General features: G+C 42.3%; 1 long non-coding RNA gene and 1 pseudogene across 2 annotated transcripts; both read left to right on the forward strand.

Annotated features, from left to right (window-relative positions):
* Positions 1-1,143: 1,143 nt before the first annotated feature.
* Positions 1,144-18,220, forward strand: LOC149123273 (uncharacterized). Of its 2 annotated transcripts, XR_016218610.1 has the most exons (4): positions 1,144-1,717; positions 5,772-6,065; positions 13,312-13,434; positions 18,163-18,220. It is a non-coding gene; the product is annotated as an uncharacterized LOC149123273 (long non-coding RNA). The 2 variants fall into 2 exon arrangements; XR_016218609.1 differs by lacking the exons at positions 13,312-13,434; positions 18,163-18,220 and adding an exon at positions 6,777-7,658 and having other exon boundaries at positions 1,151-1,717.
* Positions 18,221-23,545: 5,325 nt separating this feature from the next.
* LOC127486765 (elongation factor 1-alpha 1-like) lies at positions 23,546-79,356 on the forward strand (annotated as a pseudogene).
* Positions 79,357-118,720: the final 39,364 nt, after the last annotated feature.

The raw sequence follows: 118,720 nt of genomic DNA on the forward strand, positions 1-118,720 counted from the left end.
TGTGTTTTGTTGGCAGCTGGGCAGCATCAAGTAGAGCTTTAATCAACTTGCCATTTATTATAGGGGTCCCTCGGGCTTGCCATATCTGGGCATTGGAGTGCATGATATGATAGGCATATCGGGAATCTGTATATATATTGACTGTCTTTCCTTTGGCTAAGGTGAAGGCTTGAACCAAGGCTAATAACTCGGCCTGTTGGGAGGTAGTGCCTTGAGGTAGGGGCCTGGCCTCTATGGCCCTATACAGGAAAGAGGAGGAGGTGACATCACGATGCCCCTCAATTATTGCATATCCAGTGGGAAAAGGGGGAGCTTTAGAAGCACTACCATCAATGACCCAATCCAGGGCTCTGGGAATAGGAGTGTCTGGGAGTGTCTGAGGTGATGAAATGTAGTCAGGAAAAATCAAGGAAGTCAGGACAGGAATGGGGTTTGAGGGGATGAGAGAAGTGGTGGGGAGGAGAGTAACTGGGTTGAGAGAAGAGCAGGGATGAAAAGTTAACAGTGGGCTGGAGAAGGGTAGAGTGAAGAACAGTTTAAGTGGGTTAGGAAGGCTCAAGGCGGGTGCTTGTAGAAGAGCCTTTAGGATTTGAAACGGGGTCTCTAGGGAGGAAGTCTCTTGCAAGGGCTCATCTAGATTGCCTTTGGTAGCGTTTATGAAAGTTCAAAGAAACAGAACTATGGATTTTTCACTATGTGAAAGCAATAAGGTTATTCAAAGCATATATATGTTAGGTAGGAAGTCAGGAATTTAGCCTAGGTGTTTGTGAGACAGGCCTGAAGACCAGCACCTACTGTGGAAGCTCTTTGAAGTCCTGCTCAGACCCCAGACCCCGATAACCTCCCAGGGTGTCCCAGCCCTTCCCCCAAGGAAAGCTCCCAGGGGAATTCTCTCTGCTCAGGACCAAATGGGTTACTTGATTACATGGGGCAATAAAACCTTCTCAGATGCCCTAAGGGAAGCCTCCCTACTTTGCCAGCAAATCTGGTGAGGAATTTGCTAATTTTCACCCAACAAACCCTTCCACCTGGACTCTCCATCCTTTGTCCTGGAGGAGAGGGGGAGGAGGGTAAACAGACTCCCTTAAAAACCTAGGGAGTCTAAGCAGACTGTGAGCTCTGCCCTCTGCCTCTCTGCTGAGCCACCCACCTGGTCTGGCCAGGTGTAATCTCTCTACTCAACCATGTAACCTCACTCCCCCCCGCCAAGTCTGAGCAACTGGGCATTCTCTCGGGTCCTGTCTGGAGAGGTGCCTGTAAGGTGTCCGGCGCGTAACAGATCTTCCCAGGCAGATGAATCAATTAATTCACAGGCTTTAATTGGGGTTCCACTCCCGGGCGAGGTTCCCTGGTCCCAACAGAGCGAGGGCCAGGGCAGTCGCGCGTCAGAGATTGGGAGAGCTCCTTTTATAGATTCAGGGCGTGGGAGTTAAAGGTTGAGGTGGGTCTGATCCTCATTGGTTGACCTTTAGGCACCCGCAGGGACCTTGACAAGGACTTTCTTCCTGGGAAGTAGGCCTCTCCATTCCCGGAAGTGTAGGCCTTCCCTCCTAGCGGATCCCAAAGCTACCAGTGCCCATCCGTCCTTACGGATGTCCCTGCCCTAATAAACCTTGCTATTTTACCTCCCACTACTCTGTCTCACACCTGAATTCTTTCTTGTGCGAAGACAAGAACCCTGCATTTCTCCCGTAACACTTCCACGGCCTTCCCTCTGGTAACATAAATATTTGTAATAATCTTGCTGTTTCATTTTGAAATTATTTTTAATGCCGTTTCTCCTTTTAGCAGTTTCTACTTAATTGGTGATTTTCTTTGTCAAATTTCTAGGCATCTCCTGCAAGTTATTTCTTCCTCCTTGGTTCCGACTCTTGTGACCTAACATTAAAACTGTTTATCTTAGAAGCCTAAGGTCATAGGACACTTGATTCTTCTGTCTTTTCTTAATGTGTTTAATATTTTTCTTGTAATCAGACAATTCCTTCAGCTTTTGTTTCTAAGGATATTCTTCTATTAAAGGTTTACATGGGGCCGGTGCCATGGCTCACTTGGCTAATCCTCCACCTGCTGGCATCCCATATGGGTGCTGGGTTCTAGTCCAGGTTGCTCCTCTTCCAGTCCAGATCTCTGCTGTGGACCAGGAAGGCAATGGAGGATGGTCCAGGTGCTTGCGCCCCTGCACCCACATGGGAGACCAGGAGGAAGCACCTGTCTCCTGGCTTTGGATCTGCGCAGCGCCAGCTGCAGCGGCCATTTGGGGGGTGAACCAACAGAAGGAAGACCTTTTTCTCTGTCTTTCTCACTAACTCTATCTGTCAAATTAAAAAAAATATTTTCATGCTCTTAATAATATTTTTAGACAGGAAGATAGAAATTAGCCTATGTGTGTGAAAGCAGTCATGGGAAACAAAACATGTGCTCTGCAGAAGGAATGCAGCAGCCTTAGAAGCAGGCCTAGGAAAGCAGCCCAGTACTTTACACTACAAAACCCTGCCCCTCCAATAAAGGCACACCAGGAGAAACCTGTTTGCTTGGTGCAAAGGAGGTTACTGAGTCTGATAACATTACCTAATTTTGCACCTGGGAAATATTTTGTCCATGACTGGGGTGTGTGTGTGTGTGTGTGCAGAAACAGTGAGAAGTAGACACCCTGACACCCAACCCTTAGAAATCCCAGTTATTATTAAGTCTTCTCCTCACAGTCAACTTCATAGAGGCATCTGTGGAAATTTACAGTAGGGTTTTAAGAGAGCAGGGGAGCCCCAGGTCTCTGTTCTACCATTAGGCTGAGGCAGAGCTGAAGGACACAGGTGCTGGAAGGTTTGAGGACCACCAGGAGGAATCAGAGGACTTAAGCCTTGTCATCGATCTAGCAACAAGCCATGACATCTGAAACCAGAGACCCTCAACTCTTCCATGACTTCACCACACCAAAGTAATGGGGGAAAATGGATGAAGGAAGAAGGTTCCTGGAGTCATGTTTCACAAGGAATTTCCATGTGGACAGGCAGTGAGCAAAGCCAGATTTATTTACATGAGAAACCTCTTGCCACAGCAGCCACTAGGGGGTCTCCAAGAGAGGGAAATCTGAAAAATGGAGTGGAGTTTTTTAACTGCAATTTGGATGAGCAGAATAATAACAGCTAACAATCTATCAGAGGGACAGAATCATAATCTTGTCTAGCCTACTCTTGTTAAAACAAAAAACCTTGGGAACTATCCAATAGGCAAATTCTCGTGGTAAAACTAGGTTAGAAGGGTGGGATTGTTAACTTCCCTTCTGTTCTCATGAGAAAACTAGAAACTCAGAGGAGTGGGCAGTCCACTTCTGTCTTGCTAATACACAGGTTCTGGGGAGAAGCAAGTGTCTTTGCCCACTGTTATAAGGACTCCCCATTAGGTCATCTAGTCCTTACACCAGCACACCCTTCCTTAAAACCTCTTTATAAGCCCTCAAATGCCCTCCTCCAACTGAATGGTACTCCTGTAACCACAATAAATGCATTTTTCCTTTTCAAATGTTTACCTTAATGAAGGCACCCTCTGTTGCTGTAATCTAGTGAGTAATATTTGCATAAGAATTTCAGAAGCCATCTAAAAAAGGAGATGATTAGGAATGTCAGGCTTTTGCCCCAACTGACAAAGAACAACCCCCCCCCCCCCAACAACTGAGGCAGAAAGCCCCTGGGGTGACACCCTGGCCTCCTCTGACTGGGTAGTGGGCTGTGCCTCAGAACAAAGCCTGAAAATCTGCATAATTGTCAATTGAATAGACTCATTGTTTTATTTGAATCCTCACCCTCCAATTACCCTGTCTCTTTAAAAATCCTCTGTACTGCGTGGTTTGGTAGAAAAGCACCTGTTTGGATTGAGAGAAACTTATTTTTCTTTCCCCAAGGCTGTTGCTGCCTTCTTGCAATAAACCTTTTCCTCTGGCCAGGCCTCATCTTTGGTGAATTGAAGCGGCGAGCATCAAGAGCTGGATTGTTCACTCAATAACCACATTGGTGAGCGATCCAGAAGCTGGGTGTATTCTTCCAGTGGCCTGACCCTCTCACACTGGTAAGGAGGGCAATGGCCACTTGTACTCCCTCCCCAGAGCTGCTTGTGAGCTAACCTGGTGGCTGGGACTTGGGACATCCAGCAGCTGCTGAGAGCACTTTCTCTCTGGGACTTTCTTTTCTCTTCCTGCTGCGCATTAGCTACCTATTAGCATAATGGCTTCCATTTGTGTACAGAGTCAACAGCTCTGAGACTGAAATTTCTGTCTCTGCTCTTTGGGTTCATGGAATTTGGACCTGGCTTAGGTCATTTTTTTGTGGTACTGGTTTGTGTGAAATTGGAGAAGACCCCATAAAATCCACACTAAATTGTGGCCCCTTAAAGTTCCCTAGAAATGCTATCCGGGGTGCCACATGTACTACTGGAATTTGGGGTGCCATATGATTTCACCATGGGCTTATTACTAAATCCTTGATATTAATAAGCCCAAGAGGGTTCTTGCCTAATATTTAGAGAAGAATTCTAAATACGGGTACAGATAAACGAGGCAGCATGGTACGTTTTAAGCTTTTATTTAGTGAGAAAGATGCATAGGAGAGTGAGAGCTTTATTTAGGGGAGAGAGGTGAATAGGGGTTCATACCAAGCACCAGGAACCAGCCACATGAATGAGCATTAGGCCTGGAAGCCTAGAACACATGGCCTGAAGGCCTTGTGCCCTGGAGGTGCAGGGCTACAGCAAGCCCTGTCCTGGCAAGAGGCCAGAGAAGAAGAGCAGGCGCGGCTACACCATGGCTGGGCTTTTAACCCACTTCCAAAGGGGAGTGGTTAATTAACCTGATTGGCTGGTGGGCACCCAGGTGTGGGCAGGTAGGGGAATGAGGCCACACAGGGGCATGGCAAAGGCATCAGGTAGGGGCATGCGGCCACCAAGGGCGTGGCAAAGGCGTGGTCTTCTAGCTCACAAACCTAATCTATTTTAACCTGTATGCCTGCCTGCTTCATGTGGGAGACAAGATTCTAATTTTTGCCTCAGCCCCTCTGTGAGGAAGATTTGGATATGGTTTGGAAGAGTGCTCATTGGGTGAAATACGAGTGGTTCAATTTAATTTCCATCCAAAAGCACCTTGAGTTGCGTTGTGACTGAGCAGCTACAGTTACAATCCTATTACTAAGAAGAAAAGTGGTGTTCTATTGTAATACTGCCTCCTCCTGGTCTCCCATGCTGGTGCAGGGCCCAAGCACTTAGGCCATCCTCCACTGCCCTCCTGGGCCACAGCAGAGAGTTGGACTGGAAGAGGAGCAACTGGGACTAGAACCCGGTGCCCATATGGGGTGCCGGCGCCGGGCCCCAAATGAATAAAATCTTTAAAAAAAAAGATAAATATCTTTCCCCAAGATGCCAGCTTCTAGAAATAAGCTTTTTCCTCTTGCCAACATTCATTTCTGTTGAATTGGCATCCCACGTGGTGAGCCATAAGGGCCTGATTATTTGTCAGGTAATGGAGTTAAAAGATTTAAAAACTGTTGCAGCGATTTCTATATTTTTCTGTCTCATAACATATGCTATGCCTTATATACATGTACCTGTAGTATGTTTAAAAGTTTGTTGTGCTTATTTGTGTTAAAATCAAAATATAATTTTTCAGCTAAGCACAAACAATATATGAAAGTGATGCAATGTTCTTTGCTTTCTATGAAGTTCAATTTTAAAGTTGTTCTTTGGCAAGATCATAACCTAAGAATAACCATACTTATCTAATATTTTAGTTTTTCAGGCAATCTAAGTATAAATGCTCAAAATGAATTGGTGATCTTTGCTTTCTCTGCACTTTGCTGTGGCACCTTGTGCATCATCATGTCCTTGCAACCTAAGAGTGTCTCCCTCTCATCATCTGCCTGAGAAATGGACTCAAGTATGCAGTGACTGGAGAGGAGGTAAAGAACTGTATGCAGTGCTTGATCAGAATCAGCAACCAGGTTCAAAAACTGATGTTGCATACCTTGCTGCATTCGTGGATACATGTGAGATGGAGCAAACATTGGCTAGCATCAAGAAGACAGGTGAGCATTTCTGCCTCATCCTTGACACCAAGGGGCCATTTTGCTGATCACTACATCACAGCAGAAGGCATATGGTGGCAGACATGAGCAGGAGGTGGTATACAAACTGAACTACAAGCTGTGCAAGGTGAGGAGGATGACTGGGTACAAAGGGAATCCCACCCCTGATGGCTCATGATGCTTGTGCCATGCACAACCCAGATCATCTCCTCAAGGTGATCATGGGATGGATTCCTGATTTGGGGACCCTATCCAATTTGACATGAGGTAATGAACCTCAGGTTTTCCTGCCAGGGATAAGAGCATCTCTGACTTACAGTGGCTACAGAGAGATAAAGCAGTGTAGCAGCTAGAGAGACCAAGAACTACTCTGCAGTAGGATGACTTTTTTTTTTCTCCAATAAATGATAAATGCTCATAAAAATAAAAAATGAATTGCTAAGTGTAAAAGATAGATTTTTCTAAATACATGTACTCTTGGCTTAAAATATATAGAAGGGATTGGGTCTTTTGGTAAATGTTTTCATAAGTTGTTAATACACAGCTGTTCAAAATTACTTGCTAAGTTATCACTAAACAATAAGTTACCTGCAAGATGGCAGCGTCAAAATGAAGCCTTTGGTAGGGGTGGTATATGTGCCTTTAACAGATAAAAACAATGGTCTAGGTGGGAGTGATTTTATTTTCTGCTCTTTTCTTCCACATGTGCAGGGAATGAACTCTAAGACCATCAGCTTGACCAGCCCATGATATTTCAGTGGATTGTTCATCTCAGGCCTTAAAGCTTTTTGATGCTGTTTGGAAACCAACAGCATCACAGCTCACTTGGACTTCATCACACTGTTATTTTCAGCATGAAAATGTGTGGTTTGGTAGGGGTTTCTTATTCCTCAAAGAGGCAGAGAGCCTGACTGGCAGAGGAAGGCTGCAGAATAGGAATGTGTGTGTTACTTCTTTCACATGCCCACAGTTTACTTTAAAATAGGAAAATAGGGCTTCTTCAAAATGGAAAATTTTAGTTTATGACTGATTTTGAGGAGTGGCTTTCCTTTTCATGGACACTTAATTTTGTTCTGATGTTAATATATCAAATTTCTTCTGTGTATCAGATAACACCACCATTCACAAGTTAAGATTCTTGGTATTTGGCTATCTGTTAGATGCTACTAAGAAAGTAGAGATGAGCTTTCTTTTTAAAGCTTTTGAGGTGGTGTCACAGAATAGCATGTTGTAGATACAGTCAACTGCTTTGTTACCTTCCAAGTAGGCATCTGTAAGTACTGAAACTTAAGATGGCAGGTGATGTCCTGTAGACACTGCTGTTCAGATTGGACATAACTGACAGAGTTCATTCTTTCTCTCTAAAAGTGATAGGGGATTTGTAGCTTAGGGTTTTTTGGTTTGTTTAATTTGCTAATAATGTATATGAATTTAACATTCTGTGTAAACTGTCTTTGTTACTGCACAGTTTATGCAGTGCTGCTTTGCCGAATAAAAGTTCAAAGTAAAAAAAATCAAGTTATCAAGGATAAGAAATATTTTTTTAAGATTTATTTATTTAAGTATTTGCAAAGCAGAATAACAGAGAGAGAGAGAGAGAGAGAGAGAGAGAGAGGTCAGTCCTCCATCCACAGATTCACTCCCCAGAGGGCTGCAATGGCTGGATTTTGCTAATCTGAAGCCAAGAGCCAGGACCCTCATTCAAGTCTCCCACATGGGTGCAGAGGCCAAAGGATTTGTGCCATCCTCCACTGCTTTTCTAGGGCATTTTGAACCAGTGCTCTTACGAAATGCCAGCACTGCAGGTGGAGGTTTAACCTACTATGCCACAGTGCTGGCCCCAATAAAAATAATTCTAAATCAACATACCAAAATTTAGAATTCTTTAAAGTTTTACTTATGTATTTGAAAGGCTGAGTTAGAGAGGTAGACAGAGACAGACATCTTCCATCTACTGGTTCAATCCCAGACGTCTGCAGCAAGCAAGCACTGGGCCAGACTGAAGGCAGGAGCCTGGAGCACCATTCAGGTCTCCTACATCTGTGGCAGGGATCTAAACACTTGTGCATTTTCCTCTGCTCTTCCCTGGCCATTAGCAGGGAGCTTGATCTGAAGTAGAGCAGCTGTGACATGTGACCATATGGATGCCAGCATCACAGGTGGTGGCCTTACCCACAACATCACTATTCCAGCCCTGACATTAAAAATGTTCAAGGTACAGTCAGCATCATAGGTGAAGTGCAGTCTATCATACCTGCATCCCATAAGAGTGCTTCTTTGAGTCCAGACTGCTGCACTTCTAATCCAGCACCCTGCGAATGTGCCTGGGATAGCAGAAGATGGCTCAAGTGCTGGGACCCCTGCCACACATGTGGGAGAACCACATGGACTTCCCTGGCTTCTGGCTTCTTCAATCTGTCCCAGCTCTGGCTGTTGCAGTCAGTTGGGAAGTGATCCAGATGATCACTTTCTCATTGTCTTTATTTTTTTGGAATTCTTTCAAATAAATAAAACTAGGGTTTATACCCTACATTAAGTTAGTAAATTTTTTTACAAAAATATAAATATTAATGATTTTTGCAAGAGGATTTTCATGTTTGATTTTAAAGTCTAATAACTTTCTACAACACATTTATGTATTTGAAAGGAAGAGATACAAAGAGAGAAAGAGGGAAAGAAAGAGATCTTCCATCCAATGACACTACCCAAATGACTGGGGGTTGGGTCAGGCAGGAGCCAGTAGGCAGGAGCCAGGAGCTTCTTCTGGGTCTCCCATACAGGTTCAGGGGCTCAAGTACCACATTTCTCTGCTTTGCCCAGGTGCATTAGTAAAGAGCTGGATTGGAAGTGGAGCAGCTGGGATTCAACTGAGCTGGTACCCATATAAGATGCTGGCACTGAGGTGGAGGCTTGACCTTCTATGCCACAGTGCCTGCCCCAGTCTAATAACTTTTAAAAATTTTGAGAGAGGTAGAGAGAGGGAGAGAGAGTGAAATGTCTTCCATCTACTAGTTCACTCTTCAAATACCCACAATGGCTGGAGCTGAGCCAATCCAGAACAGGAGGCAGGAGCTTCTTGCAGATCCCCCATGCTCAAGCACACCTTGCACTGCTTAGGATTAGCCTACAATGCCCTCTAAATAACATTTTCAACCATCTAATCAACTGCAACTTCTTGTTTTTTATTTTTCTTATTTATTTGACAGAGTTAGACAGTGAGAGACAGAAAGGTCTTCCTTCCATTGCTTCACCCCCAAGTGGCTGCTACAGCCAGTGCTGTGCGGATCCGAAGCCAGGAGCCAGGTGTTTCCTCCCTGTCTCCCAGGTCTCCCATGTGGGTGCAGGGGTCCACACACTTGGGCCATCCTCCACTGCCTTCCTGGGCCACAGAAGAGAGCTGGACTGGAAGAGGAGCAACTGGGACTATACCCAGCACCCATATGGGTTGCCAGCACTCAAAGTGGAGGGTTAACCAAGTGAGCCACCAACTGCTTTTCTAGGATTAGACTACTACGCTATAGTGCCTGGCCCCTCTAATAACATTTCAACCCTCTCCTCAACTGCAATTTTTTAAAATTTCCATTTGATTGACTCCTTTCCAACAACTAGCCATCTCTTATAAGCTGTTTTCTCCTCCTTTATTGTTTAGTTATGGCCTGTCATGAGAAATGCTTGTCTTTACAGCTGATATTGTGGCACAGCAGGTTAAGATGCTGCCTGTGATGGCAGCAACCCATATGGGCACTGGTTTGATTCCTCGTGGCCCACTTCTGATTCATCTCCTAGCTAATGCACCTGGGAAAACAGGAGAGGATGGCCCAAGTCCTTGGGACCCTGCACCCATGTGGGACTCCTGGATGAGTCTCCTGGAAGTGGCTTCTGCCTGGCCCAGTTCTGGTTGTAGTGGCCATTTGGCTAATGAACTAGCAGATGGAAGATCTTTCTTTCTCTCTCTGTTCTCTCTCTGTAACTCTACCTTTGAAATTAATTAGTCTTAAAGAGAAATGTTTATCTTAGAAGACTAGGATACTAAGAGTACCTAATTTTTTTTTAAAGATTTTTTCATTTGTAAGCCAGAGTTCACAAAGAGAGAGAAGAGACAGAGATCTTTGGTCTACTGGTTCATTCCCCAGATGACCACAATGGCTGGACCTGAGCCACAATGGCCAGGAGCCAGGAGCTTCTTCTGGGTTTCACACATGGGTGGCAGGGGCCCAAGGACTTGGCCATTTTTCATTATTTTCCTTGGCACATTAGCAGGGATCTGGATCTGAAATGGAATAATCAGGACTGGACAAGTGCCCATGTAGGATGGGATGCCTGTGTCACAGGGGACACAGGCTTTACACAACATGCCACAACACTGGCCACTATACTTGACTTTTCTAGATGTATTTAAACTGTTCTATGGATTTTTATGCTTTTGTTTCTAAGATATGTTATTGTCTTTTTTTGTTAAAGATTTATGTATTTATTTGAAAGGCAGAGTTACAGAGAGGCAGAGAGAGAGTTAGAGAGAGGTCTTCCATCTACTGGTTCACTCCCCAAAAGGCTGCAATGGCTGGAGTTATGCCAATCTGAAGCCAGGAGCCAGGAACATCTTCCTTTGGGTCTCCAACACTAGTGCAGAGAGGCCAACTACTTGGGCCATCTACTGCTTTTCCAGGCCATAGCAGAGAGCTGGATCAGAAGTAGAGCAGTCAGGACTTAAACTGACCCCCTATGGGATGCCAGTACTGCAGGCAGTGGCTTTACCTGCAGTGCCAAAGCACCGGCCTCAGGTGTACTTGTTTCTAAGTGTTCTCATTCTTTTATAAGGTTGAATGCTTACAGCCTCCACACATACTATTTCAGTGTCTAAGTTTGGGTACCCTTCCATTAGGTTTAACTTCTAAGTTATCTGGGGGAACTTCCCACTAGAAGAAGCACAGTACAAAAGGATTTTCTTTATCTTTTGGTAACTAATTACATGAGGGAAAGAAATTTTGTGTTTTGTCAAGATAATCTCATGTATTTTCTATCTTTGGGTTTAGAAAACTGAATGTTAAGAGTTGATTTTTAATATCTTTTAAGTGTATATTTCTAGTAATCAATTATTAAATATACTTAATATGTAAAATATATTTAAACATAATTTGACTCTATATAAGTGAATGATTATTGTCTCATAATGATCAGAGATCCTATGTTAACCAAGTATTTTTAAATTTTTGATATCTTTGACATTTTTTTTTCAAAATCAAAGTTCTAAATTAACTGCTTTGACCTTGATTTCTTTGTGGATCCCTGGAAATCAACAAAAGATGTAGTTTTCAACTTGCAGAGATGATGGCTAATTAGGCTCACTTTACATGAAAAGTATTATCTAGTTGCAATATCATAAATTTTAGGTTGTTACATTGATATAGAAATGTTATTGATGTAAGTTTTCCAGGGGTTATGAAACATTGAGAAGTCCAATGGTGAAATATTACAAGCTGCTGTTATTAAAAAAGGGGAGGAGGGTTCCTTGGGTACTTTAGAAGAATTTTGAAATTGCTCCAGTGCTATCAATGACTGAAATGATGAACTGGTTTGTAAGATACTGCTGTGCTCTTTCAAATCCTGTGGGCATCTCCTTTGCTAAATTACTTTAAAAATTTCAATTGTGATGATTTTGTCTTTGTCATTCACTGTTCTAGTTCTTCTCCAGGAAGATTTATATTTATAAGACCATTAAAATTAATTATAAATATGGGGTTCTTATGGAAGATCAATGGGGTAACCATGAATTTCTAGAATTCTGAAAAATAAAACAGAATTGTGAAACTGCTAATGGAGATCAAAAGAGAAAAAGTAATCATAGGAGAGTCAATGAACTGGTGAAATTTGTGGGTTTTTTATGTCTTAGTTAAAACATTGTTCTATTCTTTAAAATGATTTATTTATTTATTTGAAAAGCAGTATTACAGAGAGGCATGGGTAGAGAGGTTTTCCATCCACTGGTTCACTCCCCAAATGGCCATAATGGCCTGGGCTGGGCCAATCCGAAGCCAGTAGCCAGCAGCTTCTTCAGGGTCTCCCACATGGGTGCAGAGGCCCAAGGGCTTCAGCCATCTTCTACTGCTTTTCCAGACCACCCCAGAGAGTTGGATCAGAAGTGGAGCAGCCAGGACTTGATTTGAATCAGTGGCCATATGTGATGCCAGCACTGAAGGGGGAGGTTTATTTAACATTTTATGCCACAATGAGGGCAACCTCTAATAACATTTTCAATCATCTTCTGAACTGCAGCTTTTTAAAATTTCCATTTGATTGACTCCTTTCAAATTTCTAGTCATCTCCTGTAAGCTATTTTCTCTTCCTTTATTGTGGCCTGAGTTAGAAATGCTTATCTTTATGACATTGTGGCATAGCAGGTTAAGCTGCTGCCAGTGACAGCAGCAACTGAAATGGGCACTGGTCTGATTCCTCGTGGCCCAATTCTGATCCATCTCCTAGCTAATGCACCTGGGAAAGCAGGAGAGGATGGCCCAAGTCCTTGGGTCTCTGTAGCCCTGTAGGAGACAAGGATGAAGCTTCTATCTGTGGCTTCAGCCTGGCCCATCCCTGTAGTGGTGGCCACTGGGGAAGTGAACCAACAGATGGAAGGTCTCTTTGTTTTCTCTTTCTGTAACTCTGCCTTTAAAATAAATAAATAAATGTTAAAAATGTTAATAAAAAATGTTAAAAAGTTTACCTTGGAAGCCTAGGATAATAAGAGGGCTTGATTATTTACATCTGGGTAGCTTCATATCACGGTGCAGAGGCTGTAGGCTCTTGGTGGGAGAAGCATGCATCCCTTGCTATGTGCCAGAATCACAGCACTGTGTCTTTCCTACACAAAGTGGGGAGCACCACACATTCCTTTCTCCACCCTACTCCACTCTTTGTTTCTTCTGCCTTTTTTGGCTCCAGTTTTCTCTGCCTTTTTTTTTTTTTTTTTAGTTTCTTCAGGTAGAATTGTAGATAATTGATTTCATATCTTATTATGAAATACAGATCTTTACAGCTATTTCCTCCCAAGCCTTGCTTTGCATTTTTCCATTAATTTGTGGTGTACTTTGATTCTAATCATCTTATTTCTGAATTTCCCATGTGGTTTCTTCAATAACTCACTGTCCATTTGGGAATATGATTCTTATTTATTACAAGTTTGAAGAATTCTCTAATATCCTTCTGGTTTTGGTTTCCAGAGTTGTAAATATTTTATTTTTTTTTATTTGAGGAACTAAGAAACAGAGCAAAAGGGAGAGAGAAGCACAGGGATCTCCTATCAACTGGCTTTCTCCAGCTACCGCAATACCTGGACGCCACTAGCCTAAGGCCTAGCACTTAGAACTCAAGCCAGGTTTGTACCATGGATAACAGGGCTCCAGATACTTGGCTCATTCTTGGCTCTTTTTCTTTTAGAAAGCTTTCATTTAATGAATACACATTTCATAGGTACAGCTTTAGGAATATAGCAGTTCTTCCCCCCTTCCCACCCTCCCATCCTCACTCCTGTCCCACCTTCTACTCCCTCTGCTATCCCATTCTTCATAAAGATTCATTTTCAATTATATTTATATACAGAAGGCCAACTCTATACTAAGTAAAGATTTCAACAGTTTGCAGAGACACACAATGTCTAAAGTACTTTTGAAGATGAGTTTTACTGTTAATTCTCATAGCACAACTCTTTAAGGACAGAGGTCCTACATAGGGAGTAAGTACACAGTGACTCCTATTGTTGATTTAACAATTGACACTTATTTATGGTGTCAATGATCACCTGAGGCTCTTGTCATGAGCTGCCAAGGCTATGGAAGCCTTTTGAGTCCACAAACTCTGTTAGTATGTAGACAGGGCCATAAAAAAAAGTGGAAAGTTCTCTCTAGCCTTCTGAAAAAGGTACCTCCTTTGATGTCCTCTTCTTTCCACTGGGGTCTCACTCACAGAGATCATTTATGTAGATTTTTTTTTTTTTTTTTTTTGCTACAGTTCTTGGCTTTCCATGCCTAAAATGCTCTCATGGGATTTTTAGCTAGATCCAAAGGACTTAAAACTGATTCTGATGTCAATGTGCTGTTTAGGGCATTTGTCATTCTATAAGTCTGCTGTGTGGCCTGCTTCCCATGTTGGATCATTCTCTCCTTTTTAATTCTATTGTTATTAGTATACACTTGATCTTATTTATGTGATCCCTTTGAGCCTATCTATATGAACAGTTACACATTTGTTTTTTTAAGAATTTATTTTTCTATTTAAAAGTCAGTTACACACAGAGAGAAAGAGAGGCAGAGAGAGAGAGAGAGGTCTTCTATCCAATGGTTCACTCCCCAGTTGGCTGCAACAGCTAGAGCTCTGCCGATCCAGAGCCAGGAGCTTCTTCCAGGTCCCCCACATAGGTGCAGGGGCCCAAAGACTTGGGCCATCTTCTATTGCTTTTCCAGGGCACAACAGAGCTAGATTGGAAGTGGAGCGATCGGGATTCAAACCGGTGCCCATATGGGATGCCGGCACTGGAGGTGGGACTTGAAGTGGTGCCCTTGTGGAATTCCAACACTGCAGGTGGATGGCTTTACCCTCTAAGCCATGGCCCCAGCCCCTTCTATATGTATTGTTTTCATCATTCAGCTTTTGAACTCTTTGTATCCTTTTTTTTTGGGGGGGGGGGCACTGCTGTGTTAAACAAAGATAAACTGCAGCTTACAGCACTGGCATCCCATACAGGCCCAGGTTCAAGTCCCAGCTGCACCATTTCCCATCCAGCTCCTGGCTAATGTACCTGGAAATGCAACAGAAGATGACCCAAGTACTTGGACACCTGCACCCACATGTGACACCCAGAATAAGCCCCTGCCTCCTGGCTTTGAATTGGCACAGCTCTGTGTTGCAGCCATCTGGAGAGTGAACCAGTAGATGGAAGATCTATATCTCTTCTCTCCAACTCTGCCTTTCAATTTAACAAATCTTTAAGATTCATTTTTGTCCTGTGAAATCATTAAACATTTCTCTTTATATTAATACACATTGTATTGTTCCTAGCTTTTTTAGTGTAGCCTGGTAATCTTTGCCTTTTTAAACTATTCAACTGAGAAATAGCTGTAGATATCTGTGGGGTACAATGTGATCATCCGATGAGTGTTAATTCTGGAATTGTCTAATCAGAATAATTCATCACTTCCTACACTATATGGTGAGTACTTTCAAAAGCCTCTCTTAACTTGAAATACAGCATTGTAGTTCCATGCTTTGCAGTATAGCTGTAGACTCATTTCTCCTGTCCACTGGAAACTTTGTACCCCATGACCAATGTATCCCCTTTGTCCTTAATCCACCATTTCTCCCCCTCACTCGCTGGTAACCACAATTCTTCTCGACTGACATGCATTTCACAGGTATACTCTGGTTGGCCCCAAACTGGGGACAGGGAGGTCGGGGCTTAGTCTCTACCCTTGGCCCAGGCAAGCACCCACAGGGCCCACTGGAGTGGTGGTGCTCTGCTATCCATGTCCCCTCCCCCAGCTGTGATCAGGTGCCTACAGCTGCTATTCTCCTATTGGAGCTCCCTCCCACAGGCATGGCTGGGCACCGAGCTGCGGCCTAGGCAAGCCATTGCAGGGTGGGCATGGATCATGGATGGATGAGGGTGATGGCTGAGGGTGTGTAGTGCAGAAAGATGAAGATGGTTAGGAATCATGGGAAGCCAGCCCTTACCATGTTACCATTTTTCCTTTTAATAAATTTTGGGAAATTATTAAAATCCCTTAACTGTCCCACCACTCTGGTAGGTAGATTTGCAACTTTTACAGACTGCCACTATTTCTAAGGTATGCTACCTAGATAGAATGTTGGGAGTTCTCTCATCTCATCTTAACTCTCACATTATGCTATACATAGCACCCATGCTGGGTTAGGTCTTGGAATTCTTGGTAATAAAGAAGCAATAGGACTCAGAATACTGACTCAAAAATCTAGAAAAGTGAAATATTTAAAAATCTGAACATTGCCAACCAAGGCTGCCTGATCACTCTGCAAAAGCCCACAACAGCCAGGGTTCTATCTATGAAAGCCAGGAGGTAGGGACTCCATGTTGGTTTCCATGCAGATGGCAGAAATCCAAGTTTTTGAGCCATGATCTGTTGACTCAAAAGAACACTTGGGGCCAGTGCTGTGGTGTGGGTAAAGTCACCACCTGCAGTGCCAGCAATCCATATGGGCATCATTTTGAGTTCTGGCTGCCCAATTGCAATCCAGCTCTCTGTTATGGCCTGAGAAAGTAGAAGATGGTCCAAGTCCTTTGGCCCTTGCACCTGTGTGGGAGACCTGGAAGAAGCTCCTGGCTCCTGGTTTTGGATCAGTGTAGCTCTAGCCATTGCAGCCACCTGGGGAGTGAACCAGCAGATGGAAGACCTCTCTCTGTCTCTGTGTCTCTGTAACTATGCGTTTCAAATCAATAACTAAAACTTTCAAAAAAATAACTTTAAAAATTTTAAGTACTTACAGTAAGTTGGTTTGGAGGTGTGGAATAGCCAGGACACACACCAAGCACTCTGATATATATGTGGTATGTCCAGAGAAGTAGCTTAACCTAGTGTATCATGATGCCTACTCTTCCAATGTCTGGTTTGTGCAGCCTGTGACCTAGGCCCTATGTGTCCAACAGGAAGTCTCAGGATTCTCCATATGATTATTGTACAAGAAGGCAAACTCCCAAAGGTAAAATACTTTTCAAATTATGTTGGTATCATATATACTGTTGTCTCATGGGCTAGAACAAAAGTGAACTGGAAAATGTCAGGGGTCCCTGTGGAGAAGAATTATATCAAGGTTTGTATACAGAGAGGCTTGTCATAGAACATTTAAGAAAGCTGTAATAGATATATTATGTCAATTTTTCCTATACATAAGATTGTGGCCAAAAACTAATTTTTAAGCTGTATACTTTAATGAAATTTTAGATACATAAAAGCAAGAGATGTTGTAAGGGAAACAGTTAGTATGGCCTGAGTAATTTTCTGTGTAATATAGATACTAATGAAAGCAGGTTTCTTTTTGGTGTACTGCTAATTAATTGGACAATCCTGATGAATACTATAAATTATTTAGGCAGTGACATTGATTTTTTTATGATTTATTTATGTATTTGAGAGGCTGTTACAGAGAGACAGAGGCAGAAAGAGAGATGGTCTTCCATCTGCTGATCACTCCCCAAATGGCCTCATTGGCTGAGGCTGGGCCAATCTGAAGCCAGGAGCCTGGAGATTTTTCCAAGTCTCCCATGTTGGTGCAAGGGACCCAAGGACTTGGGTCTTCTCTTCTTTTTTTTTTTTTTTTTTTTTTTTTTAATTTGACAGGTAGAGTTATAGACTGTGAGAGAGAGAGAGACAAAGAGAAAGGTCTTCCTTCCATTGATTCACCCCGCAAATGGCCACCATAGCTGGAACTCTGCCAATCCGAAGACAGGAGCCAGGTGACCCTTTCTGGTCTCCCACATGGGTGCAGGGACCCAAGTACCTGGGCCATCCACTGCCCTCCCAGGCCATAGCAGAGAGCTGTACTGGAAGAGAAGCAACCGGGACTAGAACCAGTGCCCATGTGGGATGCCAGTCCCGCAGGCAGAGGATTAACCCAGTGTGCCACAGTGCTGGCCCCAGGACTTGGGTTTTCATCCACTGCTTTCCCAGTCCATATAAGAGAGCTAGATCAGAAGTGGAGCAGGTGTACTGGAATTGGTGCCCATATGAGATGCCCACACTGCAGCAGGAAGCTTTACCCACTACTCCACAGTGATGGCCCTGGCACTGATGTTTTTTACAGAATTGGTAACAAATTAATATTTATTTAGCCCAACAAAAATATTAACCTGACTGATTGGTAGAGTTGTGTGTGCTCTTTCAGGGTCTTTTCTGCTCTTCCCATGTGTAAAGCCTATATTCCCCCATAGGGAGGGTAGTTTATTTTTGTTGCCCAGCTTATATGCCCATTTGTCTATATGCATTTCCTTCATGATATTGCTAGCACAGTAGACTTTAGGAAGAATCTAGACTATTTGTCTCACCACTCTCTCTGAATAATTTCTCTTCTCTTTCAGATAAGATCCTGGAGACATCTACATGTACCTGAGACAAACAAAAATGAATTTATTGCCAGTAAGTTATTTATTCCTCAGCTTCTTTCATATTTTATTTTATTTTATTTTATTTTATTTTTTTGACAGGGAGAGTTAGACAGTGAGAGACAGAGAGAAAAGTTTTCCTTCCGTTGCTTCACCCCCGAAATGGCCACTACAGCTGGTGCCCCAGCTCCAGTTCTTTGTGACCATTTTGAGAGTGAACCAGTGGGTGGAAGACTTCTCTGTTTCTCCCTCTCTGTAACTCTACTAAGAAGGAGAAGAAGAAGAAAAACATGCAGAACACAAACTGGTGCCCGTATGTGATGGTGGCACCATAAGTGGACATATAGCATACTATGCTACAACACTGGCACTGAGAGAGAGACTGTGACTTTCAGTCAACTGATTTACACTCCAAACACCCACAGCAGGCAGGGCTGAGACAGGGTCATAGGTGAGAACCAGGAATGTAGTCCTGGCCTCTCACTTGAGTTGAGAAGCCTACATTCTAGAGTTGTCAACATTGACTTCTAGTGTCTAGATTTGCAAAATCTAAAATTAGGAGCCAGCCCTGAAAGCACAGCTGAAAATGCTGCTGTGGGACCAGGGCATTAGGCTAAATGACTCTTTTCCCTTGCCATGGTAGAAACTGCTACACGCCTTCTCCTGGAAGTTAACCTGTTTGTATCATGACATCACTGAAAGTTTCTTCTCTTTTTACTGGTGTCCTATTGATTGCATTCTGCAATTCACCTTGACAGGTTGACCCTATATCATCTGACACATCTGTATCTCCAGATTGGGCTTCTTGCACAGCATGTAGACCACTATATTTACTCCCTGTTGAGTGTTTCCTTATAGCCATCCAAATGGCACCTCAAGCTGCTCAAATCTAAAATGAAAACCTGGGGCTGACATTGTGACATTGTGGTATAGTGGGTTAAACAGCTGCCTAGGATGCCAGCATCCCTTAAGGATTTTGGTTTGTTTCCTGGTTGCTCCATTTCCAATCCAGCTCCCTGCTTAGCATACCTGTGCAAGCAGCAGAAGTTAGTCCACCGGCGCCATGGCTCACTAGGTTAATCCTCCACCTTGTGGCACCGGCACACCGGGTTCTAGTCCTGGTTGGGGCACTGGATTCTGTCCCAGTTGCCCCTCTTCCAGGCCAGCTCTCTGCTGTGGCCAGGGAGTGCAGTGGAGGATGGCCCAAGTGCTTGGGCCCTGCACCCCATGGGAGACCAGGAGAAGCACCTGGCTCCTGCCATCAGATCAGCACAGTGCGCCAGCTGCAGCGCACCGGTGGCGGCCATTGGAGGGTGAACCAACGGCAAAAGGAAGACCTTTCTCTCTGTCTCCCTCACTGTCCACTCTGCCTGTCAAAAAAAAAAAAAAAAAAAAAAAGAAGAAGAAGTTAGTCCAAGTGCTTGGGCACCTGCACTGGGTTTCACCTATGTGTGAGACCAGATGAAGCTTCTGGCTCCTGATTTCAGTCTGGTTCAGCTCTAGCTGTTACACCCATTTAGGGAGCGGGGCAGCTGATGGCAGATCTATTTCTGTCTTCAGTCTCTCAAAACTATGTCTTTCAAAAGAAGTTAATCATTAAAAATAAATAAGATTAAAAACATATAATTCATTCTTTCATTTTAAATATTACTGCCTAATATCCTTTACCAAAATAATCAAAATTAAAATTTTTCTGGAATGCTCCTTAAGCTTATATCTTTTTTCTCAGCAACTTTATATTTAAGGAATACAAACTTCATGCATTTCATAATTATGATGTTAAGAACATAGTGATTCTTCCCACCATGCTCACCCTCCCACCACACTCTCACACCTCTTCTTCCTCCCTCTCCTATTCCCATTCTTATTTTTTACTAAAATCTATTTGCAATTAACTTTATACACATGATTAACTATATTAATTAAAGAGTTCAACAAATAATATGAAAAAAACTGTTCAATAGTTGAGAAAGGCTGTTCAAAGTTATTTCTTCTCAAATTGTCAATTTCAATTCTATAATTACCTTTAGGTGCTCTATTAGTTATCACAGATCAGGGAGAACATATGGTTAAGTGTGATGTTTTCCAGTTTCATGCATTTTGTTGCAAATAACAGGATTTTATTTTTTAATCTCTGTTAATATTATGTGGAGTACATATGCCATAATTTCCTTTTTTAAAAAAGATTTATTTATTATTTATTTGAAAGTCAGTGTTACACTGGAGAGGCAGATTTTTTTTTTAAGATTTATTTATTTATTTGAAAGAGTAACACAGAGAGAGGAGAGGCAGAGAGAAAGAGGTCTTCCATCCATTGGTTCACTCCCCAGTTGGGCACAACTGCCCGAGCTGGGCCCATCCTAAGCAAGAGCCAGGAGCTTCTTCCAGATCTCCCATGCAGGTGCAGGGGCCCAAGGACTTGGGCCATCTTCTACTGCTTTTCCAGGCCATAGCAGAGAGCTGGATCAGAAGTGGAGCAGCCGTGTCTAGAACTGGCACCCATATGTGATGCTGGTGCTTCAGGCCTGAGCATTCACCTGATGCACCACAGTACTGGACCCAAGAGGCAGAGATTTTTTTTAACATTGAGATTTTTATTATCCCTGGTATAAACATTAATATTCCTTCTCTCCTGTCCTTTTCTTATTATGTTCTTCCCTTCCTATTCCAGTAGGTACAAGGTTTCTTCAGATCCCCTTCTCTCTCCTTTTCTGCCTTCTTTGATCTTTTTCTTTAGGATATTTCATTCACTCTATTCACTGAAATTCTGCTGCTTTGGTCTCTACTGAGCTCTACATTGTATTTCTAGTTGCCAGTTGCTGATCCCAACACAATTAACAACAGAAAATTCAAACACAATGTGTCCAAGTTCAGTCTCACTTCTTTCCATCATATTCTTGTTGATTGTTTTCCCCAATTTCAATTTCTTGTGCCATGTCCATGCAGTCTTTCATGCACACATCATGGACTTGAACTCGTTTTAACCCTCCACACAACCCATTGGTGCTGAATTGTGTTTGTGCTTCCTATCTCTTGTGTTCTCTGTTCTTAATACTCTATGTTTAATGGTTAGTGATGATATTTCTTTCTGATTTCTTACTCAATTCTTCCTTTCTTTCTCTCCATTCTCCTTCCAGAGTTTGTCTTAAATGCAAATCTGGGGGCTGGTGATGTGGTGCCTACCTCTGATATGGGTGCCTGTGTTTGTTCCGACTGCTCATCTTCCTATCTAATTTTTCTCTTCCTGTTTTGAAAAGGGAAGATAGATATCAATTAGGTTAAGACCCAAAAGAGGCCAGTGCCGTGGCTCAATAGGCTAATCCTCTGCCTTGCGGCGCCGGCACACCGGGTTCTAGTCCCGGTTGGGGCTCCGGATTCTGTCCCGGTTGCCCATCTTCCAGGCCAGCTCTCTGCTGTGGCCAGGGAGTGCAGTGGAGGATGGCCCAAGGCCTTGGGCCCTGTACCCCATGGGTGAACCAATGGCAAAGGAAGACCTTTCTCTTTGTCTCTCTCTTCACTATCCACTCTGCCTGTCAAAATAAATAAATAAATAAATAAATAAAATGACCCAAAAGAGTAAGTGATCTATTTTGACATTGAAGATGAAAAGGCAAATCTGAGGTCCTGCCACCAAAACCCCAGGTATTACTTAGGTAAATTTTTCACAGTCAACATTATCCAAAGGAATGATAAAAAAAATCCTTTAAATCTACCATAAAAAAGAGAATATTCAGGAGGAATTAAATTGGTTATAGGTGTCCATATTATATGCTGGCATCATAGGTAGTGACCTTACTTAAAATGCCACAATGTCATCCTCCCCAAATTTATTTTTTATTTATTTATTTATTTATTTATTTATTTTGACAGGCAGAGTGGACAGTGAGAGAGAGAGACAGAGAGAAAGGTCTTCCTTTTGCGTTGGTTCACCCTCCAATGGCTGCCACGGCCACCGTGCTGTGGCCGGCGCACTGCGCTGATCTGATGGCAGGAGCCTGGTGCTTCTCCTGGTCTCCCATGGGGTGCAGGGCCCAAGCACTTGGGCCATCCTCCACTGCACTCCCTGGCCACAGCAGAGAGCTGGCCTGGAAGAGGGGCAACCAGGACAGAATCCTGTGCCCTGACCGGGACTAGAACCTGGTGTGCCGGCGCCACAAGGTCAAGGATTAGCCTAGTGAACCGCGGCACCGGCTCCCAAATTTATTTTTAAAAACCTTTTTACCCTGATCTACTTTGAACATCTGTCTCACTTGAGCTAACACTTTTCAATTAGATATGTATATACATGCCTACAGATTACATTGTGATTTCCTTACAGAATCAGAATTTTACTCATCTTGTTCTTGCTGGGCTTTCAGGCCCTTATAATATGAGTAACTATAGTATAGTAAATTTTGTAATTACAAAGTTAATATACAGGGAATGTGTTTTTATTCTCACTTTTCTGTTGACATATAGCACACAAAAACTAGCTTCTCATGTGGGAAGCATAGTAGATGCAGAAATGAAAGTGGCTCTCTTTTTTTTGACTCAGAGCTGATGTCTTTTGGAGATGTGTGCTGTTACAGGTTTTGACTGTGAACTTCAGCCAGGAGGAGCAACAGGACCTGGACAATGCTCAGAAGATCTTGTATGGGAATGTGATACCAGAGAACTATAGTAGCCTGCTGTCCTTGGGTGAGGGAAACTCCCAAGCCACTTCCCATTTGGCAAAGAGTCCTTATATGGTTTAACGTTACCCAGACCCCTTATGTAGCCCCTACATTTCCAGACAAGAGAAAGAAATCATTGGGCTGGTGGAGCAACTGTTTTCAGCAATAAGTTGCATAGTCCTCTGACCCAGGCCAAATATACTGCCAATACCCAGGGGATTCATTATATTTTATAAGGTCACAGGTGAATATCTAGGTGGTGAAACATGATTTAGTAGGCTAATGGAAAGCTGAAGAGGGACCTATGACCTAATTTCTAATTCTCAGTTAATGTCAAGTTCAGCAATTCATGTGTATCTACTCAAGTCTACTCTTAAAAGGTTTTGAGCTTTTGTTTAACTATATCCAATAACTGGAAGCTCAAAATTTAATGAGATACTCTATTTTCTTTGTAAACAGCAAAAGTAGTTTTAAAAGTTTCCTTAAATGAAGTGAAAAAGAAGCATATTAAACTGTATTGGGTTGAATATTATTTCACTCAAATTCATGTCAACTTCAAATCTCAGAATGTGATTTTATTTGGAAATAGAATCTTTGCAGGTCTAACTAGCTAAACTAAGATCATCCCAGATCAAGATGGGCCCTAAATTCAAGGTGTGGTATTTTCATAAGAAGGTCACCTGAAGACACACAGAAAGGAAAACATCATGACAACAGAGGTAGAGATTTGGGACATACAGCTTCTAGCCAATGAATGCCAAGGACTGCGGGCAGCTACCAAAAGCAAGGAAGATGCAAGGAGGTATTCTTCCCCATCATTAGAGAAAACATGGCCTTGCTGACACTCTGACCTCAGACTTTCAGCCTCCAGAACAAAAAAATGAATAGATATTATTGGTGCTAGCTTTACTTATTTATTTATATTTGAAAGGAGAGAGGGGGAGAGAGCAGAAAGCCTTTAGCTCAAGAAAGTATCAGGTTGTGAGCCAGTTCTCCATTGTTTGCAGGGAAATACATTATAATTTTATATCTCAAGACAAAATATTTCTTTTTCATTAAGATTTATGTATTTATTTATTTGGAAGTCAAAGTTACACAAAGAGAAGTGGGGCAGAGAAGAGAGAGAGAGGTCTTCCATCCTATGGTTCACTCCCCAACTGGCCGCAATGGCTGCAGCTGTGCAGATCTGAAGCCAGAAGCTAGAAACTTCTTTCAGGTCTCCCATGCAGGTACAGGGGCCCAAGAACTTGGGCCATCTTCTACTGCCTTCCCAGGCCATAGCAGAGAGCTGGATTGAAAGTAGAGCAGCTCGACCTCGAAACAGTGCCCATATGGGATGCTGGCACTTCAGGCCAGGGTGTTAACCCCGCTGTTCCACAGTAGAGGTCCCAAAATCTTTCTTTTCCCAAGACTCAAGAGTCTGCTAGGGAAAAATAATTTCAAGCTGATCTCTGTCCATGATTGTAACTGTAGCTGTAGCTTTTCATTTTAATGCCCCCTCCCTACTGTGCCTTTCAAGGGGGTGTACTTCTTCAAGAAGATGCTTAAGTACTGAAAGGAATTTGTTATATGTGGAGACTGCAACAAGATAGTACTGTAATCCCCCCACAGTGGGAAACATCTACATTCAGCCTGTGAGCAGGGAGTCTTGGGAAAGACATGGAGATGGTCAGTCTGAGGAAAGGACCTTGGATGTATGTCAGATTCAATCAAGTGTCACCCTGGTTGATAAGAAAATACATTAGAGTAAGGTGCAACTCATTCAACTAGAACATTAATTTTGTATCCCCACTATGTATCAACCAGAGACTTAAACACAACTTAAACACAACTGCTATGGTTTTTAAAATATTTAAAATATTTATTTGAAGGATTTTCTTAATATTTTACTTATTTGAAAGACAAATTTATAAGGAGAGATAGAAACAGACATAGAGAGAGAAAGAGAGAGAGAGATCGACCTGCTGGTTCACTCTCCAAATGGCCACAATGACCAGAGCTGAGCCAATTTGAAGACCGGGGATAGGAGCTTCTTCTGAGTTTCCCACTTGGGTGCAGGGGGCCAAGCACTTGGGCCATCTTCTACTGTTTTCCCAGGCCATCAGCAAGGACTCAAACTGTGACCCATATGGGATGGCTGCATTGCAACCAGCCTTGTAACCTGCTGCACCACAGAGCTGATCCATAAAGAGACAGTTTTTAAGATTTATTTATTTGAAAGACAGAGTACAGAGAGATGTGGAAGCAGAGAGAAAGGTCTTCCATCTACTGGTTCACTCTCCAAATGGTCACCATGGCCAGAGCTGAGCTGATTCGAAGCCAGGAGCCAGGAGCTAATTTCAGGTCTCCTACATGGGTGAAAGGACTCATTCACTTGGGCCATCTACATCAACATAAGATCTACCCCATATCCTGAAGCATGTTTTCAATTATGCCATATCCTGTAGCACACACTAACTCAACCTCATCTGCATTTGCTCCTGGATAGCTTTCCCAAGTTCAAATTTGCACTTCTAAATAAATTCCTAATTCAGAAGTGGGTGCTTCATTTTTATATTAGAGCCACAAATGCTGTCTCTCAAACTTCCTTATCAGCAACTTCTTTCAAGCACAACTGATGTACAGTGCTTAACTCATTGGGTGCACCACCTATTCACTACTAGTTTACAATGACAGTTTTCCATCCATCAACTCTTAACACAAGCTGGTAAAAAGCTGAACTAATAACTTTCTACACTGCATGCTTAGTGACTCTTCCCATACAGGTATTGTTGTATCTGTAGGTTTTTTTTTTTTTTTTTGAAGATTTTATTTATTTGAGAGACTGAGTTACAGACAGAGACAGGGAGACAGAGAGAAAGGTCTTCCATCCACTGGTTCACTCCCCAAATGGTCACAATAGCTTGAGCTGGGCAAATCTGAAGCCAGGAGCTTCTTGTGGGTCTCCCATCTAGGTGCAGGTTCCCAAGATGCTTGGGCCATCTTCTGCTGCCTTCCCAGGCCACAGCAGAGAGCTGGATTGGGAGCAGAGCAGCTGGACTAGAACTGGGATGCTGGCATTTCAGGCAAAGCATTAACCCACTGTACCATAGCATCAGCCTAGTGTATCTCTAGTTGATTTGAAGACATCAAGAAGATCTTTGATTGATCTTCAGGGTGGAGAGTAAATGCTGATGTTGCAAGAAGGTGGAAGGGTGTGGTGTGGGTGAAAGGAAGGGAAGAGATAGAGTGAGAAAAAACAGGAAAGTTTGAAAGTTAGTTTTTTTTTTAATATTCTTTTTTTTTTACTTTTATTTAATGAATATAAATTTCCAAAGTACGACTTTTGGATTACAATGGCTTCCCCCCCATACCGTCCCTCGCACCCACAACCCTCCCCTTTCCCACTCCCTCTCCCCTTCCATTCACATCAAGATTCATTTTCAATTATCTTAATATACAGAAGATCAGCTTAGTATACATTAAGTAAGGATTTCAACAGTTTGCTCCCACACAGAAACATAAAGTGAAAAATAATAGATGATTTTTTTAAATGATGATGAAATCAGATCAGACCTATTGTCATGTTTAATCCCAGTGAGAGTCAAGTTGGGAATTGATAATTTCTTTTTTTTTTTTTTTTACAGAAGATCAGTTTAGTATGAATTAAGTAAAGATTTCAACAGTTTGCACCCCCATAGAAACATAAAGTGAAATATATTGTTTGAGTACTCATTATAGCATTAAATCTCAATGCACAGCACACTAAGGACAGATATCCTGCATGAGGAGTAAGTGCACAGTGACTCCTGTTGTTGACTTTACAAATTGACACTCCTGTCTATGGCATCAGTAATCTCCCTAGGCTCCAGTCATGAGTTTCCAAGGCTATGGAAGCCCTCTGAGTTCTCCGACTCTTATCTTGTTTAGACAAGGTCATAGTCAAAGTGGAGGTTCTCTCCTCCCTTCGGAGAAAGGTACCTCCTTCTTTGATGACCTGTTCTTTCCACTGGGATCTCACTCACAGAGATCTTTTGCAAGAGTGTCTTGGCTTTCCATGCCTGAAATACTCTCATGAGCTTTTCAGCCAGATCCGAATGCCTTTAGGGCTGATTCTGAGGCCAGAGTGCTGTTTAGGACATCTGCCATTCTATGAGTCTGCTGAGTATCTCACTTCCCATGTTGGATCACTCTCCCCTTTATTTATTCTATCGGTTAGTGTTAGCAGGTACTAGACTTGTTTATGTGCTCCCTTTGACTCTTAGTCCTTTCATTATAATCAATTGTGAACTGAAATTGATCACTTGGAATAGTGAGATGGCATTGGTACATGCCACCTTGATGGGATTGAATTGGAATCCCCTGGTATGTTTCTAACTCTACCATTTGGGGCAAGTCAGCTTGAGCATGTCCCAAATTATACATCTCTTCCCTCTCTTATTCCCACTCTTATGTTTAACAGGGATCACATGAAAGTTAGTTTTTTATTGTCTCTGACTTTCCTTGGCACCAAAGGAGATTAGCTTTATATTATGCTTTATTGTTCAGGCTAATTGTGACCAAAGCATTAAAAAAGTAAAGTGCGAATGTCAAAGTGTTTGACAAAGGACTAAAGAGACAATGAGCTGTAATTTTGACAGAGGAGCAACATTCTAACATCTTCCCACGTTCTAATTGAAGTACCTTGACCTTTTCTCCTTTAGTGACCTCCATAGTGTGGTTCAGGTAATAACTTAACAGGGGGTCATATGGAATGCCAGCATTGCAAGCAGTGCTTTACCCCACCACCCTACAGCCTTGGGTCCATAGGTTCTTATTCTTATAGCTGAAAAGTATTCCTTCGTGTATAAGTGCCACATTGTCTTTACCAACTCATCCTTTGTTGATTCCATATTTTGGCTATTTGGAACAATGTTACTATAAACCTGTTTAATTAGGTATCTGTGATACAATACCTTCACATTTTTTGGATATATTGCTGTCTATTTTTCTAGGAAATATCCATAATGTTTTCCACAGTGGCTGCATTAATTTGTATTTCCACAAGTAGTGGATGAGTTCCCCTCATTCATGTTCTCTGATATGTTTATATAGAGGAACATTTTCTGGTTTTACAACAGTTGTTTTAGAATTTTACTCACTGGAATCAGTTAATTTTGTTTGAATGCTGTAAGTGAATAGTGTTGGATAATATGTTTCCTAAGCAAGTCGTTACACTGCATGTCTTTTCTATTCATTTGCTATGTCCAGTAAAGAGATCCAAAGGGCTTCCTGAGCCTTTTCCACATTATACTTAATTGACATACCAAACCTCAAGGGCAGAAGTGTTTGTTTATTTTAAAGGTAGAGTTATAGAGAGGCAGAGAGAAAGAGGGAGAGAGGCTCTTCATCTGCTGATTCACTCACCAGATGCCTGCAAAGCCAGAGCTGTGCCTCAATGGCTGGAGCTAAGCCAATCCTTGCCAGGAGCCAGGAGATTCCTCTCGATCTCCCACATGAGTGCAGGGGCCCAAGCACTAGGGACACCCTCTACTGCTCCCCAGGCCATAGCAGAGCTGGACTGGAAGTGGAGCAGCCGGGATGCAGGCACTGCAGATGCCTCAACAGCAGCCCCACTACTGGTTTAACAATAGAATTCTAACCTCCCTTTCAGGAGGCTTGGCTTCAATTCCCCTCCAATATTTTTAATTGCCCCGAGCCAATCGTGAAGGCTTAGCACAGCAATTCCATGGTTGCTGTTCCAACTCAGCGGTAATGTCATGATTTGTGTGGCTGTCCTGCATGAGGCTGTCTCAAAATGCAACTCCTGTGACTTGAACTGATGCTAAGTTGAGGTGGATAATGTCTGAATTGACCTCCATGGTAGCTCACCCAATGATGTCACCAGAGGGTTGGGAGAGCTTGTGACCAGCAGTGGTAAGAGTATTGACATAATAATGTTCCTTTAGTTATTCTGCTCTCAAAAATACAGGCACTTTGCAGTCATATTTTTACTCTCTGTATAGATTAAAGCCTTCTCTTGAAATTATTAATAGATTTATCTATTTACTTGTCTGTAACTTGAAAGTTACCAAGAGCAGAGGCAGAGAGTGAGATAGAGAGAGATGTCTCCCATCCATCAGCCCGTACTCTCTATATTTAACACTTCTGTGAATATCAGGCTATGATAGGGATTCACTTGGACACGTTATAATTAGTGTTGGGGCCGGCACTGTGGCATAGTATTTTAAGCATCCTCCTGCAATGCCTGCATCCCATATGGGTGCTGGTTTGAGTCCCTGTTGCTCCACTAACAATCCAGCTTCCTGTTGTTGTCCTGGAAAAGTAGTAGAAGGTGGATCAAGTCCTTGGGCCCCTGTACCCATGAAGGAAACCCAGAAGAAGCTCCTGGCTTCTGGTTTCGGAAGGTCTCAGCTCTGGCCTTGTAGCCACTGGGGAGTGAGCCAGCAGATGGAAGAGCTCTCTCTCTCCCCCTCTGTTGGTAACTATTTCTCAAGTAAGTAAGTAAGTAAATAAATAAATCTTTATAAAAGTTTAGTGTTATTGGAAATCTTATATAGTGAGTTTTTTTTTTTATCTCTGTTGTTTGTAATCTGTTCTAATATAATCTGAAGTAATTTTGCATTGGATGAATATATCTTTTCACCTTTGGACATTTGAATTTCTTCCAGTTTAGGGAGCAGTATAAATAGCATGTCCTTTTCATATTTGTGTTATGAGTTCCATCTTTGTTATTTTTAATATTAAATCATTTTGTGAATGGATATTACATTTACAAGTAAAAAATGCATTCATGTTGTAAAAGCACAGCACATGTCATTGTGTAATGTCATATTTAAGGGGAAATGTATGTTGGATATTGTTTACATTCAGTACAGCATTAATATAAGTCATGCTGTGCTACGTGCAAAGCTCCTTCTGCTGGGTAGAAGTAGGTAGATTTTCTTTGTATAACTCACAGATTCTTCTTGCAATGTTCATATTACTCACTGAGCATCCTGAGGGTCATAGTTGGCTTCCTTTGGAACTGCCCATGCACACAAGTTCCTTAATTCTGCCTAGATAGCTTGATCTTATGGGATTGCGCACCCAATTAGTCCTGCCCCCCCAATAGCCCCACATAGGAAGATATTTGTTAGCTATTGTGGTCCTGTCTTTTTGGTTGGCCAATCACTTTCTGTTTACCAGAATAAGATTGGTCAGATGGCATTAGTACAACATGTAATAAATTGGTAAAATGTTCTCCACTGCCAACAATCAACTTAAGGTTTTTTTCTGCAACAGTCCAATGTTCAGGACAATTTCACATGGGTAAAACAAATTATTTCTGAATGTTAAAGGCATTTTTAATCCCAACTGGCATTTTAGAAAGGATTTTAGGGGAATATCCTAAATTAGCAGCCACTCTGTAATACATCATGTGCAAATGGAGGGTAGTGAGTTTTCCATCTGTGAAGGTGTTTCGTGAGGGCCTGACAAAAGTGTGTAGTATGGGGGAAGGAAACTAGAAATATGAAGAGATGAGTTTTGGGTGAATTGAAAAAAATGGAGTGTTTTTTAGAGAGTTTACTGGACATGGCAATGGCTGAGGAAACATTAGCTGTGTAAATGGTAGGAGATAGGTACATGGGAAAATTTCATAGAGGGATGCCTCTCCACAAGACAGGCAGAGCATCTGGTCACCATATATCACAAGATTTTCTTAGTTTGTTTTCCTGGGAAAATTTCAGGACATTCTACCATTCAGCATCTGTAGGCTTAGAATTTTTTTACATGCAGTACCCAAGTCCTTGAAGGTTTAATGTCTACTAATTAATGGCAATGTTATTCACTGCAAGATTGCAAACTCCTGACTTCAGAAGATATGCCAATGCTCTCAAGAATTTTTGAGAGTGGATTCTTAATAAATTTATGTAAATAAACTTACTGAAGTAGGACAACTCAATTGAACTTGGAATTTTGGAGAAATTCAGTAGGAATAAAAGATGGCATTCAATACCAGAGTACTGGTTTGCATTCCAGTTAAGCAGCTTCAGATCTAGCTTTTTGCTATTGCAACTGTGAAGGCCATGGAAGTTGACAAATGTGCTTGATCCCCTGCCTCCATGTAGGAGAAACAGATGCAATTCTTTTCAGTTATTTGTTCCATATCTTTACTTTTTCCTCATGCAACAGTATTTTACTTTAGAACAAGTAGGGTTAGAGAGCTCCCCAAATGTCAAACAGCTGGCCTGGACTAGGCCAAAGCCAGGAGAATGGAACTCCATCCAGGTCTCTTACATGAGCATCAGGGATCCAAGTACTTGGGCCATCTTCCACTGATTTCTCTGGTGCAGTAGCAGCAGACTGGATCAGAAAAGGAGCACCCCAGGTCTTAACCAGAAATAGTTGAAAAATTGCTAGGGCTGGCACTGTGGCTTAGTTGGGCTACTGCATGTAGTGCCGGTATCCAATATGGGCTCCGGTTTGAGTCTGGGCTGCTTCACCTCTGATCCAGCCCTCTGCTATGGCCTGGGAACACAGTGAAACATGGTATTCGATTTCTGAAATGGTATTTGATTTCCCAAGTGGCTGCAATTGCCAGAGTTGATCTGGCCAGGAGCCAGCAGCTTCTTTTGGGTCTCCCACTTCGCTGCAGAGGCCTAAGGACTTGGGTTGCTATGGAATCCCCTAACCTGTACATGCTTGCCTGGCACACAGTAACCCAATCAATGGGGTGGTGTAGGAAAGAAGTATTTATTTCATATCCCAGAGAAAGGAGCAGGACATCTATTTCTTAACTCCAGGGCTCCCCAAGAAGTTAAAGGTAAGTGTTATTACAGTTTGAAATTGGGACTGACAGGTACGTATTCAGCTGTGTTCAAGTTCCTGAGTGGTCAGTGGTGCTTGTGACCTTCCTCTTACTGGTTGGCTATTCATGTTATTTTGGAAAATTTTTTTTAAAAAATTGATTTATTTTTTTGAAAGGCAGAGTTACAGAGAAAGTTGGAGGGGGGGGGTCTTCCCTCTGGTGGTTCTCTTTCCAAATGGCCACAACCACCAGAGCTGGGCCTATCTGAAGCCAGGAGCCTGGAACTTCTTCCAGGTCTTTGCACAGAGCTGCAGGGACTCAAGGACATGAGGCATACTCCACTGCTTTCCCATTCCATAGCAAAAAGCTGGATGGGAAATGGAGCAGCTGGGACATTATCCAGCACAGATATCATGTTGGCAATGTAGGTCGTAGGTTAACCTGTTGTGCTCCAGTGCCAGCCCCCTAAGCCAAAACTTTTTTGTAAAAAAATTATTTATTTGAAAGGCTATGGAGAGGGGAGGCAAGACAGTGATCATCCATCTGCTGATTCACTCCCCAAACAACAGCACTGAATGTGGCATCTCAGCCTGGTATGCCACAAGGATGACCTCAAGAGTTTGTCTTTAGAGTACATGTAGGTTATGGAAGAGTATGGCTTGGCATCTCCCCATGTTGGCAGAAGTGACCCTCCATACTGACCAGAACTGGCAGCATAGGATGAGGCATATTCACAAGAGCACATTTCTTCCTCCTGCCACATGTTATAGGTGCCTCCTTTTTCACAAACCCAGTGGGTGATCTTGTGTGATGAAGTTCAGAAGTAGATAGGTTCTAGTACAAAGCATAATACCAAGCATCATATCTAGTTAATATTTCTCATTTGAAGTGGTAGCTTTCTTTAGAGACAAATTGGCCCCATCTAACATGTTAGCTGATATCAGCTAAACATGCAGTAAGAACCCATCCTTACTCTTGTGGCTTTATTAGTGTTAGTTTAGATCAACATCAGTAGCTCTGTTCACAGCGCCCTTCTCAGCTTTTTGAAAGCACCACTGATAGATCAGCTTGTAGCTTGATTTTGTTGTTTTTCCTCACTGCCATGATGGACCTTCCCTTGTTACTGGGCCAGTCCAGTTCCACATTGGTGAAGAGGATTAATTGCTAACCAATGCACTTGCAATCCAGTTCCCTTCTAGTGCACCTGGAAAAGCAGCAAAGGATCTCCCATGTCCTTGTTCCCCTTCACACATGTGGAGGCTTTGATCTATCCCAACCCCTGCTATTGTGGCCATTTGAGTGGTGAACCAGTGTATGGAAGATTCTCTCTGTATTTCCTTCTCTCTGTAATTTTGCCTTTTAGTATTAGGTAGTGAGCCAGTTCTCTGCTATTTACTGTCAAATTCATTTGGGATTTTACATCTCAAGACAAAATATTCCTTGTATATATTGGCAGCACTGTAAAAAATATAGTCTATATTAAAAATGTGAATTGAACAAGTGGTTCACTCCCCAATTTGCTGCAACAACTGGAGCTGTGCTCGTTCAAAGCCAGGAGCCAAAATCTTCTTCCAGGTCTCCCACATGGATATAAGGGCCCATGGACTTGGGACAACTTCGACTGCTTTCCCAGGCCATAGCAGAGAGCTGGAATGGAAGTGGAACAGTTTACCCACTATGGCACAGTGCCGCCTGGCAAAGTCTTTAAAACTGGAGACCACTTGGGCCAATGTTCTGGCATATCTACTTACGATCCATTTCCTTGCTAATGCCTCTGGAAAAGCAGCAGATTATGTTTCAAGTCCTCGGTTTCCTATATCTACACTTGGCTTAGTCCTGATCCAGCCCTAATTATTACAGCCATTTGGGGAGTGAAACTGCATATGGAAGATGTCTCTGTCTCACCCTCTCTATTTAATTCTGCCTTTCAACTATACAGTACAGGGCACACATTTTGTGTTTGACTTCCTGGACAAGGCCTACTATGTACCTATATTTCAATAGATCATGGTACATTTAGCACATTGCGATGGCTATTCTTGTAAGTAGCTTCTGTATTTCACTGAAGCTATGGGCATACTCAGGTATATGTCAAGACTTATTATCAAGAATCTTTGTGTTACCCAGTAAGGGTTCACTCACTTCATGGAGTGATTCTGGAGGATGTTCTGAGAGTATTTACAGATAATTAAGTCCTCTTATCCTGTGTAACTTATTTTCATTGAATGGTGCTTTTTTGTTGATATTATAACTTCATTTTTTTTAATTTATTTTTTTGACAGGCAGAGTGGACAGTGAGAGAGAGACAGAGAGAAAGGTCTTCCTTTGCCATTAGTTCACCCTCCAGTGGCCACCACGGCTGGCGCGCTGCGGCCGGCGCACCTCGCTGATCCGATGGCAGGAGCCAGGTACTTATCCTGGTCTCCCATGGGGTGCAGGGCCCAAGGCCTTGGGCCATCCTCCACTGCACTCCCTGGCCACAGCAGAGAGCTGGCCTGGAAGAGGGGCAACTGGGACAGAATCCGGCGCCCTGACCGGGACTAGAACCCGGTGTGCCGGCGCCGCAAGGCGGAGGATTAGCCTAGTGAGCCGCGGCGCCGGCATAACTTCATTTTAATGTCTCTTCTGTGTTTTCAAAAGCTGTACTTGCTCAAAAAGATGCCCAAGTATTACACTTGATCTTAGCTAAAAGGCCAAGAAGTGATAAATGCCTAAATATGCAAGGATTTGATAGCTGTGGAGACTGCATCAAGTTAGGACTGTAATCCTCCCACAGTGGGAGTCATCCACATACAACCTGTGAGCAGGGAGTTTTAGAAAAGACACTGAGGTGCCCCTTCTAGGGATGGGGTCTTGTATGCATGTCAGATTCAATCATCTCTGAGCCCTGCTGTGAAGAGAATACACTAGTGTAAATTGCAGCTCACTCAACTAAAACATTGATTTTACATCTCTACTATTTATCAGATACTACCATGTGTATATTTTATGCTTAAATACAACTGCTATGCTTTTTAAAAATATTTATTTAAAAGGCAGTTAAAACTAGAAGGAGACACAGAGAAGGAGGTCTTTTCACCTTCCATTTCACTCCCCAAATAACTATAACAGCCAGGGCCAGGGCTGAGTCAGGCTGAAATTGGGACCTGGAGTTCCATCCATGTCTCCAACATGGATGCCAGGGGACAAATCACTTGGCCCATCTTCTGATTTCCCAGGCCATCAGCAGGAAGCTACATTGGAAGTGGAGCTGCTGTGACTTGAACTGGCACCCTTATGGGTTACAGGTAATGAAGGTGGATACTTCACCTACTACAACGCAGTGCCAGCCCCCATTATGACCTTTTGAAAGATAAGTGATTCCAGTGAGTTATGGTCTTACTGAGAATTAAGCTTGGTCAAGGCTGAGTGGTTTAACTTGAGCCCAAGGGAAATAACTATCATTTAGAGCTTAGGCTGTTTGTGCTCTCTACTCAACATGAAGACAGACACCGTGTCCAGTAGCACACTTTTTTTCCCCCAAAGATTGATTTATTTGAAAATCAGAGTTATACATGGAGGAGAGGCAGAGAGAGAGAGGTCCTTCATCTGATGGTTCATTCTCCAATTGGTTACATTGGCCAGATCTGCACCAATCCAAAGCCAGGAGCCCGGAGCTTCTTTTGGGTATCCCACATGGGTACAGGTGCCCAAGGACTTGGGCCATCTTATACTGCTATCCCAGGCTATAGAAGAGAACTGGAGCAGAAGTGGAGTAGCTGGGTCTTGAACCAGTGCCCATATGGGATGCCAGTGCTTCAGGCTAGGGCGTTAACCCACTGCGCCTCAGCACCAGCCCCAATAGCACACTTTCAATTATATCTACCTCAACCACATCTACATTTGCTCCCTCGTTGCTATCCAAACTTCAAACTTGCTCTTCTAACTCCTAATTCAGAAGTGGATGCCTCATTTTTGTATCAGAACCACATATGCTAAAAATCAGCATACCAGAGAGTTCCCTGACAGTTTCACCACTCTCCATCTATTCAGGTGCAGAGTTCATATGCAGGCACTGCATCACCCCAAGAATAGTGTACTTCCCCAAGTGGTTCAGTTGACCAATAAACCTTACATTGCCTCCTTTAGTGACCATCCAGGGTATGATTCAGGTAAGAAATCTTTGAAATTCAAGGCTATTAAATCCTTCGCTTTTTTCAGTGACTCAAGAGGAAAAGTTCAATCATCACCCAGCTCTTCTGGAGCAACTTGGAACACCCAGAATCATACTGGTTGTACATCTTTTTTTTTTCTTTTAAAGATTTATTTGAAAGTCCCACTTATAGATAGAATGACAGACAGAGAAGAGAGATGAACCATCTGCTGGTTTACTCCCAAAATAGTCACACAGACCATGGCTGGACCAGGGCAAAACCAGGATTTTCATCCCAGTCATGCACATGTATTCAGGGATCCAAGTAATTGAGCCATTTGCTGCCATCCCATGAGGATTAACAGAGCTGGATCAGAAGTGCAGCAGCTGGAACTCAAACAGGCCTCATAGGAGATCGTAGCACTGCAGGCATCTGCTGAACTTGCTGTACCACAGTGCCAGCCCCAAGCTCTGCATACTTTGATACTTGCTAAGGAAATAACTGGTTGTTGTTCTTAGGAAGAATCTAGTACATACCAGAAAGTGGGAAGGCAAGAATACATCACCATTAATAAGAAAATAAATTTCTTTTTAAAGGTTTATTTTATTTATTTGAAAGACAGTTACAGAAAGAGGTAGAGACAGATCTTCCATCTGCTGGTTCACTCCCCAGATGTCTGCAACAGCTGGAGCTGGGCTGTTATGTAGCCAGGAGTTTCTTCTGGGTCTCCCACATGAGTGCAGGGTCCCAAGGACTTGGACCATTTTCAACTGCTATCCCAGGTCATAACAGAGAGCTGGATCAGAAGAGGAGCAGCTGGGCCTAGAACCAGTGCCTATAAGGGATGCCAGCACTTCAGGCCAGAGCTTTAACCCACTGCACTATAATGCTGGCCTCTGGAAGTAAATTTTTAATATCAAATTTATAAAATAAAATGGTAAGTACTCCAGTGACTTGCAATGTACCTTTCACCCCCTTTCACTAACCAACATTTCATAGTATAATGAACCACTCTCAACTTCTATTTATTTATCCCAACTTCTATTCTTTCTGGTAATCCACAGTAGCTGTGTTTATATTCTTACAAATAGTGTCTGAGTTCCCCTTTTTACTTGTTCTATGATTTTAAAATTGAGGGCCATTTTCTAGTTCTAAAACATCTGTTTCAAAATTTTGCTCTTTGAAGTCAGATGGCTTTATTTGAGTACCATAAGTGAACAGCATTGCATAACATGTTTCCTAAGCAAGCTGTGACACTGCATGTCGTTTCTATTCATTTGCTATGTCCAGTAAAGAGACCTGTATGATCCTACTTTAAAATTATCTTTCCAGAGCCCTTTCCACAGTATATCTGATTTGACATACCACGCCACAAGGGCACTACTGATTTAGCAATCAAGTTCTCACCTCCCATTCAGGAGTCTGGGTTCAATTCCCCTCCAATGCACAAAATTTTTAATTGCTCAGAGTGATCATGGAGGCTTAGCACAGCATCTGCAGGGTAACTGCCGCTTTTCATCATAATGAATAGTTTGCCTGCATGAGGCAGTCCCAGGGTGTGAACCCTTTGATTGGAACTGATAAGGTAGATAAATCTGAATTGGCTTCCATGGCAGGCCATCGAATGATGTCCTGAGAAGCTGGGAAAGTTGCCTTCATCATGTTATCTCCCCTGCCTTGTGCTAGTTACCTGTCTTGTGCCCCATCTCAGCCTTAGAGTCTTGTACTAATCATATATGGTCACATTTCTCCAAAAGACTCCACACCCACCTCAACATTCTACACAGGTAAATCAGTTTGAAGCAGTTCTTCTGGGCTTGCTCACAAAGAATGGAAAATCATGTATTTAACCAGCAGTAGATAAAGTACTCCGTGTGCTACCTCATGTATGTAGATTCCTACCCATCTGTGACTTCATGGGTTCTGCTTTTCCATCTAACTCACTTCCCAACCCACTTCTATTCCTCCCTCCACTCTACTGTGCACTGGCCAATATAATCATCATCACTGCATGTTGGCATTGTCAGTGATAGCTTAACCTGCTCTGTGACAGTGCCAGATTCTTATGGCAAACCCTTTTATAAAAAGATTTTTTTATTTGAAAGGGCTACAGAGGGAGGAGATAGATCATCCATCTGCTGTTCATGCCCCTAATGGCTCTAGCATTCTGGCTGAAGCTAGGAGCCTGGACCTTCTGGGGCTCCCACGTGGATGCAGGAGCCCAACGACTTGGGCCATCTTCTGCCTTCCCAGATGCACTAGGAGGGAGCTGGATCAGAAGTGTAGCAGTTGAGATTCAAACCAGCACACATTTGGGTTGTCATCATTGAAGGTCATCTTAGCATGTTATGCCACAAGGCTGGCCTCAAGGTGTTTTTGTTTTATTGCAAATTTAGGTTATGAAAAATGGCTTGGTACTTCCTCGATTAGCCAGAAGTTTGCTAGTAACCTTCCTATTGTCTCAGTAGTGGCAGTATATGATAACCAATATGCACGCTGTTGAGTAGAAGAATATTTTTTAAGATTTATTTATTTGAAAGACAGCTACAGAGAGAGGTAGAGACAGAGAGGTCCTCCATCTACTGTTTCACTCCCCAAATGGCTGCAATGGTCAGAGCTGTGCCAATCCAGAGCTGGGAGATTCTTCTGAGTATACCATATGGCTGCAGGGGCCCAAGGACTTGGGCCATCTTTTACTGCTATCCCAGGCCATAGCAGAGAATTAGATTGGAAGAGAAGCAGGTGGAACTAGAACCTGTGTCCATATGGGATGCTGGCACTTCAGGCCAAGGCATTAACCCACTGAACCACATCCCTGGCCTGTCCCCCAGATTTTTGAGTCAGTACTTTCTCCACCTTACAGTGTTGAATACATGTAAATTTTAGTACAAAGCATGATAATAGGAAGCAGAATTTAGGACATCTTCCCTCCCTAGACAAGTTTAACTGCACAGCTGCTTCTCCAGATAATTTGGAGCAGCCTTATTTACTCCATGTTCTCCCCACCATCCCTGTGCCCTTTTAAGCATTTTTAAAAAAGATTTATTGACTTGTAAGGCAGAGTTACACACAGTAGGAGAGGCAGTTATGGTAATCAAAACTTATGGTAGTCAAAATGGCATATCACTGGAACTGAAGCAGACACATTAGTCAATATAACAGAATAGAGAGCAAGTCTTTAACTTATGGGCAACTGATAAGGTGTCAAGCACAGATAATGAAGAATGAGTAGTCTCTTTAACAACAGATGTTTGGAAAAGTCAACTGATTCCTTTTGAATTTAAAGATAAGTTATGCAGATCTCTAGGAAAGCCTAGATTCTGTGCCTATCTATGGTTCCTGATCCCAGTTTCCTGTGAGGTATGTCTGATGGCTTGGATTGGATTCCCACCACACAATTGAGATACCTGGATTGAGTTCCTGGTTTGTACCTTCAACTGGGTCTACCTCTTGCTATCGAAGGCATTTTGGGATTGAATCAGTGTATGTCAGTGTATGTGGGATATAGATGTTTGTGTCTGTGTCTGTCTAATAAGTAAAAGATGAAAAAGCAAAATTTACAAAAGCTACCATAACATTTAGTAAACCACCTTCTGGTTATATGTTTGACCAAACTGAAAATATGTCTCAACTCCCATGTTCTTTATGCATTTTTCAAAATTGCCAAGATAGAAATACTACCAATGTGCCCCTCCATGGATGAATGGACAGAAAACGTACGGAAAAGTAAACCATGTAGCATTGAAACAAGGTGTTTCTGTCAAAGTGACAATATGGTGAATGTAAAGGAAACAAATATTACAGAGTTCACATATCTATTGACTCCAAGGTAGTTAAAATCATAGAATAGAATAGTGTATATCAGAGTGTTGAGGGTTAGAACACATTGGTCAATAAATTCTGGTGTGTGTTTTAGATTATGGAGATCCTAGTTACATTGTTATGGCTGGATTTTAAATGTGTTACCATACAGAAATAGCAATTTTATGAAGTAATTATTATGGTACTTGGCCTGATAGTTCCACAAAGCCTTTATTTATCAAACATTACATTGTGATAGCATATTATTTATAAATTTAAACAAAAAATTAAAAACTCACAGATTATAGGATTAACTTATGAAAAACAATCTCTAACAGTATATTGTGGTCTGGAGATACATTGAAAGTTAAATCATGAAAATGGCTATATGTAAAATAACAAAAGAGCTGGCTATTGTAGTAAGGACAGAATAAGCACTAAAAAAATGTTACTACAGATAAGTAGGGACATTTAAGGGTAATAAAGAAGGTAATCAACCTGAATAACTTTATAATTGTAGATATGCAAGTATGTAACAAAAGAGCAACATTAATTGAAAAAATGACAAAATCAAAGGGAGAAGTAGACTGGTGAAGTATCTTAGTAATTGATAGAAATTTCCAAAAAAGCTTGCAAAATATCAGGCAGGCTATAGAAGATAGGAACCTATTGAGAGAACCTCACAGTATAGTTGAACAAGAAAACATACTTGCTGTTGAAATGCACATGGATTACTGTATGTAGAAAAACCTTATGCTGGGTCACAATACAATGTTTATGACATTAGTGATCACCCAAGACTCTTGTTATGCGCTGCCAAGGCTATGGAAGCACTCTGACCTTACTTAGACAAGGCCATAGTCAAAGTGGAAGTACTCTCCTCCCTTCAGAGACCAGAATGTTCTTAACCAGCAACAGAGTGAGTTACTCTTTACTTTTCATATGAAGTTTATGAAAAGGTCATGTATCTATCACCATTAACATTTCTTTTAGATACCCAAGTGCCCTGTAACTACATGCATATACATTTAGAATAGTCACATCTTCCTGTTGAATTGATTCTTTAATCATTATATATTGTCTTTTTCTCTTTTAGTAGTTTTGGTGTTAAAATCTATTTTGTCTGATATTAAGATGGCTACACCAGTTATTTTTTGGTTTCTGTTAACATGGAATATCTTTTTTCATCCTTTCAATTTGCATGCATCTTTAGTAACATGTGTTTCTTGTAGGCAGTAAATAGATGGATTTTGTTTTTAATCCATTCAGCCAGTCTGTGTCTTTTAATTGAAGAGCTGAGATCACTTATATGCAAGATAACTATTGACATGTAACTTTTTTTTTAAATCACAAGTAATTCTTTTGTCAGAGTTGATACAGCTTTTTTTTTATTTTTATTTTTTTAAAGATTTATTTATTTGAAAGTTAGAGTTACATGGAGAGGTGAGGGAGAGAGAGAGAGGGAGAGGTCTTCCAACTGTTGGTTTACTCCCCAGATGGCCACAATGGTCATATCTGGGCCAGTCTCAAGCCAGGAGTCAGAAACTTCATCTGAGTCTCCCATGGGTGCAGAGGTCCAAGGACTTGGGCCATCCTCCACTGCTCTCCCAGGCCATAGCAGAGAGCTGGACTGGAAGTGCAGCAGCTAGAACCAGTGCCCCTGTGGGATGCTGTGGCACCACAAAAGATGGCTTTACTCACTGTACCACAGCGCTGGCCAAATAGTTTTAAATAGCAAGAAAGTACACAGTGTTAGAAAATTGGCACAGAATCTATAAGCATTTCAGTCACAATAAGGCCGTTTATCTGTTCAAACTTGATGTTCATAATTCACTGACCAGGATGAAAGAAAACCAATTCTCACCTTAAAACACACGTAATGATTAACTATGCCATACTTACAAACAAGGTGATCTATAATGCAACCTTTATGCTTTTAATACAAATCAGAATAAACCTCATCAATAAGCATTTTCCTGAACATCTTTTTGTATTATATTAACCAACATAAAAAAGGGTAAAATATAAAATGTTCCTTTATAAGTGGTATTATTTCCAGTTAAGAAAGTTGAAATAATATTTTATCATCTAAACCAATTATCCTTTGAATGTTAAAAAATATAAGATATGTTGATGTATATCATTTTGATATCATTTATACAATGTGTTGACATTATTTACTAAGTTCCCTGATTACTCAAAAAAGATAAAATTAACTTTAATTTTCAGTTATTGCTATCTTGAGAGGATTATCACTTCATTTACATGAAGCTATTACCAAAGATACTTCAAATCAAACATAAAGTAATTCTTATTGCCTCACATTTTAAAACAGTAATATAAATGGTCTTTATAAAAAGGTTTTAATCCACAAAAGTGAAAGCCTTTTAAAAAATGTCTTTTTACCCAAAACTGTATCACAGTGCCTTTCGTTATCTAAGAGATAAAAGGGATTTGGAGTTCCTCTAGGAGAATCTAACCGTGGACATACGGTGTGCTTTGCCTCCTCTCTCACCTGCATCTTTATAGGACACCATTTTGAGACCCAAACAACCAAGCATCTATTATGCTCCAGTCCACATTAACTGAGGATTTCTGATTCTGTCCAGTGCACAGTGTGCCAACGTGCATATTCATCACATGAAATAAACATAATATACAAAATATTGCTATAAAAAGTGTACATTTCCCTTTTCCCCTTCAAAAGAATCTGTGGAAAAGTATTCAATTCCCTTAACCTTCATAAACATACAAAGCTGTTCACACCTTTCAGTCTGTAACAGTCCATTTGAAACACACTTCCAAAAACATTGCAAACTGGTTAGACATGTAACTTCTTTACCCTGCCATTTTCCCATAAATATTCCTGTTGTTTACTTTGGATTTCCTTTGCACTTTTACTGGGAGATTTTCTGCCTTCACCTTCTTTTGTAGTGATGGCCATATTTCTGTGTTTCTGTGTTTAACACATCTTTAAGCATCTTTTGTTGGGCTGGATTCTTGGTGGCAATTTCTCTCCAATTTCTATTTGTTATGGAAGGTTTTTATTTCACCATCATTCACAAATGAGAGCTTTGCAGTATTCTGAAAATTTCCAGTATTCTGAAAAATACTGAATAATTATAATACTGAATAATATAATTATACATATAATTATATTATATATTATATAATTATATATCATCTAATTATAATTATAAATATATAAGTTATAATAATAATTATATAATATATAATTATTATGATTATATAACATAATTATAATATATAATATAATTATAATACTGAATAATAAATACTGAAAAAAATATTTTCAGTATTCTGCATTGACAGCTTTTTTCTTTTAAGTCTTGGACTATATCTCACCATTCTCACCTAACTTGCAAGGTTTCTGATGAGAAGTCCACTGGCAATTTTGTCATGCACAATTTCAAATCTTTTCTTTATGTTTTACTGTGGAGAATTTGACTAATCTATTGTGGTGGAGATGTTTTCTGGTCATGTCTACTAAGAGTTCTATGTGCTTGTACTGGGCTGTTCCTTTCTTTCTCCAAATTAGGGAAGTTTTGTTATTCTTTACTTTTTTTAAAAAAATATTCATTTTATTTATTTGAAAGAGTTACAGAGCGAGGTAGAGCCAGAGAGAGAGAGAGAGAGACAGGGAGAGGTCTTCCATGAACTGGTTCACTCGCCAAATGACCACAATGGCCAAAGCTGAGCTGATCCAAAGCCAGGAGCCAGGGGCTTCTTCTGGGTCTCCCATGCAGGTGCAGGGGCCCAAGACTTGGGCCATCTTCTACTGCTTTCTCAGACCATAGCAGAGAGCTTGACCAGAAGTGGAGCAGCTGGGACTCAAACCGGCACCCATAAGGGGTACCGGCGCTGCTGGCCGCATCTTTAACCCACTGCACCACAGTGCCAGCCCTTCTGTAATTATTTCACTTAAAAGGCCTTTTATTTCCTTCTCTCTTTCCACACTTTCAGGAACTCCTAAGACCTGTATTTTGGTCATTTGATAGCATCCCATAGTGTTATAGTTTTCTAATTTCTTCCATTTTTTGGTCTGACTGCAATATTTCCAGCCATTTGTCAGCTACTTGGATATTCTGCTTCAATAATTCTGCTGTTAAGGCTTTCCACCACATTTTTAAATTTGTTCTATTGAATTATTAATTTCCAAGATTTCATTTTTGTTTTTTTTTATGATTTATTTATTTGAAAGGAAGAGTTATAAAGGGGCAGAGGATGGGAGAGTGAGATGTCTTCCACCTTCTGGTTCACTTCTAAGATGACTGCAATGGCTGGAGCTGAGCCTATCTGAAACCAGGAGCCAGGAGCTCTTTCCAGGTCTCCCATACAGGTTCAGGGGCCCAAGGACTTGAGCCATAATCTGTTTTCTCAGGCCATAGCAGAGAGCTAGCTTGGAAGTGGAGCAACAAGGACTTGAATCGGCACCCATATGGGAAGCCGACACTGCAGGTGGTAGCTTTACCCGCTACACCACAGCAATGATCCATAAGATTTCATTGATTTTGATTTCTCTTTAAGATCTGAATTTTATGGGATTTTCTTTAATGTCATGTACAGATTGCATTAGTACTGAATTTGTTTCTGATTACTTTTTTTTTAAAAGATTTTATTTACTTTATTTGAGAGCTAGTTATAGACAGTGAGAGGGAGAGACAGAAAGGAAGGACTTCCTTCTGTTGGTTCACTCTCCAAATGTCCACAACTACCAGGGCTGTGCCAATCAGAAGCCAGGAGCTCGGTGCTTCTTCCTGGTTTCCCACATGGGTGCATGGGCCCCAGGACTTGAGCCATCTTCTATTGCTTTCACAGGCCATAGCAGAGAGCTAGACTGGAAGAGGAGCAGCTGGGACTAGAACTGGCACCCATATGGGATGCTGGTACCACAGGTGGAGGACTAACCTACTGCGCCACAGCACTCGCCCCTATTTGTGATTACTTTCTGATTAATCCTATGATCAATTCTTTGAATTTCATTCTCTTTGAATTTCATTCTGGCATTTCTTCCATCTCTTCATCTTCACATTCTAGTATTGAAGTTTTGTGTAGTTTTGGGGGCATCCTGTTGTCTTTCTTATTCTTGTTTCTTGAATTCGTGAGCTTATTAGTGGGCATTTGTAGAGATACTCATTCTTGCTTCTTTTGTTTTCTTTCTCCCCTGTGATGGTTTTTATCTTTGGACTATGCCTCTGGCTTAGTAGTGTCCACTTTTTCAGTGAATACTTCAGTGGTGGGTGTGGAAAAGGATCTCTGTTCAGTGCTCCAGGGGGAGTTTGCAGGGTGACACCCACATTTCATGTGATAAATCTCTCATATCTCTCTCTCTCTCTCTCTCTCTCTCTCTCTCATTTTTATCTTAGGGGAAGTTTCTTCTGCTCTGTTGGCATAGTCTCATACTCACCTCCTCTCCTCAAAGGAGACCAGTGCCTGGGTGCTAGCCCCAGTGGGTATAATATTCATCGCACTGGCACAAGAATCACACAGAGGATCTGGTAGTCCTTGGTGTAAGCATGGATTCCACAGCAATGACCCTCACCAGGGAATCCAGTAGCCCCAAGCTTGCAGAGCTTTCCAGTCACTGCTCAATGTCTCAACCACACCCTAAGCCCTCCCATGAAGCCTCAGTGTTTTCCTAGTCCCGGCACACAAGCCCCCCAATCATGAGCACCCAATCCCTGTTAGTTCTCCCAGCCAGACTTAGGCATTTCTGCTAGTTTGAGTTCTGTGTGCACCTTCACGAGCTGGCGCAGTTATTATGTATGTCCAGGAGGATGTCTAAGCTCTCAGCTTGTTACAAGATGCTGGTGCAGGATGGTCAGGGAGAGTGATGTGCTGCCTTTTATCCTCCTCTAGTTTGGCAGGTACACTGTCCCTCACAGGGGTCCAGGCTGGATTCCCTCCAGGTTATTCCGATAGCTTTATTGCCATTGGCTTGGCTGCCAGACTGGTCTCACCTCACTCCAAAGCTGGTGCTGAGATTCTCGGCTGCTGGGATCTGGATGTGTGCACATCCACACCCTCCACATGGATCCACAGCGTCCCTCTAATTTGTCTGGAGTTTCCTCTGCCATTTTCTCCCTTAGCGTTCCCTGAGACTGCGTTCTCCACTTCTTTTACACTGTCTTCTCCTAGCCTAGGGCAGTAAGTGCCCTGCCCAGTCCACCATCTTGGATCTCCCATCCAAATACTCTGCTTTTTTTTTTATTTGTGTTTTTTTTTTTAACTTTTATTTAATGAATATAAATTTCCAAAGTACAGCTTATGGATTACAATGGCTTCCCCCCGCCATAACTTCCCTCCCACCCACAACTCTCCCCTTTCCCGCTCCCTCTCCCTTTCCATTCACATCAAGATTCATTTTCAATTCTCATTTTATACAGAAGATCAGTTTAGCATATATTAAGTAAAGATTTCAACAGTTTGCACCCACATAGAAACACAAAGTGAAAAATACTTTTTGAGTACTAGTTATAGCATTGAATCACAATGTACAGCACATTAAGGACAGAGATCCTACATGAGGAGTAAGTGCACAGTGACTCCTGTCGTTGACTTAACAAATTGACACTCTTGTTTATGGCATCAGTAATCACCCTAGGCTCTTGTCATGAGCTGCCAAGGCTATGGAAGCCTTTTGAGTTCACCGACTCTGATCATATTTAGGCAAGGTCATAGTCAAAGTGGAAGTTCTCTCCTCCCTTCAGAGAAAGGTACCTCCTTCTTTGAAGACCTGTTCTTTCCACTGGGATCTCACTCTCTCACTCGCGGAGATCTTTCATTTAGGGTTGTTTTTTTTTTTTTTTTTTTTTTTTTTTTGCCAGAGCGTCTTGGCTTTTCATGCCTGAAATACTCTCATGGGCTTTTCAGCTGGATCTGCATGCCTTAAGGGCTGGTTCTGAGGCCAGAGTGCTGTTTAGGACATCTGCCATTCTACGAGTCTGCTGTGTATCTTGCTTCTCATGTTGGATTGTTCTCTCCCTTTTTTATTCTATCAGTTAGTATTTGCAGACACTAGTCTTGTTTATGTGATCCCTTTGGCTCTTGGTCCTATCATCAAATACTCTGCTTTTTAATAGAATGTAAGATGTTAAGAGTACTTAAGTTTATATTTAGAAACATTTACCTCATTTGCTTTGCCCAATTTACACTTAGCAACAATACCTAGACATCTTTGGAAACTGATATACTATATGAGCAAAGCTGTCATTTTGAATATCTTTTCCTATCAAAGAAAATTCAAAAGACTGATTCATTTCACTTAACAGAACATAATTTTGACCTTAGTGAAGGCATTTTCCGTTCCCTTTTCACATTTTGTCTGACAATAGCTTGCTGCTGGTGAATTGCCCGTGAACAATGGTGTTTGCATGGCAGTTTCAGGAGCCTACTGTAAGGAAATGACTCAAGGGTAGCCCTCACTGCCAGCTGATGAGGAAGTACGTAACCATCACCTGCAAACAACTGAACTCCATTACTAAGAAGTCTCCACTCAGACCATCATCAATAGAAAGCCTGAGAATGTGCCTCATCATCAGTTGACTGGACTAATTGTTTTTTTCTAATCTCCACCTTCAGCTGCTCAATTCCCTCAAAACTCCTTTTGCTTGCTTGTTGGAAGAAAACAACACATTTTGGATCCATAGATCAATCTTTTCCCACAACTGTAGGCTTGTTGAAGTAAATAGGTTCCTCTTACATCTCTCTTCTGGTGAGTTGGCTGTCAGTGAGCAGCAAGGACCTGGTTATTGTGTCTAGTAACATAATGAACACTATGTCTTTATCTGGATTATTTGTTCTTAGGTAAAAATTATATTCTTATTATTTTAAATAATTAATAGGGATAGGTATAACCTTTTCAAAAAGTTTATTCATTTGAAAGGCAGAGTTATGGTGCACAGATAAAGAGAGAGAGATCTTTTTCTGGTTCATTGCCAAATGGCTGTAAGGGGTAGGACTAGGTCAGGTCAAACCCAAGAGCTTGCAATGTCATCTGGATCTCTCATTTTGGCAGCAGAGGCCCAAACAATGCAGCCATTTGTATCTCTAGCTGTTCAAGTTCATTGTCCATGTACAATGAACAGTGAAGACGTGGACACATACCCTATGGTAAGCAAAGGGTGAAGCAGAGTTTATTGAGATGAACAGAGATAGCTCTTACAGAGCCATGTGGCACAGGTCATGGTTTTACTGGCTATGTCACAGCACCAGCCCCAAGGCCTCTAATTTTCAATCCCCTGCCTTCTTTACAAGAACTTTTCCTCTGCACATCAGGCATTTTATCCCTGGTAAGTTACCCCACAAAAAAATTAAAATTCACCATTTTCTGTTTCCATCACAAGAAATCGAGCCATCTTCTGATGCTTTTCTAGGTGCATTAGCAAGGAGCTGGATCAGAAGTGGAGCAATCAGGGCTGGCACTGTGGCATAGCAGGTAAAGCTGCCACCTACAGTGCTGGCATCCCATATGGGTGCCGGTTCAAGTCCCGGCAGCTCTACTTCTGTTCCAGTTCACTGCTATGGCCTGGGAAAGCATTAGAAGATGGCCCAAGTCATTAGACCTCTGTACTCACATGGAAAGGCCTGGAGGAAGCCCCAGGCTCTTGGCTTTGGATCATCACAGCTTCGGTCATTGCAGCCATTTGGGGAGTGAACCAGTGGATGGAAGCCTTCTCTCTGCCTCTTCCTCTCTGTAGCTCTGCCTATCAAATAAAAAATAAATAAATCTTAAAAAAAAAGAAAAAGAAGGGAGCAATCAGCACTCATATAGGATGCCAGAATCACTGGTGGTGGCTTAACCCACTGTGCCACAATCCTGGCCCCAAGGATTATATTTTGTGTTCAGCAAACAGAAGAACAAACATATGCTAAGGGTTTTGAAAATAATCTTTATCACTTAGCAAAACAAATTAAAGCAAATTATCAAATATCTACTTAAGTTATGTGAACCCACAGGCATTTTGATCAATATTTTTCTGAACTATTCTGAATTGGCTTGCTTTGGGATAAGAACGTAGCAGCTTGCACGTATTTAAGTTGCTCCCATTTTCTTCTCTTTTCATAAAACAATTCCAGTTGGGAAATAGTGATGTAACCCAGAGATCTTTTAAGTGGCCATTTCTCATTCAATCTCAAAGAGGTCAAACAGTATTATAGTGAAACCTCTTTTTCTTTCACAGTTTTCAAATAAAATTTATTAACTTTGCAAAATATATGCTAGAGGGCTATATGAATAGAGCTCTGATCACCATTGTTGTTTAGGCTACATCTTTTTTTTTTTTTTTTTTTTTTTTTTACAGGCAGAGTGGACAGAGAGAGAGAGAGACAGAAAGAAAGGTCTTCCTTTTTGCCATTGGTTCACCCTCCAATGGCTGTCACAGCTGGCACATCACACTGATCCAAAGGCAGGAGCCAGGTGCTTCTCCTGGTCTCCTATGGGGCGCAGGGCCCAAGCACCTGGGCCAATCCTCCACTGCACTCCTGGGCCACAGCAGAGAGCTGGCCTGGAAGAGGGGCAACCAGGACAGAATCTGGAGCCCCGACCAGGACTAGAACCTGGTGTGCCGGTGCCGCAAGGAGGAGGATTAGCCTAGTGAGCCATGGCGCTGGCTTAGGCTACATCTGTAAAAGAACCAAGTTACAAAGAATTTCTCAGAACAGAGATCTCTAGCTATAAAAGGGATAAGTACCTTAAGCACAATGTTCAGAGGTCAGTGTTGTAGCATATTGGTTAAATTCACCACCTATGGTGTCAATTCAAGTCCCAGTTGCTCCACTTCTAATTCAGATCCATGCTAATGTGCTTGGGAAAGCAGCAGAAAAATGGCCCAAGTGCTTGGGCCCCTGAACCCACGTGGGAGACCTGGAAGAAGCTCCTGGCTCCTGGCTCCTGGCTTCAGATCAACTCAGTTCTGATCATTGTGGCCATTTGGGGAGGAAACCACATATGATGATCTTTCTCATTCTCACTCTCACTCTCGCTCTTGATTTTTCTGTAACTCTGCCTTTCAAATAAATAAATCTTTGTTTGTTTTTTTTTTTTTTTTTTTTTTTTGTTTTTGACAGGCAGAGTGGACAGTGAGAGAGAGAGACAGAGAGAGAAAGGTCTTCCTTTTGCCGTTGGTTCACCCTCCAATGGCCGCCGCTGCAGCCGGCGCACCGCGCTGATCCTGGCAGGAGCCAGGAGCCAGGTGCTTTTCCTGGTCTCCCATGGGGTGCAGGGCCCAAGCACCTGGGCCATCCTCCACTGCACTCCCTGGCCATAGCAGAGAGCTGGCCTGGAAGAGGGGCAACCGGGACAGAATCCGGCGCCCCAACCGGGACTAGAACCCGGTGTGCCGGCGCCGCAAGGTGGAGGATTAGCCTATTGAGCCACGGCGCCGGCTAAATCTTTGTTTTAAAAAACAAAAACAAGCCGGTGCCACGGCTCACTAGGCTAATCCTTGACCTTGTGGCGCCGGCACACCGGGTTCTAGTCCCGGTCAGGGTGCCGGATTCTGTCCCGGTTGCCCCTCTTCCAGGCCAGCTCTCTGCTGTGGCCAGGGAGTGCAGTGGAGGATGGCCCAAGTGCTTGGGCCCTGCACCCCAAGGGAGACCAGGAGAAGCACCTGGCTCCTGGCTTCAGATCAGCGCGGTGTGCCGGCCGCAGCATGCCGGCCGTGGCAGCCTTTGGAGGGTGAACCAACGGCAAAAGAAAGACCTTTCTCTCTGTCTCTCTCTCTCTCATTGTCCACTCTGCCTGTCAAAAATAATAAAAAAAAAAGAAAACCAACAATATCCAGTAACAGCTGAACCAAATTCTAAAAGAGATATTACCCTGGTAGTACTGTGTTGATACTGGTTGATACTTGCTAAATACGTCTCCCTAAATTTCAGTTTAAAGTCTGGTTTCTGCCACCCAAAACACCTTAGGCCAATGACATCAGATCAACAGTTGCTCAGGTTATTTCTGATTCAAACAAATATTCAGGAAGTAGTAAGACAGCTCACAAGGGTGACTTTGGGCAAGGGGCTGGTTTGCCTGCTACAGATTGTACTCACTCCGTGGTTGCCATTTTATTGTAGAATAAACCTTCAAATAACTTGTAAAAATAAAACTTCAAATAACTTGCTAAAGAAACTGAACCTCTGTCCACCTCCCCAACACACAGAAAGCTAATTACTGACATTAGGATGGAAGATAAAAGTATTTATTGCAAAGTGCAGAGCAAGAAGCTAGACAACTGTTGCTTAATTGCTAAGCTCTCCAAGGGGTTAGACGCGAAGGTTCTTATAGATTGAAATTGGGATGACAGGTATATGTTCAGCTGTTGTGCAAGTTTTGGGCTAGTCACAGTGCTTCTGACCTTCCTTTGACCAGTTGGTGATACTGCTCTCTTTAGAGTGCAGAAAGGCTCCAATTGGTCTGTGAGGTTACATGTACGTCTTCTGGCCCAGACTTGGATTTCTGTTGTCTTGACTTTGTATTCCCCTGGACAATATATGCCAGGAGGGTTTTATCTAATGGAGAAGCAAATTACGTTTTGAGTCTGGTGATTAGAACATTGTCAGGCCAGCTGTATCATTTCTTCAATTCAGTGCTTTTTTTTTTTTTTTTTTTTTTTTTTTTTTTAATAAAGGACAGAAATGTGCACCCGCATGGGAGACCAGGAGAAGCACCTGGCTCCTGGCTTCAGATCAGCGCGGTGTGCCGGCTGCAGTGTGCCAGCCGTGGCAGCCATTGGAGGGTGAACCAACGGCAAAAGGAAGACCTTTCTCTCTGTCTCTCTCTCTCTCTCACTGTCCACTCTACCTGTCAAAAAAAAAAAAAAAAAAAAAAAAAAGGAGGACAGAAATGGAGGCCTTGGTCTAAGGGACACAAATAAAAGGTTGGATCCTGTCTTTATATTTTAGGGGCTCAGTCTCACTCCTGATTCCAACTTCTTCTTGAGGGCATCTTGTGGGACAGTGGTGATATTCAGAGAGTTGAGGCCAAGCCACATTTTGTGGAGACCCAGATTCTGTTTCAGATTCCTGGTTCAGGCCTGGCTTAGTCTCACCTTTTGTAAGCAATTGGGGAATAAACTAGCAGAGGTGAGATACTTCTCTCTCCAAATAAATTAAAATAAAATATTTTTAAAAAATCAAGGGCCAGCTCTGTGGTGCAGTAGGTTAAGTCTCTGCCTGCAGCACAGGCATCCCATATGGGTGCTGGTTCAAGTCCTGGCTGCTCCACTTTGGATCCAGTCCTCTGCTAATTGCCTGGGAAAGCAGTGCAAGATGTCCCAATTGCTTGGCTCCTTGCAACCATGTAGGATACCTGGAAGAAGCTTCTGGATCTACCTTTAGATAAACATAGCTCCAACCATTGAGGCCATTTGGAGAGTGAACCAGTGGGTGGAAGTCCTTTCTCTCTGTCTCCCTTTCTGTCTGTACTTCTGCTTCTCAAATAAAAATAAATAAGTAAATAAATAAAACTTTTAAAAAACTAGTTGAGATAATTTTCAAAATCTTTAAAAGAAAAAGGCCAGGCTGGTTGCAAAGTACCTCAAGCTTATTTACAACATTGTAATGATTGAGTATTCATGCAGTCTGCGTAAGAGCATTAAGATGTTTGGAGGGTGAGTACAGCCAAAGAGAGGAAGACCACAAAGCAAAGGGTCTAAAATACAGGACTGGAGAGAGGCAAGTTACTCAGATGAGCACTATCTAGGATGCAGAGAGAATTGACTTTAAGGCAACAGGGAGGATTAGTGGATTTGCTGAATGACTACCCCTTGAGTGCCAGTGAAGATGAAGGGGAGAGTCATAAGGAGAGAAAGTATCAAGATCTTTTGGAAGCATTTCTCTCTCTCTCTCTCTCTTTTAAAGATTTATTTATTTATTTGAAAGAGTTATATAGAAAGAGGAGAGGCAGAGAGAGAAAGGTCTTCCATCTGATGGTTCACTCCCCAGTTAGCCATAATGGGTGGAGCTGTGCCAATCCAAAGCCAGGAGCCAGGAGCTTCTTCTGGGTCTCTCACATGGGTGCAGGGGCCCAAGGACTTGGGTCATCTTCTACTGCTTTCCCAGGCCATAGCAGAGAGCTGGATTGGAATAGGAGCAGCCGGGACTAGAACTGGCACCCATATGGGATGCTGGTGCTTCAGGCCAGGGCATTAACCCACTGTACCACAGCGCCAGCCCCACAGCAATTAGTTCTCTTGATGGCAATAATAGTAGAAATTGAGAGATCTGAGGCCCATCCAAAGTTATCAGAGTTCAATGTCAGTTGTAAACTGGGAGAAAAGCTGATCTTTTCAGATCTGCTTGAGCCTGTTTAAACTTCATCCTAGTTGGCCCCTGAGAAAAAGCAAACGAATAGAGTCAAAGCAAAGAAGACTCTGGAACTATCCTTTAACAAACAAGTGGAATGGTTCCACAGAGAAGTGACATTCAATAAAACCTCACAAGCCTTCCCCAAATGGGATCCTATCATTCTGAAGTACCATCTGGAAAAACAGCTGGTTTTTCTCCTGGAGAAGGAGCAATCAACCTTTGTTCCATCGAATACGTGCTCAGTGGCAGGAAGGCAAGGATCCCCTTGGAGCAGAAAGTTTGTAACCTCCTCCATTAGAACAAGCAGCCAGTGACAGACTCTTTACTGTCTCCAGTGCAAAAAGTCTCTCTGAAGGTCATAATCTTGGATGAGGCTAAAATGTGCTGACCAGACCTTCAGAGGGTTTGAGCTCTGTAGTCCTACTATGAGGCCAGAACTCAGAGAGAAGAAATTTAAAAACAAATGTACCACAAAGTTTTGCAGAAAGGGAAAGCCAAGAAAACCCCAACAGAGTTTGAGCAGCTGCAGAAGGTTGATATGAATGCCCAGTTGAAAGAAATGGAAAAAATTGAAAAAGCCAGAACTATGAAGCAAATGAGCCTTAAGCACCAGAACAGTGGTGCTTCTAATATAAAAATATTAGACTGTAAAGCTTGAAAAAATGATATACAATGTAAGACAAGTACTAAAGAGCTGTATACACTTGCTGAGCATTCTAATAAGGAACAGAATAAAGTCTAAAATAAAAGAAATTACTACAGATAAATGACATTTAATGGTACAAAGAGGGTCAATCAACCTGGATAACATTTTAATTGTGCATATATATGTACCTAACAAAAAAGCCCAACATTAAATGAAAGAAAATGACAAAAACCAGAGAAAAGACTGGTCAAGACTAGTATTAGGAAGGGCTGGCACTATGGCATAGAATGTAAAACTGATATGTGTGGCACTGGCATCCCATAAGGGTGCTGGTTCTAGTCCTGGCTATTCCATTTCCAGTGCAGCTCCCAGATAATGTGCCTGGGAAAGCAGCTGAGGACAGCTCAAGTGCTTGGGCCCCTGCATCCCTGTGAGAGACCTGGGAGAATGTCTTGGATCCTGGCTTCAGATTGGCCCAGATCCAGCCCTTGCAGCCATTTTGGGAGAGAATCAGCAGATGGAAGATCTCTATCTTTCTCTCGCTGTAACTCTGCCTTATATATAACAAATAAATCTTTTTTAAAAAGACTAATATTAGGGGACACAAATATGTCACTTTCAGTAATGGACAGAACAAGTTTGCAAAATATTGGAAAGGATTTAGACGATATGAACAACAGCATAAAGCAACTTGATCATGTACTTAAACAAGAGAATACACATTCTGTTCAAGTTCACATGGAACACTGTCTGCAGATGACCTTTTGCTTGGTCACAAAAGATCCTAAATAAAATAAAAGTATACAAATGCAACAAAGAATGTTCTGTGACATGAATATCAATAACAAAGACATCTGAGAAGAATTCTTATAGCTTTACAATAAGTACTAAAATGGGGAATTGTGACCACTTCAACTTTGCTCTTCATTGTGTGGAGTCTTCTAGGTTTGTGAACAATTGTTCAGTATCTAACAAAAAGTTTATTGGTTTCATCAGAGGGCCAGCAGGGGGCAGTAAGTAACCACTGAACAGTGAGCTTTGCACCAAAATTCCCCCTAGAGTCCCCACATGGTGCACAGGATTGTTACAGACTGGGCTAAGCAGGTACCACTGCAGCTTCTGGAATACCTGGGACTGCATCCAAATGGAGGAAAAGATCCTCAACGTGACCCTCATGGCTTAGGAGGAATTTTTTTTTTTCATTTTTCTCTTTCTTTCTTTCTTTCTTTGCTTGTCCAGGATGGTTCTCTGTTTCTCACTTGAAAAAAAAAACAACTTTTATTTGAAAGGCAGAGAGACATGCAGACACACACACACACACACACACATACAGATTTTGCATCCACTGGGACTGGCCAGGCTAAAGCAGAAGCTGGAAACTCATTCTGAAACTCTCAGCTTGGTGGCAGAGAGACAACCCTTCAGCTTGCTGCTTCCTTGGCTGTGCCTGAGCAGGAAGTTGGATCAGAAACAGTACTGGGACTTGAACCCAGGCACTGTGATATAGAATGTAGTTCTTTTAAGTACTATGCCAAATAAGAAGTACTAAATAATAATAAGTACTAAAATGAGAAACTGTGACCACTTCAACTTTGCTATTCACCATTGTGTAGGGTCTTTAGATTTGTAAATCATTTGTCAGTATCTAACAAAAAGTTTATTAGTTCCATCAGAGGGCCAGCAGAGGGCAGCAAGCAACTACGAAACAGTGGGCTTGCACCAGCACTCAGCCTAAAGGCTGGATGTTTCTCTGAACCAGCAGCAGAGACGCTCTCATTTTCTGAAATATTCCCAGGTGAGTTATTCTTTACTTCCTCATATAAAGTGGAAGAAAAAGTCATGGATCTATCATTGAGTGTTTTAATGGGATTGATCTATATTATGCTGTGATTTTTTATACATCCAGAAGTGCTTAGGGAAGAAATAATTTTTGAGAGAGAGAAAGAGAGAGAGAGAGAGAACTTCCATCAACTGGCTCACTACCCAAATGGCTGCAATGGCAGGAGCTGGGCCGATCTGAAGCCAGGAGCCAGGAGCTTCCACTGGGTCTCCCACATGGGTGCAGGGACCCAAGGACTTGGGCCATCTTCTGCTGCTTTTCTTAGGCCATTAGCAGGGAGCTTTATCAGAAGTGGGGCAGCTAGGACTTGAACTGGAGCCCATAGGGGATGCCAGTGCTGCAGATGATAGCTTAACCTGCTACACCAGAGAACCAGCCCCTGGGGGAGAAATTTCAATGTAGATTTAGAGAGTGACAGAAAAAAACATTTTGAAAATATACACAATGTATCAGAACTTTGCAGTACAGACTTGGGAACCAGTCACTGCTGGTTGACCTTCATTGGAACCTGAAACAAAAGGAAAAATGTGACCTGTTACATTCATGTTTTCTTTTTAAAGATTTATTTATTTATTTATTTATTTATTTTTTAAAAGCAGTAATGTTTTTATTCATATCATTTTCTTTTTTTTATCTTTTATTTAATGAATATAAATTTCCAAAGTACGACTCATGGGTTACAATGGCTTCCCCCCCCATACCGTCCCTCCCACCCACAACCCTCCCCTTTCCCACTCCCTCTCCCCTTCCATTCACATCAAGATTCATTTTCGATTACCTTAATATACAGAAGATCAGCTTAGTATACCTTAAGTAAGGATTTCAACAGTTTGCTCCCACACAGAAACATAAAGTGAAAAATAATAGATGATTTTTTTTAAATGATGATGAAATCAGATCAGACCTATTGTCATGTTTAATCCCAGTGAGAGTCAAGTTGGGAATTGATAATTTCTTTTTTTTTTTTTAGATTTATTTATTTTTATTTGAAAGTCAGAGTTACACAGAGAGAGGATAGGCAGAGATAGAGAGAGAGAGAGATAGAGAGAGAGGTCTTCCATCCGATGGTTCACTACCCAATTGGCAGCAGCGGCTGGAGCTGTGCCAACCCAAAGCCAGGAGCCAGGAGCTTCTTCTGGGTCTCCCACATGGTTGCAGAGGCCCAAGGACTTGGGACGTCTTCTACTGCTTTCCCAGGCCATAGCAGAGAGCTGGATTGGAAATGGAGCAGCCAGGACTCCATTCCCACATGGAATGCTGGCACTGTAGGTGGCAGCTTTACCTGCTGTGTCACAATGCCGGGCCCTCCTGTATTTATTAAAAGTAAACTCTCAAGTAAGGTATTTAAGATAACTATTGGGTATATCTTATTTTCATTTGTGAAAATTTCTATGCTTAACTTGCCATTTTTGTCCAAGAAAAGTCAGTTTTATCTCTCCTCAATAGAGAAAGAATTTCATGAGGGAAAATATCTCAAAAAAGTTAGCTCGGGTGGAATTTGGTACAGCAATTAAGCTGCCATTTGTGATACATCAACTGAAGAAGTGCCTAGGATAGAGCCTTGACTCTTCTTCCAATTCCATCATTCTATTAATGTGCACCTTCGGAGGTTAAAGTACATGGATCCATACCAGCCATGAGGGAAACCTGGAATGACTTCTTGGCTCCTGACTTTGTGCTAACTCAGTCCCCATTGTTGCTGGCATTTTGGGAATGAACCAACAGATGGATGATCTCTACTGTCTCTCATCTGTCTGACATTCAAAGAAAAAATTAGTTTAAAAAGCTAAGGGCTGGAGTCTGGCTCTCTGGCGTAGTGGGCTAAGCCTCCACCTACAGCATGGCATCTCATATGGGTGCCACTTCAAGTCCTGGCTGCTCCTCTTCCAATCCTGCTCTGTGCTAATGTACCTGGAAAAGCAGAAGAAGATGACTGAAGTGCTTAGTCCCCCTGCATCCATGTGGGAGACTGAGAAGAAGCTCCTGGCTCCTGGCTTTGGATAGGTCCAGCTCAGGGCATCACAGTCATTTGGGTAGTGAACCAGTGGATGGATGATCTCTCTCTCTCTCTCTCTCTCTCTCTCTCTGTCTCTGAGTAACTCTGGCTTTTAAATCAATAAATAAATCTTTAAAACAAAAAACTAAGAGGATGGGATTTGTCATAGTGATTGGAGAACTGCTTGAGATGCCTACATTCCATGTCAGCATGCCTGGGTTCAATTCTCATCTTTACTCCTATTACAGAACATTTCCCCAATCTGGATGGTGGAATTGTTATAGAACCCTCAAATCTGATTATGCTTACTCCACACACAGTAAGCCCGTCACTTACATTGGGGTGGTGAAAGAAAGAAGTATTTATTTCAAGCCCAGAGCAAGAAGTAGCACAACTATTGCTTAATTACTACAGGGCTCTTCAGGAAATTAGAGGTAATATTTCTTACAGATGGAAACTGGGTCTGAGTGCTACATGCTCTGCTTGTGTACGAGTTCCTGATTGGTCAGTGGTGTTTGTGACCTTCCTCTTACTAGTTGGGAATGTCATGTTCTTCAGGGAATTTTTATGATGTCCAGATAGGCTTCAGTTGGTCTGGAGGTTTACATGTAACTAACTGGTAGTTCTTACTGCCCCAGACTTGGGTTTTTCTTACCTGGATCTGAAACTCCCCCAGATAAACCTGTCCAGACAATATTGGCCAGCATGGTTTTATCTATTGCAGAAGCAAATGAGTGTGTTCAGTGACTGGAGGTTTGTCAGACCTGCTGTATAACTCCCTCAATTCAGTGAATTCTTTCTGATACAGTACAGGCAAGAGCAACTTGGGCTAAGGGAGACAGACAAAATGCTGGGTCCTGCTTTTGTATTATAGGGGTTTTGTCTCAATTGCTCCTATTCTGTTGAGTCTACTTTGCCAGCACCTTAATGTGCAAAATCACACTCTCCAGTCCTGACAATAGAACAAAGATGAATAACCAGTTGTCATACAAATGGGACAGAGATATGGACTAGCTTCAAAGAAAGTTTGGGGGCTGGCACTGTGGCATAGTGGGTGAAGCTGCTGCCTGCAATGTGGCATCCTATATGGGCACCGGCTCAAGTCCTGGCTGCTCCACTTCCGATCCAGCTCTCTGCTATGGACTTGGAAAACAGTAGAAGATGGCCTATGTCCTTGGGCCCCTGCACCCACATGGGAGACCCGGAAGAGGCTCCTGGATCCTGGCTTCTGATGGGTGCAGCTTTGGCCATTGCAGCTGATTGGGGACTGAACCAGCAGATGGAAGACCTCTCTCTCTCTGCCTCTCTTTCTCTCTCTGTGTATCTCTGACTTTCAAATAAATAAATTTAAAAAGAAAGAAAGCTTGGGAAACTCACAGATTTCTGTATATATTTTCCATCTTTCTTGAACTCAAGGAAGCCTAAAAGACATCTTTCATCTCTATCCCAATGGAAACCCAGGTCATCAACATCCTTTCCTAACTCAGGTCAGTGTGAATATTGACTCCTACCTCCTTTGAGACACAGGGCCTGAGTGAAGGCTTTGAGTTTAGGCTTCTGTGATAAGCTACTTTATAGCAATGCTACTCCTTCCAAAGTTTCCTGTGGAGTCACTGCTGTATGTTTAATCCTTGAATCTTGTCTGTGAAGCTGTTTCCATCCATGACTGCTCAGGTCTGTAGTCTTTAAAGCAAAAGGCTTTTCATCCCAGAGCAATTTGTGTATCTATAACATCATTCAGAGGCCATACAAGATTATCAACTTAAGATTTAGTCTGCTGTTGATTTATTGAATATCAAATTCCATTTTCAGTTGTGTTGGAAGGGTCAGACCAAATGGGCTTTACGAGGCCTATTGGTCAGATCTAGCCTGCTAAGGCATACTTATTCAGTATCATGTAATTATTCACAGACATGTGTCCCAGTGGGATCTCATGGCAAGATGACTATTAAAAATGACACAGCTTTAGAGTAACATTTAAGCTGTCAAATAGTGTGATTTAGTATCTCCCAAATAGCCAGATGTGAGCCAGTAACCTTCTTTGATCCAGAAATGGAAGCACATACAGTGAGCTGTATACACTGTGGTGAACTGCCCAAAATCGAAATACTCTGTGTCCTGCAGTACATCACAAGTGACTATTATTCTGAGACATATCAACCAGCTTCAGGTGGCAATGTCTAATCTTACAGCATCAGTCATTTTATTTTTCCAAAGTTTGAATCCATACTCCCATCATAATCTTGGCTCCTCAGAATCAAAGAAGTTAAAGAATTTCCTCAACACTTCACTGTGGGTGCTTTATATAGGCTTTAGCATTAGGTATGAGAATATGAAATATAATATCTAGTTAGCATCTCTCTCAAAATGGGGGCTCTTTCTAGATGATGTACTTCTAGCGGGATCCTTTGTGACAGCTGCTATCAAGCAATAAAGGACTCAAAATTCTTTCTAAATAACTTCTGTGCTTCATCTAATTTGGTTTAGGATTGACACCAATGACTCATTGCATCTTGGTTTTTGTTTCCTCCTTGTGATCAAGATCCATTTCTGAAAATGCAGCTGATCAATCATGTTCCATTTGTCCAATGTTTCCAGGTTGTATTTGACCTGGTTTTTGATCAAGACCCATGTCAAGAGAGAAACATTTGCTGAGAAAGGATCAGTGTCAATATGTTTTAGTCATATTGGAGCACCAATGAAGGTTTAGAAGTGGACCTCAGGCTAACTTTACCTGTAGTCCATTGTTCAACTTAGCTGTATCTGTTATGCAGCTATAATTCATCATCCCGGGGTCAGCACTGTGGCATAGCAGGTAAAGCTGCTACCTGCAGTGCCAGCATCCCATATGGGTGCCAATTTAAGTCCTGGCTGTTCCGCTTCTGATTCAGCTCTCTGCTGTGGCCTGGGAATGCCGTGGAGGACTGCGCAGTGGCTAGGGCTCCTGCAACTGTGTGGGAGACCCAGAGGAAGCTCCTGGCTCCTGGCTTCAGATTGGTGCAACTCCAGTCATTGCAGCCATTTGTGGGGTGAGCCAGCAGATGGAAGACCTCTCTGTCTCTCTGCCTCTGCCTCTCTGTAACTATCCCTTTCAAATAAGTGAATGAATTTTCAAAAAAAGAAAAAAGGACATAAGAATTCACTATTTTATAATTAAAAGTAAAGATGAATAAAATGTGGAATACTTAGAGAAAGAAAGGTAGGGGGCCAGTGCCGTGGCTCACTTGGTTAATCCTCCACCTGCAGTGCCAGCATCCCATATGGGCACCGGGTTCCAGTCCTGGTTGCTCCTCTTCCAGTCTAGCTCTCTGCTGTGGCCCGGGAGGGCAGTGGAGGATGGCCCAAGTGCTTGGGCCCTGCACCTGTGTGGGAGACCAGGAGGAAACACCTGGCTCTTAGCTTTGGATCAGCACAGCGCTGGCCATAGTGGCCATTTGGGGGGTGAACCAACCGAAGAAAGATCTTTCTCTCTGTCTCTCTCTCTCACTGTAACTCTGCCAAACAAAATAATTTAAAAAAAGAGAAAGATAGATAATGGGATAAGGCAAAAGAAAAGGTGGAGAAGAATTAGAGGGAAATAGAAGATAATGAGCAACACAGGTGAGGCACAAGTCATCAGGTAGGTAGTTTTTCTTACCAGAAAAAAAAAAGAAAAGGTCCAGCACTGTGGCTCAATAGGCTAAGCTTCTGCCTGCAGTGCCGGCACACTGGGTTCTAGTCCTGGTCGGGGTGCCAGATTCTGTCCCAGTTGCTCCTCTTCCAGGCCAGCTCTCTGCTGTGGCCCGGGAATGCAGTGGAGGATGGTCCAAGTCCTTGGGCCCTGTACCCACATGGGAGACCAGGAGAAGCACCTGGCTCCTGGCTTTGGATCAGTGTGGTGGCGGCCACTGGGGGGTGAGCCAATGGAAAAGGAAGACCTTTCTCTCTGTCTCTCTCACTGCCCACTCTGCCTGTAAAAAAAAAAAAAAAAAGTCACCATTGCGAAGTGCCAGGCCAGTATTGTTTTGCAGGGAACTCTATTTCTGAAGAATTCTGCCAAGCAAGAGACACAAAGCTCAAAAGAAAAATATATAATAAGACCAACAAGAAGATAACAAAGTAAGTTGTCATCCTGAAAGCAATGAACAGAGTTATAAGACAATAGCAGAATACAATACTATAATTGACTTTGTATAAGTAAACAAGAAATTTGATTAATCATGCATTAATCTTGCCCAGAAAACTCTCAAATTTAGAAGTCTAAAACGATGAAGAGTTGCAATGTAAAAGTAGGTGCATTGTAGTTTATTATTTGTGTTAAATACATATGATAATCTATGATTCAGATTCAAAGTTAAAGCTCCAAGACAAGAAAGACATATTTTCTTTTTAAAAAATATTTAATTAATTTATTTGAAATGCAGGGTTAGAGAGAAGGAGGCAGAGACAGAGAGGGAGGTCCCTGGTTCATTCCCCAAAGGGCTGCAATGTCCAGGGCTGGGCCAATTGAAGCTAGAAATCAGGGGGCCAGCACCATGGTGCAGGTTAATCCTCCACTTGCAGTGCTGGCATCCCATATGGGTGCTGGTTCTAGTCCTGGCTGCCCCTCTTCCTATCCAGCTCTCTGCTATGGCCTGGGAAAGCAGTAGAACATGGCTCAAGTGCTTGGGCCCCTGCACCCACATGGAAGACCTGGAAGAAGCTCCTGGCTCCTCCTGGCTTCAGATTGGCACAGCACTGTCTGTTGCAGCCATCTGGAGAGTGAACCAGTGGTAGAAGACCTCTCTCTCTCTCTCTCTCTCTCTCTTTCACTCTCTGCGTCTGCCTCTCTGTAACTCTGCCTTTCAAATAGATAATTAAATGTTTAAAAAACACATTAAAAAGAAAAATATAGAGCAATTGATAGGTTTATGATGCATTTTATGAGGAAGTACAAGCTGTGTGTCCAGATGTAGAAGAGAGTGAGCAAGTTGTTGAATCTTGTCAGGTAAAAGTAAAAATTCAGATGAAAAGGAGCAAGAAGATTAGAGTAGGTAATGTTAAGCAGAGGGCATCCTCTAAATGCCTGGAGCTAGTGTTCATTCCTTGGATGACCTATTCTGGGTTTGCAGCAGAGAGTAAAATATACCTGGAGATGTAGAGGCCTATCATCCTCCTCATTCTGATTTTCACCAAACAATCAAGACAGCAATTTGAGTAATTCTCACTTATAATCATGTGCCATTATGCTTTAGCCTCAAGCTGTGGGGTCCTTCAATTATGTTTCTTCCAATACCACACTTAAGTATCCTGGAAGTGGAGCAGACCTTCTTCCTTCCAAAAGAGCAGCTGGAGACTACGGTGAGAAGTGAGATGACAGTCAGGAAAATTCGATAGACTGTACAGTGACCTCTAATAGTGACTATTCACATTTTAAGAATTCATTACCCATGACATAGCCCAATGAAGATCCCATGAACACTCAGACTGTCTAGAATTGACTGAGTAAAAAGATGCTTTCTGCGCTGCACTTTCTCTTACCTGTATTGAGAGAGTTGTTGGACTGAATCTAGAAGAGAACTGCCTTCTGAAACACTTCGATTCAGAACTCATAAGTCTCTGTCCCTAGTTCTTTCCCTTGGATTCAGTGTACAAGTTTCAAGACAGAATCATTAAGAAAATAAAATTGTGCTCATTCTTTTGCAAATCATAGATGTATCAATAAATTTAGGCAAAGTGAAACTTAACTGCATAGTTTCATTCCAATTTTAGCATATGTGCTGCCAAAGTGAACACAACCTGCATAGTAAATTGGAAATCAGAGAGTAGGCACAATAAACTTACAAATGTTCTGTAAATAAAAACTTACCATTTGTATTGTCATGGATTGAAGTTTAGTTTTCCAAAAAGCAATGAGTTCAGCAAAAAGCCTTCAAAGATCTTTCTCTAGCAAGTCAAATTCATTTTTGCTAGAAAAGAAACTTCTCACAACCATGTGGGAGACCTGGAAGAAACCCCTGGCTCCTGGTTTTGAATTGGCCCAGCTCTGGCCATTGAGGCCATTTGGGGAGTAAACCAGTGGATGGAAGATTCTCTTTGTCTCTCCCTCTCTCTATCTCTCTCACTCTCTTGCCCTCTCTTTCTCTCTCTGTATTTCTGCCTTTCAAATAAATAAATAAATAAATAAATAAATAATTTTTTTAAAGAAAAAACTAATGAGGCTGCTGCTGTGGCATAGCAGCTGAAGCCTCCTCCTGTAGTGCCAGCATCCTATATGGGTGCTGGTTCAAGTCCCGGCTGCTCCTCTTCTGATTCAGCTCTCTATTATGGCCTGGGAAAGCAGTGGAAGTTGGCCCGAATCCTTGGGCCCCTGCACCTATGAAGGAGACCTGGAAGAAGCTCCCAGCTCCTGGCTTCAGATTGGCACAACTCCAGCTATGGCGGCCATTTGGTGAGTGAACCAGTGGATGGAAGACCTCTCTCTCTCTCTGCCTCTCCTCTATCTGTGCAGCTCTGACTTTTAAATAAATAAATAAATAAATATTTTTAAAAGAAAACTATTGTCTTAAATTGTGAAGCATATCACATTTTAAAAAAAGATTTATTTATTTATTTGAAAGTCAGAGTTACACAGAGAGAGAAGAGGCAGAGAGGGAGGTCTTCCATCTGATGGTTCACTCCCCAGTTGGCCACAACAGCTGGAGCTGCACTGATCTGAAGCCAGGATCCAGGAGCTTCTTCCGGGTCTCCCACATGGGTGTAGGGGCCCAAGGACTTGGGCCATCAGTGACTGCCTTCCCAGGCCATAGCAGAGAGCTGGATAGGAAATAGAGCAGCTGGGTCTTGAACTGGCACCCATATGGAATACCAGCACTTTAGGCCAGGGCCTTAACCCACTGAACCACAGCACCACAGCACCAGCCCCTGTAAATCACATTTTAAAAATTTTATTTAAGGAATACAACTTCATGTATTTAATATATACAGATTTGGGTACATGATGATTTTCCCCTTCTACCTCCCTCCCACTCATACTCCTGCCCACCTTCCTCCTCCCTCTTCCTTTTCCATTCTAACTTTTTACAGAGATCAATTTTTCAGTTAACTTTTATACTCATAAAATTATCCCTACACTAAGTAGAGTTCACTGATTAGTATGAAGAAAACAAAACAAAACAAAACCAACCAACCAAAATATTGTCCTTCAACAGTCAAGGCAAGGGCTGTTCAAAATCATCACATCTCAAAGTGTTAATTCCACTCCTATAGGATTACATTTTGGGTACTCTATTAGTTACCACAGATCAGGAGACCATATGATATTTGTCTTTTTGTGACTGCCTTATTTCACTAAGTATAATGGTTTCCAGTTTCTTCCATTTTCTTGTAAATGAAAGGATTCCATTTTATTTTTACCACTGTGTAACATCCATAGTGTATATATACCTTAATCTCCTAATTCAGTCTGCAGATGATGGACATATGGGTTGACTCCATATCTCAGTTATTGTTAATTGAGCTGCAGTAAACATGGGAGTACAGATAATACTTTCATATTTTGATTTCATTTCCTTTGGTTAAATTCCCAGGAGTGGGATGGCTGGGTCATATTGTAGGTCTATATTCAGATTTCTGCCTTCCACAATGGATAGCCTGAGCAGTAAGCAAGCAGAACTGAATAAGAAGAGAAAGAAGTCCTGAGATCCAGTCTTACGATTCTCAGTGATAGCAGATGTGAATCCCAAATCCTTCACCTGGGAGTGACCCTCAATCCACGTGAGATGCAGAGTGCTGTAAGAAACACAAGGGAAGCCCCCTTTCCTCCTGTGGTAAAAATTCAGAAGACTATGAGTATCGCTGCTCATAGGGAGTACATTCTTCTCCCCAGCTTACATATAACAAAGCAAAAAATTATCATTTTATATGGGAATTTTCCTTGTATAAAAGTATTGTTCACTATCTCCCTCTGACTACATATCCTAAGATAGCCTGACATATGTCACAGTTACACTTCTCTTAAAGTCCAGAAAGTCACTCTCAGTTCCTTTCAGATTTATTTTTGGTTAGATGCTCTCAATTTTGCCCCTCTCTCAGGATTTCCAGAGCTCTACAACTGCATTTGCTTCCCACCCTGAGTTACTTCAAAACTCTCAGAGGGCAACTGACCGTGGTCATCTTGGTTGCAGCACATTAGGGATTCAGATCATGTTGGTTTCTCAGTTCTGAACACTGTCTCTTCCCCCATCTCCATGTATGTGAATTTCTACCTGAGCAATTATGGAACTTAATTGCATGGCTAGATGGGACATGATGGAGTATTTTGATATTCCCATTAGGCAATTCTAACTCCTAAGTTCCTTAAACAGGATAAATGAAGCTATATCCAGGCCACAATGTTAGTATTGTATTCCAAGACCCCTGAATGGCAGCAAGGAACACAGAATACAGAATGAAGGAGTCTGAAGGAAAATTTATTGTGCTCCTCTTGTTATTCTAGTGATGTAGTAGCTGAAACCCTATCCTATATTAAAGATCATTATGAGCAGCAATATCCTGCATTTCATGTTTTTGTGTCAGACAATGGTAACCTGCAAGTTTGCCCAATACATTAATTAAATATACCACAGGATTAATGGTGATTATTTATCATAATAAGGAATAAGATTAACTCATTCCTTTGATCCTGGGGTACCAAAAAGGAAAAAAATCACTGGTAAGTATTTGCATTTAGTTCTAGCTCTTTCCAAAGCTCAGACTCCTAAACATATTCATCTTCAGAGGTACATCTCAAATCTAATTTTATCTGAAATGTTGCCTTCTAGCTAATTCATATTATTCCTTGTGACTCATTTGTGGTACTTGCAAGGGAATTCCCTTCTATAGGACTCACTTCCACCAGCCCTAATCTCTCCTCATTTTGACTGCAAGGTTCACTCCAGTTACTTATTTTTTCAAAAAAGTTATTTAGTGATTTGAAATCTAGAGTAACAGATAGGCTGAGACAGAGATCTTCCACCTGCTGGTTCACTCCCCAGATGGCCTCAGCAGCTGGAGGTGGGCCAGTCTGAAGCCAAGGGCCAGGAACCTTTTCCATGCCTCACACATGTATGGCAGGGGCACAAAGACTTGAAACATGTTTGGCTGCTTTCCCAGGCTATCAGCAGGGAGCTGGATTGGACGTGGAGCAGTCAGGACTTGAGCCAGCACACATATGAGATGTTACTGTCATAGGTGGCAGATGTACCCACTATGCCAAAAAGCTTGCTCTTCCAGTTACTCATTTTACCTTGTGTTTAAGAACCTCATATTCTCACCACATCTGCTGATTAAAGACCTGAGCCTCATTACTCCAGATGATTGCCTTTCTCATGAGTGCCTCTGACAGAGTACATGACCAGGATATTAATCCTAGTCTAATTAAATTCATCATTCACTGATTTTAAGATATATTAATATAATATATGTTAATAATGCATATGTTTCTATATCTAGAAAATTAAACCTTTTTGTCTTCCATGATACTTCATATCATCTTGCATGTTGATAATTTCACATATTTTCATGTTGCCACTCAACTTTGCTTACACAGATGGAATGAATAATTTGTCAAAATTCTTCTCTGTATGCCATAAAATTTATAAATATTCTTGGACTGGTTCTCATTTTTATTCCTTTCTGTATGTCTGAAAGATAATATCTTAGATACTTTAAAAAAATTTTACACGATATCTTCATTTCAGTTTATATTTTTCAAAACTTCACAATACTAATTACAAATTAAATATCCATTATCATTATCCTCTCCAACACTTATCCATCCTTCTTCTTATAACTTATATATTTTTTTTATTTTTTACTTTTTGACAGGCAGAGTGGACAGTGAGAGAGAGAGAGACAGAGAGAAAGGTCTTCCTTTGCCGTTGGTTCACCCTCCAATGGCCACTGCGGCCAGCGCGCTGTGACCAGCGCACCATGCTGATCCGATGGCAGGAGCCAGGTACTTATCCTGGTCTCCCACGGGGTGCAGGGCCCAAGCACTTGGGCCATCCTGCACTGCAATCCCAGGACACAGCAGAGAGCTGGCCTGGAAGAGGGGCAACCGGGACAGAATCCGGCACCCCGACCAGGACTAGAACCCGGTGTGCCGGCACCGCAAGGCGGAGGATTAGCCTAGTGAGCCGTGGCGCCAGCCCTTATAACTTATATTTACAAAGCATATTTCACCTTGAGAGGAAAACTCCTCTTCACTTAATTTCTAAAACCACAGCATAATCTCTGTCTTTCAAGAAAAAGCAGCAAGGACTGTTACATTTTCTCGCATCTTCCTCCACTCTGAATTACAAGGGTAACCAGGGATTTTCCCCACTTAAATAGCTGCTATTTAATGAACAAATATTAATATAATCCAATAACTTCCTATAAATCTACTGTTTCTATCCTTATCTTATTTTTGACAAAATATCTAAGTATGGCCACCTTTTGGTTTTATTACTTTTCCAAAATGTCTTTGATACCTCAAGATTCCTGATTGTCATTAAACTAGTATTGTCCCTTCTTCCCAGCACTTTTGGCAAGGACTTCTTCATTCAAATTGTAAAAGCTCAAAAGTCATTCTTGGCCCCCCATTGTCTTCTCTATATTATTTTGAATATATTTTGGAATTCTGATGCATTTGCTCAATAGCCTCAATTTTTCATTGTTATCTCTGTGATTGTAATATCTAATAATTCAAGTGAGAAACCTTGCAAGCTCTAATTTAATTGTGTCACAGACCTAAATTAAGGTCTGAGGAACTTAATAAATCTTATTGTAGCTTTTTTGCAAAGGGTTTGCCACCCAAACATAAGTTTCATGAAAATCACCACTAAATCAAAGCCAAAATTATAAAGGAAAAAACCCATATTAACAGTGTCATCACTGGACACAGATTTGGGCAAAAACACCACCACTGGCCATTTGATCTACAAATGTGGCATTGACAAAAGAACCACTGAAAAATTTCAGATGGAGGCTGCTGAGATTGGAAAAGGCTCCTTCCAGTGTGCCTGTATCTTGGATAAACTGAAAGCTGAGCATGAGCGTGGCATCCCCATTGACATCTCCTTGTGGAAATTTGAGCCTAGCAAGTATTATGTGACTATTACTGATGCCCTTGGACACAGAGACTTTATCAAAAACATGATTATAGGCACATCTTAGGCTGACTGTGCTGTCCTGATTGTTGTTCCTGGTGTCAGGGAATTTGAAGCTGGTATCTCCAAGAATGGGCAAACCTGTGATCATGCCCTTCTGGCTTATACACTGGGTGTGAAACCAATAATAGTGGTATTAACAAGATAGATCCCACTGAAACACCCTACAGACAGAAGATATATGAGGGAATCATTAAGGGAGTTAGCATCTACATGAAGAAAATTGGCTACAACCCTGTCAGAGGAGAATTTGTGCCAATTTTTCGTTAGAACAGTGACAATATGCTGGAGCCAAGTGCTAATATGCCATGGTTCAAGGGATGGAAAGTCATTCGTGAAGATGGCAATGCCAATGAAGCCACACTGCTTGAAGATCTGGGTGGGGATTGGTATTCTTGAACCTGGCATGGTGTTAATCTTTGCTCCAGTCAACATCACAACTGAAGTCATGCCCATTGAAATGCATCATTGTTGGAGAAACCTGGGGTGGAAAACTGTGGGGAGCAACTGAGACTAGACTAAATTACTGGAACTAGGACTAATTCTATGCATCTGATCTCCCATAATATGGTGCTGGGGAGGAGTAAACAACTTCCACGCAGCTGCCTCACCGGTTCGACTGAGAAACTGCATGAGCTGATCCTGCTCCTGATTGGAGGAGAGCAGCGTGCTCGGCGTGTGGGCAGCAGAGCATGGATTGGTGGAAGAGGACTATAAAGGAAGAGAGAGAAAATATGCAACAGGAACATCTGAGGGAAACATCTGAGGAATCCCTGAGAGCCGGCTGGTGGTGTGCTGCTCCTCCACAGAAGCAGGGAAAGCGGCAGGGGTGCCACCCCTCTGCGGAGGTGGGGGGGCCAGCAGCTAACCTGGGATGGTGTTGTTCCTCCGCGAGTGAGGGAACGGCAGCTAACCCGGGAAGAGCCAGGCAAAGAGAACAGCACAGGGTCTAGTGTCGTTCCTCCGCGAGAGGGGGAGCGACAGAAAACTCCATTCAAACAGGCACCAGAGAGAGTGGAGGATCCAGAGCAGGTTATTAATGCCAGTGGACTCAGCTGGAGTCATTTCATGAGAGTGGCGCATGAAATCCCAGCTTCTTACAATATTTATAAGTTCATCAGTATCATGCCTTAAGTGTTACAGCATTGGTGGGTTTAAATTGCAGCCTACATGACTTAGTGTCACACTTGCAATGGTTGGTGGGCCCAGTATATTTATAAAAATGATAGCAGGGGAAGATTTATAGGACAGATTTATGACTGGAGTTACAGAAAAATTTAGGACATCTTCTCTCCTTAGACAAGATAACTGTGCACAGCTACTTCACCAGATAATTGGGAGCAGTCACTTTTCAAGATTAGCACTGGGGACCCACTTTTGTTCCTTTGTCTCTACTTGTGGCCTTATTTACTCATGTTCCCCCACCCCTCTGGTGCCCTCTTAACCATTCTAAGGGGCACCATCTTCTGTTCGATTTTCTAAATTAACTGGCTAGTAGCCCTGAAGGAGCATTTGGAACTTTATGGCCTGTAGACAGAGACAAACTGGGTTATCATGTTAATGATTCAGGAACCAAACAGGAGTGCCAGAAAGATTACAAGGAGGGAGAGATCTGGATAGTGGGAGGAGCCAGGATGCTCGGCTCCAAATATTACTCTAAAAGGTCCAACAGTTAGCTATTTTTCCCCTACTTTTTCTGACCCTCTTGTTAAGTTGCTGGACCACATTTCTGACTACTCCTGACCTGTTGACATAGGAACAGCACTCTTTATTTAAGAAAAAGCAAATTCCCCCTTTTCGGTAGTTATTAGGTCAAGTTCCCTCCTGTTCTGTAGGATCACAGCTACTAAGGAGTCTGCTTGATCTGGGGACGCCATAATGACTTAGCAACTCATTTTACATCATCTGACAGGCCTCTGGATGATTTATGTGAAAGGTCACTGGTGAGGGAATTCCTCCTATCCTGGGACCCACTCCAGCTGTAATTCCTAGGCTGACCAGTGGGGTATAAGCTGAGAAGCTCTTTTTATTCAGGCCTGCTCAACTATCAGTGTAGGAAGAGTCTGGTTATTTGGGGATAAGCTACATTTGGGGAGTGAGGAAAGCCAAAGTTTGCAGTGGCTATTTGCTAATTCACCTGTTGGCTTTGTCCCTGCTTTGTTTGTAATGCATTTAGAAGCCTTTTGGGGTAACACATAGGCTGTTATAAGAAACAGAAAATTTCCTCCAGACAGACCCATTACTCTTATGTAAACATGGCTAGAGCAACACTTTATGACCAGCTCATTCTTTGGAGCCATCTCAACTATATCTATGGACAGCAGCAAGGTCAATATTATCATTAGTTTAAACAGAATACAGTGACACCATGATGCTAATTCCCAGGTGTCCCTAGTTGAATTTTCCAGGCTTCCACCAGGTTTGCGACTGGAGCAGAGCTGTAGGTTCCTCAAGCTTAAGTCGTGCACAGATTGACCAGCTTCTGGTGTGGTCAAAGTGGTGTGGTAAAGATTAGATAGATACTTTTAAGTTTATGAGCTAGAAGCTGCACCTCTTTCACTTGGGTAGTCATGTTCATCTACCTGCCAATCAGGGGACCCCTCTCCAGGAAGTACTTCCTCTTACCTGGGACGTTTGGGTGGTACCACATACACACTTCCATTTTTCCAAGCACATAAAAAATGAGGAAGAATGGAAGTGCACTCTCTCCTCCATGAGGACTCAGGATGAGCAGAACAAGGTATGATAATTCCCTTTCTTTGGCCTCATGCACCCTAAATAAAACTCTATTAGGCCTGTGTATTTTCCTAATTTTTTAAATAAAGTTTATCTCACTGCATACCATGATTGGACCTGTATTTAAAATTCTTCTCTAAATAAAAGGCAAGAAAATAGAAAATTAATTTAGGCCCCAAACTCAGCCCAAGACATTTGGCGAGCCAGCCAAGAGACAAATTCATTTGGAAACATAACAGAGTGATTTGCTGAGCAAACGTGAAATTTTTACCTCAGCAAATGTACAGTTTTGTTCTTCTCAGGAGACAATCCTGAAGCAGTTTTTGGTTTTCAGAGGCAATAGAGCTCAAGTGGTTGCAGTTTTGATTTCAGTTTCAGTTTCCGAAGTGATGGAGTGCTGGAGGTTCCTGCCTTGGAAACAGTTATTTCTAAAGCTAAAATGCAGATGTTAATGTCTTTTTTGTTCCTAATCCTGGTAGCTTCAGGAAAGCAAAAGCCAATACGAAATGCTAGGGTTAATGGAATTGGGGAGAAAATGTGAGAAGAAAAGGGGCCAGTTTACAAGTGTTTCCTGATATTTGAATTCTTCCCAGCTGTTCCTGACATGTTTTTTAAGGACAGTGTATGTCTTTGAGAAAGCTAAAAGTTAAGCCCCCAAGTTGTACGAAAGGATTTTATGGTTATTGACAATGGGTTTGCATCAGGAAATTAAATGATTTTGATTTTTTTTAATTTATTGAGACTTGCTTTGTGGCCTAGCATATGAACTATTCTAAAACAAAATTCCGTACACTGATAATAAGAATGTGTATTCTGCCACTATTGGGTGAAAGGTTTTGTAGATATCTGTTAGGTCCATTTGATCTATAGTGTCGATTAACTGTTGTTTACTTGCTGATTTTCTGTCTGGTTCATCTGTCCATTGCTGAAAGTAGGGTACTGAAGTCCCTCATTACTGTTGTATTGGAGTCTGTATCTCTCTTGAAGTCTATTAACTTTTTTTTAAAAAAGCAGCCAGGCACCCTGTAATTGAGTGTATATACATTTATTATAGTCAGATCTTGTTGGATTGATCCCTTAATCATTACATAGTGTCCTTCTTTGTCTCTTTTAACAGTCATTATGTTAAAGTCTATTTTGTCTGGTATTAGGATGTCTACACTGGCTCTTTTTTGGTTTCTGTTAGCATGGACTATCTTTTTCCCATCTTTCACTTTCAGTCTGCGTCTGTCTTTGTTGGTGAGATGTGTTTCTTTTTTCTTTTTTATTTTTTTTTGACAGGCAGAGTGGACAGTGAGAGAGAGAAAACAGAGAGAAAGGTCTTCCTTTTTGCCATTGGTTCACCCTCCAATGGCCGCCGCAGCCGGTGCACTGCGGCCAGCACATCATGCTGATCCAAAGACAGGAGCCAGGTGCTTCTCCTGGTCTCCCATGTTTATTTGAAAGAGTTACACAGAGAGAGGAGAGGCAGAGAGAGAGAGAGAGAGAGAGAGAGGTCTTCTATCTGATGGTTCACTCCCCAATTGGCTGCAATGGCTGGAGCTGCACCAATCCAAAGCCAGGAGCTAGGAGCTTCTTATGGGTCTCCCACATGGGTGCAGGGGCCCAAGGACTTGGGCCATCTTCTACTGCATTCCCAGGCCATAGCAGAAAGCTGGATTGGAAGTGGAGTAGCTGGGTCTTGAACCGGCACCCATTTGGGATGCTAGTGCTTCAGGCCAGGGTGTTAACCCACTGCCACATAGCACCAGCCTGAGATGTGTTTCTTGTAAGCAGCAAATAAATGGGTCTTGTTTTTCAATCTATTCAGCCAATCTGTATCTTTTAACTGAATTGAGGCCATTTACACTCAAGGTGACTATTGATAAGCAATGATTTGGGCCTGCCATTTTTCTATAATTATTCCTATTGTTTAGTTTGGATTCCTTTTGTGCTTCTACTGGTGGTTTTTCTACCTTCTCACTCTCATATTGGTGGGTATCTTTCTGTGTTTCTGTGTGTAGCACATCCTTAATCATCTTCTGTAGGGCTGGACAAGTGTTGACAAACTCAGTTTCTCTTTGTTATGGAAGATCTTCATTTCACCTTCATTCAAAAATGTGAGCTTTGTGGGGTACAGTATTCTGGGTTGACAGTTTTTTTTTTCTTTTAAGACTTCAACTATATCTCACCATTCTCTTCTAATCTATAGAGGGTTTCTGATGAGAAGTCAGCATGAGTTTAATTGTCAGTCCTCTGAAAGTAATGTGGCATTTTTCTTGTGTTCATTTTAGAATCTTTATTTTTTTATGGTGGAGAGTTTGACTACAATATGTCATGGAGAAGAGCTGTCTGTTCATGTCTGTTAGTTCTATGTGCTTTCTCTACTTGAACATCCCTTTCCCCAAATTGGGAAAGTTTTCTGTAATTATTTCACTAAATAGGCTTTCTATTCCCTTCTCTTATTCCACTTTTTCAGGCATTCCTAAGACCCACATGTTTGGTCATTTTACAGTATCCTATAGGTCTCCAAAACTGTTTTTAAGTTTTCTATTTTCTTCATTTTTTTGTCAGACTATAAGATTTCCAAATATTTGTCTTCTAGTTCAGATATTGTTTCTTCTGCCTCAAGCTGCTGTTAAGAATTTCCACTATATTTTTTATTTCATCCATTGAATTCTTCATTTCTAAAATTTCATTTTGGTTTCTCTTTATATTCTCAATTTCCTTGGAAAAATTTTTATTCATGTCTTGTATAGTTTTCTTTAGTTTGTGGATTTGCTTCTGATTTTTTTTTAATAATCTTATGATTAATTTTATAAATTCCATTTTTGGCATTTCCACAATCTCAATCTCTTCATAGTCTTTTTTTTTTTCAAAGATTTATTTATTTATTTGAAAGTCAGAGTTACACAGAGAGAGAGGAGTGGCAGAGTGAGAGAGAGGTCTTCCATCCACTGGTTCACTCCTCAACTGGCTGCAACAGTCAGAGCTGCACTGATCCAAAGCCAGGAGCCAGGAGCTTACTCCAGGTCTCCCATGAGTGTGCAGGGGCCCAAGACTTGGGCCATCTTCCACTGCTTTCCCAGGCCATAGCAGAGAGCTGGATCAGAAGTGGAGCAGCTGGGACTTGAACCAGTATCCATATGGGATGTTGGCACTGCAGGTGGTGGCTTTACCCAATATGCCACAGTGCTGGCCCCTTTCCATTCTAATACTGAAATGTTGTTGTGGTCCTCTGGGGGCTTGATGGTGACTTCCTTATTATTGTTATTTGAATTTCAGTTATTTTGGCATTTTTGGAGTTGTTTTTAATTTTTTTTTCTGTTGACTTTTATCTTGGGACTATGTTTCTGTGGCTTCATGGAATGTCTGCCTTTTCAGTGAATACCAGGAGGTATGTGGTGGGTGTGGTCTGGGGGCTCTGGTCAATGCTCTAGCCTTGCAGCTTTTCATGTAGACACTTAGGCTCCAAGACCTCAGCACCTGAGGTTCCCCCAGACACTGCCAGTACAGGAACCCCTTTGTTTCCAGTAGCTGCCCATCCATTTCCCGGTCAATCTTTGAGAAAGTGGGGGATGTTCCCTCCACTCCTAGCTCTGGATCACATGCTAGAGTCACTGGCTTAATGTCTGCTCACTGCTGCTGCCAGCACTGTGTTCAGGCACCTCTTCTCAGTGGGCCATTATGTGCACAGCTGTGGGCTTCCCAGTTGTAGACCTGATTTAAAATGGCATCGAATATTTCTCATCCAGGTAGTGGGTTTTGTTTTGGAGAGGTTGGTTTGAATCAGTCACCTCTCTCCACATCCACTTGGGCCTCAGGTGACCACCAGCAACCACCGGTTCTCTGGGTTCTCAACTGGACCCATGCTATGCTATATCTATGGATTGCTGCCATCTGTCCTGCCCCCTACCCTGTTTTAAAAATGCTGCCGGCTCTGGCTGTCCCTGGCTTCAGCTTTTGGAGCACTCTGGGTGCATGCCAACACTCACCACACTGGTTGAAGCTGGTTCCCCTCCTCTCATGGGGCTTCCTGGGTGTTTATTTCTTCTAATCTCCATGAGTGCATACCTCCTATTCTTTTCCTCACTGTTTCTCCCTAGCCCTGTGTAGTGTGCCACTCCCTAATCTGTCATTTTTCTCCATCTCACTAGTAGAGCCTTTTTAAGAGTAAAAAAGTCCTCTTGTTGCTGTTGACCCCATTCAAATAGCTTTTTTCCTCCCCACTTTGTAAATTCACAGAGAGGCCTGACTATCAGTGAGCAACTGGGGATCCAAATGTGACAGAAGCCAGCTTCCCCCAGAAACTCTCAGAACTGTCTCTGGGTTTTTGGAGTTGGGAGGGCCCAGATTCATTCACATCGAAGAAATCAGTGGTTTAAATGATTGGTAATGATCAATCAGTTGTCCCCTGGTATAGTGTTGTTTTGGTCAGTCTGCAGGGGCCCTCTGATCTCTCACGGAGCATGCGGAGTGCCTGTTCTCTGGAAATGTAGCTGCTTCCCCACTTCTGCTGCCACCACTGCTGCTGCCGCTGCCTACAGCTCTGTCTTGGGAATCAGCAACGGGAGCTCCCTGCGCTCACTGACTATGGGCTGAATGGAGATGCCTCTCTCTCTGTTCAGGTTTCTCAGTTTGTGGCAGGCAGAGGTGAAGCATGATGCTGGACTTTGGTAGAGGAGGGGCCTCTGTCTCAGCAGAGGGAGGGAGGTAAGGTGGCAGTAGCAGTGGGAGCTCTTTTGGTCCCCTTGGAGAATCTGTGGAGAGGCTCTGGGAGTCTGGAAGGCCCTCAGTCTCATGACTGGAGCTGAATCCTGGCTACAAGAATTTGGTTCTGTCCCTGCTTATCAGTGCAGAACTCTCTCAAAGGGGAATGGACTAAGGCAATTTGTAACCAGGAATTTATATAGGAATTTGTGTGGGTGGTCTGCCTACCTGGTTGTCACCAGGTCACCTTCATTGTGACCTCTGGAGCTCCTGTGCTGGGCTCCTTAGTGTGACAGTCCAGCAGAGCAGTAACAACACGGACCTGCTCATTTCTGCACTGCTGAGCCAGCAGACAGCTCAGAGTTCTGGATGAGTGGGAGGGGCAGCACACATCACAGGCAACCCACCTCCCTCCACAATGCCTGGCTTGCAGATTCCAGCCCCAGCCCACCATCCAGTTGTCCTGGCCTGAAGTCCACAGCCATTCCCTCCTGTGCTCCCCACACAGGTTTCCCTGAAGAGCCATAGCTGCAGCAGTGGTGGTGACGGTGCCTCCCTTACCTTAGATGGGAAGTGGCCTCTGGCAGCTATTCTACATTAATAGTTGGCTCTTGCACTTCACAGTATTTTTTAAAGTTAAACCAATTTTTTAACTTTGTAAGATCCACCTTAGACGCCATAAAAATAAAACTCTGAGGCCAGCGCCGCAGCTCTATAGGCTAATCCTCTGCCTGTGGCGCCAGCACACCAGGTTCTAGTCCTGGTCGGGGTGCCAGATTCTGTCCCGGTTGCCCCTCTTCCAGGCCAGCTCTCTGCTGTGGCCAGGGAGTGCAGTGGAGGATGGCCCAGGTGCTTGGGCCCTGCACCCCAAGGGAGACCAGGATAAGCACCTGGCTCCTGGCTTCAGATCAGCGCGGTGCACCGGCCGCAGGGCACCAGCCTCGGTGGCCATTGGAGGGTGAACCAATGGCAAAGGAAGACCTTTCTCTCTGTCTCTCTCTCTCACTGTCCACTCTGTCTGTCAAAAAAATAAAAATAAAATAAAATAAAATAAAACTCTGATTACTCATTGTTACCTTGCCAGATCTATTAAACTGAGTAATAAAACAAGTCTGGCAGATTATGAAGCACAATTTTTCTTTTAAAGCTATGATCTTCTTAGATTTAAAAGAGAAATTTCTTTAAACTTAATGTCCAGTTACATTTTCCCAAATTATCACAAAAGCCATGATTCTGACAATTTTATGCATGAGATTGTTATTCATCAAGTATATCTCTAGATTTTAAATTGAATTTGAGCCTAGTCTTGAAAAACAAGCATCCCAGGCCACACCTAGTCAACAGTCAGATACCTGAATCATCTGTGAAACAAACTTGTCAGGCAGCTACAAGACTGGTCCCAAGGCTGACTGTGGGCCAGGGGCTAGGGTGTCACAGGTGAAAAGCTCACTGGAGATCGTTAGTTAATTTGATTCAGGAGACTTTTAAGTATTACTGCCCCATTCTGACAGGCAGCTGAGCTTTCTCCTTCCCACTCCCAGCAAAGGGTGGAGTTAACGTACCACAAACCAGAGAGAAAAAAGCCTAAAATGCCCTTCTCTCTTCCTTTCTCTCTTCCTCTCTCTCTTCCTCTCTCTCTCTTCCTCTCTCTCCTCCTCTCTCTCTCTCTTCCTCTCTCTCTCTTCCTCTCTCTCTCTTCCCCTCTCTCTCTCTCTCTTTCTCTTTCTTTTTCTCTTTCTTTCTCTCTTTCTTTTTATAAATTTAGAACACATTTTTATTAGTGACCCTTCCTAAAGTTTTGATCATACGGTCTAGAACTGTTGTTTTTGAGTGGGATTTTCCCATAATGTGTCTCCCTTGGTTGATGTCACAAGAGACAAACACCTCTGGAGCAGGCACTGATCTGGGCTGTAACCTCTCTGCCCTCGTGGCCACTCTCCTGGTGGAGAACACGGAGCCACAGGTAAGGGCTCAATCAGACTCCTTAGCCACAGGGCTGTGGAGCCACAAACACATTCCTACCACACACATACTCTTTTGTTACAGACACCAGACAGGTACCTCCCTGTGAGGACCTAACAGGAGCAGTCACAATGATTGCCGTTACAGGACCAGCCAGGTTCCTCACTATGAGGACCCAACAGGAGAAACTGCAATGATTGCCAGGAGGTGATCAGTCTCCTGCTTCCGCACAAAGGCAGACCTGAATGCTAGGAGCTCTGGGACATCTTACTGTGTCCTGAAGTCCAGGAGGATCTGTCCACTTGTCTCGTCTGGTCAGCCATGGGAGTCAGTCTTGGGGGAGCGGGCTCTGGCTTGATAAGTTAGGATCCTGGAGAATGAGTCAGAACGTGTGCCTTCCAATCAGTCCATGGGCTGTTCTCAGGCCCCAGATGAGTCCTGCAGATAGAAACTCAAACACAGCAGGGCGTCTCCCAGCACGGTTAATGGGCACAGCAGGGGTTCCCTGCCAATGCACCAAACTGTTACAGAAACCTGGGGTGGAAAATTCCCTTCATTCAGACAGACACCAGAGTCAGCGGAGGATACAGGTCAGTTTATTAATGCCAGCGGATTCAGCTGGAATCATTTCCTGAGAACTGAGCATCAAACAAACCCCAGCTTCTTACAATATTTATATGTTTATCAGCATCATGCCTTAAGTGGGTTTAAATTATAGCCTATGTTTTTTAGGACACTTCCAATGATCAGTGGGTCTGGTATGTTTACAAAAGAGACACCAGGGGCAGATTTATAGGACAGATTTATGACTGGAGTTACAGAAGCAGAACTTAGGATACCTTCCCTCCCTAGACAAGACAACCATGCACAGCTGCTTCACCAGATGATTGGGAGCAGCCACTTTTCAAGGTTAGGGTTGGGAATCCACTTTCCTTTCTTTGCCTCTGGTTGTGGCCTTTTTCCTCTACACCATGAAGCTTTGAGTGAAACTCTCCTTGGGGACAGCATGGACTTCAATGTCAGGAACGTATCTGTCAAAGATATTCATCATGGTAACATTGCTGCTGACAGCAAAAATCACCCATAAATGGAACAAGCTGGCTTTACTGTTCAGGTGATCCTCCTGAACCATCCAAGTCCAATCTGTGCTGGCTACACCCCTGTCCTGGATTGTCACGCAGTCCACATTGCTTCCAAGTTTGCTGAGTTGAAGTGAAGGAAAGATGGAGCACCATTCTGGAAAGAAGCTGGAAGAAGGACCTAAATTCCTGAAATCTGGTGATGCTGCCATTGTTGATTTGCTCCTGGCAAGCTCATGTGTTGAAAACTTCTCTGACTATCCTCGTCTGGGTTGTTTTGCTGTCCATGATAAGAGACTGACAGTTGCTGTAGGTGAGATCAAAGCAATGGGCAAGAAGGCTGCCACAGCTGGCAAGGTCATGGAGTCTGCCCAGAAAGCTCTGAAGGCTAAATGACAATTAACCCTAATACCTGCCACCCCAGGATTAGTCAGTGGTGGAAGAATGGTCTCAGAACTCTTTGTCTCAATTGACCATTTAAGCTTAATAGTAAAAGACTGGTTAATGATAACAATGCATCATAAAACCTTCAGAAGGAAAGGAGAATGTTTTGTGGACCATTTTTTTTTTTTTTTGGTGCATGGCAGTTTTAAGTTAATAATTTTTTAAAAAATCAGTGCTTTTTAATGGAAACAAATTGACAGAATTTCGAGGTCCTTTAAAGTGAAATTGGAACAGAAAAAAAGTCCATTGTAAAATGGAATTAAAAGTTTATGATTGGGGCAGGGAGCACTGTAGCGTAGCAGGTAAAGCTGACACCTGCAGTGCCGTCATCCCATATGGGCACCAATTTAAGTCCCAGCTGCTCCACTTGCAATCCAGCTCTCTGCTATGGCCTGGGAAAGCAGTGGAAGATGGCCCAAGTCCTTGGGCCCCTGCACCCACATGGGAGACCTGGAAGAAGCTGTTGGTTTCAGATCAGTGCAGCTCCAGCCATTGTGGCCAATTGGGAAGTGAACCAGCAGATGGAAGACCTCTCTCTGTCTCTGCCTCTGCCTTCTTGTAGCACTGTCTTTCAAATAAATTAAAAAATCTTTAAAAAAGTTTGTGTTTGTGTAGAATTTTGAAATCCATACAGTTTTGCCATAATATACACTTTCCATGAATAAAAGAAATATTTAAAATACATGCATAGTTTTTTTCATAACATGAAAACTTCATGAATTTTTGAAGACTCCCTGTGTGTATGGATTTCTTTTTTTCCTTTATGTAAAAATGTGTTTATTCACAATCCTTGAGAAATTATTGTTCCTTCAAAAATTCTTTATAACAAAAAAACAAATAAAGTTATAATAGCAGCTTATGCCAAACCAAAAATACACATCTGGTGTAAACAAATTCTAAAAAACACTAACATTAGCAATGTAAATATAGATAACCTCTAAAATATTCCAATGACATAGCTACAACTTAAATTATGACAGAGATATAAATAATAGCATTAGTTTATGTACATTTACATATTGAAGTGTCATATTTCTATGAGATAGAAAAGGACATAAAACTACAGATGTCATTGTCTAACAGTTCATATATTGAAAGTGTAGCATGATTTGTTTTTAAATACACCAATAGCTTGAAGGTACCAATTGTATCTGGATCTTCCTATACTTTTTTAGAGCATGCATTCCCTTGATGCACAAAAAAGAAAAGAGAAACACACTAAAGAAAAGCCAAACAATGGTTTGCTTATTATTAAAACCACACTCAGTCCTCAGAAAAATCAAGGAAAGCAATTAGAGTGTGATTTATATTCTGGTCTTTTATATTGATGCATGTGCTTTAGGGAAAAGAAGACTTAACTGCAGGTATATGTATTTTGAAACTTAATTCTATCCCAGTAATGCACATTTTACTACAAGACAGGGAAACTCTAATGAAATCAATGAAGTCTTCCATACCAAAAAAGGATTTTACTTATTCTAAAATACCTGCATTTCTCTTTTAGGTATTTCTTTCTAATATCATGTAAAATCTTTCTAAGATCATTCATTGAAAATGTAGAATTAAAAAAAAGCAACACCTAAAAACAGCATATCCATTCAAAGTCAATATAATGGCGCATAAAATGAAGTGGAAAACCTATACTTTTTCTTAAATACTATTGTATTGTTGATTATAACATGTTCTCTATGCAGCATGTAAAGCTACTTCTATTTTTAACTTCTCTCTCTCTCTCTCTCTTTTTTTTTTTTTTTTTTTTGGACAGGCAGAGTGGACAATGAGAGAGAGAGACAGAGAGAAAGGTCTTCCTTTGCCGTTGGTTCACCCTCCAATGGCCACCGCGGCCAGCGCACTGCAGCCAGCGCACCACGCTGATCCGAAGACAGGACCTAGGTGCTTCTCCTGGTCTCCCATGGGGTGCAGGGCCCAAGCACTTGGGCCATCCTGCACTGCACTCCCGGGCCACAGCAGAGAGCTGGCCTGGAAGAGGGGCAACCGGGACAGAATCTGGCGCCCCGACCGGGACTAGAACCCTGTGTGCCGGCGCCGCAAGGCAGAGGATTAGCCTAGTGAGCTGTGGCGCTGGCCATCCTTCATTGCATTCTACTAGATTCTAGAACTCTACAGTTAAGTGCTCTCCTCTTGAGCATGTTCTAAAATACTTGGATCCTCTGCCTCCTCCTCCACTCTGCAAAGGCATTGTTTTTTGCAGAGCAGCCTGAAACACTGCGTCCAACTGCAGTTTCCCTCACATGCCACCCAGAGGCCGCCCCTCCTCCACCTCCTCCTGCTCACAGCCCAAACCCAGGTCTGGCAGCTGCATGGGTGGGGACCCAATGCAAGCAGACCAGAGTGTGGTGGCCTGAGAGGCAGTGGCAACAAGAGGGAGGATGTTCACAGAATAAAGGCAGAGATTACTTCACGGGCTGCCAAGCCATGGCCACACCAGGAAGGAGAGCCGAGCTGCTGAGCTGAGGGCTCTGGACTCGTTCAGGAGCCACATTGCCCCTCTCACCTGAGTGCTGGATTTCAAAAATATTTGCATCAAACTGAACTTTTCTGTTAATTCCATTTTTGTAAACACTGTGAAGTACCCTGTGTATCTCCAACATGAGGTTTTAAATTCTCTCTCTCAAAAAAAAATTGCTATTCTAGTCTTCAAATTTAGACAATGGCTCCAACTAGCAAGCTCTCATCTGTGTGACATGACCTCAGAACCATACAAACAGAAGCAAGGATTATTATCCCATATGTGATGCCAGCATTGCAGGTGGTGGCTTAACTTGCTGCACCACACCAGCCTTAGCAGATAGCGGGATCAGAAGTGGAGCAGCTGGGACCTGAATCAACACTGATATGGAATGCCAACCCTGTAGGTGGTGGCTTTACTTTCTATGCCACAGGGTTGGCCCCACAAAAAATGTTTTAAGCTTTACTTATTGTGGCCTAGCATGTTAAGCTTCTGACTGCAGTGCCAGCATCCCATATGGGCACTGGTTTGAATCCCAACTGCTCCACTTCTGATCCAGCTCCTTGACTGTGTGTCTGAGAAGGCAGCAGAGGATGGCCCAGGTGCTTGGACCCCTGCACCTAGAGGAAGTTCCTGGCTCCTGGCTTTGGACAGGCTCATCTCTAACTGCTGTGTTCATCTGGGGAGTGAACCCACAGATGGAGGACTTCTCTCTGTCCATCTCTCTAACTCTGCCTTTCAAATAATTACATACATACATACATACATCTTTTTAAAAAAGAGATAGGGGGAGACAGAGAGAAAGAGAGAGCACTTTCATTTTCCAGGTCACTCCCCAAATGTCTGCAATGGCCAGGGCTAGGTTATACTCAATCCAGGAACCAAGAGATTTATCCAGGTCTCCCCCATGGATTGCAAGGTCCCAGGCACTTTGTTATCTGCCACTGCTTTCCCAGGTACATTTCTAGGGAGCTGGATTGGAAGTGGAGCAGCCAGGACTTGAACCAGCATCACAGGTTGTAGCTTATCCCAGCATCACAGGTTGTGGCTTATCCCACTATGCTACATGCCAGCTCCTGTCCTGTCAAAGTTCTAAACTTCTACCAAAAACCACCATGACTGTGCACACACTCCCCCACTGTGTGGTTGTGGGCCTCTTCTGGTCAGCATTTCAGATAATTTTCTTTTTTTTTTTTATCTTTTATTTAATGAATATAAATTTCCAAAGTACGACTCATGGGTTACAATGGCTTTCCCCCCATACCGTCCCTCCCACCCACAACCCTCCCCTTTCCCACTCCCTCTCCCCTTCCATTCACATCAAGATTCATTTTCGATTACATTTCAGATAATTTTCTGCAAGAGCATCAATAATTATCTTTAAATAAGTTTAAGTTCATCAATCATTATCTTTAAATAAGTTTAAGTTACCAATGTGCTCTAAGGCCATGAACTTCAGACTAGCTCTCTATAAGGAGAATTGTATAATATCAATTACAGGAACAGGAACAGGCATTTGAGCACAAAATGTTCAGAGCAACTTGGTGGTTCCCCACTGCTTCTATTGGATCTCAGACTGAATCACTCAAATGTGGTGTTCAAAATTTTAATGTTAGCATTTTGAAAGTGCAGTATTGGGGCCAGTACTGTGGCACAGTGGGTTAAAGCCATGGCCTGCAGTATTGGCATCTCAGTTCAAGTTCAAGTCGTGGCTGCCCCACTTCCTATACAGCACCCTGCTAATGCACTGAGAAAGGCAATGGAGGATGGCCCAAATGTTTTGGCCACTGCACTGATGTGGGGGACCCAGAAGAAGCTCCTGGCTCTTTGTTTCAGCTTTACTCAGCCCCCAGTTATTGCAGCCATTTGGGAACTGAACCAGCAGATGGAAGATTTCTCTCTCTGTCTCTCATTCTCTCTAACTCTGCCTTTCAAATAAATAAATAAATAAATGTACAAAAGTGCAATATCTTAACTGTTGGTGATTGTAGATGGAGACAGGGAGAAACATACAAAATTAGTATGTGAACTATTGTAAGAAATTTCTTTATATCAAAATGAACAGTTGGAATTCAAATGTTAAAAATATGCCATTTGAAATACCCCTAAAAATAAGTATTAATCTGGGGCCAGCATTGTGGTGTGGCCGGTAAAGCTGTTACCTGTGGTGCTGGCATCTCATACAGGTTCCAGTTTGAGTCCTGGCTGCTCTACTTCTGATACAGCTCTCTAGTATGGCCTGGGAAAGCAGCAGAAGATGGCCCAAGTCCTTGGGCCACTGCACCTGCATGGGAAGACCTGGAAGAAGCTCCTGGCTCCTGGCTCCGGATCAGTGCAGCTCCATCCATTGCAGCCAATTGAGGAGTGAATCAGCAGATGGAAGACTTCTCTCTGCCTCTCCTTCTCTCTCTATGAGGCTCTGAATTTGAAATAAATAAATGAATCTTTTAAAAAAAGCATTAATCTACCAAAATGCATATAGATAGTTATGAAACTGGGCAGAAAGAAACAAAATCAAATAGAAATAAATGGAGTTATTCTAAATGATCCTTAAATTCAATTTTAATATAGAAAGTCTTTTCTTCATATGTCTGTTGGCCATTTCAATTTCCTCTCTTGAAAAATGTGTTTGGGGCTGGTGCTGTGGCATACCAGATAAAGCCACTGCCTGCAGTGCTGGCTTCCTATATAGGTGCTGATTTGAGTCCCAGCTGCTCCACTTCATATCCAGCTCCTGCCATGGCCTGGGAAAGCATAGAAGACCTGGAAAGAAGCTCCTGGCTCCTCATTTTGGATTGGCACAGCTCCAGCTGTTGCAGCCAATTGGGGACTAAACCAGAGGATGGAAGATCCCTCTCTTTCTCTGCCTCTCCTCTGTGTGTGTAACTCTGCCTTTCAAATAAATAAATGTGTGTTCAGAGGCTGGTATTGTGGCATAACGAGTAAAGCTGTTGCCTGCAGTGCCAGCATCCCATATGGATGCTGGTTTAAGTCCCGGCTGCTGCACTTCCAATCCAGATCTCTGCTATGGCCTGGGAAAGCAGTAGAAATTGGCCCAAGTCCTTGGGCCCCTGCACCCATGTGGGAGACCCAGAAGAAGCTCCTGGCTCCTGGCTTCAGATCAGCCCAGCTCTGGCCATTGTGGTCATTTGGGGGAATGAACCAGCGGATGGAAGGCTTCTCTCTCTCTCTCTCTCTCTCTCTCTCTCTCTCTCCCTCTCTCTGCCTCTGCTTCTCTGTAACTCTTATTTCAAATAAATAAATAAATAATAAATCTTTTTAAAAATGTTTTTTTCAGCTTCTTTGGCTATTTCTTAACTGCATTGTTTGTTTTGTCATTGTTGAGTTTCTAGAGCTCTATAGATTCTAGAAATTAATTCTTTATTAGTTGTATACTTTGTAAATATTTTCTCCCATTGTTGGTTGCCTCTTCATCTTCTTGTTTCTTTTGCACTGCAGAAGCTTCTCAGGTTGATGTAATCCTGTTTGTTAATTTGGCTTTGATTGCCTTTGCTTCTGGCATTTTTCCAAGTTTTCTCTATTCCAATATCTTGTAGGGTTTCCCAAATGTTCTCTAGTAATTTGATGGTATAATTTTGTAGATTTATGTTCTTGATCCATTTTGAGTGAAGTTTTTTTTATTTTTTTATTTTTGACAGGCAGAGTGGACAGAGAGAGAGACAAAGGTCTTCCTTTGCTGTTGGTTCACCCTCCAATGGCCACCGCAGCCAGTGCATTGCGCTGATCCAAAGCCAGGAGCCAGGTGCTTCTCCTGGTCTCCCATGGGGTGCAGGGCCCAAGCACTTGGGCCATCCTCCACTGCACTCCCAGGCCATAGCAGAGAGCTGGTCTGGAAGAGGAGCAACCAGGACAGAATCCGGCACCCTGCCCGGGACTAGAACCTGGTGTGCCGGTGCCGCAAGGTGGAGGATTAACCTATTGAGCCGCGGCACTGGCCTTTGAGTGGAGTTTTTTGTAAGGTATAAAGTAGGGATTTTGTTGCATACTTCTGCAGAGGTCCAGTTTTCCCAGCATCAAACTGTTGAAGAGACTGTCTTGGCTCCAGGGATGGATTTTTGCTCCTTTGTAAAATTTCAATTGGTTGTAGATACAAAGATTGATTTCTGGAGTTTCTTTTCTGTTCCAGTGGTCTAAATGTCTGTTTTTTTTTTTTTTTTCCACTACCAGGCTGTTTTGAGTATGACTGCCTGGTAGTATGCTTTCAGATCTGGTATTGTGAAGCCTCCAACTTTATTTTTGTTGTTTAAGATTGCTTTAGCTCTTCAGGATCTCTGTGTTTCCATATGAATTTTAGCATCATGCTTTTTAGATCTGAGAAGAATGTTATATTTATTGGGATGGCATTGAATCTATAATTGCTTTTGGTATGATAGACATTTTGATGATGCAGATTTTTCCAATCCATGAACATGGAAGACTTTTCCACATTTTATGTCTTCTTCTATTTTGTTTTTTAATTTTTTGTGATTTTCTTTGTAGAGATTTTGACATCCTTGGTTAAATTTATTCCAAATTATTTCAATTTTTTTTGTAACTTTGTGAATGGAATTAATCTTAGAAGTTCTTTCTCAGCTATGGCATTGTCTGTGTATATAAAGGCTATTGGTTTTAGATCCTGCTATTTTACTAAACCCTTTTAATGAGTTCTAATAGTCTCTTCATGGAGTCTTTTGGGTTCCCTATATATAGAATCATGCCATCATCAAATGGTGATAATTTGACTTCTTCCTTCCTTCCTTCCCCTTCATTTTTCTTTCTTTTTCTTGCTTAATGGCACTGGCTAGAACTTCCAGGACAATATTAAATAGCAACAGTGAGAGTAGGCATGCTTGTCTGGTTCTGGATCTTAACTGAAATACCTCCATTTTTCCCCATTCAATAGGTTGCTGGCTGTGTGTTTGTCATAATTTTGCCTTATGTTGAGGAATATGTCTTCTGTACCCAAAATGCTTAACATTTTCATTATAAAAGGATGTTGAATTTTATTAAATGCTTTATCTGCATCTATTAAGATAATGATATGGTTTTGTTCTTCAGTTTGTTAGTATGATGTATCATATTTATTGATTTTCAGATGTTGAACCATCCCTGCATACCGGGGATAAATCCCACTTGGTCTGGGTCAATGATCTTTCTGATGTATTCGATTGGCTGGCATTTTGCTAAGGATTTTAGCATCTATGCTCATCAGGGAAATTGGTCTATTATTCTTTTTTTCTGAATTAGGAATTAAGGTAATGCCAGCTTCATGGAAAGTGTTTGGAAGAATATTCTCCCTTTCAATTGTTTTGAATAGATTGAGAAGAGATGGAATTAGTTCTTCTTTAAATGTCTGGCTTTTCTTTGTTGGAAGGGTCTTTACTACTGATTCAATCTCCATCCTGGTTATTGGTGTGTTTATGTGTTCTATGTCTTCATGACTCAATTTTGGTAGATTGTGTCCAGGAATCTTTGTTTTTTTTTGTTTTTGTTTTTGTTTTTCCCAAAGGAACCTTTTATTTCATAAATACAAATTTCATAAGTACAACTTTAGGAATATGGTGATTCTTCCCACAATAGCCCCCTACCACTCACACTCCCACCCCACCTTCTCCTCCCTTTTCCTTCCCAGTCCCATTCTCTATTAAGGAAAAAACTCATTTCTCAACAGTCAAGACAAGAGCTGTTCAAGTCATCACTTCTCAAAGTGTCAATTTCACTTCTACAGATTTCCTGTTAGGTGCTCTATTCTCATAAATCAGAGAGAACATATGGCATTTGTCCCTTTGGGACTTGCTTTTTTTTAAAAGATTTATTTTATTTATTTGAAAGACAGAGTTACAGCGAGAGAGGTAGAGCCAGAGAAAAAGAAGTCTTCCATTCCACTGGTTCACTCCCCAGATGACTGCAATGGGCAGAGCTGAGCTGATCCAAAACCAGGAGCCAGGAAACAGGAGCCAGGATCTTCTTCCAGGTCTCCCACATGGATGCAGGGGCCCAAGCACTTGGGCCATCTTCTAGTGATTTCCCAGGCCATTGAAGAGAGCTGGATCGGAAGAGGAGCAGCTGGGACTCAAGCCAGTGCCCATATGGGATGCTGGCACAGCAGGCTGGGGATTTAACCCATAGTGCCACAGCGCTGGCCCCAAAAAGGCCTTCTAATTCTTTCTCTTTTTCCACACCTACAGGAACACTTAGAATCCATATGTTGGGTTATTTGATTGTATCCTGTAGATTTCCAATCGTAGTTTTTAGTTTTCTAATTTCTTCTTCTTGTGTTTGGTCTGACTACATAATTTCCTGTTCTTTGTTTTCTAAGTCGGATATTCTTTCTTCTGTTTCCCCAATTCTGTTAATGATTTCCATTGTAAGTATTATCTGTTCTATTGAAATCTTCACTTTTAATATTTCATTTTGATTTCTCTTTAGAATCCCAATTTTGTGGCAGAAATGTTCTTTCATATCATGTATGGATTTCATTAGTTCATGAATTTGCTTTTGATTACTCCTAAGTAATCCTACGATTAATTGTTTGAATTGCATTTCCGGCATTTCTTCAATCTCATCATCTTTACAATCTAGGTTTGAGGTGTTATATTCTTTTGGGGGTGTCATGTTGCCTTCCTTATTCTTGTTTCTTGAATTGGTGCATTTATTTTTGGCATTTGTGGAGATACTTGTTGTTTTCTTTTCTTTTCTTTTCTTTTCTTTTTTTTTTTTTGTTTTTGTTTTTGTTTTTGGTGTGGTGGCTTTTGTCTTTGAGCTGTGTCTGAGTGACTAGTGTCTGCTTTCAGGGAATATCTAGAGGTGTCTGGTGGGTATGGCCAGGGAGCTCTGTTCTGTACTCCAGGGTGAAGGGTGTATCTGAGGTGACACATCCAGGTTTGGTGTCATAAATCTCCTTTTCACTTTTAATCAGAGGGGAGGTTTCTTCTTGTCTGTTTGCATAGGCTTAGCTGAGCTCCTCACCTCGAAAGAGGCCAGTGCCTGGGTGCTAGCCTCAATGAGTATATTATTTGTCCATTCTGCCACAAGAACCACCCAAAGGATCTGGACAGTCTTCAGTGTAAGCTCAGATTCCCCAGAAATGTCCTTTGCCAGGTAACCAGGGAGCCCTGATCACATGGAGCCTCCCACAGTGACTGCTCTTGCCTCAGCCACACCCTGAGTCCTCCCATGAAGCCTCAGTGTTTTCACAGTCCACACACACAAGCCTCCCACAGTCATGAGCACCCAACTCCCTGTCTGTTCTCCCTACCACACTCAGGAGTCTGCTTGGCTGGTTTCTGGGAGCGGACACAAGCTGGCACAGGTGTTACATATGTCCAAAATGGCACTTTCTTGGTGTCAGCTTGTTATATGATACCTTGGCAGCGTGATCAGGGAGAGAGAAAACATGCCCCCCCCTTTGTCTTGTTTTCTCTGGTATGACAGGTACACTATCCCCCACAGGGCTCCAAGCTGAATTCCTTCTAGGCTTTTCCTACAGCTTTTTTGCCAGTGGCTTGTCCTGCTGAAGTCTGGTCTTACTTCACTCTCCAACACTGGTGCAGAGGCTCTCTGCTGCTGGACTCCTAAGTTTTGCATGTCCTTGCCCTCTAAGTAGTTCCATTATGTTCCTCCAATTTGTGTAGTTTCCTCTGCTGTTCTCTCCCTAACTCTTCCCCGAGACTGCACTCTTTCCACTTCATTTTTAAACTGTCTTCTCCTAGACTTGGGCCTATTCTTTTTGGTTTCCTCATTTGTTTGTATATAGCTCATTGTAATAACTCCTGATCACTCTTTTTACTTACACGGTGACCATATCTACATTTTCTTTTTCATGGCTGATTTTATTGATCTGAGTCCTCTCCCTCTTTTCTTTGGTTATATGGGCCAATGGTAGGTCAATTTTATTTATTTTTTCAAAAAACAGTTCTTCATTTCCTTAATCTTTTGTGTTTTTTTTTTTTGTTTCAATTTTGTTTATTTTTCTTTACTTATTTATTTCTTCCTACTAAATTGGGCTTTAATTTGTTGTTTTTCTAGGTCCTTGAGATGCATTCACAGCTCATTTATTTGGTGACTTCCCAGTTTCTTGATGTAGGCACCAATTGCTATGAACTTCCCTCTTAACTCTGCTTTTGCTGTGTCCCCTAAGTTTTTATATGGTGTATTTTGTCTTCATTTGTCTCCTGGAGTTTTTTGATTTCTCTTTTGATTTCTTCTATGTCCCAGTATTCATTCAGGAGCATGTTATTCAATCTCCATGTGTCTGTATATGATCTAGTTCATTCCATTGTGATCAGAGAAGATGCAGGGTATGATTATGATTTTGATTTTTTTGAATTTGCTGAGACTTGCTTTATAGCCTAGTGTATGGTCTATCCTGGAGAAAGTTCACCACACTGATGAGAAGAATGTGTATTCTGCAACTGTGGGGTGGAAAGGTCTGTAGATATCAGATAGGTCCACTTGGTCCATAGTGTCAATTAGCTTTGTTGTTTCTTTGTTGATTTTCTGTCTGATGAAAGTGGGTGTTGAATTCACCTCTTATTATTGTATTGGAGTCTATGTCTCCATTTAGATCCATTAGCAGTTCTTTTAAATAACCTGACAGGTTCCCTGTCATTGGGTGCATATACATTTATTATAGTCACATCTTTCTGTTGAATTGATCCCTTAATCATTACATAGTGCCCTTCCTTGTCTCTTTTAACCATTTTTGTGTTAATGGTTATTTTCTCTGATATTAGATGGTTACATCTGCCTTTTTTGCTTTTCATTAGCATGGGATATCTTTTTCCATCCTTTCAGTCTTCATGTATCTTTGTTGGTGAGATGTCTTTCTTGTAGGCAGAAAATAGATTGGTCTTAGAAAGAAAGAAAGAAAGAAAGAAAGAAAGAAAGAAAGAAAGAAAGAAAGAAAGAAAGAAAGAAAGAAAGAAATCCGTTCAGCCAGCCTGTGTCATTTAACTGGAGAGTTGAGGCTTTTACATCCAAAGTAACTATTTATAAATAACTTGTTGTCCCTGCCATTTTCCATGAATATTCCTATCATTTATTGTGGATTTCTTTCATACTTTTATTGGGGAATTTTCTGCCATCACATTTATTCATGATGATGGCTTTCTTTTTATATTTCTGTGTGTAGCAAATCTTTTAGCATCTTTTGTAAGGCTCTATGAGAAATGACAAATTATTTTAATTTCTGTTTGTTATTAAAGGTCTTGATTTCACCTTCATTATTAGATAAGAGCATTGCAGGGCATGATATCCTGGCTTGACAGTTTATTTCTCTTAAGACTTGGAATATATCTTGCCATTCTCTCCTAGCCTGTAGGGTTTCTGATGAGAAGTCAGCTGTGAGTGTAGTTGGAGATCCTCTGAAAACAATCTGGCATTTCTCTCATGCATATTTTAGAATGTTTCTTTATGCCTTACTGTGGAAAGTTTGACTACAATGTGTCATGGTGAAGATCCTTTCAGGTCATGTTTCTTATGTGTTCTATGTGCTTCCTGTACTTGGCATCCCTTTCTTTCTCCAAATTGGGAGAGTTTTCTGTGATTATTTCACAAAAATAGGCCTTCTATTCCATTCTCTCTTTCTACATCTTCAGGTACTCTTAAGACCTATAAGCTGGGTTATTTGACAGTTTTTTAAAAAGATTTATTTATTTATTTGAAAGTCTCAATTACAGAGAGAGGAGAGGCAGAGAGAGAGAGAGAGAGACAGATCTTCCATCTGATGGTTCACTCCCCAATTGGCCACAACAGCTGGAGCTGTACCAATCCGAAGCCAGGAGCCAGGAGCCAGGAGCTTCTTCCAGGTCTCCCACATGGTGCAGGGGCCCAAGGACTTGGGCCATCTTCTACTGCTATCCCAGGCCATAGCAGAGAGCTGAATCAGAAGAGGAGCAGCCAAGCCCTCAAGTTGCACAAAGATGTCATTGATTCCTTGTGGAGCCTCCAAGTAACAGATCTGTCAGTTGAAGTACCTTTGACTCTCCTGTGGCTCTCACTGCCCACAAGGTCAGGAACAATATCCATGAAAGAAATCCAACACACCATTGCATTTGAGAGTTTATGGTATGGTCACTTACATGCTCCATAGAGTACAATTGACAAATTTCTCAATTTCTATTCATGGAAAACTTGAAGCAAGTTTACTCATCAGTAAAATGTGTGAACCACTGAGAGTAGTTCTGAGTTAAAGAACTGGGGAGACATTTGTCTTTGAGTCCTTTCCCCCTAAAGATAAGAATGGACCCTAGTATGTGTACAGTTTATGTGTGTGTGTGTGTGTGTCTTTTTGTGTTTTTACTATTTATAACTATTTCCCATATTTCACACATTTGCAATATGACAATATTTCTACAATATCAAGGGTTACATTTATTTTAAAAATATTTTGTCAATCAGTCTATATTGTAAAAGAAAAATGAACTCTAAATCAATTTTTTGATTTCTCCTGTTGTTTTTGCCGATGAACTGTCTGATAATTTTGAATTTACAAGAAAGTAATACATGCATAAGCACTTTGCTTAAGCAGAAATATCATAGAAAATAAGTGTGTGCTACATTTGAGTTTCCTTTTCAGAAAAATTTCTTTCCTTAAAACGATCTCATGAAAAATCCCTTACCAAAGTGTCACTATTTATATGGGCCCTGAAAAAAAATCACATATGACTCCTCTGCTTTCTTTTTTTCCCTCTTTTTATTTATTTATTTATTTTTTAATTTTTATTTAATGAATATAAATTTCCAAAGTACAGAATATGGATTACAATGGCTTCCCCCCATAACGTCCCTCCAACCTGCAACCCTCCCCTTATCCACTCCCTCTCCCCTTCCATTCACATCAAGATTCATTTTTGATTCTCTTTATATACAGAAGATCAGTTTAGCATACATTAAGTAAAGATTTCAACAGTTTGCTCCCACACAGAAACATAAAGTGAAAAATACTGTTTGAGTACTAGTTATAGCATTAAATCTCAATGTACAGCACACTAAGGACAAAGATCCTACATGAGGAGTAAGTGCACAGCGACTCCTGTTGTTGACTTAACAAATTGAAACTCTTGTTTATGGCATCTGTAATCACCCTAGGCTCTTGTCATGAGCTTCCAAGGCTATGGAAGCCTTTTGAGTTCACTGACTCTGATCATTTTTAGACAAGGCCATGGTCAAAGTGGAAGTTCTCTCCTCCCTTCAGAGAAAGGTACCTCCTTCTTTGATGACCCGTTCTTTCCACTGGGATCTCACTTGCGGAGATCTTTCATTTAGGTTTTTTTTTCCCCAGAGTGTCTTGGCTTTCCATGCCTGAAATAATCTCATGGGCATTTCAGCCGGATCTGCATGCCTTAAGGGCTGATTCTCAGGCCAGAGTGCTGTTTAGGACATCTGCCATTCTATGGGTCTGCTGTGTATCTCACTTCCCATGTTGGATCATTCTCTCCCCTTTTTATTCTATCAGCTAGTGTTTGCAGACACTATTCTTGTTTATGCGATGCCTGTGGTTCTTAGTCCTATCATTACGATGAATTGTGAACAGAAATTGATCAGTGGGACTCGTGAGATGGCATTGGTACATGCCACCTCGATGGGATTGAATTTGAATCCCCTGGTATGTTTCTAACTCCACCGTTTGAGGTAAGTCAGCTTCAGCATGTCCCGAATTGCACATCTCTTCCCTCTCTTATTCCCACTCTTATATTTAACAGCGATCACTTTTCAGTTAAGTTTCAGCACTTAAGAAGAATTATGTATTGATTACAGTATTCAACCAAAAGTATTAAGTAGAACAAACAAACAAAAATACTAAGAGGGATAACATATCAAGTTGCTCATCAACAGTCAGGATGAGGGCTGATCAAGTCACCGTTTCTCATAGTGTTCATTTCACTTTAACAGGTTTCCTTTTTGGTGCTCAGTTAGTTGTCACCTATCAAGGAGAACAAGTGGTATTTGTTCCTTTGGGATTGGCTTATTTCACTCAACATGATGTTTTCCAAATTCCTAACAGGGATCACTTTTCAGTTAAAATTTAAACACCTAAGAACAATTGTGTGTTAATTAGAGAGTTCAACCAATGGTACTAGAAAAAAAAATACTAAAATGGATAAAGTATTACATTGTACATCAACAGTCAGGACAAACGCTGATCAAGTCACTGTTTCTCACAGTGTCCATTTAACTTCAACAAGTTTCCCCTTTGGTGCTCCGTTAGTTGTTGCCGATCAGGGAGAACATATGATATTTGTCCCTTTGGGACTGGCTTAATTCACTCTGCATGATGTTTTCCGAATTCCTCCATCTTGTTGCAAATGACTTGGTTTTGTTGTTTTTGACTGCTGTATGGTATTCAATAGAGTACATGTCCCATAATTTCTTTATCCAGTCTACTGTTGATGGGCATTTGGGTTGGTTCCAGGTCTTAGCTATTGTGAATTGAGCTGCAATAAACATTACGGTGCAGACAGCTTGTTTGTTTCCCAGTTTAATTTCCTTTGGGTAAATTCCAAGGAGTGGGATGGCTGGGTTGAATGGTAGGGTTATATTCAGGTTTCTGAGGAATCTCCAGACTGACTTCCATAGTGGCTTGACCAGTTTGCATTCCCACCAACAGTGGGTTTGTGTCCCTTTTTTCCCACATCCTTTCCAGCATCTATTGTTGGTAGATTTCTGAATGTGAGCCATTCTAACTGGGGTGAGGTGGAACCTCATTGTGGTTTTGATGTGCATTTCCCTGATTGCTAGTGATCTTGATATTTTTTCATGTGTCTGTTGGCCATTTGGATTTCCTCTTTTGAAAAATGTCTATTGAGGTCCTTGGCCCATCTCTTAAGTGGGTTGTTTGTATTGCTCTTGTGGAGTTTCTTGACTTCTTTGTAGATTCTGGTTATCAACTCTTTATCAGTTGCATAGTTTGCAAATATTTTTTCCCATTCTGTTGGTTGGCTCTTCACTCTCCTGACTGTTTCTTTTGCAGTACAGAAACTTCTCAATTTGATGCAATCCCAAATGTTAATTTTGGCTTTGACTGCCTGTGCTTCTGGGGTGTTTTGCAAGAAGTCATTGCCGGTACCTATATCTTGCAGGGTTTTTCCAATGCTCTCTAATAATTTGATGGTGTCAGGTCATAGATTCAAGTCTTTAATGCATGTTGAGTGGATTTTTGTGTAATGTGAAAGGTCTTGCTTCATGATTCTGCATGTGGAAATCCAATTTTCCCAGCACCATTTATTGAATAGACTGTCCTTACTCCCGGGATTGGTTTTGGATCCTTGATCAAATATGAGTTGGCTGTAGATGTTTGAATTGATTTCTGGTGTTTCAATTCTGTTCCATTGGTCTATCCATCTGTTTCTGTACCAGTACCATGCTGTTTTCATTACAACTGCCCTGTAGTATGTCCTGAAATCTGGTATTGTGATGCCTCCAGCTTTGTTTTTGTTGTACAAGATTGCTTTAGCTATTCGAGTTCTCCTGTGTCTCCATATGCATTTCAGCACCATTTTTTCCAGATCTGAGAAGAAGGTCTTCGGTATCTTGATTGGGATTGCATTGAATCTATAAATTGCTTTTGGGAGAATGGACATTTTGATGGTATTGATTCTTCCAATCCATGAGCATGGAAGATTTTTCCATTTCTTGGTATCCTCTTCTATTTCTTTCTTTAAGGTTTTGTAATTATCATCGTAGAGTTCTTTAACGTCCTTGGTTAAGTTTATTCCAAGGTATTTGATTGTTTTTGTAGCTATTGTGAATGGGATTGATCTTAGAAGTTCTTCCTCAGCCATGGCATTGTCTGTGTATACAAAGGCTGTTGATTTTTGTGCATTGATTTTATACCCTGCTACTTTGCCAAAATCTTCTATGAGTTCCAATAGTCACTTAGTAGAGTTCTTTGGGTCCCCTAATAAAGAATCATATCATCTGCAAAGAGGGATAGTTTGAGTTCTTCCTTCCCAATTTGTATCCCTTTAATTTCTTTTTCTTGCCTGATGGCTCTGGCTAGAACTTCCAGAACTCTATTGAATAGCAGTGGTGAGAGTGGGCATCCCTGTCTGGTAACAGATCTCAGTGGAAATGCTTCCAACTTTTCCCCATTCAATAGGATGTTGGCTGTGGGTTTTTCATAGATTGCTTTGATTGTATTGAGGAATGTTCCTTCCAAACCCAGTTTGCTTAAAGTTTTCATCATGAACGGGTGTTGTATTTTATCAAATGCTTTCTCGGCGTCTATTGGGATAATCATATGGTTTTTCTTCTGCAGTCTGTTAATGTGGTGTATCACATTGATTGTTTTGCGAACATTAAACCATCCCTGCATACCAGGGATAAATTCCATTTGGTCTGGGTGGATGATCTTTCTGATGTGTTGTTGCATTCTATTGGTGAGAATTTTGTTGAGGATTTTTGCATCTCTGTTCATCAGGGATATTGGTCTGTAATTCTCTTTCAATGCTGCATCTTTTTCTGGCTTAGGAATTAAGGTGATGCTGGCTTCATAGAAAGAATTTGGGAGGACTCCCTCTTTTTTGATTGTTCTGAATAGTTTGAGAAGAATTGGAGTCAGTTCTTCTTTAAATGTCTGGTAGAATTCAGCAGTGAATCCATCTGGTCCTGAGCTTTTCTTTGTTGGGAGGGCCTTTATTACTGTTTCAATTTCTGTCTCAGTGATGGGTCTGTTTAGGTTTTCGATGTCTTCCTGGTTCAATTTAGGTAGGTTGCATGTGTCCAGGAATCTATCCATTTCTGATAGGTTTCCCTGTTTGCTGGCATACAAGTCCTTGTAGTAATTTCTGATGATTCTTTTTATTTCTGTGGTGTCTGTTGTTATGTTTCCTTTTTCATCTCTGATTTTATTGATTTGGGTCTTTTCTTATTTTAGTTAGTTGGTCGAATGGGGTGTCAATTTTGTTTATTTTTTTTGAAATCCAGCTCCTCGTTTGGCTGATTTTTTGTAATTTTTTTTTTCAATCCTGTTGATTTCTTCTCTGATTTTAATTATTTCTCTTCTCCTGCTAGATTTGGGTCTGGTTTGCTGTAGGTTTTCTAGATCCTTGAGGGGAATTGAAAGCTCATCTATTTGGTGCCTTTCCAATTTCTTGATGTAGGCACCTATTGATATAAACTTTCCTCTTAACACTGCTTTTGCTGCGTCCCATAAGTTTTGGTATGTTGTGCTGTTATCCTCATTTACTTCCAGAAAATTTTTGATTTCTCTTTTAATTTCTTCTATGACCCATGGTTCATTCAGGAGCATGTTGTTCAATCTCCATGTGTTTGCGTATGCTCTAGGGATTCCTGAGTTGCTAATTTCCAACTTCATTCCTTTATGGTCTGAGAAGCTGCATGGTATGATTCTAATTCTTTTGAATTTGCTGAGACTTGCTTTATGGCCTAGTATGTGGTTAATCCTAGAGAAGGTTCCATGTACTGCTGAGAAGAATGTAAAATCTTTAGCTGTAGGATTGAAAGTTCGGTATATATCTGTTAGATCCATTTGGGCTATAGTGTCGTTTAAATCTACTGTATCCTTGTTGGTCTTCTGTCCTGTTGATCTGTCTATTTCTGAGAGTGGAGTATTGAAGTCCCCCAGTACTATTGTATTGGGGTCTAAGTCTCCTTTTAAGTCCCTTAACAAATCTTTTAGATAAACTGGTGCCCTGTAGTTAGGTGCATATACATTGATAATTGTTATATCTTCCTGTTGAATGGATCCCTTAATCATTATATAGTGTCCCTCTTTGTCTCTCTTAACAGTTTTTGTGGTAAAGTTTATGTTGTTCGATATTAAGATGGCTATGTCCGCTCGTTTTTCATTTCTGTTGGCATGGTATATCTTTTTCCAGCCTTTCACTTTCAGTCTGTATGGATCTTTGTTGGAAAGATGTGTTTCTTGTAAGCAGCCAATAGATGGGTTTTGTTCCTTAACCCAATCAGCCAATCGGTGTCTTTTAACTGGACAGTTCACGCCATTAACATTCAATGTGACTAATGATAAGTGGTAACTTTGCCCTGCCATTTGCCAAAGATAAGTTCTAATATATGCTTTGAATTCCCTGTGATCTTTTGCTATGAGGTTTCTTTCCTTTACCTTCTTTCATATTGATGACTGTGTTTCTGTGTTTCTGTGTGTAACACATCTTTAAGCATCTTTTGCAGGGCTGGACGAGTGGCAACAAATTCTTTCATTTTCTGTTTTCTATGAAAAGTCTTTATTTCACCTTCATTCACAAATGATAGCTTTGCAGGATATAATATTCTGGGCTGGCAGTTTTTCTTTCTTAGTACCTGGGCTATATCTCACCATTCCCTCCAAGCTTGTAGGGTTTCTGATGAGAAGTCAGCTGTGAATCTGATTGGAGATCCTCTGAGAGTAATTTGATGTTTCTCTCTTGCACATTTTAGGATCTTTTCTTTATGTTTCACTGTGGAGAGTTTAATTACAACATGTCGTGGTGAGGATCTCTTTTGGTCGAGTTTATTAGGGGTTCTGTGAGCTTCCTGTAATAGGATTTCTCTGTCCTTCTCCAAACCTGGGAAATTTACTGCTAATATCTCACTAAAAAGGCCTTCTAATCCTTTCTTCCTCTCCATGCCTTCAGGAACTCCTAGAACCCGAATGTTGGGTTTTTTAATAGTATCCTGAAGATTCCTGACAATATGTTTTAGATTTCTAATTTCCTCTTCTTTTCTTTGGTCTGACTATCCTTTCCTGTTCTCTGTCTTCTGATATTCTCTCTTCTGCTTCACCCATTCTGTTTGTAAGGCTCTCTATTGTGTTTTTCATTTGATCTATTGAATTCATCACTTCATTATGATTTCTCGTCACTATCACAGTTTCCTGTTGTACTAGTTGTTTCGTTTCATTTTGATTCCTCCTTAATATTTCATTTTCACAAGAGAGATTTTCTATCTTGTCCATTAAGGATTTCTGTAGTTCAAGAATTTGTTTTTGAGAACTTCTTAATGTTCTTATCAATTTTTTGAGATCTGCTTCTTGCATTTCTTCTATGTCATCATCTTCATAATCTTGAATTGGGGTGTCTTTTTCATTTGGGGGCGTCATGGTGACTTCCTTGTTTTTATTACCTCGGTTTTTGCGTTTGTTATTTGGCGTATTGGAGATATTTGGTTTCTTCACTGTGGTGCTTTTTCTTGTTATACTATGACTCTAGATTAAGTGGACAGTCTGTTTTTGATGGAGCCTTAGAGGCTTGAGATGGGTGTGGCCTGAGAGCCCTGTTTGGTGTACCAAAGGTGACACTCCCAGGTTAGGCATGGTAGATCTCTCTCTCTTTCTTTCTTTTTTTGATTCAAAAGGGAAGTAATTCTGCACAGCTGAACGAAGTTGGAGGTAGTTAGCAGGCAAATGATATACCCACAGGAGCCAGAGATCGGAAGCTCTTTCCCAAGGACCACACAGGGAATCTGTTCTGCCCTCAGAGTGGGCTCAAATTCTCCTTCAGTCTCCCACTGGGTTGCCAAAGTTACGGAATTGTAGCATCTCTGGAGAGTACTCACATGAATTCTGTGAGTTCTTTCCCCCACCGTCTCTTTTTTCACAGTCTCAGTTCAGTAGCACCACAAATTTACTAGATCCTAATCTCCTGTTAATTCGCCCCGCCCAGAGTCAGGTTTTTCTGCTAGTCTCAGGGCCGGTGCAGACCTGAGGTCGCTCTGCTTATGACGTATGTCCAAGATGGTGCCTGCTCTTTGTCTTGCTCGCCTTTGAGAGGTGAGCGGAGAGAGAGAAACCCATGTCCGTACCAGTCACTTTTTTTTTTCTCTATCTCTCTCTATTAGCCTGGTGAACTTTTCCACCCCGGGGTTGTTCCCTCTAGTCTCCTCTTTCCGCTTGCCTGCCAGTGTCTCTGGCTATTGAGGTTTGGCTCACCTCGCGTTCCAGCGCTGGTGTGTTGAGTCTGCCTCTGGTGTCCCGAACTGTGGGCTCCCACGCTCTCCAAGCAGGTCCACTGTGAATCATGTGTTCCAGGAAGAGTTTCTTCTGCTGTTTCTTCCCCTACTCTTCCTTGAACCTGCAGTATCTCCACTTTTATTAAACTGTCTCTCCCCGGACTATCAATGTGCTCCCTTCCTATTCCACCATCTTGCCTCCTCTCCTCTGCTTTCTTTTCCTATCCTTTATCTCTATTTTTATTTTGCAATAATATGATAGTGTAGGTAATGAAAAATTTATCTTCATGCCTAAGTATCTATGTAAAACTTACCTACAAGTCTTGTGTTTCCCCATAACCTCTATCCATAAACTCCTACAATATAAAGCATATCCTAATGTGAATTCATATTCAAAATCCAATATTCTAACTTGCTGTCTTATACATGCTTGTTCTGGGGCTGGCACAGTAGTGTAGCAGGTAAAGCCACTGTCTGCAGTGCCAGCATTCCATATGGGCACCGGTTTGAGTCCCAGCTGCTCCACTTTTGATCCAGCTCTTTGTTATGGCTTGGGAAAGCATACAAGATGGCCCCAGCCCTTGGGCCCCTGCACTCACATGGGAAGACCTGGAGGAAGCTCCTGGCTCCTGGCTTTAGATCACACAGCTCTGGCCACTGCAACTAATTTGGGGAGTGAGCCAAATGAATAAACGACCTCTCTCTCTTTCTCTCTGCCTCTCCTTCTCTCTCTGTGTAATGTTGACTTTCAAATAAATTAATAAATCTTTTAAAAGAAAAACTGCCTGTTCTGCATGATCATGCTACTCAATAAGTGGTTTAAATTATTTATTTCTGGACATGTTTTCTCTATAGTTGTGACATTTGAACACAATTTATATTTTTGTTTTTGAATATCTGAAAGGAGACCGCACCTGCATTTAAACTGAACTCCCATGTGGCTTTCACAAATCAGTATACACCAACCAAATTTCAGACCAACCATTCTAGATATGTCTGCCTGAATTGTGTCCAATGAGATGAAACCCTTAATCCACTTCAGGGAGAATTCAACAAAAAGAAGGGATACCATGACTGTTTCATACCAAGTGCATGCATGCAAGCCACAGCAGGCAGAAAAGGCAGGTTAGCATCCCCTCTAGCAGCTGTGACACATAGAATAGGAAAGCAAGAGGATTTGGTGAAGTGACAGTCATGGGCACTTCATGTTCTCTCACTCAATTATTAAAATTCATTTTTCTGACAATCCACTGACATTATTTTGGAAATTCAGACAGAAATACATTCCATTATTTCATATATGATGAGACTTGATGGAAATTACAGGAAACCAACTTAACTGGCAATATAGAAAGTAAAATAATACTATATATACCAGACATGGACAATTTGAATTTCAAATAACACAAAAATTTACAATAAACCAAAAATAGCAAGACATAATAAGAGAAAGAAGTGAGAATAAAAAGAATAATTGAGAATAAAAATAATAGAATTATTGAAGCATCAATTCATCAAATTTATATAGATGTATGTGGAAATTTTTTTGAAAATCTATTGAAAGACAAGAAAATTTAACTCAAGTTGTATATATATATGTCTTTTTATTGATCAAATGATATATTATTAAGATGTAAATTCTTCAAAGTTTGAGCAATAGATTCAGTACAACTCAACAATAATCTCAGTAAGCTATTCTGTAGACAATTAAAAGCTATTTTTCAACCTTGAGAAGTCTGGATAATAAAAAATAAAAGCAAATTTGAGGAATCTACAATTCCTAATTTTATGTTTTAATCTAAACATACAGTCATCAAGAATATGGGGCTGGCACTGTGGCTTAGTGGATAAAGCCTCCACCTGTAGCTGGCATCCCATACGGCCACCTGCTCAGATCCCTGCTGCTCTACTTCCAAACCAGCACCCTGCTGATGTGCCTAGGAAACCAGTGGAAGGTGGCCCAACTCCTTGTGCCCCTGCACCCATGTGGGAGAGAGAAGAAGCTCCTGGATCCTGTCTTTGGATAAGCCCAGCTATGGCCATTGCAACCATTTGGGGAGTGAACCAGTGGATGAAGATCTCTCTCTTTCTCTCTCTGAAACTCTACCTTTCAAATAAATAAATCTAAAGAAAGTTCATAATGTTGGACAAAGAATAGACATGTAGGTAAGTGGCAATGTATAAATGGTCTCAGATACTTATTATTTTACTAATCTTTGTCAAAGGGACAGAGGCAGCCTAGTACAGGTAATGTAGTCTATAAAAATAGTGAAAATGCAAATGGATGATAATAAGGGAAAAATCAAAAGATGCATACTGTGCAAATAACACGTGAAGTCACTCTAGTGAATAAGGGGTCAGATCTGTGGTTTAGCAGGTCAAAATAGGTGCCTACAGTGCTGGCATCCCATACGAACACTGATTTGAGTCCTGGCTACTCCATTTCCAATCCAGCTTCCTGCTAATACACCTGGGGAATCAGCAGAAATTGGCCCAAGTCCCTGAGCCTCTGCCACTCACATGGGAGATCTAGAAGAGGTTCTTGGCTCCTGGCTTTGGATCAGCCCAGCACCAGCTGTTGCAGCCATTTGGATAGTGGATCAGCAGATGAGAGGTCTCTCTCTCTCTCTCTCTCTCTTCCCCTTTCTTTGTGTATAACTCTGCCTTTCAAATAAATAAATTTTTTGAAAAACAAGCACAAACGTGCTGAATAAACTTGTATTTTAAAAAAGTAGAAAGCACAGATGTGTAAGAATAAAATGTATAAGAATTCTGTACAAAAATTAGTTTTACATACAATACTGAAAGCATTACCCATAAACATAATGTGGACTTTGAACAGATGTAAGAGAGTAGTGGTAAGGAAGGAAGCAAGAATTAATGGGTAGAGAATTTGTCAGAATGGATGAACCCCTCTCTAGACAGAATCTGAGAGAGTACCCAGCCATTCAGACAGGTATAAGCAAAGTTGCACAGTTTAACGGAGAGAACACACTTGACTGCTCAGATGTGCATCTCAGCAAAGAACTAGGGGGGCTGAAATACTCCTGATAGATCAAGTGGACATCTCAGGAAAGAGCTGAGTACACAGTCTATTTTCATACAGGAGCTTATCAGGGAATGGGATCAAGTTATTCCCACAATTTCTCCTTCCCTCCACCCTTCCTCCTGAATAAAGGACTTATTGGGTGTGAAATAGGTAAAATTCATTCTAAGCCTTTTAAAAAAAACATTTAACTAAGCTCTTTAATGCAACATGACACTTTATGGCTGTTATGTATTATAACATATGTAGAGTTGCAGGCAGAGAGAGGGAGAGACAAAGGTTTTACATTTGTATATTCACTCCCCCAAATAACTGCAATAGCTGGAGCTGGGCCATTCCAAAGCCAGGATCCAGGATCTTCTTCTGGGTCTCCCATGAAGGTGCAGGACCCAAGCACTTGCACCATTTTCCACAGCTTTCCCAGGCCATTAGCAGAGAACTGGATTGGAAAAAGAGCAGCTGGTACATGAACCAGTACCCATATGGGATGATAATACCCCAGGTAAAGGCCTAACCTAGTACAACACAGCACCAACACATGCTTCTAGACTTTAACTTGCAGCAAATATAGTCTATTAGCATATAAAATAATACTTTATTCTGAAAATAGTAAATACATTATGTAGGATTTTCCAAAATATGTAGGTTGTTTTTTAAAACTGACATCAGTACATCCTTATTCCACTAAAAACAAATACAATAATCAAACTGGTATGCACCTACTAGGAAGCAATTTTAAACATTTGGATTTTGTATAAATTGCTGAGATTTGGAAGAGGACTCTAAGCATGCTAACAATACCTTACCATGAACATAGCAAGGACTTTTTTAAAAAAATATTTATTTATTTATTTATTTATTTATTTGAAAGGCAGAGTTACAGAGAGGCAGAGGCAGAGAGAGAGAGAAAGAGAGGTCTTTCATCTGCTGGTTCACTCCCCAGATGGCTACAGTGACTGAAGTCGGGCTGATCCAAATCCAGGTTTTGGGAGATTCTTCTGGGTCTCCCACTCAGGTGCAGGGCCCAAAGACTTGGCCCATTTCCTACTGCTTCCCAGGCTATAACAGAGAGCTGGATCAGAAGTGGAGCAGCCAGGACTCAAACTGGTCCCCATATGGTATGCCAGCACTGCAGGTGGTAGCTTTACTGGATGTGCCACAGTGTTGGCCCCAAGGACTTTTTTTTTTATATAAAGATTTATTTGTTTATTTGGAAGGTAGAGTTATAGAAAGTCAGAGAAAGAGAAAAAGGTCTTCCATCTGTTGATTCACTCCCCAAATGGCTGCAATGGTCATAACTGGGCTGATCTAAAGCCAGAAGCCAGGAGCTTCTTCTGGGTCTCCCATGTGGGGCCCAAGGACTTGGGCCATCTTCCACTGCTTTCCCAGGCCATAGCACAGAGCTGATTGGAAGTGGAGGAGCTGGGACTTGAACTAGCATCCATATGAGATGTTGGCACCACAGATGGCAGCTTTACCTGCTACACCACAGCACCGGGCCCAGGTATAGCTAATTTTACAGGAAAGCCTGGAAACAGCTTCATCTCAGCAAGTTCTCTCAGTTTGCTAAAATGCTCAAAGGGAGCTATTACTTCTAAAACATTCAATAAAAAATAACACAATACCTAAGGGAATTTCCTGGCTCTGATGACTACCATGCTTTTAAAAGTTTTTGGTCAGGGCCAGCACGGTGGCATGGAGGTAAAGTCACCGCCTGCAGTGTTGACATCTCATATGGGTGCTGGTTTGAGTCCTTTTGAGAAACTTTTGAAAACTGGCCTGGGCTATAGACAGACAAGATTTTAAAGTAAGAAAAATGCAAGGATGAGCATGGGTCAGAATTATAGGAGATGGTGATACTGGATAGCAAATATTGGGATTTCAGGCACAATGTTGGATATATAAATCTGTTGTCATAGCTACAGGCACAAGGGGATAGAGAAACTGGGAGGCAGACAGGGTCTGCAGGTACAGGACCTGGAACATAAGAAGGAATACATCAGGTGTTATTTAAGGCAGTGCTTAGGGGAAATTTTTAGCCTCAAGTGAATATGTTAGAACAGAAGACTGAAAGCTCTTCATTTTGGTTTCTTCTTAAGAACTAAAATGAGCATCCTAAAATAGCATAGAATAAATGCGAAGAAAAAAAGAATAGTAAACATCCATGAAATACCTGTAGTAAAAATGTACAGCAGAAACTAATAAGCAAGAAAAAAAGTTTTAAATCATATTGTAGGGCAAGAGTAGGCTTTGGGAAAATTCCAGAAAAATTCTACCTCTCCAGGGAAAAACAAAATGTAACAAAGCACAATTTAGAATAGACCAAAGAGAGGAAGAGGGGTGATAGGACACCTAAGACAAGGATATGGAAAATATTAGTCAGTTACCAACACTTCCTGCACAGAGGAAGGGGGATCCAATTACTTATCCCTTCTGTACTCCTGGGCAGAGACAGGGAAGCCAACCCAAACATGACCTCTACTACATGCACTAGGTGGGGGACTAGTACATAATACATAAGAGAGGGGAAGAAGAAATAGCATAAAACAGACCAACCCCCTGGAGGCAATGGATTGCCAACTCCAAGTCCCTTCCCCAACATGTGCGAGCTTCTGTCATTTATTGCAAATAAGCTTGCTCTCACTCTTGTACTCTCTCTTGGACTTTTCTGCTTATTTCTTTTTTAAAAGAGCTATTTATTTACTTTAAAGTTAGTGTTGGGTATGGGGAGAGAGTGAGAGAGACAGAGAGTTCTTCTATGTGCTGGTTCACTCCCCAACTGGCCACAACAGCAAGGGCTGGGTGAAGCACAAGCCAGGAGCCAGAAGCTTCTTCTTGGTCTCCCATGCGTATGCAGGGTGCCAAGTACTTGAGCTATCTTATCCTGCTTTCCCAGGCACACTAGCAAGAAGAAAGCCGAATCAGAAGTGGAGCTTCCAGGACATGAACTGGCACCCATATAGGGTGCTGGCATTGGAGGTGGTAGCTTAACCCAATATGTCACAATGCTGCCCTCTTCTCTTTATTTCTATGCTGAACAACAAGTCCATAGACTAGGGGAAGCAGCTCCCCAACCAGGATGTGACAATATTGACAAAATTCATATCTGATAAAAGTGTTTAAGAGAAAAACAGGAAAGCAACACAAATAACAAATTTCACAAATCAAATAGAATTAGCCTTATAGATGTCACAGATCTTAACAAGATATTAAGAGGAGAGGTTGGCTTTGTGGAAAAGCAGGTTAATCCTCCACCTGTGATGCCTGCATCCCACATGGGCACTGCTCAAGTCCCAGCACCTGTGGAAGCAGCAGAAGATGGAAAAAATATTTGGGCCCCTGTCACTGATGTGGGAGACCTGGATGGAATTCCAGGCCCCTGTCTTCAGTCTGGTCCCACCCTGACCATTGTAGCCATTTGAGGGGTGAACCAGTGGAAAAAAAGATCTCTCTCTTTCCCTCTCTAACTCTGCCTTTCAAATATATATATATATGTATATATATATGTGTGTGTGTGTGTGTGTGTGTGTGTGTGTAAAAATATATTAAAGGGGCCAGTGCTGTGATGTAGTGCATGAAGCCCCCACCTGCAGTATTAGCATCCCATATGGGGGCTGGTTCTACTCCCAGCTACTCCACTTCTGAACTAGCTCCCTGCTATGGCCTGGGAAAGCAATAGAAGATGGCCCAAGTCCTAGGGCCCCTGCAACTGTGTGGGAGACCCAAAAGAAGCCCCTGGCTCCTGGATTTCAATTGGTGTAGCTCTGGCTGTTGTGGCCATCTTGGGAGTGAACCAGCAGATGGAAGACCTCTCTCTCTCTCTCTCTCTCCCTCTCTCTCTCTCTGGCTCTGACTCTGTAACTCTGCCTTCAAATAAATAAATATTTAAAAATATCAAGATGAGTTTCTGAATTAGGAGTATAATTTTTAAAAGAGATCAAAATCTGTTGAGGTAGATTCGTTCTGAGAGGAGGAGTGTGGTGGGGCAAGAGGCGCGAGTCACCACACAGACCCCGGGAGTTGGGTGAAATCAGGCCTAAGGTGAGCAACCCACAGACTCGTTTATTTCAGTTGGTACAGCAGCTTAAATAGCCAAGGCAGCCAATCTGGTCAAGGGGCTGTCTATGCCCAAACCAATAACAGCCTGTTGCCAGGCAGTTTCTGAAGCCATCCAATCACAGCCTGTTGCCAGGCAGTTTCCATTGCCAGCAGCCATCTTGGCATGGCCTTCCCATTCCACCACATTTCCCCCTTTTTGCTTATTTTTGAGCAACAGGAAGCATGATTCTTGGCCATACCATTGTTGACCCCATTTCCATGTGGAATCCATATGTGGCTGTGCCTGTCTTAGGTTGTCCCCCAGGGGATCTTGCCCTTGTTGACTAACCAGTGCTCAAAATGGGAGACCACAGGAGTGCTTGCTCAGATGGAGGTAGGAATGAGGGACAATGGTAACCAGGAATGGCATGACCACACACAGGCTGTGGGCCGTATGAGTGGCTGACCAGAGCTAAGTGGGGTATAAAGCAGTAGCGGATGTGGCCATGGGCAGTTTCTCAGGCTAGGATGATAGGGCAGGTGCGTCTGCTAACAAGGTGGACTCTCAGTCTTGTTCAGCTGGTTCTGGTTGACTGTCAGTTGCAGGCTTGATGTTTCTGGCTGCTACCCAAATGGGCTATCCTGCATTCTCTGGAAAGACACAAGCATATCCTCCACCCTTGGTTAGCAGAGGGTGTGGTCTCTTGCATTCTCCTATCAGGAGGGTCTTTCCACCTAACCATAGGGGCTGGGGTCTGGGATGGAAAGGATCCCCAGTGTTTATAAGCTGGGCTTATCCCTTGGGAATCAAAAGTAAGAAAATTGATAGTGAAAGGGACCTCAGTCAAAGCAAGCTGTGGGTCTGGGGGCATATGATTGCTTTTCTGTTTTTGAAAGAGATCTTTAATTGTCCTATGAGTTGTTTCAATGATTGCCTGTCCCTGTGGGTTGAATGGGATACCTGTGGCAGACTGTATGTTCCAGGATTTCAGGAAGGAATTAAATTCCTGTGATGTATATGCTGGTCTGTTATCAGTCTTTATGATCCAGGGGACACCAAGGACCAGCATGGCTGACTTGACTGCCTTTATCACATTACTAGCCTTTTCTCCAGATTGGGCTGTTGCAAATACAGCCTTTGAATAAGTAGCTACCACCACATGGACAAACTTAAGTTTACCAAAGGAGTTCATGTGAGTGGTGTCCACTTGCCAGAGCTTATTAGGAGCAAGGCCTCATGAGTTCACTCCTGCTTGTTGCAGTGGGCCTAACAGGACGAGGGGTGCACAATTCTTGCAAGAGTGCACTAGGTGTTTGCATTGGATCATTGTTAGCTCTGGGAAAAGCAATTTTATGTTGTTTGCTGACATATGAAATTTTTGGTGTAGAATATGGGCTTGTTCTAGGTGTCCAGTGGAAGCCGTGTTGCAGGAGATAAGACAATCAACCTTTTTGTTGCCTTGGAAAATAAAGCCAGGTAACCCAGTATGTGATCTTCTGTGTGAGATATACCATGGGTGTTTTCTGTTATCAGTTAGCTCTTTAAGTGTTGTGAACATCTGTCACTTGGCTTATTGGTCAGGTTAAAGACTGCAAAAGGGATTGTCTTTGCTACCTGTCTGAGTATTTGCTGTCCAAAAATATATTTACTGGCCCATCCTGGCTAAGGAGTAGAACCTTGACTACTGTCCTTATTTCTCCCAACTGTACTGATCCCCCGTGGGGTTCTACATGGATCTTATCTTTTTCTGTTGAGGATTTGATCACTATTCCAAACAGTGACATGTTGGCATCCATAAACACACACGGTGCCATGGGTATAGGTTGATTAGCAGGGAAAGCATGTTTTGGATAGTCTATTTCTAAGGTTTGTAATGGCTGGAGTAGCCTGTCCACTGGCAGGTGATTGTCAACCTGTCCTGGGAAATTTGTCATTAAAGTATGAAAGAGCATGCTATTCTGCATCAATGTGGACAGTTCTAATTGTGATAGGGATAGGACCACTATGTCTGGTTCCATGTTAAATATCTTATTGGCATACTATCTTAATTTAAGTCCCATCATAAGGATGGCATCTTCTTTGTTAACTATTTTATGACATTTGCTCCAGGTTATGTGCACCCAAAAAAGTGGTCTGTGTTGTTGCCAAATAACTCCTTAAGGGGGTCTTGAGGGTACATATGGTTATGGCAAACAGAGGCACCTGAGAGTCATATATAAATGTTTTAAAATTTGACAACTGGGTGTTTGTGGGGAGCAAACCGGACTAGACTGTTACTGGAATTAAGACTTATTCTATGCATCTGCTCTCCCACAATATGGCGCTGGGAGAGAAGTAAACAGCTTCTACACAGCTGCCTCCAGTTCAACCAATTAACTGTAGGACTTGCTCCTGATTGGAGAGCAGCGTACTCGGCGTGTGGGCAGCCGAGTTGGGATTGGCGGAGGAGGACTATAAAGGAGGAGAGAAACGGCATGCACCAGGAACATCTATGGGGAACATCTAAGGGAACCTGTGCAGCCCCCGAGAGAGCCGGCCGGCGGTGTGCCGCTCCCCTGCGGAAGTGGGGAATGTGGCCAGGGGGAACTGCCCTTCCACGGAGGTGGAAGGGATAGTAGCCAACCCGGGAAGAACCAGCAGCAAACCCGGGGAGGGCCGAGCAGACAGAAAGAACAGCCCAGGGTTTAGTGTCGCTCCTCCACGAAGACGGGGAGCGACATAATGGTGCCGTGACTCGGATATGAGGCCTAGGCAGGGTTTAGTGTCGTTCCCCCATGAAGACGGGGAGCGACATAATGGTGCCGTGACTCGGATAGGAAACCTAGCTCGGATAGGAAACCTGACTTGGATAGGAAACCTAGGACGGATAAAAAACTTAGGAGGGAAGAAACGGGAAGAACTGGGAAATTACCGGAGAGAGAGACTAGCAAACAGCCTAGGGAAAAGCCGGACGAAAAGGGTGCCGGAAGAAGCTATTGAAAGCCTAGGCATAGATTCGGATACGGACTACGGGGGGAAGCTGGGAGAAATCTCTAAGGTCGAAAGCGAAAGTGAAAGCTAGAACAAACAGACTCGGATGCAGACTGTGGGGAGAGGCCAGGAGAAATGAGGGAGGAATATCGTTGGAGGAAAGTTTGGGGAAACATACCGGGTAGAGAAAAATGTTAGGGAAATTGAAGCCGCGGGGGGCAGGCCGAGGCGGAAACGGAAGCCACTTTGGGGTTCTCAAGTTAGCCCGGGAATAGGGTGCGAAAAGTTGAAACCAGAAGCTGAAACGGGAGCCAGGTTGGGATCCGTCTGATTAGCCCGGGGAGCAAAGGACGGGAAGCCAAACCGTGGGGCGGAGACGTACGCTGGGTTGAATTCGCCAGGCTAGCCCGGGGAACTTAGATTGAATGCTAGTGGCGGACACGTAAGCTACGCTGTGTTACTCGCGGAAGCCGCCGCGTGCAGAGAGAGCACGGGGCGTGAATAGATAGGGAACGGGGCTGGCGTAGGCCGTGGTTCAGACGCGAAAGGGTTAAGCGTGGAGACCGCGGAGCGCGCGAAGCCGAGCCGCGCAAAGCCGGGAAGCTGCGCAGATGAGAGAGGTGCGCGGGCTGAAGCGGCGCAGAGCCGGGAACCCGCCGGCGGGACGAGGTGCCGGAAAGCCGCAGGGATAAGAGAAACAGAGGTTTAGAAGTAAAGTGAGAAAAATAGGAATGCTGGAAGATAGAAGTAAAATGGGAGAAATAGGAATGCCCGGAGATAGAGAAATAGAGAAATAGAAAGGCCTCCCTACAGCACTGCAATGTGAGAGCTTGGATTCGGTCTGCCCGATTAGTGAGGTGATGAGCACCTGGGCGGCTAGCAGCTTATGCGCCGTAGGTCACCGAAGACAGGCACGAATTAACATCAGTAAGGCTTCCCCACAATACCGCAATTAGAAGGCTTGGATTCGGTCTGCCTGATTAAGGCGGTAAGCGCCAGCAAGCAGCTCGACCAGAGTATGAGCTGCAGGTCACCGAAGATAGGCACGAACCAACACTAATAAGTCTCCCCCACAATAAGGCAATGAGAAGGCTTGGATTCGGTTTGCCTGATAGGTTTTGTAAACACCTGCAGGCAGTTCTAGCAGAGCAGAGCATGCGCTGCAGGGCACCGAACACAGGCACGCATCAGCGCCTAAAAACCTCCTCACAATGGTGAAGAGAGGACCCGGATTCGGTTTTCCTGATTGATAGGACTTGTAAGAGCCTGTGGCAACTCTAGCAAGTAGAGCAGAGTGTGTGCCGCGGGACACCGAAGACAGGCGCGTATCAACGCCAAAAATAAAAAGAAAGGGGGATCTGTGGGGAGCAAACCGGACTAGACTGTTACTGGAATTAAGACTTATTCTATGCATCTGCTCTCCCACAATATGGCGCTGGGAGAGAAGTAAACAGCTTCCGCACAGCTGCCTCCAGTTCAACCAATTAACTGTAGGACTTGCTCCTGATTGGAGAGCAGCGTACTCGGCGTGTGGGCAGCCGAGTTGGGATTGGCGGAGGAGGACTATAAAGGAGGAGAGAAACGGCATGCACCAGGAACATCTATGGGGAACATCTAAGGGAACCCGTGCAGCCCCCGAGAGAGCCGGCCAGCGGTGTGCCGCTCCCCTGCGGAAGTGGGGAATGTGGCCAGGGGGAACTGCCCTTCCACGGAGGTGGAAGGGATAGTAGCCAACCCGGGAAGAACCAGCAGCAAACCCGGGGAGGGCCGAGCAGACAGAAAGAATAGCCCAGGGTTCAGTGTTGCTCCTCCACGAAGAGGGGGAGCGACAGGTGTTGATATTTCCTATAGTGGATTTGGCTGCTGGTGTCAATATAATTTTTGAAGAAGGGCTATTCCCCTTAGTAAATCGAATAGCAGTCTAAGCTCTGCAGGTGTTAGGGGAAGGAAGGGCTTCAGCCAATTGATTTGACTGCATAGTTGCTGAAGTTCATTAAGTGAGTATTTATGCTTGACTTTTAGGTTTGGGCCCATTGGAGATATATGGGAGGAGATTTGATAATCCAAGAATTGAAAGGGAGGAAAATGTTGTACCTTTTCTGTGGCAATAGACAAACCCAGGAATTGTAAATTTCTTTTTTTTAAGATTATTTATTTATTTGACAGGTAGAGTTACAGATCGGGAGAAAGAGAGACAGAGAAAGGTCTACCTTCCATTGGTTCACCCCCCAGATGGCTGCAATGGCTGGAGCTATGCTGATCCAAAACCAGGAGCCAGGAGCTTCTTCCCAGTCTCCCATGTGGGTGCAGGGGCCCAAGCACTTGGACCATCCTCCACTGCCTTCCCGGGCCACAGCAGAGAGCTGGACTGGAAGAGGAGCAACTGGGACTAGAACCCGACGCCCATATGGGATGCTGGTGCCACAGGTGGAGGATTAACCTAGTGCATCACTGCACTGGCCCTGTAATTGTGAATTTCTTACTGTCTCAATTAGACAGGCCTTCAGAGTGGCTGCATTCTCGTAAGCAAGTAAGATATTATCCACATAATGTATGACCAAGTACTGATCTTTAAGTGTGCTGGTCGCATGAGAAATGTATCTTTGGTAAGTGGCAGGGCAATTTTTCATGCCTTGTGGGAGAAATCTTTTTGCGGGGAGCTTGAAATTGGGCTCCCATACTGTAAAGGCAAAGTAGGCCTTATCCTCCTCCACGATGGGAATGGAAAAGAAGCCATCTTTGATATCAATGGTAACTATGTGCTATCCATTAGGAATGGCCCCTGGATGGGGAATACCAGCCTGGAATGTTCTCTTCTTTTTTATGATTTTGTTGACGGCCCTCAAATCCTGTAGTAGCCTATATTTTCCCTGTTTCTTTGGTATCACAGAAATGGGAATGTTGTGAGGGCTAGTGGAGGGCTCTATGTGTCCCTTTTCCAATTGTTCTTGTACCAATTCTGTAAGGATGCCAAGTTTGGGTTGTGATATTGGCCACTGTTCTACCCAGATGCTTCCTGTTTTTCCTCATTCAGTGGGGATTGGGTGTGGCTTTTGTATGAGGTGAACAGTGGCTCATAGAATTGGGGGTGAATCTTACTTGTAGGCTCTCCATTAAAGCTCTTGGCTCATGGAGATTTGTGATCTGTAGTAAGGACAGTTTGCATTTGTGAGAGTACATCTCTCCCCCATAAGGTCATGGAAACATCAGCAATTAGTGGAAAGATGGTTCCTGTATCTCTGCTGTCATCTCGCCACATTATAGGCATGATGACATGATCAGCCAATTTTAATCCTCCAACACCTTGGAGGTCAGGCCTGGGTGCTGTCTTCCAATGTTGCATTTTTCTTACGTCCCTAGCTTTTAAGATAGTGGCATCTGCCCCCATATCAATTAAACCCACAAAGGCAATGTCATCTAAGTATAGGGTCCATTTTGGCCTCAGATTGAAGATATTGACCAGTTAATGGTCAATATCTTACTTGCTGGGCTGAGGGCCACCCCGCTGGGAGTGTTTAAAGGCTTGGTCTTGGAATCTTTTGCCCAATGAAAGCCTTTTTTACATCTGGGACACAGTGTTTTGGGTTTGCCCCATCTGTCAGTGTTTGGGCAGTTTTGCCGTAGGTGTCCTGTTTCCCGACATCCCCAATAAACTGGAGGGTCATTAGACTTCCTTGTGTTCAGTTTGTTAATGGCTGCAGTTAGGGCTTGTATGGCTTGTATGGGTGTATCAGCAGGGTTTACCTCCTTTGTAGCTACTATCCATTTAGAAAGGTCTTCCTTACAGACTGGGGCAATTACAGCTTTTGCCTCTAGTAGCGCCTTCCCAAGCTAATTGTTTGACCAGATTTTCTTGATTGGGGCCAAGCAGTAATCTTTTCTCTACTGCTTCCAAGACTCTGGAAAGGAAATCGGGGAACCATTCACCTGGGCCTTGAACTAAGTTTCTAAAGAGCTGACTCTATTTAGGAGGATTTATATTTTTTAAGGCTCTAAGTGCCAAATCTCTGACCTGATCAAAATAGGCAACTAATTCAATGAGGGTCTGTTCATGAGAATATATGTAGGTGCCATGGCCTCTAAGCATATCAAAAGTTACTGCAATTCCACAGGCAGCACTATTCCTCACCACAGTTTCATCCTCTTCCTCATAGGAGGCTTTCGACTGTAAGAACAGTGGTCTTGACAGATATGCTTTGAGCAGTGTAACCCAGTCAAAATGAGTTTGAAGATTCACTGCCCATTGTGTGAGCACCTGTTCAAAGTAGGGAGAGTCAGGGCCTGACTCTTTTTTTTTTTAACTTTTATTTAATGAATATAGATTTCCAAAGTACAGTTTATGGATTACAATGGCTTCCCCCCCATAACGTCCCTCCAACCCACAACCCTCCCCTTTCCCACTCCCTCTCCCCTTCCATTCACATTAAGATTCATTTTTGATTCTCTTTATATACAGATCAGTTTAGCATACGTTAAGTAAAGATTTCAACAGTTTGCTCCCACACAGAAACATAAAGTGAAAAATACTGTTTGAGTACTAGTTATAGCATTCAATCTCAATGTACAGCACACTAAGGACAAAGATCCTACATGAGGAGTAAGTGCACAGTGACTGCTTTTGTTGACTTAACAAATTGACACTCTTGTTTATGGCCTCAGTAATCACCCTAGGCTCTTGTCATGAGCTGCCAAGGCTATGGAAGCCTTTTGAGTTCACTGACTCTGATCATTTTTAGACAAGGCCATGGTCAAAGTGGAAGTTCTCTCCTCCCTTCAGAGAAAGGTACCTCCTTCTTTGATGACCCATTCTTTCCACTGGGATCTCACTTGCGGAGATCTTTCATTTAGGTTTTTTTTCCCCAGAGTGTCTTGGCTTTCCATGCCTGAAATACTCTCATGGGCATTTCAGCCAGATCCGCATGCCTTAAGGGCTGATTCTGAGGCCAGAGTGCTGTTAGGACATTTAGGGCCTGACTCTTGAGAAGCCTTTTTTAGCATAGTAAGGTCATTTTAAAAAAATTTTTATTTATTTATTTATTGACAGGCAGATTTAGACAGTGAGAGAGAGACAGAGAGAAAGGTCTTCCTTCTGTTGGTTCACCCAGCCAAATGGCCACTACAGCCAGTGTGCTGCACCGATCTGAAGCCAGGAGCCAGGTACTTCCCCCTGGTCTCCCATGTGGGTGCAGGGCCCAAGCACTTGGGCCATCATCCACTGCCTTCCTGGGCAACATCAGAGAGCTGGACTGGAAGAGGAGCAACTGGGAGAGAACTGGCACCACAACTGGGACTAGAACCCAGAGTGCCAGCACTGCAGGTGGAGGATTAGCCAAGTGAGCCACAGTGCTGGCCAAGATCATTTATTTTTTAGCATAATAAGGTCATCCAGTCCCGAATTCTGTGTCCTCTCCTGCATTAACGGCAAACATATGGGTGGGGCTGCCCTGAGAGCCTGAGGTGCCTGAGGACTGCCACAAGTGTGGGGGTCCTCACTGGGTGTGGATGGGATGACCTTGCATGGGTTATTGCCTCAAGGTTGTCTAAGTTCATTCCATGAGTATTTGGGGGTGGCTGACTAGGCATTGTTGCGTTGTCTGCTGTCATGTCATTTTCACTGTGGGAGTTCTCTCTCCCTAAGTCATCAACTGTTGTCTATGAGGCAGAGGCCTGGAGTGACAGGCTCTTTTTACTCACAGATTCATTGTGTTTGGTAATATGTGTGTGCTTCTGAGAGGGGGTATCTTTCCCATGTTTGAACACTTAAGAGCAGTGTGCCACACCAACTCTAGCCAAAGGAAAGACATGCACAGCACTGCTGCCATAACAAAACAAATTCCTAAGGCCGGCACCATGGCTCAATAGGCTAATCCTCCGCCTTGTGGTGCCGGCACACCGGGTTCTAGTCCCATTCAGGGCTCCGGATTCTGTCCCGGTTGCCCCTCTTCCAGGCCAGCTCTCTGCTGTGGCCTGGGAGTGCAGTGGAGGATGGCCTAAGTGCTTGGGCCCTGCACCCCATGGGAGACCAGGAGAAGCACCTGGCTCCTGGCTTCAGATCAGCAGTGTGCCGGCCGCAGTGTGCTGGCTGTGGCAGCCATTGGAGGGTGAACTAATGGCAAAAGGAAGACCTTTCTCGCTATCTCTCTCTCTCACTGTCCACTCTGCCTGTCAAAAAAAAAAAAAAAAATTCCTAGTACCTCAGCGGCTGATGGCATTCTGCAGGGGTTCCCTATCTTAGACGGATAGACAGTGGTGTATCAGATTGTACATATGTCCTGTGCTTAGTGGGGGACTTCCTTGATTCATTAGGTCAAGGCCGTATGCCCACACGGTGTCTCCAGAGTGTCACCTCTGTCAAGTGTGGGAAGATGACTTGGTTCTGAATTCTGGGATGATCAGCCCCTTATGTGAATTTAACGGGCAACCTGAAAGTAAAAGGAGGAGCTGAGAAGCAGTGTTATGCTACTGGGTGATGTGTGCCTACCTGGGGCACTTAGACAGAGGACAAAGAGAAGGAAAGGGGCATAGGAGGGGGTTCTGTGCTCACCCTTACAGAACCAAATAGCCCACAAAACACCGAGGGGCCTACTTGCCGAAATCAAGGGGGGGACCTCATCGAGTTTGATAGGCTATTTTTTCTCTCTCAGTCACGTTGGGAACCAGATTTTGAGGTTGATGCATTCTGAGAGGAGGAGTGTTGTGAGAGCAGGAGGCATGGAGCCACCACACAGATCCCGGGAGTCAGCCTGAGGCAAGCAGCCCACAGACTTATTTATTTCAGTTGGTACAGCAGCTTAAATAGCCAAGGCAGCCAATCTGGTCAAGGGGCTGTCTATGCCCTAACCAATAACAGCCTGTTGCCAGGCAGTTTCTGAAGCCATCCAATCACAGCCTGTTGCCAGGCAGTTTCCATTGCCAGCAGCCATCTTGGCATGGCCTTCTCATTGCACCACAAAAGTCCACCAAATTTTTGAACTCAGAATATTAAAATGTGAATGTAACATAAATAGGAAAATGTCTCATGAACTAAACAGGGTGAATCAATATTTTACAAATGAAAAGAGCCAACAAACCATTTCTACAAACAAAATTTCAGTCCCAGATTTATGGAACAGCCCAAACTTTTTTTTTTTTTTTTTTTTTTTTTGACAGGCAGAGTGGACAGTGAGATAACTTTTAAGGAAGAAAAAAATTCCAAAATTTTGCAGATTTATCCAAAGTGGAACTGAACAGGAAATAGTTTTGGTATGAATCAGCATTACATTGATGACAAAGTCAGACAAGGACATGAAATAAAAATGAACTTAAGGACCATCTCTATATAAGAGATACAAATATATAAGAGATAACAAATATATGAGATAATAAAGTATTATTATACTAAATTACATATTGTGACTGAACCCCTATAATGTAAAGGCAGGACGCATTATCTCATTTCTTTCCCTAGACCAAGGTCCTTGCTTGTCCTTTACCAAAAGAAATTCACTGAATTGAAGAAGTGATACAGCTGTACTGACAAATCATCAGGCTCGTGTGATATGGGATAAGGTAGCTAAGTGAGCTGCAGGTCAAAAGCCATAAAGCCCTGCCCCCATGTAATTCTACAATATTTGTCAGAACACCTCCTTTCCCAGGAAACCTTCTTTTCATCTGGGACCTAAGGGAAAGTCATGTAAATATGTATATTGAGCTCCACTTGGAATTTTATGGAGCTGCCATAAACCTCACAAGTGACCACATTATCTCATAAAAGGAGGTGCTGGGAGGTGCTTATGCTGTCTTCCATTGGAGATCAAGACTAATGGAGGTGCTGAGGTGCCATCTCTATATTTCCTTTCCTCTATGCATTCTCTGACCAACTCTACTCTTCAATTATGCCCACTCATGTTTGTGCTTGCTTTCTTACCTTTTAAATAAACTTTATTACCTCATTCGTCACCTATGTGCCTGCACCTAGAATGCTTTTAATGTAAAAGGCAAAGGATATGATTAAAATTAAATGCCATTCTCCCACAGTACAAGGAGGCACTTGCTTCTGCAGTAGATCAAATCCTGCTGGTCAATATTCCCTGGATGGGTTTGTTTAGGGGGATTCCAGATTCAGCATGGAAATTCCAGGTCTGGGCAAAAGATAACCACCACTTATATGTAGTCCCCCAGACTAACTGAAGCCCACTGGGCCATTGAAAAAAAAAATTCCCTAAAGTGCACCATGCCACCAATCAAAGGAAGGTCATGAGTACCACTGAAACACCAGGGCCTTGCACACAAGATAAACCTCCACCTGTCAGCACTAGCTTTCATTTATAAAAACCTTCAACCCTTACTCCTTGGGGAGTCTAGGAATTATGCAATAGCTGCATGGATTCTTGCTCTGTCTTTGAAATAAACACCTTTTTCCTTCTACATTGATGTCAGTAATTGGCTTTCTGCATGTTGGATAAGTAGGCCATGTTTGGGGTTCTAAAACAACACTTCCAACAAGTTTGGGGGGTTCTGCAAAAATATGAAATGATAATAAATTAATAATGAACAGAATATACTAAAATGTTCAAAGGGGGTTAACAGTCTGGAACAAATAGAGTAAACATTCACATGGGTGAAAAATACAAGAGAATAATGTGATCATTTAGAGTAAATGTTAAAAAACATGTAATAAAATTCATCATTGGGCCATAAACACACAACAACTAATAGAATATTAAAATAGCAACTTCCACATTCCAACTAAGATTGTATAAAATGAACCTATGACAGCATAATTACTACAGAACATTGCAAGCTTTTTTCCTGGGAACAGATCTAGACAAGTCTATCTTTTCTCATTGTTTCTCTCCAACTTCATCTTGGAAGTATAATCAGGTAAATAAAACAACAAAAA

Source organism: Oryctolagus cuniculus, chromosome 12, assembly GCF_051225735.1.
Source record: "Oryctolagus cuniculus isolate XC-2025 breed Fujian yellow rabbit chromosome 12, ASM5122573v1, whole genome shotgun sequence".
Lineage (NCBI taxonomy): Eukaryota > Metazoa > Chordata > Mammalia > Lagomorpha > Leporidae > Oryctolagus > Oryctolagus cuniculus.